We start from the raw sequence: 131,858 nt of genomic DNA on the forward strand, positions 1-131,858 counted from the left end.
GGCAGTGGAATTATTGCAGATGTTTGGCAGGGTCTGTAAACAGTATGGTGTTTGCATTAGTTACTCTTCTTGCTGTGACCAGAAGCTGACAAAAAGCAACTTAAGGAAAAAGGGACTTATTTTGGCTCACAGGTTTGGGGAGCAGCCCATGAGGCGAAGAAAGCACAGCACCTAGGGGAGGAGGTGGCTGGTCATGTTGAAGCTGGTGAGGAATGGTCTTTCCTTTTAATCTGGGACTCTAGCCCATGCAATGGCATCACATACATTTAGCCTGGTTGGTTGGTATCGTCAATCTTCCCATGGGGCCGCAAGCCACTTCAGCTCGAGAGGTAGCTTTCTAATTCTGTTCTTTCTTTACAATTGAGACCCATACATATCATGTATGCTATACAACATGGGCTTTTGAGGTTCTAGGCTTTCCATGGTTAGTGGCAGCCTATGTGATAATACATTGCCTGGATTTGTAAATCATACCTGCTCTGACCATATCTTTGCATGCCATACATCAAGCTCTGCAGATAGATACCCATGTAGGCTTTTCACTAGAACCTAGCAAACACAGAAGTGAATTCCCTTATTGTGAAATGCCTAAGTAAAAGTCAAATTAAGTTAAATTGTCCTAAAAAACAAAGGTTAAAAAGACAAGTGTTCTCTTGTCTCTAGAATACTGTCTCTAGGAAACAGATTTGTTGGGGAAAATCAAACTGTGTCTGCAGTGTTCTCTAGATTGTTCTTCAGCTTTCAAACAGGAGCAAAAGGATGTAAGTTAAAACCAAGAATAGCAAGCTTCAGAAGGAGAAAGCTTTAGGGGTGAGAAAAGTGTTGCCGTGGAAAACAAGTCAAACATAACAGGAAAAGTGAGACCTAAGGAAAGGCAGTCACTGAAAGAGAAAAGCACTTGGGGTTTAACTCATAAGGTACTATTCTGGGGTTAGATGGGTCTATTTTAATGATCAAAGGAGTAACTTAAACCCAATCAAATCTAATAATAGAAGCAAAATTCCAGAAAATCACAGTGATTCTCTGAGAGACCAAAAATGCAAGCAACTACTGGCCAAGGCCTCTCCAAGCTGTAAAGACACCTTGCCAAGTAGCATTGGAGAGTTCTTTGTAAAAATGGACAAGCATCTGAATATGGAAGTTCACCAGTAATCCCAACACTTGGGAGGCTGATGTAAGAGGATTATAAATTCAAGAACAGCCAGGATACATACTAAGACTCTGTCAAAAATCAGAAACAGACAGGAAAGATGGTTCTGTACCCACATCCAGCAGATTAAACAAACACACAGAGACAGAGACAGGCTGGGGGCTGGGAGTAGGGGATGCAGCAATCAGCAGAAAGAGGGAACAATAAATGAAAAGAAACGGCTTGAGGCTTTAATGACTTTGTAGGTATCAGTTCAATTAAGGTAAAGCGCTGCTATGCCCAGGGGAAACATACCTGAGAAAGCTTGGAATTAAGACTCAAAATGGAGACAAGGAGAAAAGTAAATAACAAAAGGATCCAGGAAGCGTAGGGTTAGAGTTTTTAAAACCTACTTTAATTATGACTCTTTAATGCTTCAACCTCCCTTCTAGCCATCCCCGCACCAGAGGTAGGGGGAAAGAAAGGTTAATAGGAGACAAGGTTTGTGGACCTGTTTGGAAATAGTTTTTCAGGGAGATTCCAATCTTTGTTGTTAGCACTCCAGCCCACTAGCAAAAACCAAATGAATCAGCAGTGGCAGTCCAGTTCACTCAGCAAACACCAATCAGCAGCAGCAGCTTCACCCAGAAGAAACTGCAAGGCTCTGCCGGTCAGCAGGAGTCCCACCAGAAGTCCTTTGGTGTGTTTGTCTCTATGAAATCACCACAAGTGACGGTCAGCAAAGAAAGCAAGACAAACCAATGCAAGAGTGTCATCAGCAAAGACCAACATCAGTGAAGCCCACCAATGGCCAGCAAAGGACTACAAGATGAACCAATGCAAGAATGTCATCCATTGTCTGTTGGGTTATATTTATACTCTTTCCAAACATCACATGTCCTCTCTAGTGTCTGCTCCAGCAAAACATCACATGTCTTTTCACCAGACAGCTTCCAGAAAAAAACACTACATGTATGTTCTCAGCAAAACATGCTCTCACGTGTCTGCTTCAGCTAAACATCTTATTCATAAGACAGTTTCCAGAAAAATATCCCGTGACACAATTGAGTCTCCAATAAAACCAGAAATTTCCATGTCAAGGCATGATAGTGATAAAGATATCTGAGCCTGGATTGGAATATACAGAGAAGAGATCCCATTTATGTAGACATGTGGGAAGGATGCACTATTCACAGAAATGTACTGTCCTGGTAGGTGGTTGACCTCTTGCTTGGAAAGATAGTCTCACCCATGTTGAGTAATTGAAATTAATGGTTAAACCTAAGGCACAGATATCAAAGATGAAAAATGTGGAAAAGAAGACAAAAGACTCCTTTTCGTGAGAAAGAAAAACTTATTACTTAGCACAGTTGCTTTATCTACATCTTTCTCCTTCGATGGAGATGGTTGCATTTTCTTTTTCCTTCTCCCCTCCCCCTTTTTTTGAAAAGTATTAGAAGTATTATCTATATTTTGTATTGATTAGGTCATTTGTTTACTTAATATCCCCAATCCTCTCCTCACAGTTCGCTGTCCCATCCCTTCCCTTCCCCCATCTACCCATCCTCCCCTTCTCACAAAAGAGAAGGGAAGGCTCCCATGGATATCAACCAGCCTTGACATATCACTAGGCTCATCTTCTATTGAGGCTAGAAAAGGCAGCCTAGTTAGGGGAAAGGGATCCAAAGGCAAGCAATGTAAAGACAAACAGCCCTTTAGGAGCCCCACATGAAGACTTTGCTGTTAGACATGTGCAGAGGGTCTAAGTTCATCCTATGCATGCTCTCTGGTTGGCAGTGCAGTATCTATGAGCCACCATGGGTCCAGGTTAGTTGATTCTGCAGGGTTTTTTGTGGTGTTCTTGACCCCTCTGGCTCCTTCAATCTCTCCTCTCCCTCTTCCAAAGAATTCTCCAAGCTCCATTTAATGTTTGGCTGTGGGCCTCTACATCTGTTTCCATCCGTTGCTAGATGAAATCTCTCTGGTGACAGTCATGCTAGGCTCCTATCTGGAAGTACAGCAGAATACCATTAATAATGTCAGGGGTGGGCTCCCTCTCATAGCATCCATCAGTCTCAAGCTGGGCCAGTAATTGATTGGCCCTTCCCTCAAATTTTGCTTCATCTTTTACCCCTGTACATCTTGTAGGCAGGACAAATTGTGAGTCTACGGTTTTGTGGCTGAGCTGGTGTCCCAATCCCTCAAATGGAGGTCTTGCCTGGTTATAGGAGATGGCCATTCAGGCTACATGTCCCCCATTGCCAGGACTCTTAGCTATTTATTGGGTTACTCCAATAGATTTCTAGGAGTTTCTATTATCCTAGGTTTCTAGCTCATCCCAGAATGCTGCTCCCCAACCCCCCAAAAGTCCAGTTATCTCTCCCAGTACTCTTAGCCAAGCAAACTAAAAGGCAGAGAAAGAGTATACGAATTAACAAAGTCAGAAATTAAAAGGGATACATAACAACAAACACAGGAAAAAATACAAAGAGTCATTAAGTAAAAAACCTGTACTACACAAAACAGAAGGACAATTTTCTTGGTAGATACCATTTAACAAAGCTAAATCAAGATCAGGTAAATAATATAAATAAACCTATAATCTCTAAAAAAAAAAAAAAAATAGAAGCAGTCATTGAAAGTCTAAACTGGCGGGAGGGGTGGCGGGCAAGATGATTTTAGTGCCGAATTCTACCAGACCTTCAAAGAAGAACTAATACCAGTACTCCTCAAATTATTCCACAAAATAGAAACAGAAGTAATCCTGCCAAATTCATTTTGAGGTCACAGTCACCCTGATACCTAAAGCATACAAAGACTCAACAAATAAAGAATTTCAGACCAATTTCCCTCATGAACATTATGCAAAATACTCAATAAAAGCAAAAATACTCAAAAAAAAATACTCAAAAATTGAGTTCAAGAACACATCAAAAACAGTGCCCATCACAATCAAGTAGGCTTCATCCTCAAGATGCATAATCAACCATATATACAAACCGAAAGGAATAAAACAAAAACACATAATCATCTCATTAGGTGCTAAAAAGACCTTTGAAAAAATCTAGCACCTCTTCTTGATAAAAGTCTTGGAGATATCAGGGATACAAGGCACATATCTAAACATTATAAATGCAATATACCACAAGCTGACAGCCAACATCAAATTAAATGGGGAGAAACTTGAAGCAATTCCACTAAAATCTGGGACAAGGCTGTCCACTCTCAGTATCTATTCTGTATCGAACTTGAAGTTTTAGCTAAAGCAATAAGAAAACTGAAGGAGATCAAAGAGATACAAATTGGAAAGAAAGAAGTCAAAGTATTGCTATTCTCAGATGATACGATAGTATAAATAAGTAACCCCAAAAATTCTGCCAGGGAGTATCTACAGCTGATAAACACCTTCAGTAAAGCAGCTGGATATGAAATTATCTAAAAACATTCAGTAGCTTGTCTATACACAAACTATAAATGTGCTGAGAAAAAAAAATTAGGAAAATAACAATAGCAACAAATAATATAAAATAACTTGGTGTAACTCCTACCAAGCAAGTGAAAGACCTGTATGACAAGAACTTCAAATCTTTGAAGAAAAAAATTGAATAAAGTATCAGAACATATCAAACATAAGGTATCAGAAGATATCTCATGGATCAATAGGATTAACATAGTAAAAATGGCCATCCTACCAAAAGCAATCTACAGATTCCATGCAAATCCCATCAAAATTTCAACACAATTCTTTATAGACCTTGAATGCACAATATTCAACTTCATATGGAAAAACAAACAAACAAACAAATGAATGAATGAATAAAAAGCAAGAGAACTAAAGCAATCCTGTACAATTAAAAAAAAAAAAAAAAAAAAACTTCTGGAGGTATCACCACTCCTGATTTCAAGCTGTTCTACAGGGCAAAAGTAATTAAAAACTGGCATTAAAAACAGACAGATTGATCAGTGGATTGGATCAAAGTCCCAAAAGTAAATCTAGACACCTATGAACACTTGATTTTTGACAAAGAAGCCCAAATTATACAATAGAAAAAAGAAAGCATCTTTAACAAATGTTGCTGGTCTAACTGGATGTCTGCATGTAGAAGAATGTGAATACATCTGTATCACCCTACACAAAATTCAAGTTGAAGCGGATCAAAGACATCAACATAAAATCATATATACTTAACCTGATTGAAGAGAAAGTGGGGGAAAGCCTTGACCATATTGGCACAGGGGGCAGCTCCCTGAACAGAACACCAACAGCTCAAGTACTAAGATCAACAATTAATAAATGAGACCTCATGAAACTGAAAAGCTTCTATAAGGCAAAGGACACCATCAAAAGGACAAAACTGCAGCCTACAGAACAGGAAAAGACCCTCAACGACCCCATATCTGACAGAGGGATGATATCCAAAATATATGACAGACTCAAGAAATTAGACACCAACAAACCAAATAACCCAATTACAAAATGGGGTACAGAGCTAAACAGAATTCTCAACAGAGGAATCACTAATGGCTGAGAAACACTTAAAGAAACGTTCAACATCCTTAGTCATCAGGGAAATGCAAATCAAAACAACTCCAAGATTCCTCCTTATACCCATCAGAATGGCTAAGATCAAAAACTCAAGTGACAGCTCATGGTGCAAGGATGTGGAGAAAGAGGAACACTCCACCATTCAGCAATGGGATGCAAACTCATGCAACCACTTTGGAAATCAATTTTGTAGTTTCTCAGAAAATTGGGACTAGATCTACATCAAGATCCTGCTATAGCACACCTGGGCATATACCTAAAGGATGCATCAGCATACCACAAGGACAGTTGCTCTGTTCATAGCAGCTTTATTCATAATAGCCAGACACTGGAAACAACCTAGATGAACCCCAACTAAAGAATGGATAAAGAAAATCTGGTACATCTGCACAACAAAGTACTACTCAGCTACTAAACACAAGGACATCATGACTCTGCAGGAAAATGGAAGGAACTGAAAAAAGATCATCCTGAGTGAGTACATAACGGTATGTACTCACTTATAAATAAATTAACATCAGTCAGAAAGTACAGGATAACCATGCTACAGACCACATACCCTAAGAAGCTAAGTAACAAGGAGGGCTTAAGTTGCTTGAATCTCACCAAGAAGGGATATGGGTAGAGAGAGGAAACTTGGGGAGGGGTGAACAGGACAAGGAGGGATGAGGTGCAGGAGAGCAGAGGGAGGGTACTAAAAGAAATGGATGCATTTTCAAACTGTGAATTTGAAGACCAGAAACCAGTGTCTTTGTCCTTTCCTCTAACTATTGTTTGTGCCCTGCCTTCCTACAAAGAGAACACATCCTAGAGACTCGAGAGTCAGCCTGAGTTATATACATGCAGATAACATTATACAAACTGGGCAGGTTGTGTATATAGTTTAGGAATGCACGCATATATATGAACAACAGTTAAAGAAAAAAAAAAGGCCATAAATAACAAGTTCATGGGAGAGATAGGAGGGAGGAAATGATGTACTTACATTAATTTCAAAACAATAAAAATAATTATTTAAAAAAGAAAATATATATATATACCCTGGCTACTAGAAAGATCATCTTCCAACATAGAGAAAAACTATTCCAAAGGATATCCAGAGAGGATTTCTGATGCAGAAGAATCATCATCTAAAAACAGACCTACTATGGACTTTTGGTTGCTTGGACTAATAAAGCCACTTTATTGCTTAGAGCCTTTAAGTAAGTCTCTAGACGATGCAGTAGGCAAGTCTTGGGTGAAGTAAACATGGGAGTAACATCATGTCTCCAGTTGTCCCACTTGTCTGAGTGACAGCTCTAACTGAGCAACCACACACTTTCCGTCTATTAAATATAAAACCTCACTTCCCCTACTTGAGTGTTTTCACATTTGTATCTCTGTCCATTAACATCTGCTTGTCTTCCATGCACCAACTGGCCCAGCCCACTGTGTATCACTACACTAATTTGTTTCCAGCTGGGGAAGCTTTAGATTCACAGACTAATGAGAAGTAAAGGGAGGAAGGCCAGGATGTCCTTGGGTGCCACAGACAGACATTGCGAGTGGTCTTTCTCCATTCTCCCTTCTGAGAGAAAATGATATAGTAAATGAGAGGATTTGTTAGATGAAAATTTTAATTTATAAGAACCCCAGTTGGCTATCCCCATGAGACAAAAGCCATAATAAGAAGACAGACTGCACTTCTCTGTTTGGTATCGAGTAAAGAATATACTGGAAACTTGGGCAGAGTGGCGGGCAAGGAGAAAACAACGTGTGGCCAGCCAGAAAGGCAGGAAAGATCCAGGAGAACAGGAGCTAGAGAGACTGTCAGCAGGTCAGCACCTGAGAGGTGAAGGTTTGGAGAGTTGGTGTGTAATGTGCACATTTCTTCCTTCCGCAGGATGCAGTGGTGGCGCACGCCTTTAATCCCAGCGCTTGGGAGGCAGAGGCAGGCGGATTTCTGAGTTTGAGGCCAGCCTGGTCTACAGAGTGAGTTCCGGGACAGTCAGGGCTACACAGAGAAACCCTGTCTCAAAAAAAAAAAAAAAAACAAAACAAAACAAAACAAAAACAAAAAGTTCCTCAGGAGGTGGCACCAAGGTTGACCTCTGACCTCCACACAAGCATGCATCTGCATGCACAACTACCAGTCAGGACCAGATGAGTTCGTTTTCAAACCTGTGGCACTTGAGTCATGTGGTAGTTACTGTGCAGCTTCTTCTTCCTAGACTAAAACCGTCTCCCAGTCAGTGGTCTATTGCTATGAACAGACACACGACCATGGCAACTCTCACAAGAGAAAACATTTAACTGCAGACTTGCTTATGTTTACGGAGGTTTGGTGGCAGAATAAACTGAGAGCTCTACAGTCCATCAGGATCGGCGGGCAGCAGGGCAAGAGACTCTGGGTTTGGAATGGGCTTTGGGAAACTTTGAAGTCCATCGTCAGTTACACACTTCCTCCAGTGAGGCTACATATCTTAATAGTGCCACTCATGATGAGCAAGTATTCAAATCTATGACTGTTGAAGCACCATTCTCATTGAAACCACTACACCCCACTCTCTGGCCCCCATAGGCTTATAGCTGTATCATAATGCAAAATGCATCTAGTCTAATTTCAAAAGTCCCCATAGTCTATCATAGTCTCAAAACAGTTTAAAGGTCCGAAGTCCAAAGTCTCTTCTGAGACTCAGGCACTCTTTTAACTGTAACCCCCTGTAAAGTCAAAATTTAAAAGCAGGTCATGTACTTTGAACAGAATATACACCATAACAAAAGAGGGGAAAGGAAGCATAGTGAGGAAATATTGGACCAAAGCAAGACCTAAAAGGAGCTGGGCAAACTCCAAACTCTGCATCTCCATGTCTGATGTCAAAGCACTCTTCGGATCTCCAACTCCTTTAGCTTTACAATACATTCCTCTCTCATGGGCTGGTTCCTCACCCTGTTAGCCTTCCTTAGTCATTACCTTATTACTGACATTTCTAACATCTTGGGGTCTCCAATGAAATCCAAACTTCACTTTCACAGCTTCGTACAGTGACTTCTCTGTACCTCCATTTAAGGACACCCCTTACACAGATGCTTTCCTTAGCTGCAGAGGAAGATTCCACAACCACTTTTTGTGGCCTTGACTCTAAAGCCAGAAGCACAGGGCTAAAGCTGCCAAGTTCATCTACTTCCACAGGCTGGAATTCGGCCCTCCTCATTCAATTATGTCGGCATCAGTTTTCTCTCTTTGTTGGTTTCCTACACTACTTAAGCTCTTCTTTCACCTCTTTTCACAAGTTGGATGCTTAGGTGGGTGGGGTCTTACCCTGAGGTCACCACTCTCTTTATTCTATTTAACACCAGGCTTTTCTTTAAACTTTTTATCTTCCTGAGCACTGGACTTAGGTCCATCCACTTCCTGGTGCTCCTTCTCTTCTCAGACTACATTTTGGATTTTTCCTTGCTCAGCTTGGTCTTTTTTTATGGTAGATCTGCATAGGAGTGGCCACTAAAAAGCACATGAATACTAGACTGCTTTGAAATCTCTGTCAGTACCGTTAATGCAAGCTCTTCAATATAGCCTCGGGCAGATGTTTTTTAGACAAGGTTTATTCCTCTCAAACCTTTTGAGCTGGGCTGTCATAATCTACATTGCCAGCAGTACCCTCTCTTCCATGTTCCTGTTAGTATAGCCCTTTAAGCCCTGCTTAAAGTTTTCAGCTACTTTCCTAATCCAAAGTCCCCACTCTGCCAGCAAGCAGCATGGTCAGGCCTATCACAGCAATACCCCGTTCCCCGGTATCAATTTTTGTCTTAGTGTTCTATTTCTGTAAAGAGAAACCAGGACCAAAGCATTTCATTGGGGCTTGCTTATGGGGGCCATTGTCATTCAAACCACCACACCATCACTCCCCCAGCTGGCCTGAGTGAAGGTTGCTAATGATCCACAGATACATCTCTTTGTTGAAATTGTCTTTCATGGAAAGAAGCTGCAAAGGGTCATGGAGCCATGGGAGAGATGATTAATATAAGTTGGAAGTGATTGTAGAGCAGGCAAAACAGAGTTTTATTTGTATTTAACAATTTAGACAAAGATCCTGGTGACTCTGGCAGGAGACTGTGAAGAAGGTTGAGGACTGGATTTCTGAAGAGCATGGTTAAAAAAAAAAAAAAAAAAAAAAGAGGCAGGGAGAACGTGCAAGACCTGAGTCATGAAGTAAAAAACTATGGCATGGGAATGCTGGCAGGGAAACTGACATGAAGACAGGAACTCAGGATGGCAAAAACTTCTAGTTTGAATGAAGCCATAAGGATACCTAGAAAACTGAGTTGTGTCGGTGCATGGCTATCTTAAATGATACATTTGAGTGCATTCAACTATCTATCTATCTATCTATCTATCTATCTATCTATCTATCTATCTATCCACACACACACATATAAGTGCCAGTGAGATTAGAATATTATCCTTTAGTGGGAACTGGGCTTTCTGTCTCCAGAGTATAGACTGTGCCATTCACATTGGATTGGTGTTTAGAATCAGTTCATTGGACTCCATCCTTATGAGTACAATTAATTTCTGAAGGGAGTTCATGAAACCAGTTTCAACACCACGATGAGTTTCCTTTCTTCTAGGAGGGCAATGTAGATTAGGGCAGGCTGGCTCAAGAGGTTTCAGAAGAGACAAATATAAATAAGGAGCCCAGAGGCCATTCTTGTGGTATTTCTTGCTTTTGTCCTTAACTTTGCTAATATTATTTTGCAGTTTTTGATTCTGTTTGTAAGCATCGTGCAAGAAGAATTACATAATGTGCTAAATTATCTGTTGTGACTTCTGTCCATTTGAATTTCCTTTTGTGCTCAGCGTTTTTATAAAATCCTATAGCCTAAATGTATATTTGCAGAATTTAACTGTATCAAGACAATTTAATCTTGCTTTATCACTATGTGAGATTTTAATCATTAGTAATAATGAAGATCCCCCAAACTCAGGAGACCTTTACTCAAGTCTCGGGAAGTCATGGCCACCCACAAATTCACAAGACACAGTACCTGGATGCAATCAGCAGAGGTTTATTAGGAAAGAGAGCTGGCAGCCAACGGTCAAACTGCTCACCCACGCAGGAGTAGAGTTTGACAAAAGGCCAGCAAGCTGAGAGGCTTTTTTATAGCATGGGGTGGGGAAAGGGAGGAATTTTCACGCGGTTACACATGATTGGTTGCTTTACAAATTTTGAACATCAGTGGGCTGTAACACTGGGAAGACCTCAAGGGGGGAGGGGTCCTGCTTTGGGCCTTCCCCACCCACAGGTGGGTTTTCTTCCCTGAGGTTTGAGGAATGTTAATGTATCCCGGCCGTGAAGGCCTGAAATCTTACATTCAGTTCCGCTTTCTGGAACCTGCATTCTTTTTGCTCAGGTCTAGAGGTAAAGAAAAAGCCTGTATATATTTTATAAAATGGTCTTTATAATACCATTTTGGATTTTTTTTTCCCCATCTCTACACTTTCTAATAAGATTTATTGTGAATAGGAAAAAAGTCCTCCATGAATAACCGTCAATAAGGGGCTCTACAGTTAAGCCTCTCGTCTCTCATTTCTAGGTGTGCCACGAACTGGCACGCTTTGTGGCAGCCAACTTACACATGGGTAAACACCCACTTCAAGGTGAGTCTTACCCTTGTGAAGTTCTGAGGCACTAATGAAGTAGCTTTCTGTCTCTCCGCACTACTACCCTACAATCAATGAGCTCTCTGAGCTCCTGAGAGAACCCGGCTAATTTGTTCTATAGCTTTCATCTCCACACATTCTTCTTCTCCTCAGAAAGTGACAACATACGTCTTTTAAATCTCCCTGGAAACCACTGGCAATGTCAGCCATGGTTGAAAGGGTCCTTGGTTAGTGAAATTCCTTCTTTTTCTAAGCATATTCTTATCGTCAGGCACTAAAATAACCTGGGTTAACTAATTAAAATAAGCTCCCGAGCTGATGAATGCAATAATCATGGTTTATAATGGCGATGACTTCTGTAAAATTTCTTTAGTTAGAGCATTTGGAGCCTTAAAAATGGCAAATTTGTATGTGTCAAACTAAGATGATTAACTTTAAAAGAGGATAAAAATTATGTAGTAGCATACAATAGCCATGATGAAGGTGATCTTCATTCAAGTTTAAAATTAGGAATCCTAAACTCGAGGCAATGGATCCAATGTAACAGCCTGAAATGATATCAGCTAGAAAATGCAGAGAGGTGGGTGAGCCTGGGATCCTATACCAGGGAATCACTGCTCATTTCTAACCCATTTCCCCAGATTATTCCATTCCAATACACCAAAAATTTGGATCCTAGACAAATTATTTATTTTTTTCCAAGAGAAGCCAGAAACCTGCATTTTTATGTGAGATTTCCTGACTTTTCATCCCTATCTGAGAACTTACTTCAGCTTGACTCCTGATATTTGTGACATGATAAAGTAGAATTTAAAAATTCAAATCGTCAGCTGGAGATGTGTCTCAGAGGACTAGTACTTATTCAATATGCACAAGGGCCTGGTTTGACCCCAAGCACTACTGAATAAATGGATAAAGTTCAAGCAGTTTTACTAAAACTCACCCTTCTAAAAAGTAAAGTGAAGCTTATTCTCCACAGGCATCTTAAAATTTTTATTTGTATTATAATATACATAGTTCATTAGAATAGTGGCATTTATATATTAAAATACAAATAGAATAAAAACAATTAAGAACAGATACCAAGAATATTATTATAAAGAATATATGTACAGACTTACCTCTGTATCTGTAAGAGATATTTTTCCTACAACCCTGTTCTAGTTAGCTTTAATTGTATACTCGCTTTAACTGTAAACTTGATGTCTTACTTAAGGTTTCCATTGCTACAATGAAACACCATGACTAAAGAAACCTGGGGAGGAGAGAATTTATTTGGCTTATACTTCTATACCACTGTTCATCATTGAATGAGTCAGGTCAGGAACTCAGACAGGGCAAGATCCTGGAGGCGGGAGCTGATGCAGAAGTATGCTTACTGGCCTGCTTTCCATGGCTTGCTCGGCCTCCTTTTTTATAGGACCCAGGACTACCAGCCCCATACACAATAATCTGAGCCCTTCCCTATCAATAACTAAGTAAAAAAGTCCTATAGCTGGGTCTTATAGAGACATTTTTAAAAGTAAGTTTCCCTCCTTTCAAATAACTAGCATGTATATATCAACTTGACATAAGACTAGTCAGCACACTTGACCTATCCTGAATCATATGAGAAAAGAGTCTCAACTAAGGGGTTTTCCAGATCAGATTGGCCTGTGAATATGTCTATGTGGGATTGTCTTGATTATTCATTGATGTAGGAGTGCTATGCCCACTGTGGGTGGCAACATTCTCTACACAGGTGATCCTAACTTTATATGAAATCCAGCTAAGCTTGAGCAAGAAAGCCAGGGCTTGAACAAGTCAGCAAGCAGAGGTCCTCATGGTTTCTATTTAAAGTTCCTGCTTGAATTTCTGCCCTGACTTCCTTTGATGATAAGACTGTGCCCTTGAAGTAAAAGCCAAGTAAACTCTTTCCTTGCATAAGTTGTTTTTTGTCCTGGTGTTTACCATGGCAACTAAATAAAACTAGGGCAGACATCTCAAGGTTGTCCAAACCCATAGATCCTCAGTCCCTTCTGTAAAGTAGAACAGAATACGGTCATGACCTGTACACATGTGTCTGTACATTTTTTAAATAAATAATTTCCATCCTTGGTTGGTGAAACCTAATTGTGCAGAACCCACACAGGCCCAAGTCTAACTGTAAATTGGAGAGAAAATAAGAAAATACATTTAAAAATATTTCACAAATAAAGGATTAGGGTTACAAAAAAAAGTTCGGAGAGTATCCAGTAGAGACTGCATACCTGCAGCAAATAGCACAGAGAAGAGCTTCTCAAACTTGAAGGGACTTTAAAACATTGTTTCAAATATCCCCAGACTTCACACTTCACATCACTGGTATGTACAATCCAGAATGAGGGTCAAAAAAATCTGCCATTTTGCCTAGTGTCTTTAACTGCATTTGAAGGAGAAGAAGAAGAAGAAGAAGAAGAAGAAGAAGAAGAAGAAGAAGAAGAAGAAGAAGAAGAAGAAGAAGAAGAAGAAGAAAAGAAAGAAAGAAAGAAAGAAAGAAAGAAAGAAAGAAAGAAAGAAAGAAATAAGGTAGAAGCTCGTGGACTTGACAACTGTAGACTCATTGTTGATGGTAGTCTTTAGTGTCAAATGGCCTTGGATTCAACACTAAGTTCTGACAGGTACCAGTCAGAGCCATGAAACCGTGAAAACATTAAACTTTTTAAATCCTCAGTTTTCTAACCTACAGAATGGAATGGCAATGATAGCTACCTTGTAAGTTTGTAAAACACTGTCCAGCACATCCAATGAATAGGAACTATTTTAATGCGATTTTATTCTTAAATCTTGCAGGTGATATCAGTATTCCCAGGGCAAGGTAAGCTATCTTTCTTGCTATCCATCATCAAAAACACCTTTATCTGAATCCCTCCTTCCCTTTTCTCATACCCTTACTTATTCTTTTTAGAATTATTTACCTCTTCAAAGCTGTCCCAGTTCTCTGTAACTTGATTTCATTTATTTAAATGTATTTATGAATGTGTTCCAGCTCTAAGGAGAAAGTTTTCCCCATTGGAAATGTGGCAGGGAAAGGTTTCTCCAATGCAGTAGTTACAAGTTTGAAGGGAAAGGTATCCCAGCAGAAGTTGGGAACCAAAGAGTACCTCAGACTCACACAACACAACAAACCTCACACAAGAGATTTATTGGGAAAGTCACAAAAGGGTGGCTGCCTCTGCTTGGACAAGAAGGAGCAAAGAACTTAGCAGGAGGCAGACTTTATAAAGGATTTATGAGTGTTGGGGGTTCCAGAGTAGGGATGGGTGGATTTCAAGTCCTGAGCTTGGGGGACACTCAGGGATTGGTGGGTTTTTAAGATCGGAGATTGGTGAATTTTCAAAACCTGGAAGTGAGTCAGGACTTTTTAACCCTACAGTGAGCACAGGTCATACTAATCTCTCTACTTATGAATAGGCTTAAAGATTTCTTTAATGCAAAAGTTGTAGAAAGTCTGTTTGCACAGGCTCTGCTCTATATCATCCTTCCAGTGCAAGGTTCTGTTTGGCATTCTGTGACATGTTCATCTGACCAATAAAGCAAATAGCAAAGCATCAATCCTTTAAAAGAAAACGCTGGACACCTCACAGTTAACTGATTTCAAAGCACATCACATAGCTACAACCACCGCAGCCGCGCAGAGCTGGCACCAATGGAATGGAGCAGAGAGCCAGAAATAACAGCTCACAGCCTAATGACAGCACTTCTCGAGAGCCATTCTTGCGACCACCATCCTTTTCATCTTTAGTTCCAATTATAATCAACCAAGTTTTCTTTCCACCCAAGTCTATATACACTGTATATTGATCAGACTTAGTTCAGGTTCATTTCTTTGCTTCTTAAAGCCCGAGTTTGCCAAGAGTGTTGACTGGGTATTCAGAGAAATGTAATTTAAGGAAGTTTTAAGTGAGGGAAAACCAGGCTTTAAATTGATTAGGCATAAGGACCTCAGAACCTGTTCTACCTTGGAGGGATTTAAATAGAAATGAGGGCAGTCTAGGCCACGTAGCAAGACCTTGTCAAAGAAAGGAAGCTGGGAAGGGAAAGAAGAATGGAAGGATGAAGTGAACGGAAGGGGAAGAGAGAGGCCAAAAAGAGAGAGGGAAGGAGAGAGGAGGGGGAGGGGCAAGGAGATGAAAAATGAAAAGACGTAGTCTTATCCCACCTTAGGGAATCAGCAAGTCCATGGACAAAGCTTGCTTAGCCTAACTGTGGATGCCTCTGAGTAACTTCATGAAGCAGCTTCAGAGGGCGGTGGCCCTGTTGGAGTTTGTCCTTGTGGATGCCAACCACATTCTCTGTCTGCTTAGCCAGAAGATCTTATTGTGCAGGTGCTTGCAGAGCAGGCTTGAGGTTAGGGACAGAATGCTGAGCTGAGGACACAAGCTAAGATATCAAGGCACACATTCTCTTTGCCCCTCAGCCTCAACGGCGTCTCGAGTTTCTGAGAGGCTCAGCAAAAGCCATGAAAAGTTTCTGGGTGTTTACTGGAAACGCTACCAGAATGTTTGTGCAGACATTCTCTGAAAACAACTTTACTTGATGTCTCAGGTGGAAGCTTTTACCTCTTTCTTCTGTGAAATAATAGCTACCATTTATATATAGTAAGTGGTAATGGGCAGAATTGAGTTTAATTTTGTATTCTGCAAGTGTTGGGCCCAGTTTATTTCCCTCGTGATCCCATATTTCTGCTGCATGGTTTTGTTTAAAAGCCTACATCTGGAAAATAATGTTTCCAGTCCCATTTTTGTTTGTTCTAGTCCCATTTTGTTTGTCTGTTTTTAGAATTTATTTTTAATTACATGTATATGTGTAGGTATGTGCACTTGAGTGCAGGTACCTATAGAGGCCAACAGAGAACACCACATCCTTGAAGCTAGTGTAACAAGTGGCTGTGGGCTGCCTCACATGGGTGCTGGAAACTGAACTCAGCTCCCCTGCAAGCTCTTAACTGCTAAGCCATCTCTAAAGCCTCTGCAATCCTACTTTCTATCAAGAGATAATAATAAGTCAATCAAACTACAATGATGTGTGGTCCATATAACAACAGTCCAGTAGAGATGTCAGAGCCAAACGATGCTGTTAGAGTCACTCTTTGATTGCTTTTACCATGTCTGCGGGGGTTGGTGACTGCTTCCAGAGCTACACACTGTAAGAAGAAGCTGTCACTTTAAGGATAATGTTTTGTCTTCCAAGAATTTGGTCATGACTTGGGCCACTGTGGACACCTAGACGCTTGTATGGGCCCAGCACTATGTCCAGAGGAGTCCTGGGATGCTGTACATTTGGGTCAATAAATAGGCATCAGTTTTTGCTGGGAACAGTTCAACTTCAGTGAACATCAGCCCTGAATGCCTTAGAAACTGCTTGACCAATAAGGACCAGGGTCTATGCTCCAGTCTCAAGTAGGTTTTTTTTTTTTTTTAAAAATCTGGGCCTCTGGACTCCTCTCAAGGGGCCTGCATTAATTATTGTGATAAATATGCTAGAAAAACAATATAAAGGAGAAAGGGTTTATTTTATTTCGATGACTAAGGATTCAGTTCACGATAGCTATAGGAACATGGATCAGCAGGTCACGTTGTTTCCACAATCAGGAAACAGAAAGAGATGAATGTTGGGTCCACTACACTGGGGTGGGTCTTCCTATAGAAATTAAGATAATCAATCCCTCATGGGCATGCTCAAAGGCTAACCTAATCTAGGTAATCCTTCACAGGTGTGCCTGGAGGCTTGTCTCCTTATGATTCCATATACTGTCAAGTTGAGAACTCACACTAACAACACAGGGCCCAAGAGTCTGTGGGTGCAAGCAGGGAGAAAAATTGTATCTTTTTTTTTCTGTAGACTAAAATTTAGCATTTCCTTCTTCCACCGTGAATATAGTGATTTGACGATAGAATTAGCAGTGCCCTTGATGACAAGGACCATGGCAGATATATTCATATCAGAGTCAGCTGCTTCAGGCCTCTCAAAATATCATTGCAGTCACTGCCTCTTCAAAAATCACTGCACACCGCCAGACTGTGATGAATGCATTATAAATACTCATGTGTATTACTGAATTTGCAGTGCTTTGTAAACTTTTATACCTGCACTTGTATTTGCTTTTATTTTATCCTTTAAAATATTATTCTACAAAGGTCTGATGGTGTCTTAGGGTTTTACTTTTGTGAAGAGACACCGTGACCAAGGCAACTTTTAATTGGGGTTGGCTTACACAGTGAGAGGTTCAGTTCATTATCATCAAGGTGGGAAACATGGCAGCATCCAGGCAGACAGGGTGCTGGAGAAGGAACACCCTGAGAGCTCTACATCTTGTTCTGAATCCAAACAGGAAAAGACTGGCTTCCAGGTGGCTAGAGGGAGAGTCTCAAAGCCCATTCCCACAGTGACACACTTCCTCCAACAAGGCCATACCTACTTCTAAAGGCCACACCTCCTAATAGTGCCATTCCCTGGTCTAAACATATTCAAACCACTACAGATGAGTCCGATCTTTTCCTATTACTTGTTTTTAGGTTTGTCTACAAAGTGAGGGTATCATGATGTCTTCGTAAATGTGTCATTACACTTTGTTCCCAGTCATTCTCCTGCCCATGTGGCTTGGATCTTAATTGTTCCTTCCAGGCTGTGAGTTACAGGCTTGGCCACCAGTTGGTGTATTATTGGTGGTTGTAGGAAACCTTAGGAGATAGGGGCTCAGAGAAATCAGGCCCTGGAGGGGACATTGGGATCCTAACCCATTCTCATTCTCTCTTTGAATCCTAGTCCCCAGAGGTGAGTAGTTTTACTTTATTACATGTTCCTTGCACTGATGTTCCTCCTGTCTGTGGGCCCAAGGCAGTAGAGCCAGTCAGCCATGGACCAAACTCTCTGAAATGTTAAAGCATCCTTTAAGTTGATTTATTTCCAGTATTTTGTCAGAGTGATAGCTTGGGTGCCCGTGATCCTCACCAGAAGACAAACAACAAACAAAAATGTCTTCCAAATGTCACGTGACTTGGTCCAGAGGAACGAGTCCACCTTTGTTCTAATCCTGTGAATCTTCTGACACAGTAGCTAGAGTGACATAACTTTTAACCCTCCTGACATAGTCCGTCAGGAACACAAAACCAACTGAAATTGCTCTCAGATGAAACTCATTTACCATCTCTCGTCAGTGTCTAAAGAACTTACATAATGATGAATCATTTCCTGACCCCACACGGTTCAGGTCCCTTGGAGGTTAGGACAGTCCTGGGTGAGATCTAACCTAAGATGCTTCTGAGCTTAAGCTGTATGTTTGCAGCAAGTCCTTGGGGATACAGAAAGCTCTTGAGGGAATCTGGCCCCTGGCAGGGGCATCTAAAACTCAAGAGATGTCTCTAGTCGAAGCATCATACACATTTATCCCAGTGTTCTGCTGGAAGATGTCATGCCTCAATTTGTCACAACCAAGGCTGCTACAAGTTCAGTCTCAAACATCATTATTAGCAGAATTATTAAGATCTTACGTGCTCCCTCAATACCCAGACTGCCTCCATACACATTGCCCAGGGTACCCTGGTAAGGAAAGGTGGGAGATGGCCCAGCCACTGGCCAAGTCTCTTGGACATCCTGTTTCTTTTCTCACTTCCACTCTCTACCCTCTCACTGTTACCAAAGCAGTCTCAGACACCTCTACTTCTGAGAGAGAAGTCATCATGCAGGACAGTATGCCCAGTGCTATAATCACTTGGCCACCTCAAGACAAAGACACCTATGACCTTTCTTCAAATAACTATAAAATCCACAGTGGTGGACTGTTTTGAGAGATGGCTCAGTGGTTAAGAGCACTTGCTGTTCTTGGAGAAGACCCTACCTCCTACATGAGGGCTCACAACCATCTGTAACTGCCACTTTAGGGCATCCAGCACTTACTTCTGGCCTCTGTGGAAACCAGGCATGCATGCACATTTTACACATACATGTATGCAGGCACACATTAAATTAAAGAATTTTTTTTTAATCCACAATGGGCTACAGTGATTGAAATAGCTTAAAAATCCTAACAGTTACAATCATCCTATCTTGTCCCAAGATCTGTTATTGTTCATAGAGAAGTTCCCAGGGAGAAAATACACACACAGACACACAGACACACACACATACACAGACACACACAGACAGACACACACACACACAGAGAGAGAGAGAGAGAGAGAGAGAGAGAGAGAGAAGAGAAAGAGGTGTGTGTGTGTGCGCACACGTGCAGATTTGGTTGTGAAGGGGATAGTAATGTAGTTTCTGCACATGTTTCTCAAACTGTTACCACCAGATGAATTGGAATTCACCAATAAGGACAAAGAGGGGAGGCAGCTTATAGGCACCTGATCCATCATTCTCGGATTCTTCATGGAGTCCAGCCTTGTGATGAACCCAGAGCACCGAGGGTGCACACATCCTGCTGCATATGTGTTTGCATGTGTCTTAGTCAGGGTTTCTAGTCCTGCACAAAACATCATGACCAAGAAGCAAGTTGGGGAGGAAAGGGTTTCTACACTTTCCACATTGCTGCTCATCACCAAAGGGCAGGTCAGGAAGCAGGAGCTGGTGCAGAGGCCATGGAGGGATGTCACTTACTGGCTTGCTTCCCCTGGCTTGCTCAGCTTGCTTTCTTATAGAACCCAAGACTAACAGCCCAGGGATGGCACCACCCACAATGGGACCGTCCCCTTTGATCACTAATTGAGAAAATGTCTTACAGCTGGACCTCATGGAGGCATTTCCTCAAAGGGAGGCTCTTTTCTCTGTGATAACTCCAGCTTGTGTCAAGTTGACACACAAAACCAGCCAGGACAGCATGGAAGGTCAGAAGACTACCTCAAGAATTGTTCCTTGGGAAATGTCCAACTTGCTTTTGGATACAAAACGTCTCTCTAGCCTAGAGCGTGACTCTATAAGTAGGCTAGGCGGGCTGGCCAGCTAGTCCCAGGGAGTCTCTGGTCTCCACCTACCAAACTCAGAGATCACAAGCACATGCTCTCATAACTGGCGTCTGGAGATCAAACTCAGGTCCCCATACTTGCCTGGTAAGCATTTTACCAACTGAGCTATTTCCATCAACTCCAAGTACACATCTTAAACGACTGCCAGTTAACAGCGACTCTCCACCACCACAGATGATATGCCTGGCCACGGTGGAGTACCTTTTTCCCGAATTCACAGCACGCACAACACATAGATGCTTTCATTGTTGGTTGAAAACTTGGGTAAGAAAATGACCGTAAAATTTAGAAATTTCCCTTTTGACCCAAAATGTCTCACCTAAACAAAACTTTGTTTTGTTTGGTGTATTTATTCTTCCTGGTCCCAAATGAACGAGGCCTTTGAGGACTACCCAACAGTGACACTCATCTTGATATCTGCGGCATGTTGGTGAGCTAATGGCAACCGGAGTTATGTGCCAGCTGGTGGCAGCTTGTCTTCTCTTCCTGTGGGCTGGACACTTGGAATCAAAATAGATGAGTGGATTTTTCTCCCTCTGTCATTTCCAAAGTGCACACCCTGCACAGAGCCAAGTCAGCTCCAAGCCTCAGCTATTTATCCAAAACAATGTTGCCATGGGGTTTCGGGCCATGTAGAAGGCCTAGCCCCATGAGTGGCATTAGCTGAGACTCAGTCATTTGTTACTTTTGTTGGTATTTTGCACTTGAGTATATGAGTAGCTCAAGCGGGTGGGAAGCATCCAGGCAAAGTGATGAGGGGAGGGGCTCGTATGAGCCTGGAATGGACAGGGGAAGGCTCAATCAGTTTTATTATCTGCCAAGGCAGTGAAGTTCTGTTAGAGCAGCATGATTTTAAGATAAGTTCCTCTTTTAATTTTTGAAAATTTGACAGTCTCATATCCATGAACAATGTCTTATGCTCCTGCTCACTATCATTACCCCCTCCCCTCCCACTCCTGCTGACCCCTCCCCTTTCCACTCCTGCTGACTCCTCCCCTTCCCACTCCTGCTGACTCCTCCCCTTCCCACTCCTGCTGACCCCTCCCCTTCCCACTCCTGCTGACCCCTCCCGTTCCCTCCTACTTCTTTCTATGGTACCTAAAGCAAATCATGTGCAGGTAGCTGCAGGTAGCCACAGCTCATGAATGCAGTGGCCATCCCAGGATACAACGTTTCACTGCATCCCTCTCCATCCTCCGGCTCTTTCAATCTCCCCACACTCCTCTCTTCTATAGTGTTCACAGGGCCTTGGAGAAGTGAACACAGGCATTTATTAAATTAGCTAGTTTTTGAAAAATGTTGATACTTCTATAGCCTTTTTCACCTGAGCAATTTTTTCTGGCCCATGGTATCTAGGTGTATAAAATAGGTAAATGAACTGTCTTAGGGTTTTACTGCTGTGAACAGACACCATGACCAAGGCGCCTCTTATAAGGGCAACATTTAATTGGGGCTGGCTTACAGGTTCAGTCCATTATCACCAAGGCAGGAGCATGGCAGCATCCAGGCAGGCATGATGTAGGAAGAACTGAGAGTTCTACATCTTCATCTGAAGGCCGCTAGAAGACTGGCTTCCAGGCAGTTAGGACAAGGGGATTAAAGCCTATGCTCACAGAGAGACACCTACTCCAACACGGCCAAAACTCCATATAGTGCCACTCCTGGGCCAAGCATATACAAGCCATCACAAGAACTAAACTAATAGTAAGCCATAAAGAAGTTGTTTTAAAACACTGGTTATATATGTAATTTTGCTGTCTATCAAAGATAAATTTGTGTATCAGTGATGGCTATTACTAGATGTTGACTACATCTAGAATCAACTAAACCTCAAGTGGCTACGTACACCTGTGGGGGATTTGTCTTAATTAAATCATTTGAAGAGGGAAGACCTACCTGTAATCCAGATCCTCCGATGTAGGAAAAATCCACCTAAAATCTGGGCCATATCTTCTGGTGGCAGCCTCTATAAAGGACTTGGAAGAAGGCAGTTCTTGCTCTTGCCTGATGCTTTTTCCCTTTATGGCAAGGTCACCCCTCTGGTGGCACAGAGCCAGTTCCTCAGGATAGCTGGTTCCCTCTTAAGCATCTTGGTTCCATCAGCACCGTGCCTCTTACACACAAGTATGTCCCATGGAATATATCCTGGTCCAGATCTTTTTCCAGTATATCATGGCAGAAAGTAGAACCGCACACAGCTCTGAGGGCAAAACCAATCATGTATAGTGTTGTTTTGTGATGTGAATATGGACCATTCCTCATCCCTCCCCTTCCCCCTCCTTGAATATGACAGAGAGGCGTATGTTCAGCAAAGGAATGACCACATACTATGTAGCTGAAATTACAGGCTTTCTCTAGTCAGATGCCATATCCCGCCTGATGTAACTGGGATGTGGTAGTCTCTAACGAGGACTGGCAAGCTCAAGCCTGAGGACTAAGTCACCTCCCTATCTGCCTCTGTAAACAAAGATTTATTGGAACATAGCCACGCTTATGCATGATGTATGAATAGTTTTTGTTAGTTGCTTTTTTTGTTGTGAAAAAAATGCAGGTGTTGCTAAAATCCCTCACATGGGGAGACATAAGCAGTGTCCATCCCTCTTTTTAGGGCCCCAATGACTCGGGTCCTCATGCTTAAGAAGCAAGCACTTTCCCAATTGTGATAATACTGTCAACTTGCAATATCTAAAATAACCAAGGAGACAAGCCCATAGGCATGTCTGTGAGGAATTTTCTTAATTTCTAATGCTATGGGCGAGCTCAGCTTACTATAGACAGTGCCATCCCTAGGCAGATGGATCTGGATTGTTAAGAAAGGTAGCTGAGTAAGGCAGTATGAATAATTCCTATGTTGCTTGCTGTTTATAGTTCCTGTCTTGAGTTACTGCCTTGGCCCCCCTCTAGAATGGACTGTAACCTATAAGGTAAATAATCCCTTTTCTCCCCCAAGTTATTCTTGGCCATGGTTGTTTATCACGGCAACAGAAAGCATGCCAGAGCAAAACACGAAGACCCACCTCAACGAGACTCAATGAAAACGCAGAAAGGAGCTGGGTGGTAAGGGCAACGGTTGCTCTCGCTACTTCCTGTCTGCAGGTGAAGTGTGTCCAGCCGCCTTCGGTTTCTACTGCCGTGATGTCCCCACCATGATGGAATTCCTCACAAAGTAAACCCCTCCTTTCCAGCTGCTCTGGTTATGCATTTGGTCACAGCAGCAAGAAAAGTACAGAAAATTGGAAGCAGGTGAAGGCAGGGTTGCTGCTGCTGCCGCCTTAAGGCTTTGGAACTGGCTCACTAGAGAAGAGTTTGAAACTCTGGGCTAGAAACCCCCAAGAATGCTGTAACTAGGTCTTTTTTTTTTAATTGGATATTTTCTTAATTTACGTTTCAAATGTTATCCCCTTTCCAGTCCAACCCTCTGAAAACCCCTATCCCACCCCCCTTTCCCTCCCCCCCCGGCCTCTATGAGGGTGCTCCCCCCCCACCTACCCACCCAATCCCGACTTCCTGCCCTGGCATTCGCCTACACTGGGGCATCAAACCCCAACAGGACAAAGGGCCACTCCTTCCATTGATGTCCAATAAGCCCATCCTCTGCCCCATACGCAGCCAGAGCCATGGGTCCCTCCATGTCTTTGGTTGGTGGTCCAGTCTTGGGGAGCTCTGAGGAGTCTGGCCAATTGGCACTGTTGCTCCCCCCACGGGGCTGCAGACCCCCTCAGCTCTTTCAGTCCATTCTCCAACTCCTTTATTGGGGACCCTGCGCTCAGTCAAACAGTTGGCTTTGAGCATCCGCCTCTGTATTTGTCAAGCTCTGGTAGAGCCTCTCAGGAGACAGCTATATCAGGCTTCTGTCAGCATGCACTTCCTGGCGTCTGTAATAGCGTCTGCTTTTGGTGACTGTTTATGGGGTGGATCCCCAGGTGGATCAGTCTCTGGATGACCTTTCCTTCAGTCTCTGCTCCACAGTTTGTCTCCATATTTCCTCCTGTGAGTATTTTGTTCCCCCTTCTAAGAAGCACTGAAGCATCCACACACTTTGGTCTTCCTTCTTCCTGAGCTTCATGTGGTCTGTGAATTGTATCTTGGGTATTTCTAGCTTTGGGGCTAATATCCACTTATCAGTGAGTGCATACCATGTGTGTAACTAGGTCTTAATGGGTCAATCTGGTGGGCATTTGGAAGACCAGAATTGAATGCAAGAGAGGCAGGGCAGGTTCATCTTGTGTGGTTTCAGGGAACAAGAATCTATTAGAATTGGGGCTAAAGGACGTTATTGCCACAAAGAGTCTGGCTGCAGTCTACTTATGACCTGGGGGCCTGTGAGGCTAAACTGAAAAGTATTGGATTGATTTGTTTGTCCGAGGAAATTTCAAGACAGCATAGCATTCAGGTTATGGCCTATGCTCGTATTTCTATCTAAAGAGGGTGAGGTAGATGCAGGTTATGAAAGGAACAAGATCAAATATCTTTAAATTTCAACCAAAATGTTAGAAAAGAAGCTGTACTGTCAGAGCAGGCCAAGCTCCAACTCGTGAAGATGCAAATTACTTTGAAGGAGAGAATCTAAACTTCTCTCCTCTAGAGAAGTGTTCCCCCAAGGCCAGTACCTGGAGGAGGCTGCAGCAATGATGGTCAGAGGCTGACAGACTCCATCTTGAGCAGACACGGGACGTGACAGCATCCTCCTCCCGCCATCTTGTTTTGCAGGTGTGAAAGATGCAAGATTAAGGAGGCCGTGGAATCTCACTCTGTGGTTTCAGAGAGCCCCTGACATGCAGCAGTGTCAGGGTCTCTGCACGGAAGGCCTGGGAGACTGTCTAATGAAGTTGGGAGGGTGAAACCCAAGTTATGACGGAGACCCCAAGACGTTGAAGGTGCTATCCACCGAGACAAGGCACATGCACGAAGTAGAAAGAACCTAAGAGAGAGGTTATGGGTGACGCAGGTGGCAGAGCTTCTCTGTAGCTTTTCAAGTCCAGACAATTTCATGGTGAACCTCAGATGCCTAACAAGGAGTTGCAGGATTTGCTGTTTTCTGTGCTGTCTTTCAGCTTTGCTTTGGTCTGATTATTCCTTGCTGCTACTCATCCCACCCTTTGAAGATGTGTTGCAGGTCCATACCTTGTTCTTTGATTGCACATAAAGCTCCCAGCTAAGCAACTGGGCTTTGGACTTTTAAACAGTATTGGGACTGTTAAAGTCTAAGGGAAATTTTAGAGACGACTAAGTGCTTTGTGAGTTATGAGATGGTCGTGAGCTTTGGGGGATGATGAAATGTTACAGCATCAAAGCGACATGTTTGCATGTCAGGTTGACAGAGGAGATTTGTGACACATCATACAGATTGTAAGTTTGGCAGGATTTATAATCACCAAGGAGACACGTCCTTGGAATGTCTGAGAGTTGTTTTCTGGATTGGCTTGGTTCAGGTAGGAAAATCTGCTTTAACCTGAAGACTGAATGAAGGCTAAATGAGCTGTCTACCAGCATTCATTACACTGTTCTCAACAGCAGCCTTCTATTCCTGAACGAAAACCTCCCCAACATAGTGGACTGCATCTACTCATACTACAAACCAAAACTAACCCTTTCTTCCTTGAGCTGCTCTGAGCAAGTCTATTACTGAAGTAACTCTTTCCACACCCCCCAAATTGTAGTGTGTGAGCATGACGTGTAAATTCTAAGGGTTTGTTTCCAATCTAACTGTTGTTTGAGGAAATCGGTGTCAGTTCTAGTTGTTTTCCCCTCAACAGAGCAATTTCTTCTGATTGAGACTAAGAATCCTAAAATTTTAATCACTCAAGAAATGTTATGTAATATAAAATTGCTACTATTGGTAGAACTCAATTATGTGGAAAATAATTTTTATTATGAAATGGTGATGTGAAATGAAGACAAGAGAAGGAACTGTATGGGATGAGTGTAAAACTTTACAAATGACATGGCTTTGTGCTATTCTCACTATTGTATATCAACAAACCACCCCACCCCACAACACACACACAGTTCTGTCAGGTGTGATGGTCTGCTGATTATCACATTTTATAGTTTTCTATTTTGTTATTAAGAAAATTTATCAGCCAGGCAATGGTAGCGCCTCCTTTAATCCAAGCACTCAAGAGGCAGAGGTAGGTGAATCTCTGATTTCGAGGCCAGCCTGGTCTACAGAGTGAGTGCCGAGACAACCAGAGCAATCCAGACAGAGAAACCTTGTCTTGAAATACCACAAAAGAAGGAAAGAAAAAGAAAGAAAGAAAGAAAGAAAGAAAGAAAGAAAGAAAGAAAGAAAGGAAGGAAGGAAGGAACGAAGGAAGGGCGAGACGGAGGAAGGAAGGAAAGTTATCAAATTAAGAGAAGAAATGAGTTTGCTATCTTGATTTACAACTTTTAAATGTTTAGACCTGGTATGCGATGTTCATTTTATATTATTTGTATCAGTTTGGCCTCAGATTCTACAAATGTGTGGGCAAGGCCGATTTCAATGCCATAGGCATTTGTTTGTCTTGTATTACAGTACCAAAACTGTCTTTAAACATATAGAAAAAGTCAGAAGACGAAAGGTTAACTGCTACAGTCGCTCCATCCACTCCATTCTCGCTCTTGTCTCAAAACTGTTTTCCATATAATCATGTTTATTAAATAATTTTAAATGTTGTTATCCCCCTTGGTTTGTTCCCAATGGAGGAGTGAGAGAGAAGACTGAAGGAGCTGAAAGGGTTTGTGGCCCCATGAGGAGAGCAACAATACCAACCAAACCAGAGCTCTCAGAGTCTAAACTACCAGCCTGGGAGCACATAGAAAGGGGCCCATGGCTCCAGCTGTAAATGTAGGGGAGGATGACAGTGTCAGGCATAGGTGGGTGAGGAAGTCCTTGGTCCAGTGAAAGCTGGACGGCCCAGTGTGGGAGAAATCGTGGGTGGGGAGGTGGGAGTGGGAGGGTGGGTGGGGGCTTATCCTCATAGAAGCAGGAGGAGGGGAGATGGCATAGGGGGTTCCTGGGGGGGAGGTGATTACATCTGAAATGTAAATAAAATATTTAATAAAAAAATTTTTTTAAAAAGAATTGTTAACATTCTTAGTATACTGACCTATTCCTGTTTCCATTAAGATATTGTAGTAATTTTCACATTAGGATATGAGTGGATATACTATAAATAAATATTTTAACTAGCCCATGTTAAGAAGACTACCTGGATTATTTTCATTCTGTTACTATCACTAACAAAATGGAATTGGGGGCTAGAGAGATGACTTAGTGGTTAAGAGTATGTATGGCTCTCGCAGAGATTCCAAGTTCCCAGGACCCATATCAGGTGTCTCACAACCATCTATGACTCCACCTTCAGACAATCGCATGCAGCCTGCCTCTAGGAGAGAGTAAAGAACTGATACAAGAATGATCTTGCTCAAAGCATCTCCTTTCCATTCAGTCCAGGTACCAATCCATGAAATGCTACCAGCCACAATTATGGTGGGCCTTCCCACTCAATCAACCTAATTAAGAAAATTGCAGGCCAGTAAGGTATCTTGGTGAAAAAGATGCTTGCCACTAAGCCTGGTGGCCTGAGTTCAATCTGTGGGACCCACAAAGAGAGAAATCTCTCTTGCAAGTGTGTACACACACACACAGAGAGAGAGAGAAACATACATACAAACACACATACACACAGAGAGACACTGACACATACACCACATACATACACAGAGACACAGATACATGTACCACACACACACACACACACATATGCACACACAGAGACACAGACACATACACCACACATACGCACACAGAGAGACACAGACACATACACCATACACACACACACACACTCCAAACAAATAAATAAATGTAAGAAAAGTTCCTCAATGGCAGTCCCACACAGCAGAGCAACATAATCTAGACAATTTCTCATTAAGACTCCCTTCCCAGGCGACTCTACATTGCGTCAAATCAATCACCAAAGCCAACCATTACAATGTGTTAATACCACAGGGTTTGCCTGCTATTGCCATTTTGAAGCATTTCTTGACTTCAGGAAAAGATCATGCACTGCCATCGATGGAGTCTTGTGCCTAAACAACTGTAAGGGACTCAACCAGGTTTGCATCTTTTTCTTTTTGTGTTTTTTTGACCTCTGAAAACTACCGTTCATGGTGTTTACAAGCATTCACAGGGATGCTTAGCATAGCACGCAGCCTTACCCAAAGGCCCCAGTACACAGTACATGAGGTTACTACCACTGAGGGAACAATATTTGGGAACACATTTGTCAGGCTTTTATAGGTGTGTGTTTGTCACTTAAAAGACAATTCCCTTAGATAGCATTCCAAGGGGAGGCTTGCTAACATTTTGCCAAGCCTGATCAATTTATGTGTTTAAAAACAGGGAAGGGTCTACAAATTCCAGGCACCAGTGAACACGAAGAGAAAGGCAGCAACAGTAGTTACTGGGTGTTAATGTCCATGTGAGCGGTGAGCCATATCTGGGAAGGAAGGACATTCTGAACCAGACTCCTGGAGTTTTGACTTTTGGATTTTCTCTCTGTGGTGTTATTCTCTAGCCCCTTGACTTTCTGAGTATTTCTCCTTCATAAAAGTTGTGTGTTTGTGTGTTTGTGTGTTTGTGCGTGTACATGTTGCTTTTGCCAACCGACAGTACATTGCTAACGTGATCAATAAAACTGGTTTACTTTCTAGTATTTGACTAGTGTCTATTAGTATAGATTCATTCAAACACATGTTGCCATGACACTTTCTAGAACATTCTTAGACTGTGATGTGCATTCATTTACGAAATATAGAGCTCTATGACTCCTTAACATTACTGTCCACATTGTTGGAGAAAATATAACCCAGATTACAATTAGAGCAGCAGATTGGGTCTAGAGAGATGCCTCAGTTATTAGTTAGAGAGATGCACTGCTCTTCCCATGTTCAAGTCCCAGCACCCACATGGATGCTCATAGCTGTCTATAGCTCCAATTCCAGGGGACCCATCCGAGCAGTGGAGTGAATATTTCATGAACTACATAGCATAAAAATCTCATGTATAGATATTATTAATTATAATTAAACAGAATTAACTCTACATCGTTGGTTATGATTTAGTTGAAAAGAAAGCATATTCTGATGCTTTTGTCTCTTTGCCCAGGCATTTTGGAGAGGATGATAAAATGATGCCGAACTGGGAAGTACAATGTAATTATATGTATACATGCACACATATTTAAGTCCTTTTTATGGACTCCCTCCCTATGCGAAGCAAATGTTCTACCTTATCAATTAAAAGTTGTAAGTGAAACTGCTTGTTTGAGTAGAGAAGTCATGAAGTACATGGAATGCCCTGAGGTTTAATAAGCAGGTTCTGGGGTCTTGCTGGAGTGCTGAACTGCAACTGTTACTACAAGCTTGTGATTATTTGATTAGCCCGCTACAGAAAAGGCTTCCAAGATTCCGCCATCGATTGCTGTCTGTGCTTAACTGTTTCCCTCCTTCCTGGAAAAAGTAAAGTGGCAGGTGTTCTGGAGTGAGCCATGGTGGGCGCTCAGGAAACACCCCAGGTGTGAATAACAACCATTTCCTCTAGTCCAGAGTGAATTTCCCAGCCTAACTGGGGCAAAGAAAAATATTAATTGTTCCCCCTACTTAATGATCTCCAAAACCACTCACATCTGTGTAGACGTATAATAAATTTCTTGGATGGCTTGAACCTGAGTTTAAAAGTATGTTTTGCCAGCACAATTCTATTGTTACCTGCAACCCCTTTCAAGTTCTCTTTTGCCTCTGATCCAGCCACAGATGCACCTGCAGCGCAAAGTAGACTGGGTGGGAAGAAGACACCAGATGATTAAGGAAGGCATTGATGAAGAAGATGAAAGCTGCACCTTCCTGACTGAATAAAGGTTTGTTTTTGTTTTAAGAAATAACATTTCCAGGCAGGGAGATGGTTAAGAAGGTAAAATGCCTGCTGCTCAACAAACATGAAGACCTGAGTTCAGATACTTAGTACTAATATAAAATTAGAATACAGTTGATTGTAGTAGTTACAGTGCTGTAACTTCAGCCCTGGCCAGGGGAGGATACGAAGTATATCAGGGAGTCAGAGGGATTCTGGAGGCTTACTGATAGGTCAGTGGGATCCTATCTCAAAAGTAAAATGGAGGAAGACATCCAATGTCAACCTTTGGCCTCTTGCTCACCAAAAACAAACAAACAAAAACATGTGCAGCTGCACACATACATACACACATATGCATACAGCATACGCACATGCACACACACACACACACACAGGCACACACACTACATATACATTATCCAAAAAAAGGTCTTCTTTCTTCTGCCATCATGTGACAGTCACCTGATTAAGCTTCTTGCCATGTCTTCTCTCAAGACTTTCAGAATCAATTGATTACTGGTCAAGAAACAAAAGCAAAATTGTCCTATTTTCCAATGGGTTCAGATGAAAATTAGTAACAAAATCGGGTACAACTCCAACAGAAGACTCTGGAGGAGAATGAATGGGTCTTTAAGGATTTAGACCCAATGGTATGACTGAGGATTTATGTCGAATCTATCCTGTTTGTTAGATTTTGGAGCACAGAGTAAAAAGACAAAAGTCAGGAAAGTAACCAGAGTCTGGCCTCCACACATGACTACATTTACTAGCACACACAGTAAGGGGCAGCATTTCTCCCATGGGAATGATGTGAGTAAAGGCAGGTGTGATGTTTGATAGAACAGGGTAGGAAGTTTGCTAACGAGAGAGCAGGAACTACAGTGGAGGGTGTATGCAGATTGCAAGGGTCTCCTCTTCCTAGGCCTGTTGTACCCAACCAACATAGACTGTCTTGCTAAGGCTGTGTCAACAAACATCCTCCCTGGATTGTGGCCAAGCAGTAATGGTTGAGCAAGGTCATCGATAATCTCACTGGAATCCTGTTTGTACAACTGAGGCACCCCATCAATGGTCATCCATCAGCCCTACGAGACGGAGGTGAGTGTTTTTCACCTCTGGAGATTTGATCTTGTTTAAATTGGGGATCTGATTTGCTTTTATTTGTTACACAGGAGATAAATGGTTTGACCCATGATAAAATGTGTAAAACCTTTTAAAAAATCAATAAATAGTATGGGTTTGAAGAGATAATTTGGTGATTAAGGGCTCATAGTGTTCTTGCAGAGGACTTAAGTTTAGTTTCCAGCACCCACAGGAGGAGGATCACAACCAGCTGTAAATTCAGCTTCAGTGGATCCAGTCCTCTCTTCTGTCCTCTATAGGAACTACTCTCACATGTACAAATCCACAGAATTTAAAATTAATCTTAAAAAAAAAAGAATAATAATTATTTTGAATTGTTTTAGCACATAAATGAACCACCAGAGATTATTTGGAAAGTGTAAAGGGAGCAAAAAGCTTAAGGATTTAGTCACTGATAATATAAGTACAGGCTGAAGAGATGGCTCAGAGGTTAAGAGCACTGGCTGCTCTTCCAGAGGTCCTGAGTTCAATTCACAGCAACCACATGGTGGCTCACAGCCATCTGTAATGGGATCTGATGCCCTCTTCTGGCGTGTCTGAAGAGAGCTACAGTGTACTCATACACTGTAAATAGATAAAATAGATAATTCTTTAAAATAATAACAATAGATTTACCTAAGACCTGCCGTCTGTGACAAAGTCAGGCAGAAACAGCAGAGAAAAAGCTGTTCCAGCTCCAATGGGCCCCTGAAGGTCATTCCCTCCTGAAGCCACAGCTTCAGTTGAAGTTCCCAGTCATCAACTTCTGGAGGCACGCCAGACACTTCATCTTTTTCTAGTCCAAAGGAAAGCATGATCATTCCAGGCCAGAGACCAAGCTAGAAGCAGAGGCAAGAAGAGCCATGAAGAAATGCACATGGCATCTACCTCCAGCTCCTTATGGATGAAGGGGAGACCAGAAACGAAGGCTCTTCCAGGTGAAATCCCGAGTAGAAATGTTTACCTTTAGCTTGGTCATTCCAGGAAGGCGCCCAACTGCCCAGCAGTTACAGCACACCTTTAATAGCTAACACCCACCCCAGCAGAACTCCCTGAATGATTGTCTGTCCTTCCCCAAGAGTTATGATTGGGGGGGGGGGAACTAGAAGATCCAACTTTCACCTTAGACTCCACAAAGCTCTATGAGAGATACAAATTCTCCAGCTGTAGGATCTACATCAGTGAAGACCAGTTTCAGCCTCCTGTCCCTGGGGTGTATGGAGATTATGATGACCTGCAAGCTTGGAATAACACCAGTGTGTTTATCCTTAATAAAAAATAGAAAGTCACCGTGTCAGGTGTTGACAGCACATACTTCTAATCCCAGCACTCAGGAGACAGAGGCAGTTGGATCTTTGTGAGTTCAAGGCCACCCTAGTCTACATAGTAAGTTCCAGAAGAGCCAAGACTATGTAGAAAGACCCTGTCTCAACACCCCCACACACAAAAAAAATAGGAAAAAGAAAAAAAGAAGAGAAAGAAAGAAAAGGGAAAAAAGAAAAAATGAAAAAGTTTTTTAAAAATTGGTTTTTAGGCAAAATGGTCTCTGATACCCCTGTCCAAGTGCTGATTCAGCCCCTCAGCAGAGCTTTCTGGAGGGGACTTATTGTGGCTTACACATGTCAACCTAGAATGTCATCTCTGCCTTTTTGGGAGCCGAAAATGAAGGAATGGAAAAAAGACAAAAGCGCTGTAGATGTGTAAAGTTGAATACTTTACCAAAGAAGTGTTTAATGCTTTGTTTAGTTTTATTTTTTAAATGGCTTTTCTAGATTTGTGACTTGTAAAAACAAGAGGCATGACCTTATCCTATTTATAAAGAACAGAAAACAAATGCTCACAGGATGAGAGTCGGATCCACCTCTCCTTCTCCTCCTGAGTGACTTCTTCCTCCACAAGGGCTAAGATGCTGTTCTATTCATTTTTATCCTGTATGGTGTCTTTATGTCAGGTTTTTATATGAGGAATTCTTGTTTTAAAGTCTTTGTGAAGGGCTGGAGGTATAGCTCAGTGGTTGGGAGTGTGCTTAAGATGTTGAAGGCCCTGGGTTCAGTCCTCAGCAACACATTTCAATAGCAAAGCTTTGTTGGGCATAGCAGTGCACACCTGTAATTCCAGAACTCAGGAGGCTTGGATCTTGAGTTCGAGGTCAGCCCAGGGGACATAGTGATACCCTTTCTCAAACAGACTTCGAATATTCTTTATGGATGCTAAAAAGCATGTCTACAGTGTGTGGTGCTGAGTGGGGCTTTTGCCTCAGTACCAAAACCCCAAACAGCTAAATAAGGAACTTCCATTCCTTAACTAGCTCCTCAGTCCCTATTCTTTGCAGAAGTACTTCGCAGTAAAGATAGCCCAACACAAACTCTGGAATGAACCTTGCCATAAGCAAATTTTCAAAAATAATCTTCGCCATTTGATTTGTAACTAATGTGTATGATACAAGATTAAAAAATGAATGATGTCTCTTGTTGCTCTGCCCCTCTGCAATACCTAAGCTTCCTTGTCTACTCCATAGATTAACGACGTTTTCTAGAGACATACTGTTATACATAAGATATAAACTATATTGTTTCCTATATGAAAAAATACAGTGATGAGAATTCTCATGAATCCATTCTGAGTGTCTCTGCTTTCTTTAGATAAATTCTGAGCTGAAGTAATTGGACTCAAGGCTTCTGAAACATAATAGCTAAGCCATGCTGTTTTTATATGTGTCTTATATGAAACCCAAAGTTCCCGTGTCACCAGACAAACGAAGGGACACTAGTGGTGCCCTTCCACATCATTGCATTGACAACCATGTTCAGGTGACAATGCCACCATTTCTTGAGATTCTTAGGGAACAGCTATTTGGGAAGATTTTGTATTTTAATAACATGCAACACAAGATTTTCTTCTTTGCCACCAATCCTTAGGGTTCCACTTGTTTTGTGTTGTTTTTATTTGTTGTTAATTTTTTTTAATTTTCTTGAACATGTCCTTAGATGGTGTAGTAGCTCGAATGAAAATGGCCACATAGGCTAATAGGAAGTGACACTATTAGGAGGTGTGGCCTTGTTGATGTGGGTGTGGTCTTGTGTTACTGTTACTTCTTACTGCCTCCAACTCAGATGTAAAACTCTCAGCTCCTTCTCCAGTACCATGTCTGCCTGAACACTGCCATAATTTCCACCATGATGAAAATGGACTAAATTTCCAAAACTGTAAGCCAGCCCCAATTAAATGTCTTTCTTTATAAGAGTTTCTGTGACCATGGTAACTCTTCACATAATAGAAACCCTAACTAACTTGTATTTCACAACAATACTCCACTCTTGGCACAGAAATTTGGTGCCAAGAGTGGAGTATTGCTGTGGAAGTCCTGACCATGATTTTGTTTGGGGGAATGTGGACTTCAGGACCTTGGATTAGAAAAACAGTTTAATGCTTTAAGTGGGGCCCAATGAGCCATCCTAGTAGACGCACGGAGGTCAGCGGTGCTGGTGGTTTGAACTGAAGAAGCCAAGGTCAAGAGGTTTCAGAGGAGAAGAATTTTAGTATGTGGTCTAGAGACTGTTCTTGTAATATTTTGGTTAAGAAATGTGGCCAATGTCTGTCCTTGTCAAAAAAAAAAAAAAAAAAAAAAAAAAAAAAAAAAAAAAAAAAAAAAAACAAAAACAAAAAAAACTGCCTGAGCCTAAATTGAAGAGTCATGGATTAGTGGCATTGGCAGAGGAAATCTTAAAACAGTCTAATGTTGACTCTGTTGTATGGTTGTTAGTGGCTAGGCTTATGCTTAATGAAAAGAAAGCACGATGAGAAAGAAAAATTGCAAAATATACAATTTAGGGAGAAAAGGGCTTTCAGGAAGTGGAATAGAGCTAAATTCTTTGTTTAAGGAGATAAACAGATTAAAGAATGTCCTGATGTTAGTGAAGAAGCCGTGACCTCAGGGCAAGATCCTACTCAGCTGAGCTTCCAGCCTGTGACAAGGAATTAATGAAACCTTAGGGGCCACATGTAGTGGGGCACACCTTTAATTCCAGCACTGGGGAGGCAAAGGTTGACAGATTCTGAGTTCAAGGCTAACCTGGTCTACAGAGCAAGTTTCAGGAAGGCCAAGCTTAGGCAATGAAACTATCAAAACAGAAAGCTGGTGAAGATGTAATTGAATGAAGGGTCCATGTTCCAGCTCCAACAAGCAGCAGAAGTTAGCAGCTTCAGCCTTGTGACTCCGGTTTTAGAGTCAAAAATACAAGAAAGGGGTTATGGACTGTCCCTCCATACAATGACTCAGGAATGTCACTGAGGCCAGGCATGTGTCAGGGGTATCTCTTCATGGAGGCCTAGAGAGGCCATTCGAAGCTGTGAAGGGGAAGCCTGGATTGCCTTGGAGACTCCAAAATGTTGGAGATGCCAGAGCTGTGGGATACCTGCTGGGAAGAACTGCTAACAAAGGAGTGGAATTAGCCCAAGAGAAAGAAATGTGTTGCAGTCAACAAGGCTGAAAGGACTTGGAGATTTGAAGGATGGTTTCACATCAGAAATGTAGATGCAGAGATTGGAGTTTGCCCAGCAGGTTTTCAGTCTTGCTTTGGTCCAGTATTTTCTCACTATGCTCTCTTTTGGAATTGTAATGTATATCCTGGACCATTATATGTTAGATGTATGTTATTTGCTTTATAATTTTGATTTTTTACAGGGAATTACAGTTAAGAGAGCGTATGAATCTCAGAAGAGACTTTGAACTTTGGGCTTTTAAACAAGTTTGAGACTGTTATAGACTACAGAAACTTTTGAAGTTGGACAGAATGCATTTTTTTGCATTATCATATCTATAAGCCTATGGAGCCAGGGAGTGAAATGTGGTAGTTTGAATGAAAATGGTCCCATAGACTCATAGGGAGTGGCACTATTAGGAGGTATGGCCTTGTGAAAGTAGGTGTGCCACTGTCACTTCCTGATGCTTGCCAACCCAGATGTAGAATTTACAGCTTCTTCTCTAGCACCATGTTTGTCTGCACACCACCATGATTCCTGCCATAATGGTAATGGACTAAGACAATAATGGACTAAAATCTCTGAAACTGTAAGCCAGTCCCAACAAAATGATTTTCTTTATAACCATGATCATGGTGTTTCTTGACAGCAATAGAAACCCTAAGTCAGAAGTCTACTTAAAAAAAAAAAAAAAGAAGAAGAACTAAAGACAAGAAGTGTTGTCGAGACCGTCCTGCAGTAACAATGAGAATGTAAGATGGTACTGCCATGCTGAGAAATATATGAATAGCACCTCACAAACTTAAACTTATAGTTTGTACATGACTTGGCAAGCCTGTTCCTAGAACTACATCCAAGGGAACTAAGAATTTAAAACACAAGTCTGGGAGAAGCTTCTTGCAACTGGTGATAGCATTGTTCATAACAGCTACTGACAAATAACATCGGTACATGCCTGTACTCTAGGACTCAGGAGGCAGAGACAGGAGGATTGCTGTAAGTTTGAGGCCTTCCTGATCTACATAGCAATTCTAGCCTTGTTAGGTTAAGACACTGCCAAACAAACAAACAAAAATAAAAACAAACAAGCAAGCAAAAACCACCCCAAAGGCCAAATGGAAACCAACAGAATACATTTGACACTAGGAAGAGTAGAATCACACAGTATGTAATGAATTTTTTTTTCCCCTTCCCTTCTCTGTCTTGCTTTGGCCCCGCTGGCACTAGTCCAAAGGTTTTTATTTATTTATTATATGTAAGTATACTGTGGCTGTCTTCAGACACCTCATAAGAGGACATCAGATCTCATTACCGATGATTGTGAGCCATCCTGTGGTTGTTGGGATTTGAACTCATGACCTCCAGAAGAGCAGTCAGTGCTTTTTAACTGCTTAGCCATCTTCATACATACCCCATATGTAATGAATCCTGAAGTAAATAATGCTAGATGAAAAAAAATCTTTCACAGAGACTACATGTGGTTGGTTTCTTTCATTCCCAATAAGGACAAGAACACAAACTACATCAAGAAAACTACCAGGACCAGAAATGTCCCAAATAGGCAGCTCATTAGAAACAGAAACTGGCTTAGTGGTTGCCAGGGGAGGGAGGAAGGAAAATTAGGGAGTGGTTGCTAGTGGGAACGGGATTTCTCTTTGGAATGACAGAAATGCTCTGGATTTAGATGGTGGCAATAGTTGCAGGACTCTATGACCATACCGAGAGCTACTGAAGTAATTTTATACTTAAAAATCTCTATTGACAAAAATGAAAACACAGCCATGCACAGACATGCATGTGCCTGTTTATAGCAGTGCTGTTCATAATAGCCTCCAGCAGTTATAAAATGTCCATCTAGGAATGAGGGGATTAACAGCTTATATATACTGTGAAATTCTGTTCAACAATAAAAAGAAGTACACACACACACACACACATATATATATACATATACATATACATATATATACATACACACACACACACACACATATATATATATATATATATATATATATATATATATATATATATATTACAACATGAGTGAACTCAAAGGTATGAGAGCAAGGAAAAGAAGCCATATCCAGCATGAGTCCATTCACACCAGATGTCTAAAAATGACAACTTTATAGAACTGAAAATATATCAGAAATTGCCTAGGGCAGAGGGTGGGAACAGGAAAAAATGTAAAAGGCAGCAGTGAGCATTGTGAGTGAGATAAACATCTCCCAACTGAGTATTGGCATTTGTCTTAGTCGGGGACCTAGAGTAGCAGAACTTACGGACTGTCTGTATATGTTAAAGGGGATTATTGGAGTGACCTACAGTCTGCAGTACAGCTAACACAGCAGTGGGCAGCTGTGAATGGGAAGTCCAAGAATCTAGTAGTTGCTCAGTCCCATGAGGATGGGTATTTTAGCTGGTCTCTTTATAAGCTGAAATCCTGAAGAAGTAGGTTCCAACAGATATGCTGGCAAGCAAATGCAAGTAGGTGAAGAAGAAGAAACCTTCCTGCTTCCATTGTCCTCATATAGGCTTTAAGCAGAAGGTATGGTTCAGATTAAAGTTGTGTACCACCATGCCTGTGCAGGCACAAATTTTTTGCAACCTACTTTCAATAAAGGTTCAACCTCTCCTCTAGCCTACACAATAGAGGTAGTGGAAGAGGAAAGTTATTAGGATGTGGGGGAAATGAACCTGTTCAGCAATAGTTCTTTGGTGGTGAGCTTGATCTTCTTTGGCAGCAGTTCAATCCCATAGCAAACACCAAATATGACTCAGCAGCTACAGACACCAGGCACGAACCAGCTGCTGTAGTTCAATTTTGAAGAAACTGCAAAGCTCACCAACCCCCAACCCCCTGTCCGCTTTCCCTCTCAGGTCTCTCCCTCCCTCCCCACTTGTGATTGCTTTCTTCTCCCTCCCCAGTGGGACTGAGGTGTTCTTACTTGGGCCCTTCAGCTTGTTGACCTGTTTGAGTTCTGTGGACTGTATCTTGGGTATTCTGTACTTTTTTGTTTTGTTTTGTTTGTTTTGTTTTATTGGCTAATATCCACTTATTAGTGAATACATACCATGGATATCCTTTTGGGTCTAAGTTACCTTACTCAGGATAATATTTGTTAGTTCCATCTATTTGCCTGCAAAACTCAGGATAGCCTCGTTCTTAATAGCTGAGTAGTGTTCCATTGTATAAACTAACTACATTTTCTGTATCTGTTCTTCTGTCGTGGGACATCTGGTTTGTTTTCAGCTTCTGGCTATCACAAACAAGGCTGCTATGAACATAGTGGAACACATACCCCTGTGGCATGGTGGGGCATCGTTTGGGTATATTCCCAGGAGTGGTATTGCTGCGTCTTCAGGTAGATCTATGTCCAATTTTCTGAGGAACCTCCAGATTGATTTCCAGAGTGGTTGTACCAGTTTGTAATCCCACCAGCAATGGAGAAGTGTTCCTCTTTCTCCACATTCTCTCCAACATTGTCACCTGAGGTTTTGATCTTAGCGATTCGGATTGGTGTGAGGTGGAATCTCAAGGTTGTTTTGATTTGCATTTCTCTGATCACTAAGGACTTTGCACATTTCTTTAGGTGCTTCTCTGCCTCCCATAATGTTTTAAAAGCAACACATTGTTACTTAGCTCACACTTGAACTGTCTGTAACATGAATAACTTATTCAATCTACTATTGAATTCATGTATTCGGTGTCTAAATTTTACTTTTTATTTTCTATTGACTCTTTCTCTTTATTATTCAGTTCTGCACTGTTCCTTAAGCACACCACCTCAGAACCTTCCCTAGCTCCTTTTCTTTTTCTAGGAACACTATTCTATGTCCACGTGGCCTGCTTCCTCATCTTCCTCAGCTTGCTCAAATAATCCATCTTTAGTCAGCTTCTCCATCTGAAATCTAACTCATTTCTGTACACATCTGCTTCCCCTCCTTCATTGCAGGCTTTGTCAACTTGACACAAGCCACTCATTGGAGTGGAGGGAGCCTAAATTGAGATAATGCCTCCAGATGATCAGGCTGTAGTCAGAACTGTAGGACATTTCCTTAATTAGTGACTCATGAGTGAGAGACAACCCAATTTAGGTGGTGCCATCTTTAGACTGGTGGTCCTACATTAAGAAAGCAGGCTGTGCTAGCCACGAGGAGCAATGCAGTAAGCAGCATTCCTCCATGGCGTCTGTATCAGCTTCTGCTTCCAGGTTCCTCAAACTCTGCTTGAGTTTCTATCCTGACTTTTTCCAGGGTGAACAGCAATGTGGAAGTATAAGCCAAATAAACCCTTTCCTCCCCAAGTTGCTTTTGGTCATGATATTTCATCACAACAGGCTCCTTAGGGAAAGAGGTTCATCTCTTTCTAAACCTCACTACCATGAACAGCATCTAGAGACTTTAAAAAGTATTGAAATGTCAGCTAGACTGACCTTCAGAGTGTGGAATGTAGGGGTGACTGATTTTGTAACACCCCCATGAAGAGAGGACCTCACTCAAGCCTTGATGCAATCAGCAAGAGGTATATTTTGATCAGCATGCTGAGGTCAAGACCCGTAACCCACGCAGGGGCAGTGGGGTCTGACCCTGGGCTTTGGAGACAGAGGGAATTTAAAGGCAAACCACAACCCAGGGGGAATCAGGGGAGTCATTGGAAAGCACCTGTGGAAAGTACCAGCCCATTATTCAGTTTGTGACAGGGTTCAAGGAACAGTCAGGGAGAACATTTTATATAGGCTATTCTCATATTTAACCATCTATCTTGTGGTCAGCGAAGTTCCTAAAATACAGAGCTCATGACCAAGCTGACCTGCACTCTTGGTTCCACTCAGCCTGCTAGGAGTTTTTGAAAGTTTTTAACCCTTTCAATTTCATCTGTTCTGTTGTGTGTGGTTAATGCCCTTAGCTTGCTCAGCTCCCAGGACCAGAGGATGTCCACAGACTGGTGAGGTGCAAGCTGTAGCTCACGTCCTCCATCTCTTCCCCCTGCAGGCTCAGATTTCTAGCAGCCAATCAGCAATGGACTAGCTCTCAGTAGCTCCCTGGTCCTTTCTCTTGGCCTCCCTTTCCGCAGCTCCCTCACCCCAAGGCAGGTCCCCTCTTCATTTCACCAAGCCTCTTACCCTTCTGGCATGCCCTTCCTTTAAACGTCTCACTTTTTTCTTCCATTCTACTTTGAAAATCCAACAAAGTTATACTTTTAAAGAAATCTTAGGCTATTGGAACTGAACACACACATACCCTTTTTTTTTTTTTTTTTTTTTTTTTTTTTTTCTGGATACAGGACTTCTTTGTGTAGGCCTAGCTATCCCAGAACTAGCTCTGTAGAGCAGACTGGCCTTGAACTCATAGAGATCCACCTGCCTTTGCTTCCCAAGTGCTGGAATTAAAGGTGTGTGCCACCACTGTCCAGTGACTGAAGCACTATTACCATCAACATTTACAAACTTCTCACATTTCCCCACATCTATCTACTGCCTGAGTTACTTACTTATCACACCTGTACACACGTGCACACACACACACATACACACAAACATGTATATAACTTAAATAAGTTTGCTTTTCCTATTTACTTAACAACAACAGCAAAAAATACTGTTAATATTACCAAGATGTTGCTGTGCAGTATTTTTATCTAAAATACATTAAAATTAGGGGTTTTCGAGCTGGCAAGATGGTTCAGAAAGGAGAAGTACTTGCCACACAATCAGGACAGCCTGAGTTTGATCCCCTGAATTCACAAGGGAAGAAGAGAACTGACTTCTGAAAGTTGTCCTCTGCACTGCCCATAATAAAGAAATAAACAAATAAAAAAAATTACATTAAAATTAGGGACTGGATTGGTCCCATGAAGGCTGAATACTGAGTGGGGGGAAATTTGAGGGTGGGGAAGTGGGAGTGGGGGGTAGGTGGGGGCACATCCTCATAGAAGCATGAGGGGGGGGGATGAGATAGGAGGTTCCTGGGTGGTGGGGGAATGAGGTAAGGGGATAAAATCTGAAATGTAAATATAATATCTAATAAAAAAATTTAAAAAATAAAAATAAATAGGGACTGGAGAGATGGCTCCATTTGTATCATGCTCACCATGAAGCACAAGGACCTGAGTTGAGATCTCCAGTATTCATGTACAAAGCCAAGCTGGCAGCACTCACTTGTAATCCCAGGGCCCAGTAGAGACAGGAGGGTTTCTGGGATCTGCTAACAATACAGTGTATCTGAATCAGTAAGCTCTGCTCTGTGGGAGACCTTGTCTCAAAAAATAAGATAGCATTTGAAGAAAGCACCATGTTGAACCCTGGGCTCTACAAGCACGTACACACATGTGAATGTATGCATATGTACATATATACATGAGAATGTGTACCTGCACACAAATCAACACACATAAAAATATTTAAATTAATACAATCCAGCAAGAATCTAATTTTTCCATCGAAAATCATCACAGACTAGTTGGCACCCATGAACTTGACCTGGTGTCTTCACTGTGCAGCTTAGGAAGCTGAGAATAGGGGAGGTTGAAGATCACATGTCCAGTTGAAAGTGGAGCTTTTGCACTGGCTTGCAGGCCAAGAGAGGCCTTTGGCCAATGCTCTCTACTGAGCCTGAGACAACCTTTCCCAAATACTTGCTTCCACTTCTCTGAAGGTTTCCCGGCGATGTAGCAGGCTCAATCGTACATTGAACTCTCTCAAGAGCAGAGCCTCCTTGGCTTCCTCTTTCTGCTGCTGCCCAGGCTCCAAGCACTGCTCATCCTTGGACTCCCACCTCCAGTTGTTGAAGAGTTTGTTTCATTCCCTAATGAGCTGAGTTGTCAGAGGCAAGGTTGCTCTGTTGACACCAAGTGGCAGCTCCAATGCCACCTTGAAGTACTCTTAGTGTCTTTTATGTTCACGTTTGGGGCAATCTTGCTTACTGTGTCTATTTTTTTTTCCTGCCTGATTTGTAAACCTCTTTTTAAAAAAAAAAGATTTTTTTTTATTTTTGTTTTATGTATTTTGCTACACATGTGTAAGTGAACCACGGGCAGCATTACCCATTATCCAGCCAGAAGAGGGCGTGTGACTCCCTAGGACTACAGTCACAGATGGTTGTGAGCTGCTGTGTGCATGCTGGGAACCAAACCCAGGTCCTTTGCAAGAGCAGCCCGTGCTCTCTTAGCCACTGAGCAACCTCTCCAGCCCCAACTTCTTTTTTAAGAGAAGTATTTCAGTAAATTGGACTCCACACAGCCTGCCTTCAAGACGTAGCATGGGATGCCTCCATAAGTGACTGAGAAAACAAAGGAACCAATGAGTTGTCTATGACTGAGGCAGCATGAGGATTTGTGGTTTTTAAAGGACCCTGTTAATATTTATGTTGTAATTAAAAAAAAAAAAAAAACCACTTAATGTAAATTTCCCTCCTGTTTCATGTCTCAAAGGTAACAGTACACCAGAATCTGCTGAACCGCACTTCAGTTGTGCACATATTCTCAATTCACAACAGCTGTGAAAATCCAGCTGTGTTTATTATTGGCCATAGATAGCATATAATGGAGACATAATTTGTTAGCCAAACAGTCTGTCTGAAGGAGAAACAAGAGGGTAATAACTCTATCAATTATTCTCCCAGGCCACTGACTCCTCCACATTCGGCTTTAAACTCCTGTATGTCTGTCTACTCTTAAGGTGGCAAAAGTGCAAATATATAATATTGATATTTTGGTATATTGTTTAAGAGTGGTAAGGCTAGAGCCCTGGGATCATGTCTTCAGTGCTTTTGTTTTGTACAGGCTGGAATGTCTGTCACTTTGCACAGATGATGCATTAGACTATTCAAGGTCAAGTTTTAGTCTTCTCGGTTGTCTTCCTGGGTTCTGGGATGAGGTGGGGGTGGGGGTTGATCCAGAAATCATCTTTTCACAGTTACCTCAGATGACTTGAATGTAGGTGGCCACAGACTACTTGGAGTACCCACACACAGTAAGATGATTCAAGAATGAGAAGTACCTTCATTCATTTGAATGCCTGAGACATGCTGGATACTCAACACATGTTCATTGGTTGATGATATTGGCTACTGTGTGGCTTTGTGTGTGAGTGGTCCCAGTAGATAATGTGAGCATTCCTGGAAAGGCTCCTTTGTATTGTCCTCTGACACAATTCTGCAGTTTCTCTTTTTGCTGTCTTGGCATATGATGTGGCACCTTCCTTACTGTTATTTTAGCATTGATACACGGTTTATTAAACTTATTTTTAAGATAGTATCTACTTATTTTGCAAAAATCTAGTTGCAAGAGTGATGTGTACTCACTCACACCATTTGAAAACTTGGGACCAAAGACAAAGATGGAAGAAAGCGACCTTTAAGCCTTCCCCCAGAGACCCACTGTCAACATTGGCATGGGATTCCATTCAATCACATGTAGCAGCCTTGCATGTTTCAATTAATAACATTACCTCTCATTGCTCCATTTTGGGTTGGGAGGGGATATCTATAAAATAGAGAAGTTTCCATAGTTTATGAAGGGGGATGGCATGTTTAAGGAGTAAAAATACTTACTAAGCCAGGTTTCTAGTTGACATTTTTTTTTTTTTCTCATTAAGACTCTTTGATAAGTGGCAAAAACTAACTTTCACCAACACAGGCAAAAGGAGGCTGTATAGCCAGGAGCTAGGTAGTGCTCACGAACTGATGGGAGGCTATAGGAGATCAGGGACCTCCAATAGCCAGTGGACTCCATGAGAAGGACATCCAGAGCTTCTGCCCTCAATGGTCCTCTCCACTCAAGACTTCAAACCCTGGGAGACAGTAGCTATAATCCTTGTATTCTTGAACTTGACTTACACAGTATTCTTGGACTGTGTTGCCGCTGATGCAAATGAGGTGAAGCAGATGTCCAGGAATCCCTTCCATGCTTCTCTCTCTTTGTATAAGTCAATCGGCGCATGGGCCACTTCGTAAGATCGGGAACAACAGAAGGGACCAGTCTGGCTAAGACTGGGGAGCGGTTAGATGAATGCTTTGCTATGAGGTATGCTGAGTTTGAAATGTCACAAAATGTATTTGCTAGGTCTCTGGGTGCCCAGGTCCTAGGTACACTCTCTGCCTCAGCCTACAGACTCTCCCTTCCCTCTGACCTGGGCCTTGTGAGGCCAGTGGAGGAGGTATGGTGGGTACCCATTTCCCTGAGAGGAATTCCCTACAGGGCTGCTGAGGGCTGCTGAATCCCTCAGCCGGCTCGGAGCATTTGTTTTCTCTGTGTCCCCCTTCCTTCCTTCTCTCCTCCTTCTTAAATTCTGACTAGGCTTTTACTTGTTCTAGAATTGTACCCAAACCCATATAATTTCCCTATGCTCTGTCCACCCTTCCTATTAGAATTTGAGTGTATCATCAATTTCTACCAGGGTCCTGAAAAACCACTGCGTTCAGAGCAGAAGCTCACTGGAGACCTATGCTTCCTGGGCCATCTTCTTACAGGTGTAGCAAACGCTAAAAGAGATGGTGAGTTTCTTCACGAGAACGCCGCAAGACAAGGGGATTGAAACCGTTAGGGAACTCTCTTGCCTTCCCCTGGAACAGAGATGGGCAAAAGGGATTCCGAGAAAGAGAACTCCAGGAAAGCGGGCCTGGTGGCACGTGCCTTTACTCGCTGAAGTAGAGGTGAGCCTGGTCTACAAAGTGAGTTCCAACACAGTGAGAACCACACAGAAAATCTGTCTCAAGAAACAGAGAGGAGAGAGAGAGAGAGAGAGAGAGAGAGAGAGAGAGAGAGAGAGAGAGAGAGAGAGAGAGAGAGAGAGAGAGAGAGAGAGAGAGAACGAGCTCTCTCCAGGAAGTCCTATTAGCCCGCCAGAAAAGAGAATGTAGGACTTGAACTGCCCATCTAAGGACATTAAATCGTCAAGCGAGAGAGGCAACCCCTTACGTGAAAACCGGTGAGTGAGTACAGGCCAGTGGCTTGTCTCATTCCACACAAGCAACCTACACAGCTGTATAATTTTATTAAAGTAAGATAAATGTAGATTCTTTGTTTATGATGAAACTCCAAATATATATAGTGGTGACATAAAAGAGCACCCTGCCTGTTTGTTAAGTGAATGAAGCCTGGGAATAATTCGGCTCTATTCCGCGGTGTACGGAGCTGCCTGGGATGCAGGCGGCTGGAGCAGTGTAGCTATACCGGACACATAGTCTTGATTTGGGGCGGTTACCTGTGCTCCAGTCATCTTATCTGCATCCAATTCAACAGACTCTTCCCAGGTACTAAATATAACACATCTCATTGTCCAGAACTTCGATGTGTAACCAGAAAAATACTGTTGCGCCTGATGATTATGTGATGATTGTGATTAAATAGCAAAAGTTGAAATGTAAGGAAAATTAAGGATGATAGAAATCTTGTCACCTCTGCCAAAACATGTCTTTCTTGTAATCTGTTTTCCTGTCCACTCAAGTATTTTCTTTTAAAAAAAAAAAAAAAAAGATTGTGTGTGTGTGTGTATGTGTGTGTGTGTGTGTGTGTGTGTATACACGCACACATGTGTAGAGGACAGAAGAGCCCCACTAGATCCATTAGAGCTAGACTCACAGGAATTTCTGGGATGCCTGGCATGTTTGTCAGATGTTTGTGGAATGCCCAGCTTTTTTTTTTTTTTTGGTGCTGAGATCTGAACTCCAATCCTCACGATTTTATAGCAAGTGCTCATAACGGCTGTGCCATCTCTCCAACCCTCAAGTATTTCCTTTTTTAAGGGAAATGAGTTGATAACTCCTTGAAGGTCATAGGTTCTCTCTTTTGGGTCTAGTCCAAAGCACCAGTGAAAAATATTAAATGATTCCAATAATCCAACCCCAGATTAACACAGTTTGGGAGATTCCCCCAAACCAACCCAGGAAAGGAAGCAGTGACAGGCCGGGGCATATATCTGAGGGAAGCCAAAAACGGGCCTTTTACAGCAGGTGTAAGACTTTAGTGATTTCAAACTACCAGCCTATGTTTGATTCATAAGCACACTTAATGTCTTGCTTTAGGCAGATGTGAACATGCACACCAACGGGCTACATATCAATTTCCAGATAGAAATAAACCACGGACTGTTTCTCTCTCTGGGAGCTTGTCTCTACTGTGGTGAAGGGGGCCATACATTTCTGTGGGCGATGAGGTCTCCACAGCAGGCCCTCATTACCACATCATCAAGTTGCTTTGTCATCACAACAAATATGGTCAAATTTGTTTCCGGGCCAGTAGGAAAGGTAACCTTTCTCTCAGAGAACGTGGCTCATTAAGCAAGACTCCAACAACCAAAAGAAAAAGTCTCCGGAATATGAAATAGAAACAAGTTTGAAGTCCAGCCAAGGGTAGGTTGGGAAAGGACAGTAATAGGACTTTCCTCATTGGAGGTAGTTCCTATTTATGCAGAATGCTACCGTTTAGAGGACCAACTGCTACTCTTTCTGGGAAACTGCTCTTGAATTCTGGAGTCATCGAAATCCTTTTCTGGATACATGGCAAAAGAAGGGAACATGGTGAGAGGGCTATAACAAAAATAGCATCTGGAACGTAAGATGCTTGGTAAGAAACAAATGTGACTACAAATGACAGACAATGCACTACGTTTTAAAGTGTTCTACCCATGTTATTTAAATCAGTATCTCCTCTGTCTCACAGCCCTGGCACAGATGTAATTATTTAGCCAGCAGAAGTTACATGTATTCTTCTGTTATAATTATTAGGTCCCAGAGAGCCCTAGGTTATTAGTCGCAGAGGTGTTAGCTTAGCCAGATGGCCTAAGAGTTGTGCGCAGCTCTGCTGAGTGGGAGAAAGAGTGAGTCACCGTGTGAGTCTACCCATTTGTGTGGGTAGAAAATTGCTTAACTTGAACCTAACACAGGGAATTAAAGAGACCACTCTGGAAACTTACAGAACTGAGAGTTCCCTATGACTGTCAAATGGTTGCAAGAGTTGGATTATGGAAGTGTTCATTCGGTTCTTGGTATCAGTAAACTCTGTCCTCCAGATTGGATCAGTCATCCGTGGCAATGGTTGAAGAACTCAGGCTGATACATTTTGAATGTAGGAGGCTGCAGGAAACAACATGCTTCTTGGATGTTTTTCCCAGTAGAAGAAATTCTGAGGGATGGTTAGTAATAGTCATAACTTTCTGTTTTATATATAAAAAAACATTTAGTGAGATTTAATAAGTTTTAAATAGCAAGTAAAAATCAACTTTATTTATAACGTTGGTTGTTGATGGATATTAAATTTTTGATAATCATGCTGTAATATGGATGACCCTTGAGAACATCATTCTAAGTGAAATAATCCAGTCACAAAAAAAAGCCAAACACTATACTGTTGTATTAATTGTTTAAAGTATGCATGCACACACATGCCAGGACATCTGTGTGGGGGTCAGAGGACAACTTTTAACAGTGGGTACTCTCTGCACTTCCATCATGGTTCCAGACAGTGAACTTGGGTCCTTGATCAACAGTCTGATCTGCTGATCCATCTTACCGGCCATGCTCAATTTGTATAAAGGCTGTAAAGCAGCTGAAGGGGTGAGTAAAGATGTTCCTAGGGGCTCAGTGGAGTAGGGGAATGAGCCCAGAGTTCCAGCTTTGTAACCTGAAAGCGTTTCAAGGAGCTTATTACATAGCGAGACACACGCAGTTAACACGTCACCATATTCTTCCGAAGGTTTGAGATAGTATGCGTAAGTTATGCTTCTACCATAACACATTTTCATAATCATAGCGTTTTTCTTTCAAGTTTAATAGAATCCATTAAAACAATCATTGTGTATAATCTAGGTTCTGAAAAAGAAGAAAAAAGAATAAAAAGTTTTCATTTTCTTCTGACCTGCAGAATGTCAGGTTCTCCATGGCCCCTAGTCTTTCTCTGCAGTGCTCGGATACCAGTACTTACGATCTGTCTAGTTTTGGAATAGCTGCCACTCTCTTTAAGTGATGAGTTCCCTATTTTTGGCAAGAGATGGGGAGATGCAAGTTCATATCTCAGTAAACTTTCCTGGTGATAAGATGCAACTATGTGTGTGTATAACTAGGACATGTCATGTACCTGAATTCAACAGATATTATTTACAATGATAGTTTTTGAATTATTGTTTTGTTTGAGATAAGGTTTCTCTGTGTAAGCATGGCTATCCTGGAACTCTCTCTGTAGACCAGGCTGGCTTCAAATTTATAGAGATTCTTCTGCCTCTGTCTCCTGGGTGCTGGGATTAAAAGGTGCGGAGCCACCACCACCCAGCCCATAATTCTTTCTTTATCCATATGAACTTAATCTCTTCTGGAGTTTATTATCCTTCTAAGCTTAGCTGGATGCTTTGCCAAATGTGTTCACTATGAATGTGTTCAGTAGATTTGTTTAAACTTATCATCGATGCCAATAAACTACTAGCAAGTCACTTTTGCCCCCTTTGAAATGGACAGTGTGTTTTGTGGTGAGGCTATACGTTTCCCATACAGGTTTTGAAATGATTTTTCTAAAGGGCATGAATGGAGTTTATTCTTCATGCCTACTCTTGAAATATGCTACAGATCGCTCTGAGAAAATAAGAACAAGAAGGTGGGAGGCAATGTTCTTAGATGAGTGTGAGATTTATGAGATTACTTCACAGACATCACCAGAGTCTTGTGCTTGTGTTCTTACATTTTAAAATCTCATGCCACGCATCCTAGTGCTAATGCTTTGTAGATCATTCCATCCAGTGACGAAAAAAGAAAATGACTCTTGTTTGGTACTCTGAGACCCCTGCTTTGTTATTCTTGATATTATTTGCCTATAGAGGTCAAGAAGACATGAGGCCAGAAGCCCCCATAACCCTTTGGAGTTGCAAGTTGATTTTATCATCGGGGTTAGCTTTCAGATATTGTAACAAATATCTGAGAAAATTAACTTAAAGGGATTAAAATCTGGCCTGGGAATGGTCAGTGATAGAGTACTTTCTAGAAGCCCTGGGTTCAACCACCAAGATTCAGAAGCAGTTGGCTCAGGATTTTAAATATATTGAGTCTATGGTGGGACAGTATATCAGGGTAAGGGTGAGCCATCTTTGAGTTCTAGTTTCATAACTAAGAAACCATTTCTTGGCGCTGGACATTTCTAGAGGGGGCATTGCACTCCTCTAGGGGAAAGAGGTTTCCCCCACAAAGCCATCTGGTAATCATTTCCACTAAAAGATAATTAGAAATCCTTTAGAAACAAAAGGAACCAATGCAAAGTTCTCTAGTGCTCTTCCGGTGGCAGGTGTGCCCCTGTATGTGTGCGACTTGACTGCTACCAACAGGTCATAGCAGACCTTGAAACCTCCTTCAGAGTCAGCACCCTCCCCCACAGGAGGAGTTTCTTTCTCAGGACTCCAAATCTTTCCCGTTTTGCATATGTTGTGTTACTTTTGGGCCATGTGCTTCTAAGGGTGCTGCCCCTAGAAACTCGAGTACGACGTGACACAGCTGGGAAAGAAGTGATGATTAATGAGGCAGATCATCCTACCCAAGACGCTTCTGGGGAGAACCTAGATTATACCCAGGGCTCGACCATCTTAGGATGATTAGGATGTCCAAGCTGTCATTTTAATCTTTCTAGCTTTGAAGTTTCAGGGAGAACTTGATAGCACCCTGCTATAACCCTATGATTTTAATTTAAAAGCTTGTCTGTCTCACCCAAACTCCTACTCAAGAATCGAAAATGTTCCCAGGCTAGAGATCAACTTTTGATAGCCAAGAGACTTTTTTGCATAGACTATGTATATTCAAAGTTATGTCGCTGCTTATGAAATGAGCTGCTTCAATCACATCAGATTGGGCTTCCTTTGCTTGCCCTATGGCCATCCTCAGGACATAACATCTGTTTTCAGTCTCTTTCTGCCATTACAGCTAATACCACCTCTGCCACCTTTGCACTCAAGCCTGAGCTCACGATACCAGACCAGCAGCAGAAAAGGAAGTTGTGGTGATTGTCAGCTTGATACACTCTGGAGTCACCTTGGAAACGAATATCTGGGCCTAGCTAATTGGAGTAGAAAAACCTGCTCTAAATGTGGACGGCACCATTCTATAGTGTGGGGTTTCAGACTGTATGAAAGGGAGAGAGTTAGCTGAGTTCCAGAGATCACCTCTTTCTGCTCCTCAGATTTGGGTGCAATCCGATTATCTGCTTTCAGCTTCTGTCTCTGTGTTATCCTTGCAGTGATGGGTTGTAGGTATCAAACTGTGAGCTAAAATAAGTCCTTCCTCTGTTAAGTTTCTGGTCAGATATTTTGTCTCAGCCACAAGAGAAAGAACCATCCAGAAAACTGATTAACAAGAAGTAGGACCATTGCTCTGATCACCTGACCACATGGTTATTAGCGCTTTGAATCTTGTGGGGTGGGGCTCGGGGGAGGAAATATAGGAGAGTTTGGAATTTGGGGCTAGAAAAACTGGTATGCTGAGCTAACAGACCATTCCCATGGGAACCCGGAAGGTTAAAAAAAGCTGAAAGAAGGCTGGGAGGTGGTAGCACACGCCTTTAATCCCAGCACTTGGGAGGCAGAGGCAGGCGGATTTCTGAGTTCGAGGACAGCCAGGGCTATACCTGTCTCGAAAACAAAACAAAACAAAAACAAAAGCTGAAAGAAATGTAGACAGTGGAGATCTGACCCATCGGACCCAACAAGGATTCAAGTTGTTTTATTTCACTTTCTCAGAAATAGGGAAAAGGTAGTTGAGTCTTCAGAAAGCCAGTGGAGCCGGCAAAATGACCCTCTCTGCTCCAACCTCTACCAGCAAAAGAACTTAAAAACAATCAACCTGCTTTGTGCGTTTGTATTCTTTCTTTCTTCAGTTCCTTTTCCCACATAACCTCCTCTGTTCAGCTCTTTGAAACACTACTGTTTACAGACGAGGCAAGCACCCATAGTCATGAGTGTTCTGGGGACATGTGTCAACTGTCTTACTTGGTCGCTTAGCTTTCCCTTCGTGGCATCTTGTCACCTAGAACATTGTGTTGTTAGTAAAAACCTCTTTGATTAATCTGTTCGATAGTGTCTCTTTGCTGAACTATACTCATGGTGTACTCTCTTTGTGTGTGTGCGTACATGTGTCCACTGTGTTTGTCTAGACTATAAGTTGACCTCAGGTGTCTTCCTGAATTGCTCTCTATCATAGTTGTTGATGCAGGGTCTCTTGGTCAATCTGGATCTCACTAATTTGACTATAGACTTGGCTGGCCAGGAAATGCCAGGGTTCTTCCTGTCTCTTTTTTCCAATACTGGGATTACAGGCCATCTCTAGCTTTTTACCTGGGTGTTTGGAGATCCAGATGGAGATCTTTCCCAACTGAGCCACACCTTTGGCCTCTAACATTCTTTTTTCTCTTTTTAAAGAATTATTTATTTTATGTATATGAGTACACTGTAGCTGTCTTCAGACACACCAGAAGAGGGCTTTAGATCCCATTACAGATGGCTGTGAGCCACCATGTGGTTGCTGGGAATTGAACTCAGGACCTCTGGAAGAGCAGTCAGTGCTCGTAACCACTGAGACATCATCTCTCTAACATTCTTGTACTTTTCTGTATGTGTGCTAAACTCCAATAAAGAAGCTTCCTTAAACCTCTTCAAATTAATCTTGCATGGACAATACCACTTTAAGTTAAACGTAAAATACCAGCTACAAGTTGCTTTACGATATCTCATAAGTCCAAGAGAGCCTAGACATGAGGAAGCTTCTGTATGTCCCAGGGTGGGACGTAGAGAACAGAAGGAGGCTGAGCCTGTAGTGTGGGGAGCCGAGCTGGAACAGGCCCTTCTCAAGGACTCCCAGCTGCACGGAAAGGACATTCATCGGCTATGGGCCTTGAGATTTGACCGTGCACCTCATTTTTTTCTGTTTTTTTTTTTTTTTTTTTTTTTTTTTTTTTTTAATTTAGATTTGTTTATCGTGTCTTGAGAGTTAGAGACAGATATGAAGTCTGCTGGAAATCAAGAGAAGAACACTAGACACTGGAGCACCACACTCTGATGTCCAGCGAGTGGACAGTTCCTGCATTTTCTGAATCCTTACATACTGTTTAAGGTGGTAACATGTGCCTGCGACTTTTGAGGTCTTTCTGTTCACCAAATGCTCCCTCTCGGAATGTGTCTTAGCCCAATAGAAAGAAAACCTTCCCACTTCAAAAAAAGTTATTTCTAAGTTTCCTACTGGTCCCTTAGGATTTGATTTAAAAACCCTGAAGCCTCCGTCCCCATAAGTCCAGGCACTGAAGCCTCTGTCCCCATAAGTCTAGGCTTATGGGTTACCTATGCTGCCTTGGTTGAAAAACCTCTGCCTAACCTGGGGAAAACTTTTTTTTTTTTTTTTTTTTTTTTTTTTTTTTTGTCTTATTGCTAGCCATGAGAGTCAAGCAGTATCCTCTATTGTGTTTCCTGGGCATATATTTCTATGATGGAGGAGACTGAGAAAAGGTCACCTTCAGACACCTCCCTTCACGTATAACATGAGGCATAGCAGCTGTGTTCTGTGAAATTAGCAACTTTTCCAAACAACCGCCCTTACTCACCATTAAAAATTTCACAGGGAGGTGAAAAACAACAGCAAAAAATAACACCCCCCCCCCCATAGTTAAAAATGGGTTAATGGAATCTGAAGACCATCCATTTTGGCATAAAGTATTATTATATAATCCAAAGGTAGGAAGGCACAGCCTAGTGACGTACAGAGGAGATTATAAGAATTTCCTCACAGGCTGAAGCTTTTCTAATGAGTTACAAAATGAATTTTGCTCACAGCGGCAAGCCTGTCTCCTAATCCTGAAGGCATTGTTTAAAAAGTTATTTTTTTTAAAGACCAGTTACTTCCTGCACAATAGTTTTGACGTTTTATCGGCATGCAATTAAAGATCCTTTGTCTAAAGTTCTGCTCTAAATTCTTGAGCAGATAGAAGCTCAGAGAGAACCCTGTTAGGCTTTTCAAAACTGAATTCCTTTTGACAACCGCGGCAGCCCACACGGGAGGAGCCTGCAGTGCTGTGCTGCCCTCTGTTGGGCTACTGAAGAAACGCATGCGTGCAAAACTGGCCCAGCGCCGGCACCAGTGACATTCTTAGGAATAACCTGGGAGTCTGTTAAAACAGAGTTCTCTTCACAGAAAAGCCAGCGAAGCACAACAAGCTAAGCAATGAGAGAGAAATGTAGAGATTAACTTTGCGGAGGCTCATAAATTGGTCGATGCCATAGACTAAATAAATGTCTGCCCAAAGCTTGCTCTTTATTATGCAGGATCATTTGGAAGACAAGACTCGCTGAAAAGAAAGACTTTCCTTCATTCCCAACGGTGTGAGGATACCTGTGCAGCCCCTGGTGTGGAACCACGACGGACCTAAGCCAGAATTGTCTTGGTGAAGGTGCACAGCCTGTAAGATTTAAGAGCAAGTATGTTCAAGTTTATTGGGCCAAGACTTTTCTCTTACTTGTGTGTAGAGCTACACGAGAAGAAAGTTTCGTGTGCCCACCCATCTCTTTGTGCTTATGCGGGGCTGCCTGCTCATCCTTTTCTGCTTTCTTGAGGTAGTCACTCTACCATCAGGTGGTTTTTTTTTTTTTTTACATTCCAGTCGTTGCCCCCCCCCCAACAGTTCCTCATCCCATTCCTCCTCCCCCTTGCCTCCAAGAGGGTGCTCCCCCCCCCCCAGGCCTCTCCCTTCCCTGGGGTTTCAAGTCTCTCAAGGATGAAGCACATCTTCTCCCATTGAGGATAGACCAGGCAGACTTCTGCTACATATGTGCCAGGGACCTTGGACTAGCCTGTGTATGCTCCTGGTTGGTGGCTCAGTCTCTGGGAGCTTCCTGGGGTCTGGGTTTGTTGAGACAGCTGGTCTACCTATTGGATCACTCTCCCTTTCAACTTTTTCAGTCCTTCCCCTAAGTCAACCATAAGGATCCCTGGAAAGAAATGAGACCCAGTGACCGGCCCAACTTGTGATCCATCTCATGGCACGGGGGGGGGGGGGGGGGGGGGGCACCAAGACCTGATGCTACTATGCTATGTTGTGCTTACAGACCAGAGCCTGGCATGGCTGTCCTCTGAGAGGCCCTACCAGCAGCTGACTGAGACAGAAGCAGATACTTACAGTCAAGTGGTCTTAATTCTGCCCGGCATGACTGCTGCGTGAAGGCCAGATCTGGAAAGGCCTGGTTTTCAATATCTTGCCCCTTTAAGCGGAAGTCTCTGTGACTGAACATTTATTTCATTTCAGCTGTTGCAGTCTAACACCTGGTAACAGGTAACGGCCTCTAATACCTGAAGAAGTATTATTAGAATTTGGCCATCCTGTCTTTTCTCAAGAAACCCCAAGGAATAAGGCTGTACACAAGCAATATGGCCTTCCAGACTGAAGCAGGTTAAAGCATGCACAAACCCATCCACCTGAAATAAATAAAAGAATATTAATTTCTTCGTGTTTTCAAATCAGAAATTCCTACGGGAAAGACTTATTAGAGTCTCATAGGAGTCCTTTCCTAAATTACCTGGTTTGTTGATGTTGCTTTGTTTTGTTTTTGGAGAAAACCTAACATCCTATTCTTTTATGACTTCACGTGTTCACTGAGTAGGGGAACGTTAAGATGGGAACAATAGAAGTATAATCACAGCGTCCGGGAGTAGGAAGGAACCTTGGGGATCCCCTCGTGGCAAACTGTCATTTAACACTTGAAAATGTGGACTGGAGGTGTAGCTCAGTGTTTCAGTACATGTGTAGTGCACACAAGGCTCTAGGTAAATGGCTAGCACAACACACAAAACGAAATTTAAAAAATATAAAAACAAACAGAGGCAGGAGATTTCATCCAGATAACGGCTACGGTAGAGCCAGAATCCCAGGCCTTTTGCTCAGCTGACTTCCCCCTCTGTCACCACCTCAAACTTACCACAATATTAACACCTTTCCAGTGGCCCCAGGTGTCACACCTCGGTCCCCACACATGCTGTGCAACGCAAGGGCCTACCTACCACCCTAACAGCTCATTTGCAACACATGGAGGACTGTTGCGGGAAGTATTAAAAACGAATGGCAGTTCCAGCACTAGGCCCAGCACCTGGGGGCCACACACAGCCCTAGCGGGGTGTTTTCATCTAGGCAGACTCTCTGGCCAGGGGTCCCCCCCCCCCCCCAGACTTCAGCCAACTCGCTCATTTCCCATGGCGAGATCCCCCACGCCAGCCCGTCCGGAGCTTCAAATCCTCCACAGCCTTTGTGGCGTACATCAGGCAAAACCACGCTTTGCCACCGCCATACTTTTCTCTCTTGAATCCAGTTGAGTCGCTGTGAGAAATACCACACAAACTTAGTTTAGAAACAATGGCAACTCAATCTCTGGGCGCAGCAATTAGAATGTTAATCTTGTAAGCCATATAAATCTAATTCCTCCAGTGGTGAATCCTGGCAGATCCACCATGAAACCGGGAGACACTAGTAGCTACATCTTGTCCTATCGCTATCCTGTCAGGACCGCCTCTAACCGCTCTCCTGCTCCTTCTCTTCCTCTGTCCAACCCTGCCTCCTCCTCACCCAGTGACTGGCTTCTTTATTCATTAGGTAATTGGTTCACAAGAAGTCACCTCTCAGGAGAGCGGAATTAGCATTAAAATACAAACAGCACCAAACCCATCCACAACAGAGGACCTATGCCTACTCCTCCAGCTGGGCCTGTGTCTGTGGGCTTGAAGCCGCATTAGAACAGCAAATATACTTCTGATGAGCATTGGAGAGAACAGACACTTGGCCAGGAACATCAGAGATTCCCTGAGGTCTAATCCTACGTTTGTCCTCTGCCTACTGAAGGACCTTTCCTTTCTCCTTCCCACCTACCTTTGGCATGTGTTTATTTTCAACATTAGTCTCCTCCGTGCATGTCATTGCATGCTTCACATACTTTATGGAAACTTAGGGGTTTTTTTTTTTTGAGATTTATGCAATAAATCACTGCCACAGATGTTTATTAAGGTTTTAGGGACATTGTTTTTACAGGATCTTCAAATAAATGTGTTCCTCAAAACTACCGGCTTACAGTATTTTGAAATAGTCCCATACTTGTGTCAAGCATTAAGGATCTATAATGAAATATGCACACCATTTAGAAAAGTTCTTTTTTAAAGTAAAAATTATCAGTTGCGATGCCAATGGGGATTCATTTCTGATATTGACGTATAGTTTCCAAATACTTTTTTTCAGAGGCACATGTTGATATTGGTTATATAACTTGTTTTTGCAAAGACACCCACACAGCCCTGTTGCAAACCTGGTCAAGGCCACAGTTCTCGGACAGGTAATTATTCACTTGCCCGCTGCTGGCAAAACTGAAACCTCTCAGGAAACATGCCAACTAGATATCCATGTGGATCTCAGATATATATTCTTTATCTTGCTTATTTTGGGTTCTGTTTAGCAAATGCCTCCTTGACAATGTATATACCAGGGATGGAAATGTCTCTGTTGAGCCCTGCTTCTTATTAAGATATCAGTAAGCCAGGAGCTCTGTTTCATTAGGAAAGTTGTTGCCCAGTGCACCGGGAGTGCCGTTCTGCATTGGTTATTAATTGATTGCGTTGTCATCTCTTCGGTCTTACATTCAGCACCGTCAGCCGAATACAAATGCGACCACAGCCTGAGGAATTAGGGGCTCACAGCTCCCGATCTTCCTTGTGTGAGAAGATCCCTCTGAACCTGCTCTGCATTGCCAGGCATCTCTGGCCCATTTACAGTGGTCAAGGCAGAGCACACACACTTGGGTAAGGTCAGGGAGGCCACCCCTTCTCTATGGGGCCAGTTGGAGGACTGAACTTCACACAGGCCCAGACTCATCCTCACACTGTCGGTGTGGATCCCACGTGGGGCTACGGAAGTTTTGCTCACAGCTACCATCTCCTCTTTCGGGATCCCAGAAGTCTAGTGTCCGGAAGAAGCTCTGTAGCAACTGCTTCTCTTGGATTTTAATTTCTCCACTTAAAGCTCAAGTGAACTCTGTCCACTTGGCCCTTCATGTCCAGGCTAGGTGCTTGTAGTTACTGTCGTATGTTCAGCAGATGCTCTGTTGGTTGTCCAGTCTCTTTGTACTGTCAATGAGGACAGGAAAAGATGGGGGGGGGGTGGGGGGGAACGAGCACTCTGGGAGAGCTAGAGATAACAGATGAGGCCGTGTACGGAACAGTGACACTGAGGTCATACTTGAGGATTGTGGGACTAAGATTAAAGTAAGAAGAGTCACCGTGATGGTGAGCTTTCCTCCGTGTGTCCAGCTGCTTCCTGCTGTAGCTCTGCTACGCGAGTACAGAAAAAGGTGCAAAACAGATACAGAGAGGAGTCTGATTCCACCAGTGACACACAAAGTAGCCTGTGTGACTCTGGACAAGGGGCTGCTGTACATATAAATCTAATTAGCACATAACAGTATTCAGAAACTCCCCTGAAAAGCAGGGTAGCGGACCAAAGATGGGAACTAGTGGTTCAGAGAAGAAAAACATAATTTAAAAGGTGGCCCTAGCCAGGCATGGTGTTGCACGTCTTTAATCCCAGCACTCTGGAGGCAGTAACAGGCAAGGTTAAGATGTGAAAAAAACACCATGACCTGTGCGATTTATAAAAGAAAGCATTTATTTTGACTCATGAATCCAGAAAGAAAAAAAAGATTCCATTATGGCAAGGAAGCAGCAGGCACAGCAGCAGGCATGGTGGCTGGAGGAGAAAGCTGAGAGCTTATATCGTACTGTAAGCACGAAGCAGACAGAGGGAACTGGTGGTGGCATGAACCTTTAAACTGGCAAAGCCTACCTCCAGCAACACACTTCCTCCAAAAAGACCACACCTCCTAAGCCTCTCCAAAGTGCACGGCCAGCCAAGGGCCAGTTCAGGTGCTGGAGACTGTTTTGCATTCAGCCAGGGGCCAGATGTTAAGTTGTTGGAGACTGTTTTTCAGTCATCCAGGGGCTCAATGTTCAGGTGCTGAAGACTGTTTCTCATTCATCCAGGAGCCAGATGTTCAGGTGCTGGAGAATGTTTCTCATTCAAACACCTTGCCTGGCGGATAGTAAAGAGAATAAGCTAACCTAGTTATCTGTCTGAAGAGGACTTGTTAAATACGCTGTTCGGCATTCACAAATGAGAGGGTGGAGCAGCTCTGAAAGAGAAAAAATATTCTCACAACACCAAGATTCAGAGTAAGACAGTAGACGGGTATTTGGACAGAGGTCTATATAGAGAGAGTTGTGTATAGATACAGAGGTATGCGTAGATGTAGAGGTGTGTATAGAAGTATGATATACAAGTATGTATAGAGGGCTATTTTTTTCTGTAAGAAAAGGAGAAGAAATAAGAATAATAATTATCAAAATCCCTGGAAGAATAAATTTTAAGTATTTACTTTTAAATTTAAAATTTTTTAAATTTAAATTAAAAAATAAAATATTTTTAAAATAATGTAAAAAAATATTAAAAGTGATTTCCTGGAGGGGACAGGAAAAAGAAGATGAAGAGGCAGACCTTCGGAGTGACACTTCTTTATCTCGATTGCTCTGCAATTTTGGAGAGTAATAATAAAGTGAAGTGGAGTAGGGCAAAGGCCAACCCTGGCATTGGAGACATATAAATTTAAAAACTAATACCAAACGGCAGTATTAGTATTAGTAATGCCTCCTGTTGTTGATCCTCTTCCCTGAGTTTCCACTGTAACCCCCCCTTCATACCTCAGCCACGGGAGGATCTGGAATCTGCACAACTCATTTCAATTACATTTCTTGCCTCTTGTGCACCTTCTCTCGCTAACTGGTCAGCTCCACACAAGCTGATTCTTTGTTTTGTTCATGGAGTTATCCACACAGCCTACACAACGTCTGGAACATAGGTCCTCAAAAACTATGGGCTGAGCGAACCAAACTCCCGCAAGCAATAAGCTATCCTCTTATGCGTTTATTTCAGTGACTAAAGCTGGCATCAGATGAAGACAGACATAGCCTGATATATTTTTATCTAAGCCCAGATGTTTTTAGTAGAACTACACCGGCAACCCTGTCTTTACTCATATTTATTCATGTCTGGACCACAGCCCGGGCCCCTCTTGCTGTGGCTTGAGCTGCAGCTGGCCGTCCCCAAGAGCCTAGACATTACTCAGGCTCATGCTGTGTGGAAAGTGGCTGAAAGGGCCAAGGATTTACTCCCCTCTCTTAGTTGACTTCCAACCAGGCTGCTTTGTGGAGTTTCCCCCTTGCTTTCTAGTCAGATTCTGTATTTTGAATGCCTGGAGAAATAAATCTCTTTTCAAAAACGTATCTGTACACAGACAGAGAACTTTCTTTCTGTAGCTTTAAAGGCAACCTGGGGAGATCTGAGTCAATAAAACCAGCATCCATCTTCCAAACACTCTTCAGTGTTTCATATCGCAGTATGAGACGTCTAGGGGAGCTGTACTCTGGGAATGAGACAGAGTGGGGTTGGGGCCTCCCTTGCATGAGTGACAAACTCACCTTCCAGGGACTCAATTTATATATTGGGACCGTGTATTCATTAAATTAAAAAAATTACATTTATTTACTGTGGATACACTTGTGTGGGTGCATGTGTGCGTTGTTTTTGTGGTTGTATCTACATGTGTGTATGCATGGAGAACAATTTTTATGATTCTGTTCTCTCTTTTTACTATGTGGGTCCCAGGGACTCAGGTCATCAGGCATGAGAATTGCCTTTACTTGCTGAGCCATTTACTGGTCCAGAACACCTATCTTTTGATGTTGAAAATGTGTATTCTATAGCCCTAACACATCGTACTAAATGGAACTTCTAATTTTTTTTAAAGGCTACTTCTTTACCAATTGTAGAGAAATAAGATTAGTGAGAACATGTGGACAATTACTACTCTTTACAAAAAAAAGATTTGTTTATTTTTTTTTTATTTTTATTTATTTTTATTTTTTTATTTTTTTATTTTTTTATTTTTATATATATGAGTATACTGTAGCTGTCTTCAGACACACCAGAAGAGGGCATCAGATCCCATTATAGGTGGTTGTGAGCCACCATGTAGTTGCTGGGAATTGAACTCAAGACCTCTTGGAAGAGCACTGAGCCATCTCTCCAGCTCCAATTACTACTCTAGGATGGTGAGATTATTGTGCATTTTATGGTTGATGATTAAACTTTCTTGAATTTTTATATAAGATGACTTTATAGTAGTTTTGTAATTAGAATTGTTAATAAAAATGCTTAATACACTTTTACAATTAAAAACTCCCAATTCTTCTTTCATGACTCTATCTGGATTCTCCATAATAACAACAACAAAAATTAAGCCAAATCAAGGGAATAGTATCTGTTTACTTCATTGACAAGCAGAACAAGGCATGGCGGCCTACAGACAAGAACTTAAACTGAGGAGAGAGAGGATCTTAGCACAAAGGTCAAAGGCAAGAACTTTTAAAACCTGGTAGACATGCCTTTGAAAGTATGGGTCAATAAAAGGAATCTCACTATCAGGGAATGGGAGTTTCTGGGAACCATAGTTCCACACACTGTGCTGGGAAAGGAACCCCTTCAAAGGAGCTGGACTGATAGGCTTGGAGTAGGAAAACCCTCAACAGCCATGGTAGCACCTCGGAGACCAGTATGGAGAAAGCCTATGGGGTGGGGTGTGATGCTGGGGTTTCATATGTCACCTGCATTATCACTGGAGAGGCTGGAAGCTCCCTCTTTCAAGAGTACAATCTCAGAGACTGGTATCCCCAGGAAAGAAAGTGGCCGAGGTGGTGGTTGCTCTTTTCACAACCACTAAGCCCCTACTGTGTTCCGTCATTTCACAGGTTTGCGGCCAAGGTTGCAAGAAAAGTGGTGACAGAGGTGGACTTTCTGACAGCTGAGTCTTCACACCCGGGTACCTCTAACCACCCTGTATTTCACAAAGGAGGAAACAGGAAGTGGAGTTAAAAAGAAACATGGGGCCGGGAGTGGTTAATTTAAGACCTGAGAAGGCAGGATTCTTTACAAATGCATGTTCTCCTGCGACTGTAGATGCTAAGAAGTCATTTCATTGTCATCTCTAATAGCATCAATCGGATCTACTGATGACATCTGAATCTGCTAGAGAGCTGTGCAGCCTGCAAACCAGAACTAGCCTTTCATAGTTGCAAGTGTATAGAGTAAGGGCCAATTAACAAGTGCAATTAGTTCTTATTATAGAGATAATCTGGAACAGAGGAGAGGTGGCAAGACATCTTTAAACCCTGGCACCTCCCAGAGGGCACAGATGGGTGGTGCAATTAATAAAGGTGGTGTTCCGTTCTCTCATTCTCCCTTAGATATGTTTTCATCTGTTTCCACTTCCCACAAGTCTTGTCCCTCCCTCTCAGTTAACACTTCTGAGAACCCAAGCAGGGCTCTTAGCAAAGAAGTTGGCACGAGGCCCTCCTCTCCTGTGAAGATGGAAATTCCCACGTGTCTGTAAGGGCACCTGCCTGTTGAGTTCAGCCTCAGAAACTGAGCTAGGAGGTTTGTGTTTGGAGCAGGAAAATAACCAGTTGGGTGAGAGACTCAAGGGTAAACAGGGCAGAGACAAAGAGAAGGTCAGCTTTAAATGGGTCAGGAGACCAGAGTGGATGGAGTAGGTCTGGGCAGTTCTCTGGGAGGCCTGCCATGGCCCCACCTTCTCCAGAGGCAGGGTGACTCAGCACTTCCTATTATTACAAAGACCAAACCCAGGAGGCCCCATCAAGGCTGACTGCTGCAAAACTACACTGTTCTCCTTCTGGCTCCTGGTACACTCTCTGTCTATATTGTAAAAGGTTGTTCCAGAAGGGATGTGTGCAGCTCATCCCAGCATTTGATGGTACTTTATGACTTTTTTTTTTTTAAACTTGAACCAACATCTGGGATTGGCTAGGCTTTGGGCTAATGCTAGCTTCTTTTGTCGGTATTGTCTCATAATAACTACCATTTATTGGTGATCCCTAGGTGCCAAAGTAAGGTGAACAGCTTTACAAGGACATTTTGTGTACCTTTCAGAAAGAAGCTGATGGTAAGGTAAGAATTACTATGTCTATTTGCAAATAAGAAACTAGAGGCTCAGTGATGTTATGTTATGTGATATTTGAAGAGAAACCTCCACAAAAGGCCTGAATAAGTCAAGCAGTGTCTTTAGTAACCATTGGTGGGACTGTTCCAAGCCAATTAGATTAGCAGGAAGCAGCCCTGACCTCCAGTTGGTTATTTTGAAGGGCAAACAAACAAAACCCAGCAATTGTGCCCAATACACCTGCAACAAGTCAGCGTTGTTTACAGAAGCCAGCAACAGCAGTTGAATGGTCAGGCAGTTACCTTTAGCTCAGGGGCACCTAATGTAGGAATTTAGGGCTGGTCCAGAGACCAGTTTAACTCAAGATAGTTTTAGCACTATCTTTAGGAATACTTCCATGAGATGGCATGACAATAATTTAATGCCCACTACAGTTACATTGTTCAAGGACAAAGAGAACTGACCACACACACATAATAGCTCTTCAACATGAACGTGTTTTGTCGACTCCATTTTCCAAGAATGGATTCTATAGATTAATTATCTAGGTCTAGATTCTTCCAGTCACTTAAGACAGGAGGGTATTCACTGTTGACTAGAGAAGCAGATAGCACACTGTGTACCCTGTCTCTTACTCTCTGAAATTAGACTTTTACAGTAACTGAGTGCAATGGTAGAGGCAGGGCATTGCTTCCCAAAAGTTAGCAGCTGTACACATTGTCTTCAGAATCAAACTCATTGACGGCTAAGGTTTGGAATTGCTTCTTTCCTTATCCTTAGCTGTAGGTCTGTAGAAAGCAACCTTTAAGTACTGCTTTGGGAATGTGTAAATACAGAGGCAAGGGTGACTGAGGCTGAGTCTCCTTTGAAGACTGACACTCTTTCTTATATAATTGATGTCTTTGACTTTGCTGACTGGAGAGTAGGAAGGAATGGCTCATAGATGAATGTAGACTGGGGGTGTAGTCAGGGCAATGTGGAAAGCTCCAGTGCTTGCAAAGCTGGTGGCTGGCTACTCTACACTTCCCAACCCTCTTTCTTTCTCTTCAATGTCTCTAAATGGCCTTTTTCCTTTCTTCCAGCTGTGTAAGCAGATATATCCTGGATTTAAGACTAAAATCTAAAGATTTAAGCCTCCAAATGTAAGAGAATTTGTTTCTCTGTTGCTGGTGTTGTCAAACAAACTAGATAGTCTTCCCTCAGGAAAAACAAAGTGAAGCAAAGCATTCTGCAGTTCTAAACTTCTTCATACTTACCACTCTAATCTTATGACTTTCATTTACTTATTTTTATTTTTAAATCGAGGGTGGAGGTAGTGCTGAGAATGGAACCCAGACTTGCTAAGTAAGATCCTTACCACGAAGCTACACACCAGCCCTAAATTACTGTTAAACTTGATGAACACTCTGCTTCAATCTTCATTGGTTTGTTCCCCAATGACTTTCATGAAACCTGTTTTCTGATTCTAATTCTACTTCATTACTACCCCCCCCCTTTAATTTAGCTCTCTGGTTATTGAGAGGAAAAGTATTGGCTCAGGACCCTCAAGACCAAGTTCACAGCACAAAGGAGATTCATTTGCCCCAGAGGGACAAAGACAGAAGATAGAGGATGAGGGAGAAAGAGAAGGGAGCACAGGAGAGAGAGGAGAGGTGTTTGTTCCCTGGAGACAAAGGACTGTTTCTGGATAGAGAGGGGTCAAATGTGCCCCATAGGCAAAAGGAGGTTTATAAAGGTACAAGGGGGAAACACTGTTAGGACAAGGTGTTTAATTTAATCAGGCATGTTAATGAGGTAAGCCAAGGGGGCTTTTGATTGCTGGAGTTCAATACTTTGGTAGTATTGGACCTTGATAGTCAGCCTCAGGAAGAGGAAAGTGACCAAATAAGGGACTAAACCTTGGCAGCTAGCTTTAAGAATGTAATTTAATGATTTTTAGCAAGGCAGAGGGAATGGAGAAGAAGGACAAGGCCCACAGGAGCCATGCTCACCACATGCTGGCCACACGGGCTCACCACAGGAGCTGGCCAGGGTCCCTTCAGTTGTTCTTTCTTCCTTTTATGGCTAAAACTCTTCCAAGCTTTACATGGCTGTGTAGACACACAAGCAGAGGTATCATCACACTCTAGAGGCAGGTGTGTCTGGGGGTTTAGGCAACTATATGCTTTCTTTTCTTCCATCTCCCTATATACTTGGGCACACCACAGGCACAAGTTCTTTGCTTTTTGTCCCTCTGTGTTTTGTCACAGAGGATGGCTTATGTGTTGGACTGGCTCAGTCATTCATTAGTTTACTCATTCAAAATGATCTGGTGAGGGACTACATTCTGCTAAGTTCTGGGGATACGAAAATGAGCGAGATGTGGCTCCCAGGTGCAGGGAGTCCATGGGTGAAATAGCAGAAAAGGGAAGCGGCCCCAGACAGGGACTTTTATTGTGATATACTGAGTGCCTCAATGGAGAACTGAGTGTGTGGTTACAGAGGAAGACCTGGCTTGAGGGTAGAGGGGTGGGTGGGTGTTAGAGAAGGCTTCCATGTTATGGGTCTGGGGTCATTCAGACATTCCCCAGTCTGAGCATTAATAAATATCGACAAAGAAGAGGCTTTTATTCAGATATTGGTGCCAGGTCTATATCTGGACTTTGGATTCTCCTATGCTGGGCCCATCCACCTCAATCAGTGATTTATAAAGGCAGTGATTTATGTATACAAAGTTACAAGGTTTTGTTTGGATAATAGAAACAGCAGTAAAAAAAAAAAATAACCCTTAACATTTAGAGGTCTAATTTTTCTTGATAACTTTCTTAAGCATAGAGATTTTGAGCTTTTAAACATAAAGTTACCCATCAACATAATGTTACCCATCATACCTGAAAAGGTAGTACTCTGAAGGGAGCTGCGGAAGAGGAGGGTTTTGGTGAAAGAATCCAAGCAGGAACTTAGATGGGAGAACTTTCAAAGAATTAACAGAGGTTTCTGGGCGGCGTGCAAAGGCTAAAGCCAGGTCCTGAGAACTACAGATATAAGGTACAAAGGGGTGAGGTAATAGAGCGCCCTAGAAGTGTCTATCATAGAGTCATATCTGCAGATGGAGGATTCTGAGCCTTGGGATGAAGAACTTAATTCCAAAATGTCTGTGAGAGTGGAAAATGTACCAATTTGGAGGGTTTTATAAGTGGAGCAGTTACGAAGCAAAAATAGTCAGGTCTCAGGTCCTAACAGTTAAGAATGAAGAAAGAAAATGAGTCTGAGAAATGCTTAGGAAATAGAAAGACCTGGTGGCTAAAGAGAAAATAAGAGAAAGAACTGGAAGTTCAGCCTCGAGTTTACAAAAGCTGGACCACTCCCGAGGCTCTGGCCTGGGGCCGGCCTGTGAGGGCAACAGTCTTGGAGGTTCTGTTGTTACTGTCCTGTCTAATCTTTGTTGTCTTTGAAATCATGAAGAAGACACACCTCTAGGTGAGTCAAATCTCACCTAGATCAACTGATTTACCTGATGAGGGAGGGAAGGCTTACCCTGAGCGTAGGCGCCATCCACCGTAGGCAGCACCATCACCGGGAGAGCTGGGTGGGTGCCAGACAATTAATAACAAGAACAATGTACAAAGTGATCTGAGCACGTAAATCCTTCTCTGTGAGTTCTGACTACTGACAGAATGTATCATTTTCTCAAACTCTCCTCCATTCTGATTACCTTCTTAACTCATGAGAAAAAAAAAATCCTCCTTCCACAGGTGGCTTTTGTCAAGCATGTTGTCACAGTAATGAGAAAGTCCTAGTGACTGACCCATAAGGTGGCTCACCGGGAAGGTTGAGACTTAATGCCGAACCTTCTGCATGGGTCTTCTTAAAGGCTCTGGAGGAGAAGCGGCCCGGAAAATTTTGTTTTCTAAAAATCTATATTCTTTCTCTGAAAGAGGTCCCAACCCTGTTTCAGCTGATATTAGCTGATGACACAAAACCTGAATCCACTGCAGCCCAATCCACTCCCAGCTTGTCTACTGTAATCACCTGTTCCTCCTCCCCAAACAGCTGCAGTTGTGTCAGCCCATAACTCAACACCTTTGTCACTGTGCCAGTGGCTTTTACCAACTTGACAGTGGAACCTTGGAGTTTCCCTTTGCCGCCTTTATCTAAAATTAACTTCCCAGCAGGTGCTTATTGTCTCAGAAAAATAACCTTGACATGTTGGTTAAAGCCCTTTGAGACCTATCTGCAGTAGAGTGCTTTTATGTAACTGTTTTGTGAACTCTCTTGATTGCTGGTCATTTTCCATGGAACCTCCAGCTGTCAATCAGCAGTGACCGCAGTCTCGCCAGTCTCCTTCCTACAGAACCCACCTGACATCGGGCAAACATCACCCTTAACTGTGGCATGTGACCGAACTTCAGAATTCTGTTTATTGATGTTGAATCAAAGGCAACGTACATTTTAGAATATAAGCCTTTGGAAATTCATTATACTGTAGTCCCAATATCTGGAATACAGCCCGTTGTCACCTGCAGTCACAGGGCTAGTCTGACCCATTCGTTCATCGATGTTGTTAGCGACATTGTTATCTGATAAATTACTTCTGAGGGTTCTTCTCTTATCTGAGCAGCTGCTCTGCCACGTATGAAAAATCTAATCTCACTTTCTAAGCTTTTTCTCCTCATAAGATTCCCATCTGCTTTGATAGAGTCTCATTCAGACACACTAAGATGGGACTCGGCATATCAATTTATTATCTCAGTAATCTCAATAAACAAGACACTCTCACTGTGATCGTATTTAGGGCTGAGGCAGGTCTAGCATCATTCTGAGGGAGAACATCCTGTTCAGCCTTGTGTTACAAAAGCTGGAGCCCTCTTAAGCTGTGTGTTGATAGTCCTTCAGTTTTATATTGAGCGGGTACTATCACCGGGAAAGTTCTAGAGAAGTAAAATAAAGTTAGGATGTGTTTCCCTCAGAGGACGCTTCTGAGTACCGTGGTGAAAGCTCCTACCGGATTTTTCTTGGGGCTCATCCTCACACTTCCATGCCTGTAACATGTCACTGGGTAGAGATCAGAGGTAAAGTGAGGCTTGTGACACCAGCCAATCCCCAGGGGGATAACCATCATCATTCCTCATGAAAGAAAAAGTCATTTCCAACCAGATGTGGTGTCACCCATATGACACCATATGACACCAGCAATTGGGAACTGGAGGCAGGGGGTGTGCAGCAACATCCTCAGCTATGCAGACAGTTCTAGGCCAGCTTAGGCTACAGGAGACCCAAGTTCATAAGCAAACAACGATGAAAATGCAAAAAGTCCAAACACAAAACAGTCATTTCCAAAGGGAAAGCAAAATGGTTTTTGTCCTAAGCAGCACTGAACACTGAACAGTTGCAGCAGAGGGTGGTGTGTGTGTGTGTGTGTGTGTGTGTGTGTGTGTGTGTGTCTGTGTCTGTGTCTGTGTGTGAATCCAGTTCTTTTTTGAGAAAATAGTTTTCTCTAGCTTTAATCCCTTCTCTATGTCAGGTCTTTTGGTGTCTGTGTTGCTTTGGGGATGCGGAGCTGCTGTATGTTAGTGGCTAGAGTAAGGTACAAAGGAAAGCCTGGCAAAGCCTGGGGAAGATGGGTAGGAGACAGTGCGGGTACCTTCTAAGGCCCCAGCAGGGTGGACCCCATGCTAGGGGCAAGGAGTGGACTGCCTATTCAGTCCTTATTTTCAGAAGCATGCAGGAAGGAGAACTTAGTGGGACACCAAACTTCCTTTCAGTCACACATAGCATGAAGTCTGACCCTTCCTTCCTTAAGAGAACTACATAGAATAGCAAAATTAAATGCTTTTAATATTATTAATTATAAATCTAAATTGCATTCTGGTCGGTCCAGACTCTGCACTCTTGAGCCCCAGGCACAAACAAGGCCATCCTTTTTTTTTTTTTTTTCTTTTTTTTGGTCTCTGTTTTATTGGTGGTTAGCTACATGGAAGGGGACAAAGAAGGTACTTTACATAAAGGGAACTAGAAAGATTTCAAAGACCCACAAACCTTTTTGCAGTGGATTTTACTGTGCGTGCACGTGTGCGTGTGTTGTTAGGTTCAAAGGAAACTCCAGTTCCTCAACCTTTAAAGGGTAGTCCAGTGAGTTCATCCTGGACTCTAGGAAGATTTCTGGTTGGTTCTGAGGAAAGCCAGCACTCCTCAGGAACTTATGAATCCGGGTTTCCATCTACCCAAAGGAATCATTTCCCTCTCTGGCAGAAAGGACATGTGGCCCTGTGATGCCTATTGGCAGACTAGAGCTCATGCTGGCCTCCAGGCTCCCTCAGTATCACAAGTACCTGTTGCACATTTAGAAGTCCACTCTAGCATCCTGCCCTTCTCACCTCCTCCCTAACCCTAAGCTCCTTCTAGCTCACAGGGCTTCCTTCCCAACAGCTACTCATTCTCCTGATGACCTGCCACTCTGTGTGTGTGTGTGTGTGTGTGTGTGTGTGTGTGTGTGTGTCTGTCTGTCTGTCTGTCTGTCTGTCTGTCTGTCTCTCTGTTTGCTTGCTCCCCTCACTATGTTCTTTCTCTTCTCTACCCCTTGCTATTTTCCCCTCTCTTGAACATAGTCCTGGCTATCTGCTGGCCATGTTTAGAGTATTTCTTCCTCTGTCTGCTCTGGACTCTTCCAGATGCCTCTGGATGTTCGCTTTCTCGTATTTCCAATAAAAACCTTCCCCTTAACCACACCATGGAGTGGTCATGTCACCAGTTTATGTGTGTGTGTGTGTGTATAACAACAATAATCATAGAAGTCATAAATTTGATTCAGGGCAGTGGTGGGAATACAGGGAGGAGTTGGAAGGGAAGGGTGGAAATGATATAAATACAATATACTCACGTATGAAATTCTCCAACAATTAAAGATTTTTCCAGCTTCTGGCTTTTATACAAGTCATCACTCAGCTCTTCAGCTAGTGGATACAGCTGTTCCTCGGAGGCCAGTGAGGGAGGAAGGACCGTTCTTCAGAACCCGATCAGCTCAGTGTTTGACGTCATAAAGCTTAAAGGTGGGTGGAATTTTGTTAACTTCATCTTTCCTGTCTCCCACTGTTTTTTCTCATCTTCCTTTTTCTCATCTTTTCCTTTTTCTCATCTTCCCGCTCACCTGCTTCTTCCTTTCTGGTGTCCTTGATCCTAAGACATTTCCTGCTCATTATTTTTCGAGCTGTGTTGCTATTTTAACTCCCAGTGTCCTCTGTTCTCTGTTGTGGCCAGCAAGCTGTTTCCATCCTTGGTGGCTTGGAGGATGTGAAGGGAGCCGAACAAGCATAAGGCTAGGCTAAGGGGTGACCGATTAGACTTTCCTGCATTATGAACATTATGAACGGAAGATGCACAGCATTCTTGTAGCTATTGTCCTATTGTCTGTTTTGAATTTGATCTTGGGATAGAAATGTAGGGCGATGAGGTTCAAGTTGTTAACTCAGCAAAACAGCTCTGAGGCCTTCCCCTTTGACAAATGGGGTTCCAGTGTTACTCGTGGGGCTATTATCTCGTCTGAGGTGGAGAATAGGAAGGATACATATCCACTTAGCATGTTATACGTGAGATCACCTAGGATCCAGGTTAGGGGAGAGGTACAATCATTTCTTGTTAGGCATCCAACTGTGGTTTGTCCTCCCACCTTGGTTGCTTTGTGTCATCCTTCTTCCTTGTGTTGTAATGATGGGAGGAACATATGGAGGGCACTAGGCAACTCCCTTGCCCTGACCTCCATAACCTGTTTGCTTCTATTATCATATTTTATTTTTAGAACTGATACAGAAAAACCAAAAGCATACACACCTATGAGGTGTACTTGGATGTTCCCATATTTTTTTGGAAATGTTTGAACCAGAGGAAACTAACCAGTTTCTTCATGTATTTCTGTATCATCTGCATTTATAACCAAAAGGGATTGTCCACTCTGCCTCGGTGGGAGAACCAGAAAAATCATAGCTCTGAAAGCAATCTCTGAAACAGAGAACAGAGAGGGGCAGTGTGTGCTACCTACTTATTGTGATCTTTTCAGAATCCTGTTTATGTGAAAACTCCAACCATCTGAGGCTGTAGACCTCATAAAAGAGCATACCTGTGTTCTGTCACAGAGATGCTGTGCTTACAAGTATTTTATCTATTCTGGAACCTCCTCCATGCTTAGTACTCCATAAATACTTACTAAACCAACAAGTGACTCTTGCTGCCTATAATAGTAGTGTTGGAAGCATGAGCACACTTTAATACCAGAGGACATTAGTCATCAGGACAGCCACTAGCTGTGTCCTCTGTTGCCTTCCGTAATTATAGAAGAACAAATGCCATGAGGCTTTTAACATTCTACGTCTTTACATCCATTTGTTACAAAATTGGATTGTTGGAGAGTGTAGTGCTCTTTCAGAGGCACCAAGTTCAGTTCCTAGCACCCACATCAGGTAGCTAACAAATCGGTACAAAGGAATCTGATGCTGATGATCTCCTGGGCACCTGCACTCGTGTGCATACACCTACACAGAGACACATGCATGCCATAATTAAAGGAAAAAAAATTTAAATCAGTGTTGTGGGGCTAGGGAGATAGTCAGTGGTGTTTGCCATGTAAACATGAGGCCCTGAGTTCAGTGCTTATTGGAGAGTGTGGTGGTGTGTGCGTGCAATCCCAGCACCAGGGAGGCAGAGACAGGCAGATCCCTGGGGCTTGCTAGCCAGCCAGTTTAGCCTAATTGTCAACCCCCAGGTTTCAGTGGGAATCCAAGTCTCAATAATACAAGGTGGATGGTTCCTGATAATATTAGAGGCTGACTTCTGACCTACACACACACACACACACACACACACACACTTGTTGTGTACTAAGCATTATAACTCTTAAGCAGTTCTTTGTCCTTTTTTTCCCTCTTTTAATTCTTGAAACAGTGCTGTAAGGGTTTGTGATTCATTCAACAATTATGTGGCAGGCTGTGTTTGATGCTAACATCACAACAGTGAACCAAACAGACAAGATGCCATCTTCATTACCCTTAGAAACTGAGCCTTAGAGAAAGTATCTGAAGTTAGGATTCCAAAATGTACGTTCCCTCTTTTCTAAGGCACCTGCATCTTGCCAAGCCTTTCTGTCGTGGCTCATTTTAAACCCTTACACAAGTCCTATGCATTCAGCATTATTATTACCAATTTATAAATAAGTAAATCAGACCATGAGCGGTTAAATAACTCTGCCAAGATCACAGAACTAGTAGCTGGCAAAGCTAACATCTGTATGCTGGTCAGCTTAGCTGGAGGCTTCATGTTGCTTCCTCTTGATTCCTGGGATGGTAGCTAGGACAAACTATCCACAGGTCTTTTGTCATAGGAACTTACAGCCAGCAAGCAAGTAAAACCTAATAAAGTACTGAATAGAATAGCCTGAGGCTGCCCAGAGAGAATAAACTGTCTGGAGGACAAGAGAAGATTTAATGTGGAAAATCCTTGAAAACTGAGGACAAGGGAAAGGGCTTTCTTGAATAGATCTACAGGGTATTGCTTTCAAGTAGAAAATGACCTGTTTTCCAGTGGAAACACAATAGATGGAAATTAAGGTTACTTTACTCCTTAATCTTATTGTTGTTGCTATTGTTTTGTTCAACAAATACCTTCATTATATAAAATTTACTGAGTGGGAGATTGGGTATCACACTGTGATGTATTTAAATTTCAGAGATGTTAAATTGTTTGTTTAAGCATATAGATCTGTAAGAGAGTGTTTTGATTTGTTCAAAGAATCTTAATTAATGAAAATACTAGAGAGTTGGATTATAGTCTTATGTGCATTAACTATAGTCTTATTGTTCAAAAAACTATAATACCACTGTAAATTATTTAAGTTAAAGCTTATTTAAAGTGTGATCTGGAATAAAATAACTTAAAACACTTAACTACACAATATTTTTTTATCTATAAATTCAGTGACTTCATATACCATCTAAATTTGGGGGTTGTCTTGGTCAGTGTTCTATTGCTGTGAAGAGATACTATAACCACAGTAACTCTTATAAAAGAAAGTAATTAATTGGGGCTTGCTTGCAATTTTCAAGTGGAGGAATTGTAGTAGGCAGGCAGACATAGTACTTAGAATTAACTAAGAGATCTACATCCAGACCCACAGGCAGGAGGGAGAGTGAGGGAGGGAGGGAGAGAGAGAGAGAGAGAGAGAGAGAGAGAGAGAGAGAGAGAGACAGAGAGAGACAGAGAGAGACAGAGAGAGACAGACAGACATTAGGACTGACCTCAAAGCCCCACCCCCTCAGCAACACACTTCTTCCAACAAGTCTATACCTCCTAATCCTTCCTAATCCTGTAGTGCCAACTCCTTGATGACCAAGCATTCAAATACACAAGCCTATGTGGGCCATTCTCATTATACTACCACAGGGGTATTTTGGACCTAGCTTACATGACCCTACTATGTTACAGAATGGTTGAAAAATAACCAAAATAACTTATGAAAAATCAAAACCTAACACCACAATCCATGTAGCTACAGATAGAAATGGTTAGTTATAATTTGACCCAGGCATGAGTCTTTATTACTGACATAATGTATATAGGTTGAGAATCCACAAGCCCCAAATTCCAAATCCTTGGATTCTAGAACAATATACCTTTCAGATTGTTCAAGCAGTACAATCTGTACAAATAGTTCCAAATTGGAAAACCCTGTTATCTTAAATATTTCTGTCCCAAGCATTTTGGATAGTGGATGGATGGAGAGCCTACAACAGACTATGAAAGTCATTCTTTTTGACTAATCCTGTTTTATTTAACAACTTCTGAGGAGTTACACATACCACCTTGACCTGGCTCCTTTGAGATGCTGTTTTGCTCATCACAAGATGCTCTTGCTAGTCTGGGCTAATGGTGGACACATAAATACTGTATTTTAGTGAGTGGTCGCAGGAGCATTACCTTTCCACAAAGCTTCCTCAAAATCAGATACTGCATGTAACCTTCAGCTGACCCTCAGCACCTCTGAAGGCTTCAGAGTTCTCATAGAGACCATCATTATGAGCCACTCCAGGGCTTATTCTTACAGAAAGTGAAATTTCCCAGAATGTTGAGTCATTACAAGCAGAGAGAGCCTGGCTGGGGTTCCCTCATTAAACCAGCCAGTTTTACTCTGTATAACATGGGTCTGACAATGTGGTTATCATCATTAGCCAGAGGCTGTCTGCAGTTTCACAGTTTGTGTCATGAAACTGTCATGTTAAGCATCTATTTCCTTCTGGCTGAATATAATCTTTTTTCTTTCTTTCTTTCTTTCTTTTTTTTTTTTTTTTGAGACAGGGTTTCTCTGTGAATATAATCTTTAAGGAACAATGCTTATTGGAAAGTTCACTGCATGCAAACTGAGTTGGAATTTACCAGTCCAAAACTGAGGCAGAAGTGTGTGTGTGTGTGTGTGTGTGTGTGTGTGTGTGTGTGTATTTAAAATGGGAGTATCTGATCAAAGAAGATGGTTTTTTTTTTTTTTTTTTGTTTTTTTTTTTTGTTCTTGTTTTTGTTTTTTTGAGATAGGGTTTCTCTGTATAGCCCTGACTGTCCTGGAACTCACTCTGTAGACCTCGAACTCAGAAATACACCTTCCTCTGCCTCCCAAGTGCTGGGATTAAAGGTGTGCACCACCACTGCCCAGCCAAAGTTTTAATGGTGACTAAAAGCTTAATGTAACACATACAATATGTGATCACCAAGGCACATGCCCGAGCATTTTGCTTTACTATTCAAAGCAATGGGGACGAGTTGTATGTTGAGAATATTCTCTATTGATACTAAATGGATGGCAGAATTTTTACCTTATGCAGTGATAATTGAAAATTAGTTATTAACATTTAATTAATTGATCAAATATTTTTTGAATGCCTTGTCTGTGCTCCTCACTGTGTTGGGTGGTTGAGATAAAGCTGCATAAGGCAGAACACTGGTATGCTATGTTCAGTTATAGACAAACAGTGCTTTGTGTAAGATGCAAAATGTAGGAAGGAGGGAGAAGTATGTTCTAGCTACAAAGTAGCCATGGACATACTATTGTCCCCTGCATGGTAGTATAATACCAGCAAAGTGTTCTGTGGGCTTAGATTTTTCAAAACCTACTTTAATAAGGGCTCTCAAATCCTTCCATCCCTGTTCTAGCCCACTGTTCAAAGGCAAGGAAGAAAAGATTATAAACAGGACAAGGGGATGTGGATCTGTTTAGAAGTAGTTCTTTGGGGTGATTACAATCGTTGTTGTCAAGATACCAGCAGTTCAGTTCAGTAGTATCAGGATACCAAACACAAATCAGCAGTGGTGGCACAATCCAGCAGAAACAGCCAGGCTTCCGCTGAATTGACACAAGTCATCATGAACAAATGAGATGCCAAGAGAACTTCTTTGCCATGCCTCTCTCAGCAAAGTGAAGGTCAGCAAGGACTTGAGACCAACAAAGCATTGCAAGGCTAGATATGCAAGTGCCCCATCACTGTCCATTGAGTCCTATTTGTACTCTCTCCAAACATCATGTGTCTTCTCATGGGTCTTGCATAAGTAAAGCATCACCTGAGTCTCCATTACATAACTATAAACTTCCACTTCAGTATTCCTTAGGTAGTATATATTTCTAGACTTGATGACTTAGTGTTTTATTGCTGTGAAGGGATACCATGGCGTGGCAACTCTTATAAAGAAAAGCATTTGATTGGGGGCTTAATTTCAGAGGTTTAGTCCTTTCTTAATCATGGCAGAAAGCATGTGCTGGAGAGGTAGCTGGGAGTTCTATATCCCAGTCCAAAGGCAGCTGGAAGGGAGACACGCAGGAAGAGGGCTTGGCTTTGGGCCCTTCCAAACCTCAAAGCCACCCCTAGTGACACACTTACTCCAACAAGCCCACACCTCTTAATCCCTCTCAGACAGGACAACTCCTAAGGATAAGGTGCTAAGCACTCAAATATATGAGTCTATGGCGGCTACTCTTATTCAACCACCGCAGTGTCTACAGATAGAAGGGTCAAGAAAAACTTTAAAGAAAGAGAAATTTGATTGGGGTCTCTTTTATAAAGTGATAACTTTGCTGGTTGGTTTTTGTCAACTTGATACAAATTAAAGTCACTGGGAAGAAGGAACCTCAATTGAGGAATTGCCTCCTTCAGATTTGCCTGTGGGCATGTCTGTGAGGGTTTTGGGGGTTTTTTTTTGGTTATTTTCTTTTTTGTCTGTGTTTTGTTTGTGTTATGTTTGTTTTGTTTTGTGTTGATTAGTGGTTGAATTTAAAGGGTCTAGCCCAATGAGGGCAGTGGCAACTCTGGACAGGTGATCTTGGGCTGTATACAAAGCAAATTGAGCAAGCCATGGAGACCATGTGGTCAGTGTTTTTCCATGGTCTCTGCTTTAGTTCCTGCTTCCAGGTTCCTGTTGTACTTGAGTTCCTGGCTTGATTTTCCCCAATAATCAACTGCAACCTGCAAGCCAAATAAGTCTTTTACTCCCCAAGTAACTTTTGGTCGGTGTTTCTCATGGCAACAGAGAAACAAACTAGAACAAATGCTCGCTTTTTGGAAAAGAGCCCTGGAAAGTCCTTCCTTGCTCAAGGCAATGTCTACTTGGGGAACTTGCTTAGCTGGAGTATAGGAAAGCAGGTGCATAAAGTAGGTGCATAAAAGACAGAATTCAGTGGCTTTGCCAATCATGCTAAAGAGCATTTACTCTGTAGGTGTCTTATTACTCTATAGATGCCTTAGTCAGTGTTCTGTTGCTGTGAGGAGACACCATGACCAGTCAACTCTTACAAAGAAAATATTTCATTGGGGCTTGCTTACAGTTTCAGAAGTTCAGTGCATTATAATCATGGTAGGAAGTAGGGCAGCACTGTGGCAGTCATGGTGCGGAAGAAGTAGATTTGCAAGTTCTAAACCCAGATCAGTAGGCAACGGGGTTGGGGGGTGGGGGGGGTGGGAGGCTGATTTGAACATTTCAAACCTCAAAGCCCACCTCCAGTGACATACTTCCTCCAACAAGGCCACACCTCCAAATGGTGTGACTCCCTGACGAAGAAACATTCAAATAACATGAGCCAACGGAGGCCATTCCTATTCAGACCACCACAACATGGGTAAGAAGCCAGTGAAGGATTAGCAAACAAATAGCAACCCAAACATTCGATGAAACAGATGTACATGGAGCGTCTATTACTTTTTAGCCCAGTGCTGAAACCTTACAAAGTAAGATTCAGTGCAAAGAACCCCAAACCAAGTAAACATAAATAAATTAGTAACATTTTCCAGTGGTTGCATTTAGGGAATGGTGTGATGTAAGTACATTTTGGAATATGGGTTTTGGAATTTGGGATTAGTATCACAACTAAAAATTGTATTATGTCATATCTGAAGAATTTCAAACTGTTAGTTGTTTATACTTCACTACTGTGTCAAAATGCAACTATTGATTCCATCTTAAAATGAGGCCAAATGTAAAAAAAAAAAAAAAGAATAATACTACAAGAAAGAAAGCAGTGAAGCTGGTGAAGCATAGATACTACTTTATTTATAAAGCAGACATGTAGGCAGGTATTTTAATTTATATAGTGTGAAACCATATTGTAGAGCTGCTTATACTTTTGGAGGTGGAAGAGGGTGGATTAAGGTAAAGATGCAGCACATGGGAGAACAAGGGTAAGAAGATATTGCTATGAGCATTTAAGGAAACCACAAAAGTACAGAAGTTGCTGACTCACTAGAGTTACTTGTTCAGCCTAAGGCTTCTTAGCTGCATTGTGAGAAGCAGAACCAGGAGACAAAGGCACTTTGGTTTGGATAGATATGTAAGTAGAAATAACTGCAGCTAGAAGATATGTCCTGCATCCCCATAAGAAAGAATAAGCTATGAAAATAAAGAGAATAAAGAAACAGTTGTGCCCTTGTTAGGTAACTATGGTCAGAAGAGTGGCATTCAATTCATTTTCTCAGTGTTTGGACTATAGAGAAAGCACCATCGCGGACCCACATGGCAGTCTGATTTAGAAGGAAACATAGCCATTTATGAATCACGAGCAAAGTTATCTGGTATCTGGGATACTACTGAGAGAAAACTAGATTTCTCCTATTGGAAGATGTTCGAGTTAAGAAAAAAAAAATATCGCCAATTAGCAACAACAAACAATAAGGAGGATTCCTCTTAGGGTCAAGAAAAGAAAGGAATCTGTTAATGAGAAATGCTAAGGATGGAGAGAAAAAGAAGAGGGTAGGGGAAAAACTCCCTTAAAAGCAGTCATACATGATAACAGAGGGTGTGGAGGGAAGGAAACGCTCCAAATAGAGTTTTAACAGGGTGTCCTTGGACAGAAGTCTGTGGAGGCGGCAGAAAGTGGGCAGTAGCCCTATGTTGGTACATTCTACGCACAAAACAGCAGATGACAGGAATGAGGAATTCAAAGACATTTTCTTTCTTGAAACATATGGGGCTTTTAAGGGAGGTAAAGGAAGAGTTGAGTGATTATTTTTACTCCACTCATTGCTGTAGACATTGAGAATGCTAGACACTGCCAAATGTTATCATCATTTAAAGGAGATGGTTAGATATAACAGAAATGGCTGGGATGCTTTCAGCCCCATGTCATAGACATTAAATAACACTGAAAACCATTTAGTTAATTATTTGAAGTATTTCCTACTCATGTGTCTAGAGGTGGTGGGTGGTGCCAGTTAAGTGACCATAGAACCTCGTCCAAGTTCTTTTGCATTATGTATTACGTTTGCTTGTCCTATGGTTGCAAGTGACACCACTCAGAGAAAGACATGACTATCTTTTCTTGAGAAGAACAATTACTTACCCTATGCCTCTAAACTCTAATAAACCAACCAGGAATTAGTAGGATTAGTCATGGGATCAGTCATACCCCAACTCCAGGGAAGCACTTCACTCCTGGAGGGAAGTTAGCTATCTGAACAACATTAGAATACTGAGAATGAAAATGGAGATAACGTGGATCTGGGGTGGGTAATCATCAGTATCTTCCCAGCCTACTGTGGGCAGCACCATTCCCTAGGCAGGTGGTCCTGGATTGTTTAAGAAACCTGGAGGCTAACTAAAAATGAGCCTGTGAGTGAGCCAGTGAACAGCATTCTTCCATGGTTTCTGCTTCAAGTTCCTATTCGAGTTCCTGCTTTGACTTCTCTTTGACTTCTTCCAAGGAGGAGCTGTGACCTGTAAGCTGAAATAAAATTTCCTCCCCTAAATAGCTTATGGTCAATGCTTTATCACAGCAACAGGAAAAAAAAAAAAAAAAAAAAAAAAAAAAAACCTAACTAAAACTAAATGTTTCAGTGTGGCAAATATGATAGCTCTGTTTGATATAAGTTTTCAGTATCTTTAGAATTCTTTTAACTTGATTCCTTCACAATAAATATTGTTAAAGTTCAAATTTGGCAGCTCACTCATTTTCATTGCCAAACGGCCTCCTAGTTGCTGCCTATCTGTTCCTACTTCCTACTGTCTTTCAGCTGAGAGGAAAAGACAGGCTTTGTAAGTCTTACCTGAGGGTCGGCAGACAGTTTCCTGGGAGACAAGATCAAGAAAAAACGGGAATGCTTAAAAAACACTGGCTTCCATTCTGGCTTTACAATAAAGACTGGCACGACCTGACTTAAGCATGGAGAAAGAGCTTTAGCTCAAAGGTGTCCTCTGCCCCTTACAGCAAAGCTATGCGTACTCTGACAGCTTTGCCACCTGGAAGAGGAAAACACAGGTAGCTGGGTCCTTCCGAGGTCTGTCTTTTCTACAACCCTGTCTTATTCCTCTCCCCCTGTAAACTTGCATTTGTGTTCTTCCATGTCTGCAGTAGGCAGAAGACAGCCCCTCTTCTCAAATGAGAATCTTCTAATTCTGAATCTGATTTACAAACAAGAGAAAAGCAGGTTCCATTAAAGACTAACCATAAGAGTTGCCAAACTGATAACTGATAGATAAGCCTTTTGAGTCTAGATCCATCTAGATTCCAAATCTGTAGCCACCAAAGAGGTTTATAGAAATGATGCTGGCTGGCCTCTTTGCTGACTCGGCTTAGTCTTGTCCTTGGAAGTGAATCTGACCAGGGGCCTTGGTAAATTCTCTTAATCAACTCTTGGCCAAAAGATCTTCCTTTCTTTGTCAAAGTCCAAAATTCTCCTGTTAGGAGTATCATTTCTTTCTTTAGTTTAAAAGACAGATTAGCCCATCAGCATAGAGTCAGTCCTTGGCAAGTAACGAAGACCTTGATGATCTCATTGTTTTATGACAATAGAGTGACAACAGAGCAGGGATTATTGGCTCTTGTTTGTTTCATGCAAGGCAATGGAGGCACTCAGGGGTAGGGTGATGTGCTCAGAACACACTGATCTCTGGTATAGATGTAGATCATCTTTGGTTTTGTCCTGAGAATCCGTGGTGGAAGCTTGTCAGGAGAGAAGCAAGAGTATAACTTCCAAGTGGGTTGAGAGGGAAGGCCAGGTATGGGTGCCTCATGTTGAACCCTTTGTTGGGGGCTATATGGGGCCTAATACCTAGGTCCCTTCATCTCTTTGATCTTAAATTCTAACACAATCTGCTTGCTCCAGCCTAAAGGTTTTTAGGTATTTTTTTTAATTTTTATTTATTATATGTAAGTACACTGTAGCTGTCTTCAGACACCCCATAAGAGGGCATGACATCTCATTATGGATGGTTGTGAGCCACCATGTAGTTGCTGGGATTTGAACTCATGACCTCCGGAAGAGCAGTCAGTGCTCTTAACTGCTGAGCCATCTCACCAGCCCTTGTTTTGTTTTTAAAACAGAGTTTCTCTGTTAGACCTCCTGGAACTCACTCTGTAGACCAGGCTGGCCCTAAACTCAAAGATCTACTTGTCTCTGCTTCTCAAGTGATGAGATTAAAGGCATGGGCCACCACTGCCTGGCTGCAGCTATGGTACTAGATCTTAACTGTGTTATGAGGGCATTTCCTCAATGAGGAATTTGAAGTAGATCAACATTTAAGTCTTCTTCAACTTCAGTTTTCTCATGGCTTAGCCAGTGATTAGTAGTACCACATAAGTCATGCAGGGGAAGAGAGATGGCTGAAGGAAGCAGGATGGGGAGGCCAGTAAAGACCAAGTTGGTTTTCATTACGGTTGGTATGAAGCATCAAATGTTAGTCAAATAAAAAGTCCAATGACATTCTTTAATTGTTAAAGAATAATTTCCATGTGTGCTGTTACCATGGAAAAGCTTTTCCAATACAAGGTCATGAGTATTGATTTGCTGTACAGTACTAATGGGACACAGTACTCTTCAAACAGTCTCCCTGTTTATTGGCAATACTGCAACTGTGTGAGAGAAACATTCTTGTTTTAGAGGAGACTTAAACATTACTCTTATTTAAGTCTTTTGTTAGAAATTTTATTAGAGAAAAGATGCAACTTCAAAACTAAAACCATACCCAAGGTCTCCTATGCCATATTAAGGATAGGAGAGTTTTAACTAAATTTGACATCTTGTCCATTCTTAAGCAAACAGAAATCTCATTATTTATTAGCACACTGCATTATTACCATTCTTGGCAATGAGTCAGAAATTGCAAACACATTAAGAAAACCATACAACCTAGAAGATTACAGGTGGTAATTCACTTAAAAATTGTTTGAATAATATTCTTTGATAATAAAGTTCTGCCATAATCTTAAGAGATAATCTGAGTGATCTAAATTGGCAGTAAAATCATTAGTCACCAATAGGGACTGTAGAATAACAGTGGAAGTCAAAGACTACTCAACAAAAGGTCCTACAAAGGAAGATTTTGCCCAAATGAACCTTTGCAGGAGGACTGCATGCATAAGGCACGACTCTTAGAGACAGGTGATCACGTTCGCATGTGGCAAAGCTTGGCCAGGCACCACTTAGTGTTGGTTGGTTGGGGTGGGGAGTAAGGCTGCTACTTTAGGAGGGAGAGTGGGAAGCTTTCTTCTGGGAGGTGTCATTTCAGCTGAGATCTGAATGGCAACTGTGGGAAGCTCAGGATGAGCATAGCAGGCAGACAGGAGCTGTTGCAAAAAGGCTGTTGTTGCAAAGAGAAGTTTGTGGCTTTAAGTTGGTAAAGATGACTGGTATGGCTCAATTACAGTCATATAATTATAGGCCAAATCGGTGTGAGGCCCAAATCATAAGCCCTCTGAGCCTGGAGACCTCTTATGGGTTCCATACGGTGGATGGAAAACGGATGGGATTACGTGATGAGCAAGAAATTGGAAGTTATAAGCAAGAACTAGATCCTGGGGCTGGAGAGATGGCTCTGTGTTTAAGAGCACTTACTTATTCTCTCAGAGGACTAGAGTTCAGTTTCTAGTACCCAGGTTTGGCAGCTTATAACTGCTAGTAACTTCAGTTCCAGTGAATCTGACCACCTCTTCTGCCCTCTTCAGGCACCCACATATATGTAACATATACTCAAACACATACACATAAATAAATAAAATAAAAATAAAATATTTTTTTAAGAACTAGATCCCACCAGACACTATATGATGGAGGACCAAGGAAACATTTCTATTTAATAGTATGCAAAGAATCCCAAGGAGGTATAATCAAAGCCATTCAAAGAAAACCTCCCATGTTTATGCCTTCAAGGAATATATATGTGCTACATTCGTAAAGCGTCCTACAGAGACCCCATGAAAAGTGAAAATTCTTTTCAAGTATGCACAATTCTGACTGATATAACCCTTATTTTTTGCAACATGTGAGTAGTTTTACCACTACGGCATTATCCATCAGATGGAATGTTTTAGGAAAGCATATATCACCATGACTAAGAGGTAAGAGGCAGTGAATAATGTCCAGATGGTAAAAGATCTTAAACAGTAGAACACGGAGAACTTTGCTTCACGGCTTATAAGATGTTCATCCCTCCGTTTCCTTCCTCCTCTTATTTTTACCCTCAGGTAAATGTTTGACTGAACATAACACAGGCATTTGTCTTGTTAGCTCCTGCAATTAGAAGTCATAGAATGATAATTTTGCCAATCAACTGTAGAGAGAAGCCGTCAGGATGGATGTTCTTTTCTAGATAAAAAGGTAAAGCAAGCCTGGAGTTCTGTGAGAACTGGACCTCTTCCTAGGTCAGCAGTCTGTAAGAACAAGTCTCGGTTTAACTTTTGCTGCCAAGACTGTGGTATCCAATGTTGGTCATCTCATAGGCACTGCTCTGCTGGAGATGAACTCTGACCCCCAAGGCCTATCTGTGAGGTTTTAATACATGACACTCAAGGCAATTCAAGTTGGAAGGGGTCAGAAAACTCATAATTTTTGTTCCAGCTGCTCTACTGAAATGTATGTATGTATGTATGTATGTATGTATGTATGTATGTATTAGGCAGGGTGGGGGAAAATCAGCAGAAGCTGCTCCCTGCTAACTGGGCATCAGTCCTTGAGCAGCTGGTGGTCCTAAGTGAAAACATGGACCAGAGGATTCTGGGAAACTGATGACTGATGGCTCATTAGGGTTCACTAAATCAAAGTTCAGCTGGACAATTTGGAATACAAGGTTAACACTTCTGCTACCTCTAAAAAGCTCACATACAAGGGTGTTTTGTAATCTAGAGTTTAAGTTGTAAACATAAATTGTGAGGTTATTATTATTATTTTAGAAAAATAGAAAAAGTAAAGGTTGGAAATGCAGCTCATGGGCACAGCATTTGGTTAACATACCAAAAGCCCTGGGCTCAGCCCCAGAACTGGATAAGGAGGGAGGCAGGCCCACAAAGTCTGGCTCAGAGCATGCTTCTTTTTGTTGCTTCCCTCTCTTCTGAGCATTTGTTGACTCCATGACTGGAACATCAGAACTTGCTTAAACATGACACGAATAACATGCTGAGTTAAAAATAAAACACTGCAGATGGAACATAGATTATCTTTCTGATACTTGGTACTGATCTAGAGCTAATCTGTAGACATAAAATAATGTTACAATAAGGTGATTTTCATCTAAAGTTTATCTCAAAATTCACTTATACTGACACTTATATTCCTTGTGTGTAAAGACATGATATATAATTTTTCTTCCCTCATCAGAAAAGTTATTTTGTAAACATTTGATGTATTATGGTTAATAGGTACAGTACTTTGTGTGCCACAAGGAATACAGTAATGATGCAAACAGGGATTTTGAGTTGAGGAAATGAACAACTTTATGACATGGTAGAAGTATTCCCTGTCGGGAGCCACCCAGCCTGGAGAGGGTAGTGGCAGGGCACAGAGTAGGACTCTGGTGTGGCTTTAAAGTCTGAAGGTCTCTGGATGTTCTTGCTCTCTAATTATATTGAAAGGCTGATAATAACTTCTAAAAAGTCCTAAAAACTTTCTTGCTCTTTCTGAGGGGTAAAAAGCTGCTGGCATAGGTGACTAACACTTCTAGCCTAACAGTGGGGATTAAGTAATGTGGCCTTTGTTCTATCTCAGCAGGAATTGTGCAGCCCTAAATTTCAGCCTGCTGGTCAGAAGTCAGCAGTAAGTAAAAGGGACACTTTGAGAAGTTATTACAGTGTTTTTTTTTTTTTTTTTTTTTTTTTTTTTCTAAGTTGTAAAACGTTTCCTATGAAAGCTATCTAAGGGGAAAAGCGGAAAGATCCTAAGCGAGGAAAGGGAAAAATCCTCTAAGTGGGGAAAGGAGAAAAATTTCTTCTAAGTGGGGAAAGGGAAAAATTTTCTTCTAAGTGGGAAAGGGGAAAATTTTTCTTCTAAGTGGGTGGGGAAAGGGTAAATTTTTCTTTTAAGTGGGAAAGGGAAAAAATTTCTTCTCTCATCTCTTTGTCCTCAGTACTTATATACATCTTTCAGAATACATAATCACATGTTAAAAAGTTCATAACAAGTTCACACAAAAAATCAAATTGAAATAGAAGTTTACAACAGAGAATGTATACATGCCTATTCATTAGAAGTAATTATCTGGCTAAACATCTGTCATAGCTCCACAGGTTCATTGAAAATCGAAAACCATAACTAAGTTGTTAGTGAAGTTTTGTATAGATAGACCCAGTCAATATTTTATCTCTGTCCTAGCATGTATAATAAATTGTTAGTTCCCCTTTTATGACCTTTGGTTAGTTGTTTTACAACCTCTTGGAATGTGCTCTGAGTAGGAGAAAACTCTGGTAACTACCGAAGAGCAATTAACTGGTGACACATGGGAGACTGACAGAGTTCTCAGTACAGTTTTGACTATCAGAAAAAAGCCTAATAGCAGTCCCACTATAAAAAGAGCTTAATAATCACTGATATAATTTTAGGAATTTTATAGGATCATCATTAAGACTTAAGAAGTCATCTATTTGTCTATATAGCACCACTATAAGACAGCACATCTTCATAGATCTGCAGAGATCTGCCCAAAAGGGTGGGCAAATACCTAGTGGTTGTTATATATGTTTAATAATAACAGGAAAAGCATATTAATAGCAGGAATCTTTCCTAAACTGAATTCACCTGGGCCTTGCCTACGGGAGTGAATCTGCCGTGGATAATACGAAGCAGACCATCTCAGGAAGATCGCCTGCTAGTTATCAGCTTGTCTTATTATGGCTCCTGACAATCCACAAAGAAATGTAAAACAAGCAGTGTATGATATGGTAGGCTCTGAACAGGCATGTCCAAGAAAAGCCTCTGTGTACACAGGAATGGATAACAAAAGAGCACACTCATCTCAAACTCTGCTAGGTAGGGCACTATTTTCAAAGTCTAGAAGCTATTACACCTGGGAAATGGGGCTCACAGAGTAACATGTTACTGTTCTGTCTATCAACTTCTCTTGATAACTAAGAGCTTGTGGTTATAAGGTGCATCAGAATGGATAGCTGATTGCTCTCCCTCTCCTGCCCTGAGAACTCTCACTTCATGAGAGCCAGGGCCTGTGTGTTTCAGGTGTGCCTGTCCAGACACAAGGGACTCAGTGGGGGCCTGTGCCCATGTCTGCCTCCTTGTTTTGTATCTGTGCTCTGTGCAGTTCACTTGTTCTTCGGGAGAACACAGAGTAAAGCAAACCTTTAATGTTGCTTTTCAAATAGAACCTTTGAATAATCCATATGTGATCGACCTGTAGGGACAGTGAGTGGCAGCAGAGCATTACAAAGTTAAAGACTTTCGAGAAGGAAGCTTCATGAAGGTTAGAGTGTTTGAGCTGGTCTTGACTGATGGATATAATTCTTAAGATGAAGATGGGGGGGGGGGCGTAGGGCATTCATTTGAAGAACAGGAAGATGAAAGATGTAGTCAAAGTAACGAAAAGCCCTGTACTCTCAACAAAGACCAGTTTAGTTCAGGAGTAGAACAAAATATGTGGAAAGCAACAAGACAGGGCCAGGTTGAGAGGACTGGCAAGATCTGTGAGGTTTTAGAACAACTATTAACATAGGTGGATTAGTCAAACAAGGCACTTGAGTAAAATAATCAACCTTCCTGGGCATGAAACATTGACGTGGGGAACCTGGCATGAACTGAGGCTATGTGTGGCAAGAGATCAGGATACAGCCTTGAGTTTCATTTTACAACCAATTCGGGGGGAGGGGGAGGGGGAGGGTTGGGGGGCACTAAAACGAATAGTGAATAAATTACGGAATATGGGGGAAGATAATAGACACCGAATATTCAAAGTATGGCAGTAAAAAAAAAAAAGAGAGAAAAATTTAAGTTGGATTAAGGTACAAGAGGGACATTAGGATGGAGAAAGAAGTACTATAGTCACTTGAAATAGAATGAAGCTAAGGAGAGAGGTGGAGTACAGAATGAGTCACTTCCACGAGTCAGTGAGTTTGTTCTGTCATATGGACAGTATAGGAACCTACCAGCAGCAGGTGTTGCGACAGGGAAAATAGATCAACCGGAGCACCTTGAGAAAATAAACCTCGTTGTGATTACTAATATTTATAACTCATGTATGTTTTACCAGCTGCCAACTTCTCATAAACTCTTATCCCAAACTGACCTCCTAACTGGCAGGTGGAATCAAGGCCACATTTTTGTAAGAAAATCTGAGACTGAATCACCAGACTCGTTATTTGAGACTTTAGTCTAGAATATGCGATTCACGAACAACTGAAGTAGCTGAAAGCACACCTTTTTTGGAGGGTGGGGAGACCACGTCCCTGAACCCACAGGAAGGTATGGTTGTGCTTGGACAGAGTCATGTTAGCAGGGGAAAGGTTATTACACGCGATCTTACAAAAGCTGACGTTCATCACGCTGTATAACTGCCGCATGGCTCATCGCGGTGACAACCCTGGTGAATTCCAGGGCGGACGCCTCGTAGGGACGAGGTCACGACGCAATGGGACTGGGAGGGACCTGGAGAAGGCCGCGCCCTCTCGCCTACTACATCTCCCAAAGCTCCACGCGGCCCTAAGGCATAGCAGCCCAGGCGCGGAGCCCAGACTGAAGCTCTGGGAATGGGAGTCCGAATGCAGGCACCGCCCCAGTGGACGCCGGTGGGGAGATCTGCAGCGATTGGCCAGCGAGCGATGGAGGCCCGCCCACGCATGGTGACGACAAGCCGCCGTCTGGCTACTTAAGGCGTCGTGGTCTGGCCACCCCGCCTTCGCTCCCGCGCTAGAGAGAAACATGTATCGTTTCCGCTCGCAGCTCTTCACGGGGATTTCTGCTGCCGCTGCCGCCGCCTCTCACCCGCGCCGCTCCTCGCCTTTCTTGTTAGCCCGAGAATCGCCTCTCAGCCGCCCGCCGCACAGACGCACGAGTAGACAGTGCAGCTCCATCGGCTGATCCTCGCTGAGCTCCAAGTGTAGGCGGCACCGGGCGGCCCACGATGCCGAAGAATAAGAAGCGGAACGCTCCCCACCGCGGTGGCGCGGGTGGCGGCGGCTCCGGGGCAGCGACGTCGGCGGCCACAGCAGGTGAGGGACGTCCCCATGCCCGGGAGCCGGCTGGCCGGCGGATCGGGAGACTCTGGCCTGGGGCGCGGCGGGACTTGTAGTTCGGTCTTCGCTTCGGACAGCCAAGTCTGCAGAGCGCGTGGTGTGGCTGAACTGCAGTTCCCATCATGCCCTGGGACTCGCGCTCGCGCTTCTTGGTCTGGCATGCGGGAGCGGTACTGGAGCACCGGCCCTGGGGGCGGGGAGAAGTGGGACCTTGGGCCGGAGGGACAATCAGAATAAGGGTGACCAGGACTTGGCGTTCTTCCTAGAGGCCGCTGCTTGCTGTCCGGTCCTTTATCGAACTAGAGATGGGGCGGAGCGCCTGTGGCTTGCCGCTGTTGCGCGCTGCCTGTGGCTTTCGCTCCAACATGGAGTTCTCGGGAGTGTCAAACGTCCAGCGGGCTTGGACCGGCTTTTGCGTCACGAGGCCTGAGCTTTGCTTGATGGGGCCGGGGTGACGCAGAGGCGCGAGTGGCTTTCATCCCGCTGCTTTCCTGCGTGTCCCGTGCGTCCTCTAAGGCTGGGTGGAGGCGTTGGAAGCCGAGGCCACCGCCCCACCCTTAGCGTGGCTTCCACTCCTAACCCGGTACCTGCAGAAACGTGGAGTCCCCACAGCCCCTGTGCCGCCAGCCTAGGCGACCGCGTTCTCCTTTGTGCTGCATTCTATAGGTTCCATGCAGTGGTAGAGGTAGTGAGAAGCCGAGGTTGCAATTGGCTGAAAGTTAGGGCTAAGTTTTTTTTTTTTTTCCATACTAAGTCGAAGCTTATTCTGGATGATTAATTGCTGAACTGAACGTACGATTCTCCTCTTAACATATGGTTAAGAAAAAAAAATGATTGCAGCCGAAGGTCCCTTTTGCAAGACTGCACACAAGACAAGTATTTGTTTTGTTAAGATTATGGAATTGAATATTGGAATGCCCCCAGACGTTTCACACCAAGATAATAGCCGTTAGGTATTTTTTTGACATAGCTCCTAATCTTTGATCATTCGAATGACGAGTCGCGGTTCATTAGAAAAGTAAATGACCAGTTTTCATGTTAAATATTGGAGACTGGCAATGCAAAAGTTTTCCTACAGGGTCTGGAGAGCTGAAAGCTCTTGATCGTTAGATGGTAACTGACTGGGAGTAGACTGTTATAAATACAGATTTTTCTTTTTTTCTTTAGATTTTTTTTTCTTTCTCCTGAATGGGTGGTGACATTCATTATGAAGTTATGAAAGACTGTTCATGTAACTTAGTAGTGGTTGAATTAAGGCTGCTGCTACTTGTTTAAGCATTCCCTCCTGAATAAATACAGGAGTTCTTTAATAAAATCTTAACTAGTTTTATTAGAGTTTACCTTTTAAGAAGATGAAATGGAAATAATGGAGAAACACTGACAACTTGGAAACATGTTAACTTTTAGTAGTTTCCTGGCAAGTATTCTTCCTTTCTTAGGACACATTTTGCCCCAAGGCGTATTTGACCTGCCATCAGGCATCATCAAACTTAAATTCTTTTTCATAGAAAAGATACATTTAAACACTGCATTTTAGTTTATGTAATATAAGCACTGAAACGTTGACTTTTTTTTTAAAAGCATCTATAAAAGGGAAAGCAATTGATTTGGTTGTTAAACTGCAAGCTTTGACATTGTTACCATTAAAATTACCTCTTACAAGTGGAGCTGGATGAGAATGCTTTTCTGTAATTTTTTACTTTAGTCACATTTTGTGTTTTACTTCTTAAATAGTAGAGTCAAAAAAAGGAAATTAGTGAAAATTGTAGTTAGAAACCACTTTTTCTATTGAAGTTTAGATGACAGGGAGAATAGGTTTGATTTAAATGAGTCTACACAACCTTCAGTTTGTGGCTTAGGTCTAAGATTTTTATGTATATTCTTTATAAGTAAGTAGGGAGTTGGAGGAAACAAAGAAAATTGACCTCATATGCAAGGATTTACACGCACTGTTCTGATTCGAGGAGTGGATTTTTATGTTTTGTGTTTTCTTTTTTGTTTTTCACATTTTATTTATTATGACAGTCTCAGTCTGTAGCCTGCTCTGGAATTCGCTGTAGTTCAAACAAAGGCAACATCTTGTCTTACTCTTCGGAAGCAGATGTAAAGCCACAGATTTAGCATGAAAGACAGGGTTTTTAAGAAAAGTTTGTATAGTAAGCTTTTGAGAAATAAGGACTTCACATATGTAGAGTGTGTGTTCAGTATTGACACAGGGTTGCAAGGTGAGATTGACCTAGATGTCAGACATTCTTACAAGATGAATTTCTTTGCTTTAAAGAGGCATTGACTTATTTGTGTGTGAGTATGAACACTAAGATACGATGTGGAAGTCAGAGGACACATTTTCTGTGTGGACCCCAGGGATTGATGAACTCAGGCGGACAGGCTTGGCAGCAGGCACCTTTTCTGCTGAGGCTTTTTGCCAGCCATTCTTTGCCGTTTCAAACCCCTTCCTTGAATCATGAAGAAACCAAACCAGTTAAGAGACAGAAGCTTAAAGTTGTGTACAAATAATCTTAAAAAACAGGCCACATATGAACAATTTTAAAATTACATTGGCTTGTATGTAAATATGGTAAGATTCTTCAGAATATACTCAGCTGTTAGCATAATTTGTCATGAGGAAAGATCCAGAAATAGGCTGGTGTTTATTTTTTCCTAGCACTATGATTAAGAAAAGTTGGCATCAGTGCTTCACTTATTCTCCTTGCTTTCCTGCTTTGATCCAAGTTACTTTGGCATCAAGCAAGCAGATTAGTCGCTCGTTAGTTTAAAATTTTGCTAACTTCTGCATTTTTTCTTTAAGCAACTTATTTTAAAGAAAATTAGCTCAACTCTAACAAGCTTAATTTTAGAGGATTTAAAAAAATAAAATTAACACCCATTAATCCTAGGATTTGAGAGGCTGGGGTGCCAGGAAGATTGGCAGGACTTGAAGGTTAATCTGGGTTATGTAGTGAGATTGGAAATACAAGTAAGGTAATAATGACACTAAAGAAAAATACAGAGACTTAGTTTTTTTTTAAGGAATTTGATTTTTATTCATACCTAAGGTTAAGTATTAATCATGATTATGTGTATATAGAAGGAAGTGTTAATAATTACACATTAATATATTTCTGAAGAAATTGCAGTTCTAAAATATGCATTCAAATATGCTCATTAATCTATTTGCTTATAATTGTCCATGAATTAATAACCAAGTATACTTAAGAGCTTTTGATACTTTCTCTTTTCCTCCAGTCGTTGGTGGGAATTAGTCGAAATATATTTCTGTATAATTCCACATGTATTGTGCATAAAAGTTAGTAGGGAAACCTGTGTTATCGGTGCCACTGGGAGAGGCTCGGTAAGTTGGAGAGTAAATGAAATTGACCACTGTTTTGTAATTTATGTTAATTTTTTTTGTACTCTGTCCAGGTGGTAATCCTAGCATCTCTCCTGCAGAGTGTACTCTATAATATTAAAATGTGCTTGTTATTATAAGGATTTGATATTTGATGTAGTCTTTGATTTTACTAATACGAGGAAATTGAATTCAGGTAAATTAGGCTGCCCAGGTTAAATCATCAGAATTTGAGACTGATTTTAACTCAGAACTCAAAGTAATTCATTACTTCATAATTTTTAAATTATTGTGTGATGCCTAAATCATGAATTTATTCTTTAGTGAAGTTAAAAATTATTTTTGGTAGTAGCATTGGTATTTTTAAACTCTAAGATATGGTTGGAACCTTTATTTTATTTGAGCTTTGAGACAGGGTCTCACTGTATGAACCTTGCCGGCCTGGAACCACCCCTATGTAGCCTCAAACTCAAGAGACCTTTGCCTCTTTTGCCTTCCCAGGACTGGGATTAAAAGGTTTACACAACCACAGCCTGAGTTCTTCTTCTTTTTTTTTTTTAAAGGTAATTTATTTAACTAGCAGTTGGCCCAGTGGGTAAACAGCTTTTGCAGATAGGAGATCTGAGTTCCTGGAGCCCTTGGGAGATCTGAGTTCCTGGAGCCCTTGTATAGTCAGGGTGGTATATACATCTATAATCCTAGTGTTCCATAGAGAGTTGGAGATGGAATTCCCAGAAGCTTGCAGTGTAACTATATACACAGTTTTAAATATCAAAACTTATAGACTGTCTCAGATATGGTGGAAGTCAAGGATGGACCCCCAATCACACACTAGCATGTCACACATACCCAGCCACAGGTGCATTGTTGCTCATCCTGGTAATCCCAGCACTCAGGAGGTAGACATGGGGATTGGAATTGCAGGGAATTTAAAGCCAACCTTGTCTTCATAATGAGTCCCATGCCAGCCCAGGCTATACAGTGGGACCCTGACTTAAAAGGAGGGGAAGCAACTTGGTTTGAACAGGCTCTTATAACATATCAGACACAAAACTTTTGCTTTTCTTTTGTTACCTTAAAAACTGCCCCTTTTGAACTTGGTATTTGCCTTTAAAATAAGACACCTGAACAAGAGGCCATTCATTTACCAGTTAATGCTTACTAAAGCTAGTCATTCTCATTGTTAGATGCTTGGTATACTTCTGAAGTTGCTTCATAATGAAAAGGGCAGATCCTCTGGAGTACAGACTAGATGAATCAATTTAGGAATGTTACATACATTCTTTTGCAATATAATTGTCTCTTTACAAGAAGTTTGACTTTATTACAACATCACTCTTAAGTAAGATTTATAATTTCCAAGGTAAGAATTTGCATATATATAGCAGAGAGAGAGAGAGAGAGAGAGAGAGAGAGAGAGAGAGAGAATGAGAATGAGAATATTCATCTCTTTCCTTTTCCTAATAGGTGGCCCACATCGGACTGTTCAACCTTTCAGTGATGAAGACGCATCCATTGAGACAATGAGCCACTGCAGTGGCTATAGCGATCCTTCCAGTTTTGCAGAGGATGGTAGGAGTTTTAAATGTATTCTTGTGACTTGCCATACAAAGATGACGTGGGAATTGTATGTGAGCTATAGTCTTCCTTTTCCCAATCTACTTTTTTCCTGCTTTGTTACAGTGTTGGTTTCTTTTCTGTAGGACCAGAAGTTCTTGATGAGGAAGGAACTCAAGAAGACTTAGAGTACAAGTTGAAGGGATTGATTGACCTAACCCTTGATAAGAGGTAAGAGGTGCTCAACGCTTTCCATTCCAGGTGTTCTAATCATTTTATTACGTCATTTGTGCATTTCTTTGATAAAGCAGTATGTTTTTCTGACGCTTGATTCATTTACTTTGGATGATGTAATGTTGCTTTGTCCAATTAATGTACATAGTAACATGTTATTAGAATTTAAATTGGTTTGTATTACTCATTGTTATAGCATAGTAGCATATATTAACTTTTGTATTTGGAATTGGTTTATAATATTAAAAGTTGATCTTCTGGAGAGATGGCTCAGTGATTAAGAACATTGACTGCTCTTCCAAAGGTCCTGAGTTCAATTCCCAGCAACCACATGGTGCCTCACAAACATCTGCAATAGGATCTGATGCCCTCTTCTGGTGTGTCTGAAGATAGCTACAGTGTACTCGCATACATAAAATTAAAAAATCTTCTTAAAAAAAGTTGATTTTTCAGCTTAAAAGGGCAAATTGCTTTAAGTTATTTGTCCACTAAATTTGTTATGGATATGAAAACTGTCAAAGGTAAATTTTATTCATGGTATCTCTAGAATTGGACAAATAAGCTGCCCAGAAGATGTAGCATGAATGAATATTAGACTTGTGTTTTATGACTCTGGTCCCATATGCTTGAGAGGAGGCTGACAGGTGAGAGGATCACTTGAGCTCAGGCATTGGAGACTGGCTGGCTGGAATAGTAAGGGCTGGGTTTAAAGTGGGAGGGCGGACTGAAACTGAAGATACTGAAGATGTGTACTACATAGCATGTCTTACACAATAGAAGTACAAAGTACTACACAGCCATTTATAGTTGTAGCTACCAATAACGAGAAGTGTGTGATAGAAAGCACTTTAGAAAGCCTCTCATTTTGAGATGATACGTTGTAGATATTGAAAGACACTTGGAGCTTGGTGACAGGCATGGAGATCTGATGTCTTCAGAAGTCTTTAGTTTGTAGCACTCTCCTAACTAGTTCTTCCCCCTTTTTAATTTGTTTTCAATAGTGCGAAGACAAGACAGGCAGCTCTTGAAGGTCTTAAAAATGCACTGTCTGCAAAAGTGCTGTATGAGTTTGTTCTCGAGAGAAGAATGACTTTAACTGATAGCATCGAGCGCTGTCTGAAAAAAGGTAATGCCATAGTTCTTGACAGACCTGTTCAGAACCAACAAAGAGTCAGCTCTCTTCTTCCAGTAACTTTTGCTAATAAACACATCTTCAGTAGGATAGATTGTCATTCTCTGTTATCCCAGAAGAGGTTATTGCCATTCTCAGCTTACATACGGAAGGGATGGAATATCATATTGCAACATAAAGTGTTTGCTTTACAAGCTTGAGGACTTGACCCCATCTTCAGAATCCTCGTAAACCAAAGCAAGCTCCCGGGCAGTGAGAGACCTTGTCTCAAAATAACCAGGTGGAGGCCTGGGGAAAGGGCTCAGTGGGTACACTGATTGCTGAGACAGTGCTGACCCACGTTTGCTCCTGGCACCCACGTAAACCACTAGATGCAGTAGCTCAAATCTTTACATTGAGAAGGAAGACACGTTAGCAGTTTATGTGAGCAATTCGGTAACAGGAATGAGACATCGGGCCTCAAAGTATGGTTTAAGGAGAGAATCAACTTCTCAGATTGTCGTTCGACCTTCACATATGTGTTCTGGTGCCAGCCCCCTCCTTCCTGTAGTAACAGTAAATGACTTAAACTAAATCGGATGGATGGCTCCTTAGGAACATGGGAAGCTGTCTTTACTCATGATGCAAGTGCGCACACAAAAGATGAAAGAGTGACATTAAAGTTATGGCTAATGTTTCTCTCAACATTGCAGTTGTAGAAACTACTAAAATTAAGATTTGCATCTATAGTTTCCTTATTTTGCCAAATAAGTATATTATAAAAATTACATTCTATCATCACTTTGTTAACACAATAACTCTAGCATAAAAGATGGAGGAAGCACATGTTTGCTTGAATTCAATGACCTTTATGTCTTATTCTCATTTTGCCTCAGGGTAAAAGTTGGCTTATGAATATAGCTCTCACTCTCCCATGGAACAAGGACAGGGTAAAAGTCTCGTGGCTCTAATCTTGGGTAGCTCTGCTGTAGTGCAGATTGTGTTGGAGATAGGAGTGTTTCTTTTTAAAGTGCATGATTTACATTGATACTCCCATAGTGGGAGCTAGATGAGATTGTTTTTAAAATTCCATTTCAATATATACATTTTATAGTAATTTAAATTCAGGCCAGCTGTGGTGGTGCACAGTTCTAATTCTAGCAGAGAGAGACAGGAGGGTCTCTGTGAGATCTACATAGCAAACTATAGCCCAGCAGGACTACATAGTAAGACATACTGTCTCAAAAAATTTTTTTTAATTTCAGTATTTGCTCAAACCCTCTAGTGTGTATGCGTCTTTGAAAAATGAGCTACATTTATCTTCATGTAGAAAGAATCTTTTACTTTGATCCTTTATCTTGTTAAAATAATCAGAAGGTGGATTCTGCCCATGCCCCTAGATAAACCATGCTTAGGCTATTGTAGCAGCACTGTTTGTGTGAGTACCGGAAGGAATTAGAAGGCAGACATTGACAGTGAACCACATGCCTTTGCAGTCAATAAACTAATCTCTCAAGATGAGCACCAATGTTAGTTTACAGATGAGGAGATCTGTTTGGAACAGCTAGTATGTGTTGATCGATGATTTGACTTGAGGTTTATTTGTTTCTAGCATTTAAACATTTTAATCCTGAAGCACAATATGGGTTTCAGAAATACAGATGCTACCTTATAATAAAAACTTTTGGAAAATTACTCACTTGATGTAAGTCTACTGAAAATATAATCTGCTCTACTTGCTTCTCTGCTCCTTTTCCAGGAAAGAGTGACGAACAGCGTGCAGCTGCGGCATTGGCATCCGCTCTTTGTGTTCAGTTGGGCCCTGGATTTGAAAGTGAAGAGATTTTAAAGACTCTTGGACCAATCCTAAAAAAAATAATTTGTGATGGAACAGCTAGTATCCAGGCTAGGCAGACTGTAAGTATGAGATGAAAATTTACAGATCTATCCAGACACGACACCCAAGCTATAAGTAGTAGGATCTTACTCACCTTTGTCTTAAACCAATGAACAGTTTAGGACAACTTCTCTTTCTTGCTCCAAAGTCTTCCATTTGAGTACTTTATTTTGGGGGTTAAAGACCTTGCACAGATAGTAGTTTGTGGGTTATTAGTATAGTTCTGGAGTGTGTGTGACTGGAGCATGGAGGACACTGGTGTTTGTTGCGTTAGGTCCTCATGAAAAGCCAGTTTTGGATCAGTGTAGGACTCCTGTGAAGTCTAGCCTGTGACGTGTACTTAATCTGTCTGAGAGTTTTGAGTATGCTTTCAGATCTCTAATTGTGTGGTACTTAAGGGAGTTTGGGAATCACTTGAACTAGGTTTCTGCTTTGTGCTTCATGGAAGCTGATCTGTGTGCAGTATCCCTTCTAGCTTCATGAGTTAGGAAAGGAGGAAGACCCAAGAGGAGCAGTCACTTTCTTTCTCTTAAGGTTGTCTTGTGTATTTGATAGCAGATCTTGGACTAAAATCTCCTTGTTCGGACATCACTCGACTTACTGTTCTTTCTTTCCCAAGTTCCTTATACCATGTGTGGGAATTAGTGCAGGGAAGTAGTTGAGAAGGATGTCACATTGAATTTTAATAAGAAAATAACAGTTATTAATATCTTCTTTTTATTTTCAGTGTGCAACTTGCTTTGGTGTTTGCTGTTTTATTGCCACAGATGACATCACTGTAAGCAGAATAATTTTTAATTCCAGTTAGTGTTCTTTTTTTTTAATTGCAGATAATTGTCCTGGTCTTACTTTATACTCTGTCTCTTTCAGGAGCTGTATTCAACTCTGGAATGCTTGGAAAATATCTTCACCAAGTCCTACCTTAAAGAGAACGACACTCATGTCACTTGCAGCACTCCTCATACAGTGCTTCACGTCAGCTCGCTTCTCGCATGGACGTTGTTACTGACCATATGCCCAGTCAGTGAAGTGAAGAAAAAGCTGGAGCTGTACGTATTCTTATTTTCCATGTATCTTTAATTATTTTATGTATATGGGTGTCTGCATGTATGTCTGTGCACCATATGAGTGCATTCTCCCTGGAGGCCGGAAGCGGGCTTTGGATTCCCTAGTACTGGAGATGGTTGAGTATCACCATGAAGGTGCATGGAATTGTACCTGGGTCCTCTGGAAGAGCAGCCAGTGCTGTTGCCTTTCTTCAACCCTAGTTTCATTTTTATTTTGTTTATGTGTGTGTGCTTGCATGTGTGTCTGTGTACCACCTGAGTGCTGGTGCCCACAGAGGCCAGCAGAGGCTATCAGATCCCCTGGAACTGGAGTTAAAAGCAGTTGTGAGTTGCCTGATGTGTATATTGACACCCAAGTTTGAGTCTTCTGCAAGAACAGAAGCACTGCTATTATGCCACAACACTCCAATAGTTTCATTTTTTTTTAATTAAAAAAACAAAAGCCATTTAGTTAACGTAACTGGTTGTACTCATAAAGTAATGACTATTTTCTAGGCATTTCCATAAGCTTCCAAGCCTCCTTTCTTGTGATGATGTAAACATGAGAATTGCTGCTGGCGAGTCTTTGGCACTTCTGTTTGAATTGGCCAGAGGAATGGAGAGTGTGAGTATCTAATTGGCAGGAGGAGACACACGAGGACCATTCTTCTTTGTATTGTCACTGTCAAAACTAGGAGTTGGATAATAAATACATTTATAGACTGGCCACCTGAGAACTTGTGATTGGTTTTGAGAGTATAATCTGGTGTAGGTTTGGTAGAAACATACTTGCTGTCTGTAGAACTGAAGTTAGGGAATGTTGTTCTATGCACAAATACTATTTTGGGCATGAGGTGTTTTATACTATAAAGCACATGGGTGAAATACCAGTCAACATAGATTTGGGGTGAGATACGGTTCTGTCGTTATTTAGCATTGCTTTTGAAAGAGTTCTGGATTCTGTTTACCTACCCACTGTCTACATGCAAGTGTTAATTACTGTGGCTGGACCTGTTAGGGTATTTGAATGTGAAATATCTGACCAGTTGTCTCAATTGGCCCTGATAGTGGTACTGTGCTAGGTTTTGAACTGGAAGTCCTATGTTTTAGGGAACCCTTTTATCTTGGTATACTGGATATTTGGTTACCATGTTCATAATTTTTATTGCCACTAGAAAGGTGAATTTGTTCCTAGATACTAATTCATGTAATGTACTGGCATTTCAAATTGAGAAACAGGCTGGAGGGATGACTGAGGCCTAAAGCACTTGTTCTTTCGGAGGATCTGAGTTTGATTCCCAGTACCTATATACTACCATCTGTGACTCCAGTCTTAGGGGATCCATGTCTTCTGGCGTCTGTGGACACCAGTCACACGTATGGTGCACAGACACACATGGAGACAAACATTCATACACATAAACGTAAAAGAAAAGGGTTTTAAATAAAACAAAATTGAAGAACAGCTTTTAGTATCTGTCACTGCTTACTGTCATAGCAACAAATGGGAAAAATAGGGAAACACAAGTATGTGAGAAATTATTAACTAAATAGGAGATGTTATTTTCAACCTTGGGTTACTTAATAGGTACTTTTAAAAGTGTTTATTTTTGAGATTACAATATAATTACAACATTTATCTTTTTTCTCCATCCAGTCCTCTCATACACCCCTTCTTGTTCTTCAAATTCACGGCCTTGAGCCAATCCTAATGGCACATAACTTTAATCCCAGCACTGGGAGATAGAGGCGGGCAGATCTATAGATGAGGTTAAGGCTTTATACAGAGAGTGAGAGAGAGTGAGTTCCTGGACATTCAGGGCTATACAGAGAAACTCTTGTCTCAAAAAACTCCTTTTTTTTTCACTAACTGTTATTGAATGCAACACACACACACACACACACACACACACACTTCAGTTTATATGATGTTTCTGGTACATATGTATTCCGAGCAGATGGGCATTGGACAATTAGTATGCTCTTCCTTGGGGAGAGCCATTTCTCCCGTTTCTGGCTCTCAATTGCCTCTAGTTCTTTGTGTAAGTGTGAGGCCTCCTGGGCTTTCCATCCACTTTGACTTTTGACCTAAGGAGAAAGGCTGTATTTGCGGGATGAAGCTGTGGTTAGTCGCAAGTTTTAGAATAGCGAGCGTCTAGTAGGCATTAATGGTGTTGTGGACTGTCTATCATTTTTAGGCCTTCACGTTTTCATTTAGGTTGAATCTCAAATGTTTAGGCTTTTAATACTCAGCCTGTGTGAAGGGGTAGTAAGTAGCCCTCTCCCCTCCATTAGGAAGACGGTAGCTAAGAATGAAAGTAAACTAAAGCTGGGAGCAGCTAAGGGCTCCCTTTAATGTAACAGTCAATTCATTTTACTGAGTTAATTGATGACTCTTAATTAGGCCCAGAAACTAGATGTCCCAGGTTTAATCTTGCGTTCCTCAACTGGCTAGAAATGGCAGTTTCCTTTAACTCTTTTTGGGATGCATCTTAAAAGTGAAATAATAATAATGCAGTTTTATTTTAAATTACATTAAGTTTTACTACCTAAAGAACCTTTTGTTTTCTGACTTAATAAAATGTATAGCCTAGCCAGGGTAACACATCTGGATATGTTTAGTATGTGACGTAAGTAGATGCCAATGGACAACAATAAGTTGGGTTACAAATAGAACCTGATCTTTTTTTTTAAATTTATATTTTAATAAGCGTTCACATGTGGGTAGTTACAGTGTTTAAAGTTAATTAAATCAAAGTTATAGGTACAGCTTTGTGGTAGAGTACTTGCTAAGTGTGACCAAGGTCCTAGTATTGCAAAAAACTTAGTTAAAACTGGCTGATTAATCACATAGGCAAATTTAAAATAATTCTTATGGCAAGTATTTAATTATTTAGAAGTTTTGCTAACATAGTTCTGTGGTATGATTAACCTGGATATTACAGTATGTTGAATTTTTCTTGAACCTTGGAGACAGGTTCTAAAGAATTGACTTCAGTTAGATTTCGGTGTATTAGATATTAGTGAGTATTTAAAATTGTAGAAATTATTGCTGTGTATCTGTATGGGGAGCAATGAACTCTGGAGCCATGCTACCTGGGTACACTTTCCTGCCAGCCTTGCTAGTTGATCTTGGATAGCTTCTATTTCGTAGTTATCCTCATCTTTAAAGTGGAAAAAATGATGGTGACTATGTCAGGTAAGTGGGAGGTAGCCTTTATATTAGATGTTGGTTGGATTCTTCCAGCAGCATCAACTATAGAACAGCAGAGGCCTTGTGAAGTTCTGGTTCAAGACCTAAGAGCAGGGAAGTGGGTCAGCTTGTAGTCTTCCCTCAGCGCACAGGGAGATGCTGCAATATGTAATGGGACAGAAGGTTAAGTCAGCAACTAAAGCTCCTTGGGGCTAAGTGTGATACGGATGAATTCTCAAAAGAGCAGCTTGGCATTCTTTCTTTGTAGATAGGAAACTGACCCAGTGTGAAATGTCCGTTCTCTGACAAAAGTGAAGTGGGGAAGTCTTTGTGCTGAAGTAGAGCAGGATAAAACCATTTGAGAGATCATGTTTAGCTCTTGTGAATTGGGGAGGGATCAAATTCTATTTCAGTGTAATCTTTCCACATGATTTTCTAGATAGGTGTTTGCCATTAAACTACACTGGGCTATAATTTTTCTCTAATAAAATTTAGGTAGCTATCTAGGACCCAGCTTGCTTCATTTTTACACTGCTGATGTGGTTTTCATACAGAAGTACTGCTTTGAGTAGTTACCTTTGGTGATGTTAAACTTTTTGCCCCAAGCCTATACTCACCCAGAAGTTTCTTATAATTTCATTTTGCTCTAATTCTATCCCGTTTAAATTATGTTAGACTGAACAGGCTGTTAAGAATAGAAAGGGCAATTATGAATTAATAGATATTTGTACATGGTTCTATTAGTAGTTTATTTAATCTTTGTAAGTCTGTGAGATGGTGAGCGATGTTAGCGCTTTCATTTTACATAAGAGAAAGCTATCCACAATACTGTCTAATATAATTATGCACAAGATTGTACAGATAGCAGTGAAATCCCCTGACTTTACCTGTCTCTCCTTGGTATAACTTGCTACAGATTTTGTTTTGTTAATAACTGAATTCTACAAATTTCTCTATGTTTAGAGTATTGATACCTCATAATTCATGCTTCAGAATTTATTGGGCAGTGTTCGTTTGTTAGAACCACTGTGTAGATGTTGTATTTTTATCTTAGAAGTTAGAGTACAGATAGAACATTTGACAGTTCTGGTTAGGACTTTTGCCCTATTGTACAGTGATGACTGACTTGTTTATATCTCTAGAGCCCGTTTTTGTTTGTCCAAGAGTATACAGTTTATTATGTCCTAAGCTATAAGAAGTGGGCTTTTGATACTGTTTATTGGATGCCTTTGTTGAGTGTATTGCATTCTATTCTATTTTTCTTTATGCTCATTTACTTTATGGAAACTTCTGTGTTAGGCATTTGTATTTCCAAGTGTTAGTAGGGTATTGAGCTTAGTGATTCACCAGCTGTCTTTAGATGGAGTGTTTTTCTCTGTATAGACTGTATTGAAGTTGCTCAGCCTCGACACTGCTGATCTTAGGAGCCTGATAAGGCTTCTAGTGTGCTGTAGGTATTTAGCTGTATCCCTTGTTACTCACTAGATGACAATACTATTTTCCCTTATGTGACAACCAAAAATATCTCCAGGCAAAGCCAGCGACCCTTGGGAAGTTTTCCACAGCTGAGAATCATTGGCAGTAGTTCTCATTTTCAGTTCTTGGATCCAATTAAGATAATGTATTGGATCCCTCAAATTTTGGTTTGTCTTTACAGATTTGAAAACTTCTTCATATATTCTTTAAAAAGTAAGGGAACCAAGAAAAAAAAAGTAACAGAACAAAATTGGTAAAATTTGGGTGGAAAATTAGCAGTCCTTGAACTATCTGCTTAGAAGTAAATTGGTATCATCTTAGGATACAATCAAACTTATTGGTATTTAAATACAAAGATGTTATAACATTGGTCTAATTTAATAGTTATATATAAAAAAATCTTCCTAGTGGGTATGGCATATAAGAAAGGCTTAGGCTGAACTGGAAAATATTTGGTAGAAGAGTTAAAGATAATCAGAAATATCAGAATTGAAGTGAAGTTGATACATTAGCAATTAAAAGCAAAAATATCACATTGATTTAAGTTTGTATCACCCCGTCTCCCAGAAGTGATTGAAGTAGCTAGCTTCTTAAATGTCTTAATTGTCTTAAATTTAATTACTGAACCATGTTTCTTACTGCTTACATGCATCTTACTGCTTATTAGAGATAATGGCCATAAATAGGAATTATGTCCTCTGAAAAAGCACTGCTGATTAACTTGCACTTCTGAAATAAAAGCGATTGTGTGTTAGGGAGACCACTGTCTGCAAGTGATCAGGTATCCAGAATAGCTGCTGCTGGCACATCCGTCTTGTAGAACTTTAGAAGCATACACAGCCTAGCATGTGCTTCTATAGGGCAGCTAGTTATATTCAGAAGGAGAATGTTTTATTTTGTAGTTAGTATTTTTGTAGTTGAGTTTTTTGCATAATTTCTGCCTGTTTACATGTGCACAAGTTTCCATAAACAGCAAGATTGTGTTGCTTTATATAACTAGTATGTTTTTTTTTTTTTTTTGTCAGTTCTAGAAGATATAAAAGATGAAAAATAAGTGAAATAAAATCTGTTTCCTTGGTCAGGACTTTTTTTATGAAGATATGGATTCTTTGACCCAGATGCTCCGGGCTCTGGCTACAGATGGAAATAAACACCGTGCCAAGGTGGACAAAAGAAAGCAGCGGTCTGTCTTCAGAGATGTCCTGAGGGCTGTGGAGGTAGGCCACTTCAGTTGTCAGCACAGCTAGCAGCTCACTGAGATGAGCGTGTCTAGCAAACACCCGTGTTGTTTTGTTGCTTGGTTTTCACCCCAGCCCAAAGCTATTTCCTCATTTAAACACCAGAGTAGGGTCTTAACAGTATAGGGGAAGAGCTGGTTCCTCTGTGAAGCTGCATCTGAGAAGCTTAGCCGGGTTGGGCCTGGTGAATGCTTGTATGGAGACTTCCTTGATGTCCAGCCTTTACCACCCACAAGAGCATAGGGGAAGAACTGGAAAGCAAAAGCCCTTATGTAGGGTAACAGGACTGAAGGCACTGTTTGATTGGAGAGTGTGTCCTTAGCAGATGTGAAGCTCTCAATTTTATACCACACTGGAGACAAGAAGTAGATCTGTGGTTGGCAGCATTTTACCTTATGTCTCACATCAGAATTCTGTGAGTGAGACTGTTACTGCATGCTTCTTAAGTAAGCTTCAGTATAACATTGCCCTTAAGCTTCTGTGATCTGTGGGAAGACTGGGTGCTAAAAATCCAAAATAATAGAACTTAGGATCTTACAAAGGTCATGTGGCCATCAGTTGATTTCAGAGCTCTTGGGTTAGTCTGCTTGATTGAGCTGAGCTTTAGGATAGGTGAGTGCAGTCTCTGGAAGAAGTTTAAGACCTAACTTGTTTTGGTTGGTTGGTAAGATTTTATTTTTCTTGGGGTAAAACTGTGGGGCTGTTGTTTTTTAGAACAGATGAATATTCAGATGTGTATATGAGAATTTAAGTTAGACCGTGAAACATTGGGAGAAAAGCCAGGTCAGTGGGTTGGGAGGTGGGGGGATGAATAAGAGATATGTCCCCAGTATCTATCTGTTAACAGGCATGGCTATGGGGCTAAAGAGGGCAGAGTTTATAAACAGCTAGTAGTTTTGTTCTGTGCTTTGTGTTAGCTGCTAGTGAGAGTATGGGAGAGGGAATCATGAAAAAAAGATAGTTTGAAATATAAATGAGGGTTGGGGAGATGGCTTAATGAGAACAAGCATCTGCTAGACAAGTTTGAGGACCTGCATTGAATCCCCAAAACCTATACCAATAGGTTAGGATCTTACAAAGGCCACATTATAGGTTAGCAAATACCTATCCTCCCAGTGCTCCTACAGTGAGATGGGACAGAGACAGGAGAATCTGGAGGCTCACGGACCGGCCGGCCTGTTGTACACAGTGGCATACAACAGATGAGAAATCCTGATGTCAAGGTGGAAGATGGGGTCAGGACTGACATTGACTGGTTGTCCTCTGGCCTCCATGTGCACACACAAGTGTGTGCACACATACAAACAGAGGAAGTGGGGAAGATGGAGAAGAGAAAGGGAAAGATGGGAATCCTTTATTTAGGAAGCAGAGGGGCTTTAGGAAGGAGGAAAGGATAAGGCTTTAAAAGGAGTTTACAGAACGTGATTGAGAAGTAAGCTCTGAGGTCTAAATGTTCCTTGAGACGAGACTACAAAGCTTGAAAGAATATAGAAGGTTTTTTGACTACCAGGGTGTCACTTCATAGACATGCGCTCTCTTAAACCTGTAGTAACTGACTGATAGGTGGCTTCAAATTTGTAGGCCACAGAATAGATTCAGAGAGCTTACTTACTTACTTGCTAAGTGACAAGCTATGGAAGTCTAGATAGAATTCATATTCCTTCCACTTCATTCTGCTTACTGTGTTTAGAGAAAAGGAACTGAGTAGTTGTGGAATTCACACGTCCCTTCAGGTTTCTTGGATCCCTGTGGCAGTCAGCTGTATGTCCACTGGTGTGATGGTGCAGCGGTAGAATCACTCTGCCTCTGAAACACATCCCTCTTCCCTTCTCTTCTTCCATCTTACCCAGGTTGCGATTGAACTTTGTCTTATTGCCTCAGCCTTCCTGGCATCATAGGTATGCGATGCTGCACCTGCCTTTGTTTTCCTAATAACCTAGCAGAGGTTTCTTGGAATTCCTGGTTGCTTGTTCTTTCCCATGTCTGTTAACCCGTTTATCTTTACTTCCTCCCATAGGTCCCAGGAGTCCATCCGTTCACTGTTCATGCCTTGCCTTGTGCCATTTCTTTCTGTTTGCCAGAAACACTTGACCTTTTCTTCACAAATCAAAACTGTGGCTGTTACCAATTTATCAGTTGTGTCATCAAATTTATACATTATATAGTTCCATGAGGTTCCTGCCCTCTCACATTGAGAGAGACAGAGTAGTTACTAGCCTGACCACACCTTTAATAAAGATTTATCAGTTTCAAATACTGTTCCCTCATCAGTATTTTTTAGAATAGAAATTGTTTGGGTTTTTAGGGCAGGCATGTGATAACTTTGGCTCCTCTGTTGTATAGGAACGGGATTTTCCAACAGAAACTGTTAAATTCGGTCCTGAACGCATGTATATTGATAGCTGGGTCAAAAAACACACCTATGATATGTTTAAAGAGGTTCTTGGATCAGGGATGCAGTACCACTTGCAGGTGAGTGACATCCTTACTTTCATTGAGTGGGGTGGAATTATAGGACTTGACTGGCTTTTGAAGTTAGCTTGATATCCAGGATGCATCCAGGCGTTAAAAAGCAGTAAACATATGCTGGAATATTACTGTTGCGCTATGAAAGAATACAGTTTTACATAGTCCTAGAATGTAAGGTATTAGAGAATACGTTTTCATACCGAGAAAACAGAAAGCTCAGCTTCTGATTTTCAGATAGCCATGTCATTCTGTAGTCAGACTCTGTATCTAGTGAAATAGATATTTGATGTAGGCTTTACCTCTTTTCATTTCAGACAAATGAATTCCTTCGCAATGTATTTGAGCTTGGACCACCTGTGATGCTTGACGCTGCAACACTTAAAACCATGAAGATTTCTCGTTTTGAAAGGGTGGGTTTGTTTTTTGGTTTTTTTTTTTTTTGTTTTTGTTTTTGTTTTTTTTTTTTTTTTAAATAAAATGCACAGCTTCTCTGGTTTCTCTTCAGGTCTTAGAGTCCTTTTGCTTTTTAGGACTAAATACATTGAGGAGAAGTGGACCCAAAACTCTGACCCTGCCTGGTGATAGGAATGTTTGCATGTTTCTTTTACTGGACAGTAACGTAGTGGAATGCCAGGCTCATTTTCCACAAAGAGTCTATAACATGAAACAGTGATTGGTACCATTTCCTTTTTAAGAGATCAACAAATTTTAAGTGTAGTTTGGTTTTTATTGAGGAATTTTCATGCACTTTATCATAGGGTGGTGTTTACCTGTTACCTCTCTAGTTTCTTTGTGGTGTTTTCATTTCCACCTAGTTTCTCTGTTTATAAGGATATTTTGTCTTATTGATCCATGTATATTTTTTTTTATTTCAGCATTTATATAACTCTGCAGCTTTCAAAGCTCGAACAAAAGCTCGAAGCAAATGCCGAGATAAGAGAGCAGATGTTGGAGAATTCTTCTAGATGTCTGAATTTGATGGCTGTTTTCTAATTTCTTCCTTTATTATTATTTTTGCTACTTCTGATGTATATACGCTTTTAGAGACAATTTTTTATCTTGATCAACTTAGATAATTTTTGATGTAGGGGTGGGTTATATTTTAATTTAATGTACAGTGTTACAAATTAATGAGTTCTTTATTCTCTGTAATAATAACTGGTGACCACAAATAAAGTGTTTGTGATGTTGGCTCATATTCTTTGTAGTGAGCAGGTGGTCTTTCACAATAAGAAGGTTAACTTGTTTATACTACTCATCAGAAGTATTGACAGATAATGATACACACACGGCACTTGTGGGTTTGGGGAATGGGTTCGAGTGGAAGGTTGATATTTTGATTTTGTCAGTTAGCTCATCACAAGGCATTATTCCATACTGCACTCACACCCTTGTGTGTTAGATCTTGGGAATTGACAGTAATTAGCCTGTGCCAGAAAGACTGCCAACCCTCACCCCTAACAGTGCAGAACACGACGTGCTACGTGAAACCTGTGCTTTTCACTTTGGAATAAAAGGTCTTTTCCCACTGGAAGTGCTTCTGTGTTAACAGAAGAAATACTGTTTATGACTAAAATAGAGTTCAGAATGAGTCAGGGCAGGCCGGGAGGGAGACAGCCTTTTGAATGTTTGGAACAAAATGAGACAACGCTTTGAGTAATCAAACATTGAAATTAAATACAGCATTATACATAACCGGGACTTCAGTTAGCCAACTTCAAAAGTATTTTTTATTGCCCTTGTGAGGCATCTTGTAAGCATTTTGGTAGTGCATAAAACTTAACCATTAATCTCCACATAGCTTCAATGAGTATAGTTCAGGATACATGGACTCGGTTTCCTTGATGCACAGGGCGGGGCTTAGGAAACATGACACTTGACATGTTTCCCCCCCCCCTTCCCCAAAGTTATTGTTCTGTGTTCCCAACAAACTGCAGTGTTTGGCTAGGGGGTGTCTGTGTGGCTTGTGGTCTTCAGTTCCAGCCCTCAGAGCACATTGGGGAACACTGGAGTCTAGAGTAGCTTTCTTACCTTCGTTTCATATGGGTAACACGGGAAACATTGCCCCTATATTTTCAGTTTTGAGGATGTATTTGTTTTATGTGTCCACCCATGAGTGTTATTTTTCAGGATCTTAATATTGGTTACATGGTAGATACCATTCGTAGTGGGCTGGGCAATCTGGAAGTAAGTTTCATACACTCAATTTTGTTCATTGGAGCTACTGAAATGACTTTTGTTTCCAATTTCTTCTTCCTTAGAGACATTTCTTTAACATTTTCAGTCACACTATCTTGTCTGTGGCTCACATAAAATGACCTACCTTGGTTTAGCCCATGTTTAACTCTTATGTCCCAGCTCTGAGCCTAATTCTGCAGCATTAGTGGGTTCATGCACTCACATTTTTTGAACTGTTATTTATTCCTATTTTCATCTTGTGGTTTATTCCTATGCCTTTTTAAAAACAAAACAAAAACTAGGGCTTGAGGGGATGAGAAATGAGAGCGCTTAACCCACACTTGAGTTTACAAAGATGGAAACCTTAAGTCACCAACCACCAATTCTCAGCCAAATTGCTGTGGCACAAGAATTAATTTTGAAACGTTCAATAGTAGGTGACTCAGCTCTGTGATGGCATTTATTGGATTTCCTGGGAATTGACTGAGTACCGTGAGGGACATTTGAAAGAAAATGCAAGGCCCCAGAATAGACAAATTATGTGACAATGTTTTCTACTGATTCAAAACTTAAAGCAGCATTTTGATATTAAGAACTGTCATACCCTGGTCAAGTCATTGTCTAGGAGTCTAAAGACGGGCCTTCAGGCAGGTGTGATGGGATGGATGTGTGGAGTTTCATCTGCCACTTGACCGTCTGGCAGTGGAGTTCTCAGGCTGTGTTTCCCATTAATGGAGGACTAGTGCTTGAGGGTTATAAAGTTAGAACACTGGGAAAGCAGTGATCAAAATTGAAGCAGGTGCTTCTGCAGATGATACAGGATTTGGGACAGATTGGGTAGTTAGAAGAGTTTTGTTTTTTGACCTGCATGACCAGCTGATGAGAACATCTTCAACTTTGCTGAGGTTAGTTTTAAGACATGTGACAGCACTTTAATAATAAAGTTATCAAGTGCACGGTCTTGGTTCTCAAGCTATGGGAAGACCAACGAAAGCAAGAATGTCCCGAAAGAAACATGTAAGGGAAACTGGGACACAGAGCTATATAATGAGCAGGCAGTTGTGGCGAGGGAAGGCAGCTCATAAACAACTAAGTCTGTTTCAGTCCAAACCCAGCAGCCTGTGTGTGATGTGGCACCCGGAGCTTGCAGACCCCAATTCTCACTGTAGTACCTTTTATGTACACCAGAGGGCAGAAACTGCCATATGTGGAAGGGAAACAAGACTGGTATTCCCAAGAGGCAGATGCACTTAAGCTTAGAAGAGATCTTTTTGGAAGGAATGCTGAAGTGTGCAATCTTTGCACTCACAAACACTTTTTGTAGTTAATTGAAGGCCCAGGAGTCCCTGGACCTGCTGCTATAGTTTAGATCTCTAATGTCTACCTTAAGAAGAGTATGGAAGGCTTGCCTGGTCACCAGCCTGGAACCACTGGAAGATGGTAGACTTAGGAGTGAGGCTGGGTTGAAGACAAGTCCCTCTTTTGCTTCTTGGCTTCATGAGACAAAGCCTCTTTCAGCTGTACCTGCTACCAAGTTTTCTATTGCTGCAAGCCTAGGTCAGAGATCTGAAACAGTGGGCTAGTATAAACCTTTACTCTCTATAAAAGCTGACTGACTTCGGATGCTTTGATACAGGGATGGAAATTGAACACATCAGCCATTATGCTAGTTGTATTATCACAACTATTCCTGTTTACTGAGGTTTCTGTTTGGTCTGGAGTTCCCACACGCCAGCTGTCACAGTGGCAGCTCCTGCCTGCTGCAGGGTATTTATACACAGGAGCACACCATATCAGAAGTGCTAGGAATGTGCTGTCAGCTGATCCAGCCACTTCCACTGAATAAGGACTTTCAACTTCAGCTTAGTAAGAACCACATCAGCTACCAAGCGAATCGATGCCTGCTGGTTTGTTGTTTTAAAGCAAAGTTTCAGCAATGCATATCTAAAACTCTTAGACATTATAGGCGAAGCCCATGCAGGGAATCTTGCATTGCTTGGCTAAATTTACACTAAATATAGACCACCAATTATGTGCTGGGTTGATGGGCCTCAGGGGAGCACTTGTGAGCAACAGGAAAATCAAGAGCAAACTACAGAATTGGTAGAAAGCTTTGCTGTACTTGGTTCCTGAATAGTTGCCTTTTCCGGCTACCTGAGCAGTCCAGGCTCACGGTTTTTTGTAAGTAATTTGCATGTTATTCCTTACTGAGACAGAGTGATGATTCTGGAGTCATTGGGGTTCTCATTGCATGCGTCCTGTGCTTTTTGACTGCTCATAGAAAAGACGTACAGTTGGTTTTAAAAATTACCTCCTGACTCTGAAGCATGAACTCAGAAGTGCCGTTCATAAATGGCCTTGACTCACTCAAGGAAGTGTCCTGTTAAGCTTTGAGTTCAGCCTTCATTGGTAAACAGTTATGAGTTTGTAGCATACAATATGGTGTGAGTAATTTTTCTGCTTTGATACCAATACCGGCAGGGGGAACATACAACGGGTTTTTTCAGAGACAATTTTTATTTGTTGAAGTGTCCTACTGGTAGAAAATCAAGCAATTATTAAATGATGAAAGACTCAGCTGTTAGCAGTGATCAAGATCACAGGAAAATGAAACTACTTACGCGTCTCAGTTCCAGGATCAGAAAGGGTTCCGCCAAAAAGATGCTGCCTTGGCCGTTGGTGAATAGGCAGATCCGCACAGTAGAGTTGGGCAGGAAGGCCAAGTTAGTGTGCCACAGAATGGGGGACACTCTGCACCAGCCTTGGTGGTTGTTCCTGAATGCCCTCATTTCAGCTGCCAAAGATAGCAACCACTGGCGTCAACAGCTGTGGGTTCTGGTTTTCAAGATGTGTCCTTGTATCCATTTACTGGCAGGGTCCCTTGCAAGCCACCTGCAGGCTCTCGGAGGCCATGAATCACACTGTCTTTTTTCTCTACTAATTTGTCGTTCATTTTAACATGTTGCAATACTGAAAAGGTTTATTGAAAAAACATCTACCGATGTGAGCTCACTGTAAAGACGTTTTCTTCCAGAACACTCCAGTATTTACTTGGTTTATCTTAGATGTAGAAAAAAAAAACCTTGAACAAATTTTATTACAGATTCTATTCTAAATTATATGTGTGGGAGGGGCATGTTCATGCCACAAAACTTAATGGAGGTCAGAGGACAAGTTGCAGGAGTCGGTTCTCATTGAACAAAGGTGACGAACATTGAGTTCAGGCTGCCAGGCTTAGTGCCACATCTCCGTCCCTTAGGTATCTTCTTAGTCTGTGGCAAGTAGAGTTTATTAATTGGACTATTACTTTGAAAGCAGGACTTTTTAGCAATGACTTTTATAGCTAGTCTTCTACTTTGTAAATAGTTCTCTGTACACCTCTCCCCTCCCCCCGCAACAGTAGTGACATTCCTGAGGGTGGAACGGATATTAAGTCAGATTCAGAAATGAACTGTGTCTCAGTTACCATGCCCAAAATAGAAGCTGTGTTTGCAACAATGATCCAACCAAGTGACACATGCAGCTTTTTTTTTTCCCGGTCCCCTCCCCTCTCCACAAAAAAATAGTATTTGGGATAATAAAGTATAAGGAGGTGATGAAACAGAAAGCACTTCTGGAAGTGTGGTTTTAAGCCCGGCACCTAGGCATCCAACAGCATTTTGAGGGCGTGGCTTATCTTCTGAGGGGTGAGGTTTGTTCTCTCTACAGCACTTTCCCTCACAGCTGCTGCTGGTTTTGTTTTTAACTGTATCATGTCAAGTCATTCTCTTAGGACTGCCCCGTGCAGTATATTTGAAGTTCAATAATTTCAATATTTAAAGTGCTTTATAATGACGACTCCATACATGCATTATTTCCGATTAAATTTCAGGATAATGAAAACACACAGTTTGAATTCATGAGAAAAAAAATCAGTGCACGACTTTCTGATCTTACAGTGTCTCTTAGCTAGGGATCTATGAATATGTCTAACACAAGTACCACTAAATTTGCAGGTGCTACTTAGAAAGCCTCCGCCCCTCCCCCAGCATGCACATATAAGCCACTTGTGTGTAGGCACTCACAGGCCTGAGGAGGAGGTTGGATCCCCAGGAGCTGGAGTTAAAGGTGGTTATGAGGTGCCTGATGTGAGTGCTAGGAACCAAACTCAGGTCCTAGAGTAAAGCAGGAGGCTTTCCTAATGGCTGAGCCATTGCTCCAGTTCTGAGGCTTTTGATTCTTGATATGTACTTTAAGGGGCTCAGTAAGCATGTGATACTTTTCTCCAGATGTTCTGTGGATATATTAGTACTCATCCCCACTTAGTTTCTAATAACTTTATGGTTGGGTCTTAAAAGGAATCTCTTCAAGAGAATGGTGTCAGGAAGAAATGTGTTGCCACCTATAAGCAGGCACATTGCTGCATTCTCCTACTCTTTCTGAGGATTATTTTAATTATGTCTATGTGTGTCTGAGTATGTGCATGTAAGTGCAGGTACCTAAAAAGGCCACAAGAGGGGGTTGGGTCTCCTGGAGCTGGAGTTACAGATGGTTGTAAACCACTAGACACAGGTGCTGAGAATTGAACTCAGGTCCTCTGCAAGAACAGCACTCACCCACATCTGAGCCGTCTCACTAGCCCCCTACCTTGTCTTTCTAAAATGCCTTTAGACCCCAGACTTCATATCACCACTAACAAACTTTTTGATAAGGAAAAAAAAACTTTCTTAGTCATTAAATCTATATCTTGGAAGCCTTTTCACATCTTTCAATGATCCAGAGTTTCTTATTATGTTAGAGTATGTGTGTGCATGTGCACATGTGTGCATGTGTGTGTGTGTAGGCAGGAGGTCAGTGTCACGAGTCTTCTCTTTCTACCTTGAGACAGAGTCTCTCTTTTTTTTTTTTTTTTTTTTTTTTTTGTTTTTCGAGATAGGGTTTCTCTGTATAATCCTGGCTGTTCTGGAACTCACTCTGTAGACCAGGCTTGCCTCGAACTCAGAAATTTGCCTGCCTCTGCCTCCCAAGTGCTGGGATTAAAGGCATGTGCCACCACCGCCCGGCGAGACAGAATCTCTTAACAAACCGATAGCTCACTGCTTTGGCTAGACTGGCTGGCCAACGAAGCCCTGCAATCTACTTGTCTCCTCCATCACCCATCACTGGAGTTATAGATGGACACCACAGCACCCTGCTTTTCTGTACTGGAGATGTGAAGTCAGGACCTCAATCTTGTGAACAAGCACTTTACTCAATGAGACATCTTTCCAGCCATGCATTAAAGAGGCATCAGTATAGGCTTGTCTAGTCTATTCAGGCTTCTCAGTGTGGAAGTTGTGCTGTCCTGAGAGAATATTACCTTACATGTAAGCCTCAGCCGAAAAAGTATCTGTTATGTAGGTGATCTTAGTTTTTTAGAAACCTGGTGGAAGAGAGCAGAAGTCTCAGGACAATCAAGATTCCTCTTTCTACTGGCTGGAGAGATGGCAGTTAAGAGCACTCTCTGTTCTTGCAGAGTACCTGGGTTCAGATCCAGTTACTCACACGGTAGCTTACCACCTACCTTAACTTTACTTCTAAGAAATCCAGCTGTCTTTTCTAGCTTCCTTGGACATCTGGCATGTATATGGAACACAAACATACATGCAAGCAAATATTCACACAGAAAATAGAAATAACAATGGCAAGGTGTTAGTACACATGTTTGCTAAGATTTGGTCCTGGAAATCCATAGCCTGCATCGAATGGCTAAACGATGTATCTGAGGACAAAAACTCAAGCCGTTATTTACCCTGTGCGTGTAGGAGGGTGCTTAAGTGCCATGTGGCAGACAGAGGGGCAGCCTGGGAGATTCCTTTCTTTCCTTCCACCACATGGATTTCTGAAATCAAACTCAGGCTGTGTGTGTATGCGTGTTAAATTAGGAAATTAGACGGGCTCATAGTTAAATATTGATCTGTCTGTTTTATGGTCATTTTGTTAACTAGCTTATTTTGTCTTTATAAGTAGTGTTTTTGCACAGAGAACTTGAAGCATATTAAATTAGGAATCACGTAATAGGAAAAAAAAAAACATTTTGAGAGGCAATTATGAAACAAAAAAACAGACCCAGAGGAAACAAGATAGAAGTGGGCAGGCTGAAGAGGAGAGAAGAGTGTCACAGACAAGCAGGATATGAACGGCTGTATGTTAACCACACATTTGAGTCTGGCAAGCAAAGAATATCCACTGCATTGTCCAACCAAGGAAGGCTTTCCTCTAGACCCAGCGTGTTTCACCCCTAGCCCAGCATCTGTGGCTGGTAACTGGTGTGTCTCTCCAGCTTCCCGCTGGTCTGGCTTGCACAGCTCCCAAGCCCAGCCTCTTCCTCCTAATGCTGGTGCTTTCTTTCAGGCACAATGACTCATTCCTCTCAGGATGCTGGCTCTCATGGCATCCACGAAGAAGGGAAACTCTATGTTGTGGATTCCATCAATGACTTAAACAAACTCAATCTCTGTCCGACGGAATCACAACATCTATTCTGTATGTATGATCCTGGAAGCACGACTTTGGGACTTCCTAAAAACATCAGGGGCGTGGTGGATGTGTTTCGTGCTGTGGGGGCAGGGTGGGCATCAGCAATCACTGGGAAATGTTGTTTATCATTTAGCAGCTTTTATTTTGGGCTCCCATTCTGTCAAAGCATTATTGACTTTTTGGGCTAAACTAGAAGCTAGGCATAGTGGCCCGTGCTTGTATTTCCAACACTTGGAAGGGTGAGGCAGGGGGATCATAAATGTAAGGTCAGCTTGGACTATAATAGGTAGTTCCTGGTAGCCTGCCTGCATAGTAAGACCCTGCTCCATGCCCTGTTTTTTTTTTTTTTTTTTTTTTTTTTTTTTTTTTTTTTTTCCCCTTTAAAGCTCTAGAGGAGAAACCAATGGTGTTCTGTTGCTGGGTACAGGGATTGCTCAGTCCCTCTTGGCTGTTGTGTCTCTTGGTGACCATGGTTAGGTTCATTATAATATCTTGTTTTGTTTTTGTTGTTTTTTTTTTTTAATCAAAGAATACCGAGGAAAATGCTCAACAACACATTCATCCACTTATTTTAAAAATCATTAAAATTCTGTTATGCAAAAAGTCGACTTCCTTCTCTATTTACAAATTACAAATTGCCCAATTAAAATGTTAAAAGAGACATGAGAACAAACCCAAAACCTCCTGAATACACAGTGTATCCTGCTCTCTAAGTGTTAGAAACCAGGCCTTTGAGGGGGGGCCCTGGGCCCCATCTTTCTAGCTTAACTGATGACTGACACAGGTGTGACTGGCCCATTTGCCATTTGCTTCGTGCACACTCTACGCTTACTGTCCAGTTCTGTAACTGTTATTTCCATTCATTTCTGGGTTCTTCCTTTTGTTCAGATCCTCGCCTGGTTTTAGTGCAGTGGGAAGGGAGGTGTTGGTGTCAGTTGTGGTGTGGCGAGGGTTAGGAAGCGGCAGCTGTTGACAGGCTGGAACATGGGATGTATTTGATTAGATAAGCAAGCAGTATAACTTGTGGGGCTCACGGCTCTTAGTCAAGTTTATCTGTGCGTTTTTAGGCACCTAAGAGTTACAAAATAGCTAATGAGAGGCAATTCCCAGCACAGGGCATTGAGAGGAACTGGCTTCTAGAGCCGATCTTGGAAATAGCTTTAAGAAACCAAAATGCCCCAGGGGCTCTTTTGTCTAAATGGATATAGACCTGAGAGATTATTCTGATAATAAAAGCAGTTTCCTGGGATACACCACACAGCTTTTGGTCTTCCACTCAGGGAGGGCATCACATACCTAGCTCTGTTTAGGTTACCTAGGAGATGGCCAGTACAGCCTCACCAATTTTCTATTCTTCTCCAAAGAATAATTCATGCCCCTCTACTCCACAGTGGGCAGTTTTCAAAGAACCTTCCTTTCAAACAGGTTCAAGGACATTTAGCTCAAGGCTATTCTTTTTTTTTTTTTTTTTTTTTTTTTTTTTTTTTTTGAATTCCAACAGAGAAGGTAAACAGTTCCAACATTGCTTGTCCAAAGACATCCCTAATGCAGAAGTCACTTTCCAGGGCTGTCCAGGGAAAATGAGTGTGTCCATCACATCTCTGAGAGATGCGAAGATTCTGTCACTTTGTTTCCTATCAGCTTTGGAGGACAAAATTCCAAATGTTGACACGACCCCAGGAAATGGAAGGCGGGGGTTGTTTTTCCTGGGGCTGCTCCTGGTGTTAACCGTCAGCTTGGCGCTGGTCTTCTTCGCCATCTTCCTAATAAGTAAGTACTTCAGGCAGATCTGTCTCTACTTGTGTGTGTGTCCTTTATAGCTGCTTCTTCTGAAGTTAGCGCACCCTAGTCATCAGAAATTTCCAAGAGGAGCAGGAAGGAGACCCAGTGTCTTAAGGGCACTTTGTTGCTCCTGGATTGGGTCCTTGGGTACAAGTCCAGGGCTTGCTCCCACAGCGCCAGGTTACAGTTATAAGTGTATATAAGTTTTTAATTTGTCACCCGGAGCCTCTGCTGCCAAACTGTACGCAACGTGTCCTACTTAATTTTAGTTTTCTTTATTCAGCACATAAATATATTCATCACATTTACATATAACACGCATTTTCTGGAGATTTTAACTCCTTGTCATGTTTCCTCATTTACATATTTCCCAGAAGGCTGTTCTGCAGCAAGGGCTCAAGCTAATGGCTAGAGCTAGCTCTGGGGTTGTGAGCGTGAGTTACTTCTGTCCGGTTGCTTCTGCTCTGTCTGCTCTTGGCCTGGGCAATACACAGAGGTTTTCCCATACCTGCTCCTCAGACTAGAGACCCCTAAGCTGATCATGTCTCTGTTCTGTCTGCATAGCAGTAGAGCTGTCTACCTTAAATGTGACGTGTGTGTAGTCCTCTCCATCAGAGCTACCACAATTCTCTCTTAGATGACCTTTAAAAAATTATTATGGGAATTGTTACTGTATTCTTTCATACTACAGAAAGCTACACAGAGTTGGGGAGGATGCTGTCTTTGACAGCATTTTGAGTCTTCCATCTTGTTACTGTTTTCTGCCCTTTCATGCTTTTGGCACCTGACAAGTTTTCTCTTTTTGAGGCAGGATCTCACTACATAGTCCAGGCCAAACCTTGACAGTGAGATCCTCTTGTCCCAGCCTCCTGAGTTCTGGGAGTATAGGCATGTGTCACCACATCTGTCTTGCTTTCAGCAATTTTAAATAAGAAACGGAACATCGTGTCTTTGCAATGTTTCTTATTTAAGTTCATTTAGGGGCAGGGGAGGTAGTGCTGTTGATGATAATAAGACTCCTTTGGGTGTGTGAGGCTGAGCTTGTGGGGAGGGATATCGCATGACCTTTCCTGTGGGGACATGATAAAAAAATGTCTATTCACCCCACCCAGACAGACCAAAAGAAATGACCGCACTCAAACCCAGCTTGGTGAACCAATGGGTTTACTGAGATTATTTATATGCATTAAAGGTGTATTAGTAACTTTTCTGTTGCGGTGATAAAAACATACAGCAAAAGGCACCTTAAAGAAAGGGAGTTTGTCCATGATGCTGGGGAGGCATGACAGCAGGCAACAGGCATGGTGGCAGGAGCAGGAAGCTGAGAGCTGAGCCAAATCTTTCACCACAAACATCAGCCCCTACCCCCAAGGAGGTAACTCCTCTAATAAGGCTCCACCATCTAAACCTCTCCAAGCAAGGGTACCTCAAAGGCAGTTTGCATCACCAGGATGCTGGGAATGGAATTCTGCTCATTTGAAAGAGCAGCAATTGACCCCCTCCTCCCCCTCCTATTCTCCTCCCCCCACCTCTCTCTTCCTCCTCCTCTTCTTCCTCCTCACAGGGTTTCTCTTTGTAGCTGTGGTTGTCTTGGAACTCGCTCTGTAGACCAGGCTGGCCTTGAACTCACAGAGATACACCTGCCTCTGCCTCCCGAGTGCTGGGATTAAAGCTGTGCACCACTGCCTGGCTTTTTTTCTTCTTCTTCTTCTCTTCTTTACATCGCCTCTTCTGTGATGTTCTGTGTGTCTTGGAGGGAGTAACAAAAGGCATGTTGTTCACACATCCCCAGGAGAAGCCACAAAAAAATGATGTTTAATTGCTTCTTTTCCTCCTAGATTATGTGCCTTTCCCCTTAGAAGCAGTAGGTGAATTATCTTTGCAATAAATGTAAGCTCGTAGCTAGCTATCAACATGAGAGGGTCAGCCTAACCCATAGGTGCAAAAGGATTACTAGGTTCTTATTCTGAAACGTTGACATGTTAGCCTAAAATAAATGAATGGTCTGCTTGTTATCCTGCCATGCTTAACTTCAGGTAATGACCTAGTTAAACTATCTGGAGATAGTTTAGATGTGTCTATAGATCAATGAGCAATCCAAAGGGAGTCCTCTCTTCTATAGGTTAAGGGGAAGGATAAGAGAAATAACAATACAACTGTCATATGTGAGGTGTGTAGTCCTAGGTACTACACACAAAATACTTGATGGCTGTCTGTCAAAAATCCTTCCAAAAACTGTAGTATAGTGTGCCGCGCCAACCCTGACCAGCAGGAATTAAGACAGGGAACAACCAGTTCCTTCTCACAGCAGTTTACTCAGGATGCTTAGCAGTTGGTAGTCAAGATGGCGAGCCCGTGATCCCTTCCTGGGCGCAGCTTATAAACCCTGCCAGGAGCCCATGAACTCATGCCGCGTGCACCATACAGCTGAGGTCACTAAACAGCAAAACAAGCTATGTGGGATAAACAATATATTTATCAGAGTGTGCTTCAGCTGTTATAGGCTTTTGAAACCCAAGTCTTTCATCAGGGTATATGGTTCCAGATGGCTGCAAAGTTGATCTAGCCGCTTTCTACTAAAGTCGGCTCCCAACAGTATAGGATCTAAAAGGATTTTTCTTTCTTTTCTTTCTTTTTTAAATATAATACTGAGGAGTGGACCTGGGGCTTTGTGCAATCAGGCAACTTTCATACCACAAAATGGATTGCTAGCCTCCTTTTACTTTTAATTTTGAGACATACCCACTAGATTGCCTTAAACTCACTGAATAGCCCAGTTAGGTGGATAAACTTGTGATCCTCCTGCCTCGGGCTTCTGAGTAGTTGGAATCACATGATGACATTACTATGCCATGCTCTTGAGTTGACTGTTGGTAAAACTGAAGCCTCATAAGCTCAAGGTGAAGCAGCTAACAAGAGCCATTCGGGACTCAGGGACTCTGGCATACAGAATAAGGAGAACATGGATGTCACTGTCTGTTTCTAAAAAGATTTACTGTTTAATGTGTATGAACATCTTGAATGCATAAGTATTTTATGTTGAGGACAGGATTACATTGAGTAAGAACAGGAAAAATTAGGGAGAAAATAAGAGTGTCTCTATGCTGAGTGGAATGGCATACACTTGTAACCCCAAAGCTTGGCAGAGACAGGGAACATGAGTTCAAGACCAACCTGAGATACACAATGAGACCCTGCGTCACAAAAAGTATTTTTTTATGGTACAAGCACCCTAGGCCAGATGTATTAATCTCATTACTGTGTGCGTGTGTGTGTCTGCATGTTCATATGTATGCAGGCACAAATAGATGTTGAAATCCAGAGAATATAATTTTCTGGATAATGAGGGAAAGCCATTTTTGAGAAAGGGCCTGGAAATGAAACAATGTGACAATCACTCATGAAGAACTAATCAGACATACTGATAGCCCCTGACACATCCTTCTCAGCCAGAATTTTTTGGAGTTGTCAGGTGTGGTCTAGCCTGGCACTAGGAGGTTGTAAGCATAGTTCACTTTCTTTCTGGGCGTCTCGGATACATGGGGATTGGCCAAGGGTGCTTCTCAGTACTCAGTTGAGTACCCGCACAGGGCGCCCTCTGTTGGCTCTACTGTAACAGTCTGTTTTCCATTTTCAAGTTCAAACAGGAAACAAGATGGAGGATGTGTCAAGAAGACTGGCGGCCGAGGGAAAGGACATAGATGATCTTAAGAAAATCAACAACATGATCGTAAAGCGGCTCAATCAACTGGACTCCGAACAGAACTGAAAGGATTTCCCCCTAAGAGTGGTCATCGATATGGGAGCTTCTCACTTGCTGGAAGTACACTAGGTTAGGACTGAGAAAGTACTGTGCTTCAGGCAGCGGATACGATTATACCTTCTGTTTCTAGGATGGAAATAACGCCCAGGCAAGGAATTTAAGGATGGCAGCTGAAAAGGGGTGAACTTGATTCAGCCTTATTGACTGCTAGCTGGCTGCTTCTGTTTTGGTGGGGTTAGAGCGGTGGGTGACTGGCACGGAGAGAAGAGTCAGCAGCAAGAGAACTTAGCTCTTCACATGCGACTACTTTTTGAAAATAAGCTTGGTTTAAAAGATTTTCAGTGTTCCAGTGAGGTCTCTGATATCTCATGTTCCTGTACAGATTCCCTCACAAGCCTAAAAAAAATCCACGGAACTGACTGTGCTGAAGCGAACCAGGTGCTCACTCTTTTCAGTAGTGTTCTTTTCGGGTGACACACATTGATAACAGCGTCCGAGCGCCGTTCGGTGATCGCTGGAGAAAACATGCGTAGTATGATGTGCGTGTGGTGAAGCTGAGGGACAAGAGAGAATGTCTATGTTTCCTGAGCTCCTGCATCGTGAAAATCATCTGGCTCTAGAGACCCTACCATGCACATGTGCAAAGAGGGAAGTATGTCTATATATAATCTATAAGCCCTGCTAGCTTCGTCATGAAAAAAAAATCCCTTGGTATCCTGTTCACGGCTTTGGAAGAAACTGGTTAGGTTTGTGTGGCCTTTGCTAAATTAGCATAGAAAATTGTGTATTTGGAAGCTTTCTGGTTTTAGCAAGAATAAGGTATGATGTGTATGACAAGATTGAGGCAAAACGGATGCGTTTAAAAGCATGAATTTTTATTTAATTAAAATACACTGCTATAATTCAGTTGAGGAATTATTGAATTTTTTTGTCATTTTTGTTTATTCAAAACATTTGAATTTACTTGAAAATGAAGCAGTTGTAAAACCACATTTTGAATAATAGTAGATGATGAAATAAACACGAAGAATTTTACTTCTATTCTTTCTTTATTATTAGTTTTTACATTAAAATATTTATATTGTATACTTTTTCTTAAAATTGATCAATATGCAGGATATTAAAAATATAAAATTTGTAATTACTGGGTCATATTGATCTGTTAATGGCAAATCCTTATCGTAAGGATTTATTGGAAAATTGTTTCAAAAACTACAAGGTCTGATGGCACAGCTCTAAGAAACCATTCATTTCTTTCTACTTACTCTATGTTTTTTTTCTTTCTACTTACATGGTGCACATTTTTATACTCAGTAATAAACAATCTTTATTCAAAAGCATTGTGAATTTTATAATGTGAAACATTTGAAAAATATGTATTTTAAAGTGGGCTCTGGGGGTAAAACTCAGGTCTTCATGCTTGCAAGACATGAGTTTTGATGACTGAGCCCTCTCTGCAGCCCCCTGAAAGTAATTTTATTCTTCTTTTTCATCTTGCTTATATTGTACATACAGATGGAGGCATGGCGACCACTCTGGCATTCACAGTCTGAAAAATACCATAGCTTGTAGTATTGTATTCACAAATCAAAGACTTCTATTGAGATAGGAAAAGTTCTGATGGGGCCAGAGAGGATGCTCAGCAGGAAAAGGGACTTGCCAGACCTGATGACCTATATCCAATTCCCAGAAATCAAATGTCTAAGAGAGAGAGAAAAGGGGAGAGAGAGAAAAGGGGGGAGAGGAAGAAAGGGAGGGAGAGAGAGAAGGAGAGAGAGATAGGAGGAGGGAAGAGGAAGGGGAGGTGGAGGGGGAGGGAGAAGGAAGGGAAAGGGGGAGGTGTGTCATGGGTTCATTTGTGTATACATAAACAGACAGACAGACACACATATATTCACACTATAGTTTCTAAAAATGTATTGGCTGGCTGCATGGCAATAGCAAGACACAGCAGGTAAGACATGGGCTGGCACTCTCACTTCCTGAATCAAGTCCTGGTTGTTATTGCTGATTGTGACTTTGGAAAAATAATTAGTAAAATTGGATGCTTATAAATTTTATTTTATAGCATTATTCTGAGGCTTTAGAGAAGTGACAAATGTGAAGGAATGAAAAGTGTTTGAAACAAGAACAATTTGTTGAATGTACTCAAAATAACTAGTCTGTATTGCTAAATTATTATTGTTAAAGTATTAGACATGGCACTATGAAAATAAACTGGTGTATTTAAACATAAATCTATTGGTAGAGACCCAATTATTTTTGAATGCTATTTAAGATCATAGCATCATATCATCAGACAAAGGATGCAAGCAACTATTTCAAGAGGTAATAGGTATAAGAGGGAAGGTGTGTTGTTTTCCTATTTAGTCTGGACAACAGTAGAATCTATTGTTGCCATCCTGAGATGGAAATAAGACCTGTCTCTACTGGACTTATAAATGACTAGACCACAAGGTGTGGTAGGGGGAGGGAGCCAGGTGTAGTGGGAAGAGGGAGCCAGGTGTGGTAGGAGGAGGGAGCCAGGTGTGATGGAAGGAGAGAGCCAGGTGTGATGAAAAAAGGGAGCCAGGTGTGATGGAAGGAGAAAGCCAGGTGTGATGGGAGGAGGGAGCCAGGTGTGATGGGAGGAGGGAGCAAGGTGTGATGGGAGGAGGGAGCAAGGTGTGGTGGGAGGAGGGAGCCATGTGTGGTGGGAGGAGGGAGCCATGTGTGATGGAAGGAGGGAGCCAGGTGTGATGAAAAAAGGGAGCCAGGTGTGATGGAAGGAAAAAACCAGGTGTGGTGGGAGGAGGGAGCCAGATGTGATGGGAGGAGGGAGTCAGGTGTGGTGGGAGGAGGGAGCCAGAATATTAAAGACAATTTCAGAAAAGAAATAGGAGAGACTAGTGACACATGTCTTGATGAAAAAAATAAAGATTTTAATGTTCTTTCAATGCATTGTGTGTCTATAAGATGCTGAGATTTCTTTCTGGTACTGAACTTTTTCTGTGTCCTCCTTTTAATGTCCTCTTTCAGCTCTGATAGGAGGATGGCACAGATGTTCTGACACCAGGTCCTCAGAGACGCACTTTGTCTTTGGCTATGAGGACCCTGGTAGGACCCTCTTTCAGACCTGGCCATGGTAACTCCCTGCAAAAGGCTCGGCCCAGCCCTGCTCAAAACGTGACACCTGGAGGCCACTGGGGTGTGGGCTACCGGTAATATGACTCCTCAGCTGTGAAAAATGTCAAAAATTTCATGCCCTAAAATTATTTTTGAATATTGCTATAAACAAACTAAATGAGAATACTTTTTTCTAAATCTAGCAAATTAATTCAATATTGATATATTAGGGTCAATTTCGGAGTTACTGTATGTCTGTTTAGGGACTCAAAAATAGTTTGTCTTTATATAATCAGCAAAAGGGGAATGGAAAGGGTATGAACAACCTCTGATGTACACTCAAGGGCCTCTGTGTGTGTGTGTGTGTGTGCACGCACACGTCTGCCCCCACTTCTTAGTGTTGAACTCATGTTTGCATATTTTCCCAGCAAATGCTTTACCCACTGAGACATTTCCCTAGCCCCCTAGGACTCTCTTCAAATATTTGTGGAGTCCAGATAACCTCAGACATTTTCATATTAATTGCAGAAGTTATAAAGGAGTTTTCTTTTTCTGTGAATGTGTGTGTGCTGATAAATATGTATATGCAGGTACACATGCACACTCATGCATATAGAAGTCAGAGGATAAGTTCAGGTGCCATCCTGAGGAGTACCATACAACTCCACTGAGACAGGGTCTCTCACTGGTCTAGAGCTTGCCAAGTGTGGGCTTGTCAGGCGGGTCACTGAATCCTAGGGACCCTTCTATCTTGTCTCCCTAGCTCTGATATTACAAGCAGATGCTATCAGCTATCATTCTTTTGCATTCTTTACATGGATGCTGGGGATAGAAACGAGGTTTTCAAGCTTGCAAGGCTAATCCCCCAGTCTCACAAAAGAGGTTTTGTTTGTTTGTTTTTAAATAATACTTTTATTGATTTTTGGCAAGGTCACATCATGAATCCTGAGTGCACTCACTTCCCAGGTCTGTCTTCCCATCTTTGTGACCTACTGACTGCAAGAAAAAAAAAGAGGAAAAAGAGGGGGAGGGGGAGGAGGAGGAGGAGGAAAAGGAAGAAGAGAGAGAGAGGAAGGAAGGAAGAAAAAAGAAAGAAAGAAAACAAATAAAACAAGTCCAATTTCTGTGGATTCATTGGAGCATGGCCAAACTCCTGGTGACTATCAGTTGTGAGAACTACATGTCCTCATCACGATTTTTTGTTTTGTTTTTGGTTGTTTGTTTTTTAAATCATTGCTTCCCTCATTAATTTGGACCCACAACTTTATCTGACCCTCACAATTTTGCTTTGAAACTGGGACTTTGTGTTTGTCTTTTGTTTGACTTCCTCTTTTAGGCATCTCCAGGGTAGAGCACATTGGTTGACACTGTGTGTTTGTTTAAACGGATGTAGTTAGAAAGTATTTCCTTCAGGCCGCCTCTGTTGCCTCTGCAAAACTGTGTTCACTGAGAGCAGAGGGGGATACCTGGTGGCAGCTGATTACTTCAGGAAGAAGTCAATCGGAAAGAAAGAAGGCAAGAGATCACATATGGTTTTTCCATATTTCCTGCATGCTGGAGGTGGATAAACAGCTGCGTCAGACAGAAGAGCTGGGAGCCATATCAAGTATAAAGTCACCAGGAAGCTGCATGGACAGCAACTTTGGAGTTGAAAGACGTGTGTGTGTTCTCCCACTGTCCCCTCTAGCCTAGGCTCTTTAGAATGGTGGTTACACTACTGTGCAGCCAACATTCACCACTCAGTTGAGACTGGCCTTGCTAACCTTTGTTGTGTGTAAGGTATTAATACTTATTAATCATACATAGCAATGAGATTCCAAATACAAATACAGCACAACTTGAGGACATGACCCACACTTCCTCCAGTCCCAGCCCCAGTCACTCCATACAGGTATGAGTAGTCTGTATTCTGCTTTAGTGTCTTTTATTATTGTTGTTTACTCTTCTCACACGAGAGAGAGCATCTGGTATTTGTATTGGCTTATTTCACTTAACATGATGTCCTTTTCTAGCCCCACCCATTTTTGTTGTGAACGATAATTGTTTCATTCTTCTTTACTGATGAATAACACTCTCATTTATGTATACATATATGTGTGTGTGCATATATGTTATATATGCATATATGTGTTTATCATATATGTACATATATGTATACACTATATACCCATATGTATTCATTTCTCATACCTTTTAATCTGTTCATCTGTTGATGGCCACTCAGTTTGATTTTATAACTTAGCTAATACAAAAAATATTACACTGAGCCCAGGCATGTAGGTGTCTCTTTTCTATGATAACTTCTGATACTGACTTACAGCTTATATGTAGTTTTTGTTTCTTTTTTCTATGTTTTAAGATTATAGCTAATTGCCGGGCAGTGGTGGCGCACGCCTTTAATCCCAGCACTTGGGAGGCAGAGGCAGGTGGATTTCTGAGTTCGAGGCCAGCCTGGTGTACAGAGTGAGTTCCAGGACAGCCAGGACTACACAGAGAAACCCTGTCTTGAAAAACCAAAAAAAAAAAAAAAAAAAAAAAAAAAAAAAAGCTAATTTTAAAAATGTTATTTATTTTATTATAACTCTGTATGGGTGTATGCATGTGTGAGTGTGTGTATGTGGTATATGTGTGTGTATGTGGAGGGACATGGGCATTCCAGTGCATGTGACCTGTGTGGAGATCAGAGGACAACTTTTAATAGTCAGTTCTTTCCTTCCACTGTGGGTTCCTGGAATCAGACTCAGACTATCTGGCTGTGTAGCAAAAGCTTTTACCCACTGAGTCACCTTGCTTGTTCCTGAACACAATGTCAAGAGCTTGTCTGTTGACTATAGGTTTATCATGTATAGCCTTTATTGTGTTGAGATGGATTCCTTCCATTTCTACTCCACTCAGGAATTTGTCTTAAAGGGAGGTTAGATTTTTTTCCCATATACTTAAGAATGATTACTTTATTAATATTCAGGAAATCATTTGTCCATATGTAGTAAATCTGGAAGTTGGTCCCCTTTCATTTGAAGGGAATGAACACAACAAGTATCCCTTGAGTCTTGGAAATGTATTATTTCTAACTTGGGATATAGTTACCTTGTGGCACTATGTTTATTTCAAGCTGAGTGTGGTGGTATATAGATGTAATCATAGCACTTGGGAGGTTGATCTAGAAAAATCACAGATTCAAGGCCAACCTGAGCTAAGCAAAGTATAACAGGTTAGCCTGGGCTACATAATGAGACAAGTAAAAACAAAACAAAACAAAAAAAACAAGAAAAACAAACAACGTATTTGGATACTATCCTGTATACTTGTAAGACGTTCATATATCTTTGATACAATCCAGAATGATACAGATAACGGAAGATTATCAAGATTAGGTTGATCTGAGAGCTCATCTCTGGGGCTTTACCTTAATCATGTTAATTGATGTGAGAAGACCCAGACAGAATGTGGGTGGCCCCGTTCCTTGGCTTTGGGTTCTGGATTGTATAAGATTAGAGACAATCAAGCTGAGCAATGAACATGCATACGTTCATCCTGCCTTTGCTCCTGCCTGAGGATGTAACTAGCTGCTTCAGGGTCTTGTTTTGACTTCCCTGCAGTGATGGACTTGTAAGGCTGTTTATCACAGCAACAGAAATGTAATAAGACATGTACTAAGGAAGCCGGGTGGTTGGTCCATGGGTCACGTGGGACAGGAATGCCCTCAGATGGTTTTGTGAACTCTCTCCTGCTTTCCCTCTGCTTTGGGTGAAGATGTGATTGTTTAACTTCTCGGTGATCTGGCTATAATGAGTCCCTGCCCGCTTCAGAACAGAAACAATAAAAGGCATTGAACTCCAGAAAGTGAGTGAAATAAACCTTATCTCTTAAAAGTCAGCTGCTTCAGGCATTTCATTGTAGTATCATGAAACTGACTACTTCATTTAATATTTGGAAAATAATTAATAAATTTACCCTGCAAAATACTAATTTTAAAAGTTACTATTAATGTATCTTCAGAATAGTTTTTCTACACTCATGACTTTAGCTTACTGAATATTAACAGAATTTCAAAGATCCTCAATTCATTTTCCTTGTTTTTGGGTGGGTAGGGGGAACAGGATTGCTCTATATAGCACTGGTTTGAACTTGGAACTTACTCTGTAAATCCATCTGGCCTTGAACTCACAGAAATCTTCTTGCCTTTACCTCTTAGTGCTGGTATTAAAACAGGTGCCACCAAGGCCTCACCCAAAGATCCTCTAATTGATGTTATTATGAAACATTAATTCCAGCACAGGACAAGGAAATTAACCCCATATAAGATCCTTATTACCAATCATCATGGTTTACTTCCTATATCTGTTCTAGTTTGTGGGGCTGTAGCTCATTCATGGGCGCAGGTTCTGTTGGGCTGAGAGTTGTGGTTCCCTTTTGTCTGTCCCCCAGGCATCTGGAATTTGAGTGAGTTTACTCCATACGACACGGGGCGGATGCTGGGCTATGAGAAGCCACCGACCTCTACTCTGGTTGTGAGGAGATCTCAGTCTGAAACCTGTGGGGCCAGAGCTCTTGGGTGAGGACCCCCAGGCAAGTAGGCGTGTGGGGATAGACTGGTCTCAGACTCCTGGGCTCCCAGGCACAGCTGGGAGCAGTGGAAGAGTTGAAACTGGAGGCATAGACTAGCCCACAGCTGAGGGGACAAGGGAGAGAAGCTTCGGCAGTACCCCGTGGAGTAGTGAGACTCTTGGTCATGGCAACTCACTTGGCTGGGTCATGGCTGGCTCACCTAGTTTGCTTGAATTGGTGGGCTCCGTGGCTGGAATGTAGAGATGTCCTTCGGTGGGAGATTAGGCGGCAGCTCATTGGTTGAAGGCCCCCTCTACAGTTCTCCATGGCCGGCCCCAAAGACAAGAGGAAGTCCATGATTTTAAAAGAGTAAAAGTAAAAGAGGAAGTCCATGGCAAAAAGTGGATCTAGCTGTACCCCCTGTCCTCAGGGTGGACCTGAAATTAAATATTTTTTGCAAGGAAGAGGGTCTGGGAAGGAATGCTTAATTGGCTACACCCTCAGACCTTTAGGTATTTCATTAATATGGAGATCTCTTGAGGCTCTGTGGCCTATACACCCTCTATCTGTGGAAGGGCTGCTAGGGTCATTGCCCTATGTGACTGAAAGGTGTGGATCAATGGAGGTCTTCGGCCTGGAGTCTGGGAACATGGTGAAATGCATGCTGTTCCTTGCAGGGATATCTGTTGGGTCTCCGGCCATCTCTAGCCAGTGCTCAACCAGAAACCATGCTATCCTTTCATGGTCCCACACTAGTTGGTAATTTTTGTTCTTCCCAAAAAGATTTCAAATCCATTGGCATTTTACAGTAAGCTATTGATAGTTATGAAATCCTAGAAATACCCTAGCTATTCTGAGGCCACTAGCTAACTACTCTGTAAAACAAAAAAAGCACAGCTGCTGCTACATCCTCCTCCTCTTCCTCCTCTTCCTCCTCTTCCTCTTCCTCCTTTATATCTTTTTTTCCCCACAAGACGCGGGAGCGGGAGCACGGGATTCGAACGGGCGCACCAAGAGACGCGCGCCCTTTAAGGGCCGAGCCACCAGCAGTTCGCTCCTCCTTTATATCTTATATCTTGAATCTGGAGAAATGGCTCAGCAGTTAAGAGTGATTCCTGTTTTTCAAGAAATTCAAGTTCTTTGGAAGACATATACACATAATTAAAAATAAAAATACAAATATTCTGCATCTTAGAAAAATATTTTGTTTTTAATATATATATATATATATATATATATATATATATATATATATATATATATATATATATCTGTGTGAGTCTGTGGACATAAGTGACGGTGCCTCTCGAGACCGGAGGAGGTCATTGGATTCCATAATGTTACATTCACAGGCAGTAAGAACAATATGGCTCTCAACTGCTGAGTCATCTCTTCCAGCCTCTTGCTCACATGATCCAGTAATAGGGGCCATGTGGTAGCTGTGATAGTTGAATGTTTACACTTTTCCTTCACTGTCTTCTCAAATGAAACTTTGAACATCACTTCTCTTCTCCTAATAGAATCCACTAACTGGTCTTGCTTCCCCAAGCCCCGTTGTAACATCTGTCTTATCACGGAGGTTTTGGTTTTGTGTCTAATTCTCACGTGAACTTTGAGTTCCTTAAGGTCATGGAATGTCAGTCAATTCTCTTTGAATTCCTATTCCCTCACACACAGACTTTGCTATGACAAAGGTCCTCAGTAAACACTTGCAGCAATAATTCTTCTCTTTTTTTGAACATATTTCTTCTGCTATTTCTGAAGTTCGTCTCCACTTGGTAATCCACTCAAAGATTATTCTAACCTGGAGAGCAGAGCATGAATTCACTACTTCTACAGAGAGAAATGTCACCTGTCTCCGTGGCTGTGGCAGACTCTTCTATGTGAAGACCCTGCTACATACTGAGTACAATCTTACATCACGATGTGAAGATCCCTCAGCATACTGCATCATGAGTAACTCTTTGGAATATTCTTCACAAGCTCTCAACTCTCAACAGGTAAAAAATGTCCTTTACGTCTGAGCCTAAATGAAAATTAATCCACGGGAAATAAACCTGACCCTTCAGCTATTTAGAAAACCAACAAAGTGTTAAAGTAGAAAATAGAGGCTTTTCAAAAATAAAGCTTTACCTGCTTTGTCTCAGCAGTCATTCCACAGAGCTGTCTCTTAAGCCTACAACTCTATTTCCATGTCTGGATTCACACAGTGAAGCTAATGTTTGTGAATATTGAAAAATATATCTGAGCAGTGAGTGCTATGACCTAGAACTACATGACATTGGCAATTACGAAAGAGTATTTGATTCTTGACAGACAAGGAAACACACACACTTTCACTTACTGCTTAGTTAGCATGGTTACTACGTTATAAACCATGTGTATAATACCTCACTGGATGAATGCCATATGTAGTTCAGACTCAGCAGCAAATGACAGAAGCAAGGACGGAATCCCTGTTGTTTCCGATGGGTTTATCCATGTGGTAAATGAGCCAGGTCTGAGAGGATCTTTTTTTAAGTCTGAAAAAAAATATTTTAAACATGGTTAGAGAATAAGACATCATTTACCATGAATGTGTAATATAATAGTAATAAAGTAAATTCATGGGGAAATGGGTGGATGAATGAAGATTGTCTAAGTAGGATATCTCCTTATTTTAATATATTTCTTTCTGATGATTAATAATTTAGTGCATAGGCAAGAGTTGGGTTTACAATTGAGAAGACTAACAGAAGATGCAGAAGCAAAAATGAGATCAAATATAATTCTATCAATAAGAATATGTTCTACATGAATATTTATAATTTCAGCATGTTAATATAACTCTTCCTATGCAAAGAGAAAAATAAGAGGGTAGAAAAAGCACAAATTTGGAAAAAAGAATGAATTTCTTCTACACATATATTATATATATAATATCTATATATAATATATGTAGTGTACTGGTAAAAGCATGGTTCCTAGAGTCAGATTATTTCTGTTTCATACTCTCTAATTGCTGTGCATAAACTACCAAACCTCTTTCCTTATTTATGAATGGGATAACAGTATGAATTCTAAATATTGATGGAGGTAAGGTACTTATAACTGGTCATGGCTTATGTAAATATTCAATGAATGTCAACCTTATGAGATGATGAGAAACCACAAGCTATAACTGTCTTGTTCAGAGCATTAAATCATTTCCACCTATAAGTGAAATATGCTACTGTTAGAGATGGGGTGTCAAAAAAAAAAGAGATGGGGTGTCAACAAAACATGCTTTTCATTTGCGAGTGGTTATGAGTTTGACATAGCTTCTGGGACTTACCGAAATATTTCACAAATCCTAGTTGTAATTTTAAGTCTTATGAAGTAAAGTTCAAGGAATGAAGTATGTTTTTCTTTTAATGGAATTAGTTTCTGGAAACATAGTGTTACAACTGTGTAACCACCAGATGTCAGTATTGTTATAGGTTAATTTTCAATGCGGCCTTACATTCTGTTTGATTGTACAGAGTTGCCTTTGGCATGCTTGGTGTTCCCTATGTACTGTGGGAGGATCCTGTGGTTCCTACAGTCTTTCTACCTTCTGCATTAGGACTAGGCTTCTCCCTTTTGCAGTTTGATTGGTTATGGTTTTCTGTAATGGTCTTCATCTGTTGCAAAGAGAAATTTCCTTGACAAAGGATGAGGACTATACTTTATCTGTGGGCATGACACATGTTTAAGGTATAGTCAGGGATTATTCTGATTGAGAAAAGAGGTGGTTGTAGGATCTCCAAGACTCATAACTTCACTAGTCCTGACAAGTTGACTAGTTCTAGTACCAGGCATGACTTCCTCTTGTGGAGTAGGTCGTAAGTCTGATTAGAGAGCTGTTGGTTACTGCCAAGGCACACGTGCCACTACTGTACCCCCAGAGTTATCATGTCATGCTGATCGTTGTGGTTCACAGGCAAAAAGACAATTTTTGAGAAGTACTCTTTTGGATTAAATTTAAGTCATGATTCTTGAGTACTGGTGAGTTGTCACAAAGTTATGAGTATCACAAAAAATAAACTATCTGCATCACATTTTGACAATAGTTTTTATGAAGGCACAAGGCTAAAAAGAAAGTACCTTCAATTTGTCTTTGAGACAAGGTCTTATGTAACTCATTCTGGCCTCAAACTTGATATATAACAGAGGTTAGCTTTGAACTCTTGATTCTCCCTGCTCCATTTTGCAAATATTAGAGTTACAAGCATGCACCACCATACTTGGTTTAAGGTCTCATAATGTAGCCCTTGGTGTCTGAAGCTTGCTATGTAGACCAGGTTGGCTACATACTTTTATATATCCACCTAACTTTGCTTCCCAAGTGTTTGGATTGAAGACTTGAACAACCACACCTGGCCCAAATGGTAACTATAGCATTTATGATAGATTTAAAAAATTACATTTGTGTGTGTGTTGTAGTGAGCCGCTGTTTTCAGTGGCTACACATTTGCATTTTCCAAGATGGCGCTGGCCTCGTGTTTTCCCAGCAGTAAACAATTATTCTGCGCAGCTGCTAGGCAGAAAGAGCGCCAAGTCACTGGCCTATCCCGAGGCGTAATATTGGGTGGTGAGCGAACAGCCATTCAGAAGTG

General features: G+C 41.7%; 3 protein-coding genes across 4 annotated transcripts; all 3 read left to right on the plus strand.

Annotated features, from left to right (window-relative positions):
- The first annotated feature begins 69,755 nt into the window (after nucleotides 1–69,755).
- Nucleotides 69,756–106,564, plus strand: Ifrd1 (interferon related developmental regulator 1). Of its 2 annotated transcripts, none has more exons than XM_076941954.1 (12): nucleotides 69,756–69,889; nucleotides 92,615–92,719; nucleotides 92,851–92,935; nucleotides 93,940–94,064; nucleotides 95,809–95,966; nucleotides 96,674–96,724; nucleotides 96,817–96,995; nucleotides 97,509–97,617; nucleotides 102,744–102,878; nucleotides 105,243–105,371; nucleotides 105,683–105,778; nucleotides 106,244–106,564. In XM_076941954.1, the coding sequence occupies exons 2-12, from the start codon at nucleotides 92,671–92,673 to the stop codon at nucleotides 106,331–106,333; spliced, it is 1,206 nt and encodes a 401-aa protein (XP_076798069.1). In that variant the 5' UTR covers nucleotides 69,756–69,889; nucleotides 92,615–92,670; the 3' UTR covers nucleotides 106,334–106,564. The 2 variants fall into 2 exon arrangements, with proteins under 2 accessions (XP_076798069.1, XP_034370252.1); XM_034514361.2 differs by lacking the exon at nucleotides 69,756–69,889 and adding an exon at nucleotides 87,629–87,774.
- LOC143443855 (uncharacterized) lies at nucleotides 87,485–87,643 on the plus strand. Its single transcript, XM_076941955.1, has one exon. It carries the CDS (start codon nucleotides 87,485–87,487, stop codon nucleotides 87,641–87,643), a length of 159 nt encoding a protein of 52 aa, XP_076798070.1.
- Nucleotides 106,565–109,390: 2,826 nt separating the features above from the next.
- Nucleotides 109,391–121,385, plus strand: Lsmem1 (leucine rich single-pass membrane protein 1). Its single transcript, XM_034513769.2, has 4 exons — nucleotides 109,391–109,727; nucleotides 113,919–114,050; nucleotides 115,686–115,814; nucleotides 119,465–121,385. Exons 2-4 carry the CDS (start codon nucleotides 113,924–113,926, stop codon nucleotides 119,593–119,595), a joined length of 387 nt encoding a protein of 128 aa, XP_034369660.1. The 5' UTR covers nucleotides 109,391–109,727; nucleotides 113,919–113,923; the 3' UTR covers nucleotides 119,596–121,385.
- Nucleotides 121,386–131,858: the final 10,473 nt, after the last annotated feature.

The sequence above is a fragment of the Arvicanthis niloticus genome, chromosome 11, assembly GCF_011762505.2.
Source record: "Arvicanthis niloticus isolate mArvNil1 chromosome 11, mArvNil1.pat.X, whole genome shotgun sequence".
Classification (NCBI taxonomy): domain Eukaryota; kingdom Metazoa; phylum Chordata; class Mammalia; order Rodentia; family Muridae; genus Arvicanthis; species Arvicanthis niloticus.

Bases quoted from the DNA above. Each gene is read 5' to 3' on its own strand.
- LOC143443855 (XM_076941955.1), top strand. From the start codon at position 87,485: ATGTATCGTTTCCGCTCGCAGCTCTTCACGGGGATTTCTGCTGCCGCT.
- Lsmem1 (XM_034513769.2), top strand. From the start codon at position 113,924: ATGACTCATTCCTCTCAGGATGCTGGCTCTCATGGCATCCACGAAGAA. The intron at 114,051-115,685 runs GTATGTATGATC...GTTTCCTATCAG, and splicing joins GGAATCACAACATCTATTCT to CTTTGGAGGACAAAATTCCA. The intron at 115,815-119,464 runs GTAAGTACTTCA...TCCATTTTCAAG, and splicing joins CTTCGCCATCTTCCTAATAA to TTCAAACAGGAAACAAGATG.
- Ifrd1 (XM_034514361.2), top strand. From the start codon at position 87,687: ATGCCGAAGAATAAGAAGCGGAACGCTCCCCACCGCGGTGGCGCGGGT. The intron at 92,720-92,850 runs GTAGGAGTTTTA...TCTTTTCTGTAG, and splicing joins TTCCAGTTTTGCAGAGGATG to GACCAGAAGTTCTTGATGAG. The intron at 92,936-93,939 runs GTAAGAGGTGCT...TGTTTTCAATAG, and splicing joins GACCTAACCCTTGATAAGAG to TGCGAAGACAAGACAGGCAG.